Source organism: Zosterops lateralis, assembly GCF_965231275.1.
Source record: "Zosterops lateralis genome assembly, chromosome: 1".
In the NCBI taxonomy this organism is placed as follows: Eukaryota; Metazoa; Chordata; class Aves; order Passeriformes; family Zosteropidae; genus Zosterops; species Zosterops lateralis.
Window position 1 is genome coordinate 37630363 of NC_139762.1, and position 144179 is coordinate 37774541.

A 144179-nucleotide genomic window follows, 5' to 3' on the forward strand; every position below is an offset into this window, starting at 1 on the left:
CATGACAATCTCAAATATTAACAATGTCCTTGACCTGTGTTAGAAGGCCTACTGTTATGTACATGAGTAGTACTAACACAGAGCTAGGAAAAAAAAAACAATTTATTGCTGAATGCCCAGCATTCATGACAATAACTGTTTCCTTTCTCCTTCTGCTGCCACAGGACTAATTAACAGTATTTTCTAGACATCTAGGGAAACTATGTATCAATTCATTTATTGTTTGATTTTGCTATTTTAGATGTAATTGTTATTGCCAGGGTTTCACCCTTCTTTTCAACATATTTCTTTCAATTTTCTTCCATCAACATTTCTCTTCCAGATAGTTCACTTTGCCCAGTATAACCTTGCTATCAAATATAATGGACTTTCTGAAAGAGTCCTTAAGTCCCTTCTTCTATGAGTAATCCTAATTGTCTAAATAGTCCATATGGCTTCAATGAGATTACTTGTTTAACTAATAGTTTCTCTCTCTTGCCTTACTGTCTCTTTTAATCCATCTGGTAATCCAAGGTTATAACTGTTTACAAATACTAGGTTAATTTGCTTTTGCAATTCAAAAAGAGAAAATAAACATTTCACAAATGGTTCTTCCTTGCCCACCTTGTGAGGCTGTCACTCTTTGACTTCAAAAAGTTTAATGAAAATTCTAATTCTAATGAAAAGCTCTAGCAAAATTTTGAAATGTTTTCATCTTTTTGGCTCTTCTGACTAGTATTTTTAAACTCCTGTCTTCCTATTACAAATCTACTGGACTTACCTCATGCATATGCATGACAGTAAGTCTGACAGTATCAGGCTACAAATATGATTTAGTAAACATTGTTATTCTGAGGAGAGCATTTCTGTTTTGACAATACCATCATGTATTGTGGTCCTTCACTGTCCTACAGTGCCTTTTAAGCAGTCCCCTTTTTCCAGTCTCAGGAGAACTTTTCAAGTGTGACGAGGTGATAATCTGTAATAGGATTTCTGCCTACAGAGTACTCACAGGGTTTTGAAGCTAAGAACTTTAACTAAAGGTATTAAGCATTCTTGAAGGAAGCATGCCCAAAGAAAGAGTAATCTCAGTTCCAATGTACAACAATAGATCACCAACTTAGAGGCTAACTGATGAGTGCAGATGTTCAGAGATCATGGCTAATTACATCACAAGCTGGCAACCACTGGATTCTAAGTACCATATGTTGTTTCTCAAAAATAAGTGATGCTTCTCCTATCCAAGAGGCTGCCACCACTGTCAAGAAGCAAATAAAAGAGTTTGGGATCTCAATGGATCTACATTGGAGGCAATGATATAACTTTGAAGATGCCACCTTCCAGATGCAGTCCAATGTGTGCCTGAGACCTAGACAGTGCTCCAGGCACAAGCAAGAGTTGCTGTCTGTTTCTCTTGAGAACAATCTTGCTTGCTAGTATTAGATGGGAAATTTGGTGCCTACGGTGATGGTAAAATCCTGAAACTTTATTACAGGCATTCTGCAAATACTTTACCAGTCTGCTGTTTTTTCTGTGAATCATATCAAACCTTGGAAGAGTTTTATTTGTTTGTTCCCTTATACACAAATGTTCATATATTAGTCTTCCTCTTGAAGCAGCAGGGAGAGGATCAACTGAGCTGAGCTCTGTACTCCTAACTCTGCCTGTCTGCAGGCAGGAGTTGCTTCTCTGTGTGGTCTAAAAGAGCTGTACCTGTCCCACTGCATGACCGTGGCTCATGTGGCAGCTAGAGTCAATATTCTGTCCTCTCCAGGGCTGGGATTTCCCCAGGTACAAGGGTGGATTGTCTCAGCTACAGATTTAGGCAGGCTGGGCCTCTGGGGAGTCTGAGCTGGAGAACTGAGCTGGCAGGACAGTGTAGGTATGTCCATGTTTACTGAGTTTGCTTTTCCTTCAGGGAATCTTGGAATGAACTCCTGGAGACCTATGCAAACAGAGGCTTGTGGGTATTAGCTGTGAAGGAAAGGAAACATTCCACAGTGGTTGTACATTAAAAATTCCAAGTAGCCCAGTTGTAATGATCTGTATTCTGAGAGAATATTTATGCAAGAAAAACTGCAAATTTAGTATAAAATGGTGGTCATTTTTACTGTTGGTTGGATGTTCTGCTTATCCATACTCACCTATTTTGCCTCTTATATCAAAAGCTAATCACAGAAATTTAACACCTAGGAACTGTAGTGAAAAATACATAGGGAAAAAGGAAGAGTGAATGCTGAGGGCTCTGGAGTTTCAGTTACTAAATACAAGCTCTCATTTTCTGTTTCATTACAGTAAATGGCAATTTGACCAGCAACTTGGGGAATACAGCCATTATGAAAGGCAATGTCGACCATCCACTCCTAAAGCGTCCATTCTGTGTAGGTTTTGTGATACATTATTTTCTCTGGATTTCAAATGTGTCATCTCTCCTACAAAGAAAACACTTTCTTTGAAATAGATCTACATAGAGAATAAAAAAAAAAATGGGAGTTTGGCCAAAAACAGATATTGTAGAAGTAATTATAATTAAGGTAAGAAAAGCTCTAAAAGGGCAACACAAATTTGCCATAATAAATACAGTAACAAAATAACATGGAATTTAGTAGTTAAAAAGGCAATCCTTTATCTATTATAACTTAGGGCAGTAGCTTCTAGCACCACACATAGTGATTGATATCAAAGAAATCTTCATTTGGAGTGAGGGATGCCTCATCAGGTGTGCTGGAGCACTTGCTACACTTGCACCTTTCTGAAATTGCCTATAACCATGACACTTACTATCCTGCTGTTTACTCACATTTAAGATTAAGAAATTATTCATTGTTTAATACAGCATGTAATGCCTCCCCTAGAAAACACCTCCTCTCTGCAAACATACCATGTATTTATTATGAATGAAACTCATTAATAAGTAGTGCAATCAATATTTGAGCTCCTGCAAATATCAAATGCTGGGGTTGCCTTTTGGCTGCTATTCGTCTTAATGTCAGGATTTGGAGAACAGGTTGTACTTCAGCAGAGGTATCAATTTCCATAAGTCAGAATCATAAGTCGTGTCACCTGTTTTGCCATTTATCTACTAAATCATTCATCTGTCTCTAACACATGTGAACACCCGCTGCAGTCACTACTTATGGCTGCAATACTTACTCACTTTTGCAGTTTTCCTCATCATGCCAAAGGAATATTTATGCCAGAGTCAGGAATATCTTTTTTGTCTTAGTTCCCATTCAACCACTTTCTACTCAAATTGTTTACCTCATTCTGAACCAGGCTCTGGGCTTGTACATCCAGACAAATTCAGACCTGGTGAGAAGCAGGGCTGTAATGTGAGAGGTGGGTGAAATGAATATGACTAAATGACTAAATTTGTAGGAACTGAGAAATGATCCCACTGGCTCAGCTATCTGTAAGGTGTAAGATTTAGCAGAACTAGAGGACTGCCTTTAGGCCAGCCTAAGCCCTCTCTGAGTGTGGCTGGAGGTCTCATAGAGAAGCAGCTCTGGAGGTCCTCAGACTGTACCTGGTCTTTGAAGGTCACTGCAGAGATTTTGATGCTGGACAGATGCTCTGGACAATAGGACAAGCAGCTCCTTTGTGGGAGCTTCCCGATCCTCTGCTCCTGCCTCACCCCAGCAGAGAGGTCCTTGCCCTGCTCTGTCACTGCCTCTGCAAGAGCCCATGCCAATGGAAGCACTACAAAGACCTCAAGTGCCCCCTCCAAAGGCTTTTGTTGCACTCTTTTTTCCAGTGTAGCCTTTCATGAAGAAATATTTGTCTAAATAAATAAGCTGTACACTTTGAAGAATGTTTCCCAAGTATATCTCTCTTTATTATGGTCAAGACAAAAATGACTGAATTCATTACAAAATTAATTCAGCTGTTCTTCTTGCATTTCTCCTGACAGGCCTTTGGAGTTTGAGTGATGTCCTTTTGGGACACTAGAAGATTCCTTTTTGTAACATTTTCTTAATTTTTTGAAGCTCAGCTTTCTTTTCTTGAGTGTGAAATTACACATAGTAGTTTCTTTTTTGTTCTTTACTTTTACACAAATTCTTTTAAAATGTCTAGTCTATATATCTTATATTTTTCTTTTTTTTTTTTTTCCTGAGACAACAAAACTCACTGCAACAATCTTTTTCTGCATAAAGCTGCATTGAAGTCATCCTAATATTTGTTAGGGTTGATCTGTTCAGTATATTTATTTTATTCCATTTATGAGCAATATAATACCTGACCTATTCACATACAGACATCCAGGCTCAGGCTTCATAGCCTCACTACAAGTAAATATATAATACAGTAAAAACTGAGAATGTAGCAAAATCAAGAGTGTAAGCTGAGTTCATAATGTCCAACTGAACTCACTGGTATGCCATACCATCACAACAATGTACAAGCATGCAATTTAATTCTGTTACACAAATATTTTAAATTGCCATTGTGATACCTTCTAAATTGAAACTTTACTTTTATTATGGGGCTGTTAAGCAGTAAAATACCTGTGTTCATATAGCAAACATTGGTGCAGACTTCCTGGCTCATTTTCTACTGTAGATTTAAAAACTTTCCCCTCCTTATTTTTCAAATATTTTTCTTTCTTTAGGTATGTGAGAAGCACATTTGCACAGCAGTCTAATACAGCCAGTGTAAATCAGTGTCATTCCCTCCAAACAAGCAGACCTGCACTGATTTACAGCAGCTGAGGCACCAGCTGAAGATGGTCATAAATTTTATGGTGGATTTTGACTTCGGACTTCCTCCTTTTTCAAGGATATGTGTGATGAGTGCTACTTCTTTTCAGAAGCTGTGTGGGTTTGTGTTATGTGTTACTCCTAAAGGTGTTTTTAACTGTCCTTGATTGTTCTTCTACTAAGTCAGCAGTTAAGCACAGCTCTGAAGGGACAGTTTTCTTACTCTGACTCTAGTTTTCTATGCTTCCCTTTTTCTGACTACTGACGTCCTTAATGCATGACAGGTTAATCAAATAAATACTACTTCAAGCGGTACCTAGCTGAGCTTAATTTTTAAGGAACAATATTCTCCTCTCTTAAACATCACTGAAAGCTTATACACAGGAAAAAAAGAACAGTTATCTGCTGAACTGTATCAGCGTCCTCTGATATAGCCATCTTTAAAGCACTCCTTTGGGTAATAGTACTAATTAAATCCTGCAATGCTTATTCAGTCTTCTGTCCATAAAAACTCCCACTGATGGGATCTGAGAGTTCTCTGAAAAGCAGGCCTAACTTTATTTACGTCTATAGATATGGATTCAAATGCCTAACATTACACAGTCTGTTGGAAAATGTTGGCCTCCATGCTCAAGGACCACAGAATAAGAGACTTTAGAGATGGAATGACAATTAAATAGTTTTTCTCAACCTCCCACCAATATAAAGATGCACAGTAAGCTACAGTGTATTTATTTCTTTCAAGGAAAAAAAAGGAACCATTGAAAAGATTGAAAAGGGAATCAATGCACTGGTTGCACTGAGTTTGTGGGACATGAGTTCAAGGTAATGCACAGTTACAAGAATTTGAGTTACAACTATTTGAACTATTCATACGTACTCATTTGTTGCAAAATATTTGTAACTGTTCTAGGCAAAAAACTGTACACAAAGCCATCAATACCAGAGTGGTTTGTTGAGAAAATGAAAAAAAAAACCCAACAAAACATAAAAAATAAAAAATTAACACAGTAATGTGAGCTGGTCCTATATTTCCTTAAAATTTTGTTGTGGTTGAATGGCACATGACACAATGATGACTCTTCTGTTATCTGAGTTTAATTTCTGATTTTCTGTGTAGGTTTCTGTGATGTAAGCAATAGAGATCTTTTCCTTACTGAATTACATCTTATTAGGAAGGGTTTTGTGATCTACCTGGATCTTAGCAGGTTTTGGGGTGAGTCCTATAATCTACATTGCTTGTCCACATGCCAGGCCATAGTGAATGTAAACATCTTCGAAGTGTCTTGGCGATTACACTTGCCCTTGCCAGATCTAAGCACATCTGGTTTTGAAAGTCTAATGGAAAAATCAGTGGTACTGTCTCCTAAGACAGATTTTCCAAGCTGCCTGTTTACATTTCAATGATTTGGGTTTCTAAGTCCTGCATGTTAAGCATCTAAGTCCCTTTGGCTTTGCAAAGCCAAGAAAACTGAAGAGAAATGGGGATGGTGTCTGCATAGCACTTGGAAGAATATCAGGTAGTTTATTTTTGCCTGTTCATCCAGCTGCTCAGCCATTTCCCATCCTAATAAGTCTAAGTAGGCAACCTTCTGTTTCCCTAAGGAGTCTAGATTGCCTGTAGCTACGTGGATTGGTCTCTAATAGACAAAATATCTTATATGCACAGGAGGTCATGCTGGTTCATTGACATTTGTTCGGGAAGGGGAATTTGCCATCGCTGTCCATCTCCTCAACTGTTTTGCAAATATTTTTTTCCTTTCTGAAGAGACTGTGTATCTTGTGTGCCAGACCCCTGCCCTACACAGTGGTAAGTCTCTCCTCTCTGGGGGTGTGTGGACACTGTCCTGCTCTGGGATGCAGGAACTCTGTGCCCGGGCATGGGATTGGGGTCACACAGCTCAGGCATTGCCCTGGAAAGCTGCTTGGCATGCAGTGTGCTTCTCTGCTTGGCAGCCTGGTGTTTCATGGCTAATCAGCATGTGCTGGAGCACAGGCAGCACAGTTTAGAGTGGAATTGACCCTCAAATGTCCCTGTCTGGAAAAAATCAAGGGTCAGATTTAAGTAAATCTCATGACTGAAGAAGCTCTCTTTAGTCTTCCTCCTGCCTCCAGGTGGCCCCTAGCATGGCAAAGGCCAGCTGCCCAAAAGGAAGGGCAAGATCAGGAGGGGATACCCCTGTCATCCAGCCCCTGTGGCCATGTCACCCCTGTGCACAGCTCTTCTGGGACAGCCAGTGGCCTGGCAAGCCCATGGGATCAATCACGTTCAGCCCTTGGCCTGGCATAGCTTCTTCTGTGGGGACAGACAACAATTATCTGATGTCAGCTATATCAGTTTGATGTTAATATTTCCAGCAATTGATGCTTTTACAAATCAGTCATGAAGTACAATTTTAAACTGATTTTAACAACCAGAGTACACTGCAACCAGGAAATGGCAGCAAGTTTTTTGACAGCAATATTTAAATTAACATGAAAGAGAAAGAGACCGTACCTGCTGCTGACTATTGTGTTTTAAAGAAAATGACGGGGAGGTTGCATTTTTTTTTTTTTTTTTTTTTTTTTTTTTTTTTTTTTTTTTTTTTTTTTTTTTTTTTTAAGATAGAAGATCAATTTTTCTGGCTGGACACCACAATGCAGGAATGCAGGTAAGAAACTCTCAGGCCTGTGATTCCCTTGAACAGGCAGTGAGCTTGCAAAGCAATTATGGGCTTCTGTGGATTAGGATAAATGACCTCTCTGAACTACAGTGTTGTTGCATACTGACTCAAAGTATATCCTACAGCAATATCTGCTGTGCTTTGGTCTAGCTTGTACCTGCTAAAGTCTAATTCAATACATGGCTTTCTCATCAGCTTAGTGACAAGTGGACATATTTACAAAATTTCCAAATAACTAAAGCACTTCTTGCTCTTCCTCCCTCCTGAGAAACAAGGAAGCTCAGTGGTGATGTTTTTCCTGAAAGGGGGTGGTCCAAGGAGATGCTGTTTTAATATGATGTTATATTCTGCTAAGCACATAGATGGAGCTGGACTTGTGTGTCTGGGAATGGTGGGAGACCAGCCACAGCAAAGAGTATATGAAAGAATTCCTTTTCCCAGTGAGATTTTGAAGGAATTTTAGGATAACAAAAATTTTTCTCAGTATTCCTGGGAAGATGCCATGATTGTATGTGATTGACTAAAGGTCTGCTTGGATCTAGGCGATGGGTGGGTCCCCAGATGCTATATTTTTCACCTGTGCATCTATCATGAAGTTGCTTTTATTCCCTGACACAAAAATAGATGTGTTATTATCCTCTTTCAGGCTTTGGGAGGATCTCAGTGGTAGAAGTAAGAGAAAGGTTGAGTTCCTGTGTTTCAGTAGTTTTCAAGGGCTCCAGAGAGTAAGAAAAAAGAAACAGAAGCGTTAAAGAAAGTAGAAATAGGGAACAATAGAGTTCTCCTTTATGAGCAGCTTTTTTCCCAGGGTAAGTCTCCAGCTGGGGTTGCTGGGGTGTGTGAGAATCCTGCTGCCACACCAGGGTGCTTCATCTGGGCCTTTATCCACTTACCATCATTAAAGAAACCACAGTCTTTTAAATGAGACATGACTTTGCCATTACTTTCTGGTTATGTTCCAAATGAGCAATCATATTTCACACAGGTTGCACACTCTTCAGGGAGAGTTCTGATCTATACTTAGGATACTCACTATTAATAATGGGGACCTTTGCTGAGATAGGTGACAGCTCATTAACATTCTTCCCAGGACCTTCCATGCTTAGATGCTATGTTGATAATGCTGTCTTCTGGTACAAGTGCTCAGAAATAAAACTCCAACATAATCGGCAAATTAGCTGCAGAATAATAAGCTTCATTACAGCTAGCCAGCTCCTCCAGCCTTCTGCTTTTATCAATGAATTAAAAGCTCTTCATCTGCAGTTATTACTGTAACATGACACGGCAGCAATGCTGAACACTGAGAAGGCGATTTTGCTGCGATAAGCATGGTCCCCCACAGACTGTGGTTCTGTAGCTGTCTTCCCTAGCCATGAGTTTGTTCTCCATAATCAAAGATTTCATTTAAAAATAAGAGTGCATTGCATCCAGCATGCCTGTAAAGGCAGCTTTTAAAATAGTCCTCCAGTGTAGGACAGCGTCAGGATGTCAGTCTGAGTCTGCAGACAGACAGGAAATTATTAAGCCTAATTCAGTCACTGCAATTTTCCATGTATTTTGCAGAGAGAACGATAAGAACGTGCTCAGGGTCCCTGCACAAAGAGTAACCATAGTGATTAATATTTAGAAAATCCCTAATTTATCCCTGAACCTCTGGGTTGCCCAGTTGCTCTTCATGGAGCAACTTGTCTGTTGGGGTCTTGACTGTTGCTGGTGTCCTTTTCTGAGTTACTTGTATCTTTTCTAGGTAAGGATTGTAAGTTTCAATCCTTCTCCCTTCTGAGATTTTTGTGTCAAAACTTTCTGGGATATGTTTGCCATAGTGTTTGCTAAAATCATACACGTTGAAAAAGTTTTTTTAAAAATAATTTAAAAATAGCTGCCAGATCAATTTTTGATCAAAAATCCCTTCTGATTTCAGTATAAGCTACCCCAGACTTTTATCTGCCAGGTAACTAACTACAACTTTGCTAATTTTGAAATGAATCTGCTTGCTCCTCAGCTTTTGCAATACTCAAAACCTGTCTTTTCTGAGTGGGAAGTCCTTTGAATGGTGCTCACCAGACACAAAGACAGGAGGGAGTATCGGCAGAGTAGAAGTCTTGGCTCCTTGATGTCAAGCCTGAGAAACCCTATTTGAAGCAAGAAGCCTGCAGAAACTTCTACTACATTTCTCCTATAGGTTGTCTTCCTGCAATTCTCCTGCTAATGCAATGGAAGGAATGGTAAGATATTGTGCTGGCTCTTAAGGCTGGAAACTGCTGTGAGAAATGGGAAGAGAAGGTCAGCCCAGAAGAAGACAGGAGAGAAGTTATGTAAAGGCTGGACTACAGTCATCCTCTTCCCACTGAAATATTTCTCAGGTGTAAACAAAAGAAAAATTGCTAAGCATTGTAACAGCACATTAAGGAAGTTGGCATACAACATATTTCTCTGAGGAGGAATTTAACTTAAAAACCTCATTCTCCCATACTGTCTCCAATAAATCCAATAACAATTTTTCTGTTAATTTTCTTCCCCTTCTCCCTTAAACTCTTCTGAAAGTGTTCTTGCATTGTACAGTAGCTGGGACACTGGAAGCAGCCTGTATTAGTTGAGTACAACTTAGTACTCCCTGCTGGCACAAACGAAGGATAAACACAGAGGTGAAAATGAATGCAGATGCTCTTCGGGCTGTGTTGCAGTTCCAGTTCCAGAAAAGTTATATGTACTCACACATCATGAATTTAAAACTGTGAAAAAGCCATCCCTCCAATATCTAGAAAGTCTTCCTTCCTTTTGGGAAGTTTCTAGCCCTTAAGCTTCTTACTGCAATGATAATCATATGCATTGAGTACACCCTATGGAGTCAAGAACTTCGAATATTTTTACAAAGACCCTAAATATTTTTTAAAATGAAAAACCTAGAAAAACTCTCAGCCTGAGTATCAGTGGATTTTGAATGCTTTAGACATGAATACACAGTTCAGTATCTGGAAAATAATAGCCGCTTTTTAATTTTTTTTAACTGAAATTTGTATTTCTAAAAGAAATGCTTTTGCTGAATTTAATTTTGTGTGTGTGAGAAAAGCATCACCTTCCAATGAAAAAGTTCAGGTGCTGTGCAAGAATGCCCAAAGAAAATAATTTTTTTTGTTTGTATGACTTTTTGTGCATGTATTTTGAAATACTAGTACAAAGTCAAATGCAATTTTTAATATCTTCCATACTTGCCATGAGAAAGGAGATTTTTCCAATAAAGCAATCATTTTTCCACTGACTTTCTATTTTTTTTTTTTTTTTTTTTTTTTTTTTTTTTTTTTTTTTTTTCAGAAGAAAACATACGGGAGTTTTGTTGTGGTTTGTTTTGTTTTAATTAGATTTAATAATGATTAATACTTGACATTATTTTTACTGGGTCTTTATTGGCATGTGCCACAGTTAGCACATATATTACACATTGGCTCCAGAAATAACCAATCCAATCCAGGTAACATTAGTCTTTGCAGGTGCTGATGGAAGATCAGACAGGAAATGCTTTGCTCCTCAGACAGCTTGGCTGCTCATTGCCAAGGAGCTGTTGCAGGGGGGGAGCGGCATTGCCAAGTAGCCAAACTTCTCCTCAGCTGAATCAGTAACACTGCAGAAATGCCAGCATTTGTGGGCTCCCAGGTTTTTGGTGGCTTTCCTGGTCACTGATACCCATGCTGGGTGAAAGCCAGCTATTTTCATCTGGGCCAGGGCAATAGTTTTCCAAGGGCTGGTCCATCCAAGAGGCAGTCAATGTCTAGTGTATTAACTCCTTCAAGGAATTTTTATTCCACTCCATAGGAGCTGAGTGTTGGTTTGATTTCTGCTGCATGTTGGTCTCTGTGTAAAGATGAGGCAGGACTATTTCTGCGCCAAGGAGAGGCCCATCATTGCAGGAGACAAGAGAACAAATATTCTCACAGTATAATCAATCTTATAGACCAGATGGATACAGTAATTAGAGCAAAAACAATTTTGCCAAGAATATTAACATTTCAACAGTTTATCAGAAAGGGGGTGTTGACACCGGTCAATAATTTTCTGATTATTGCAAAAACATCTTAAGTTGTTGACTATTTTGTGCAAAATAGGACAGACTAATTTTGGCCTTCTGACCTTGTTTACAGCGATGGGAGGCAGCATTGCCGCCAAAATCTTTTTTTAAAACAAACAAACAAATAAACATGTGTTTTTCCATGATTTGAAGGTATTGTAGGCCATAAAGATGTATGGGGTTTCCAAAGACCATATTTATTTATATTTTACTCAGTCTCATGATACTTGGGTGCATGTTGCAAAAAATTAAACAACTGTTGTCAACAGTTAGCACAAGTCAAGCCTACCCATTCCTCCCCCTCTTCCCATACGTGGATGAGATAAACATCATGTGTGTGGACCCAAAAGAAAGAATAATAATGAAGAAGAATTTAGAAGAGTCCAAGTCCGTCGAAGTTTAAAACACTTCCTTCATTGGGGAAGAAATAGCTTCCATTTGTTTGTTTCTTTCTGTCTGAGTGTAAAACTGGCAAGTCTATCCAAGACATGAGAGGAAACACTGGAATAACAGTATAGATGAGGGGTAATACATTTTACCAGTATTAGTGTGCATTTCTGTTGTCTGTTTGACTTTTATTTCTTTTTTCCTCCTCCTCTTTTTATTGTTTCTTCCACTTTTTCAGTATCAAGGAAATCCTTCCCACTCACATGTTTTCTCCCCTGTGCTGTTTGTTTCTCACTTGCCTTTGATGCTGTTCTCTTAGGGCACTTACAGTGATGGGCCATTAACACAGTTACACTGACCCAGCAGACTCATTGCTCTGTGCTGAAGGACCCTCTCACCTGCCTGCTGGAAGGGACACCTCTGTGGGGAATCAAGGTGCATTGATGTAACAGGTGATTGCACAGCTGGATAGAGCATTTGAAAAAAGTCAGCATAAATCCTCTGAAACAATTTCCTGACCCTACAGCCAGCCCTGTAACTCACTTTGAGGTATGGTGAAGGGACTGGGCATGAATTGATATGAATTCACTTTGTGTCTTGCTTTCCCTTAATGAATGAACCAGCCTTTGGAAGAATTCAGGAAGGAGAACTCAGCAGAAGGAGGGAATTCCTTGAAGTCAGGAATGCCCTCCTGCCTACCCTGCTAGACGTCAGTGCTGAAGGAGTAGATAAAAGACCACATGTCCAGGCAGAAAACTGCAGTTATAGATACTTGACTTGCATGTGGCACATAACTTCTTACTATCAGCAGTAACACTTTGGAGCTATAGCTTTATATCTCTCAGCTCTAGCAGTACAGATGGTTTGATACTGATGACCAGTACTTACAGCAAAACCAAGGAGGTGTGGGGTAATATGGCCTTAAATTAAATATTTTTATCCCCAGTCTCACTGCTCTGTGACTATAAGTCCAGGAAACGCTTTCCTGTTGTGTCTCGTGGCTCTTCCTCATTGCTGGCTGGTTGCAAGGTAGAAAGAACTACCCAAGATACCCTAACCTGCACCATGACCATGGGAGGGAGCTGACCATGGCATTTCACCTCCTTTGTTACGGCCACAGTGAATTAAGCTTTTATCCTATGATGCCTAGAAAACAAAGTAGCTTTCCCCTCATCCTAGCAAAGTAGCCAGAGACCATCAGGAGAGCAGCTCAGCAGCTGCAGTAGAAAAGGGGCAGCTGCTACTCAGAGCTCTTGCAGCTGCTCTGTGTTAGACCCTGTGGGTTAAAAGTCTGGACTTGAAAGTCCTTGTGAGAATAATTGTCCCATCTACTGGCTGGCTGGCAGAGGTTGTGATCAACAGCTGTCATATTGATTAAAGAGGAGAGACAAAGGGTAAGCAGATAGACTTTTATTTCCAAAAATAATAGCAAGTGAAATTGAAGCTAAATCACTGGAAATATGCCCCTTTGAATCTTTAAAGGTTAGGAGTGTGGATCGAAGATCAAGTAATCGAGGAAGTGGGAGGGTAATAAATGCCCTGAAGGGCCTGAAACAGCCTGAGTTTTGGCCTTCAAAGTTTGTGCAAAGCATCTCCCCAAAGGAGGTGGAAAGGAGGAGGGCAATCTGAAGCCAAGCCCTAGGGCAGATGGTGGCAGATGCTGCACACTGGAGCAGTGCTCCATGGGACACGATGCCAGCCCAAGGGTCTGCCTGCACAGAAATGATACATTGGATTAGGCAATTCACTCTGGCTTCAGGAATGAGCTGCACAAACGTGAAATGCAATCACACTGCTTTGATCTGCTTTCCCATGGCGCTGTTTTTGTCCAACAGCGTTTGCAAGCGGTGTCAGGCTCATGGGCTGCGTGCTGCCCTGGGGAGGTGCCCCCAGCAGTGACCATCCCATCACCCAGACTGTGTTCCAGAAAGCCCAGTGAGAACTGGAGGAGACCTGGAATCAAACCAGTACATTCCTGTGGTTCTTCTCCTGGCCATCCTGTAGTGCGTCCTTAAAAATCTTGGGTGTGATGGCTTATGAGGTGATGATGCAAATATATACTTTTTTTTTTTTTTTTTTTTTTTTTTTTTTTTTTTTTTTTTTAATCCTACGTGAACATTTCCTTATGGCTTTTGAAGAAGAGAAAGGAACAGGTCAGCTAAACCTGAATGGAAGTGGGATGTACAGAGGGAAGGCTGAAAGAATGGTGCTAACAAGTGATAAAAAATGGCCCAGTTTTGTAGGCAAATGGGGTCAAAGGAGCCCTACTTTACTCTTGCTGCAGTTGGAGCACAGTTGTGAACAGCAACTGTACTGGTACCATGGCAATGACCAAAATGATTTGGGTATAAATTTTCATGCTGGCATGCGTGGGAGGGAATGTTTTGTAAATATGAGGTGACTTACTCCTCAATGAAATTATTCAAATCAGTTTTTAAAAAATCTGGTTATGAAGAATATAGTGAATAAAGTACACAAACTGCATTTAGCATACCTGACCAAAAAAATTTCAGCCCACTCAAATTTGTCACTCTTGTGACTACGGAGGACTCAAAGCAACTGTCTGGATGCTGGACACTGTCCGTATGGATGCCATCACTGCTTTGCCAGTTGTCCAGTACAAGACTGGAAAACAGTCCTTGGCCTCTTCAAAAGAAGGTCAGATCGACCCTTTTTTTCCCACAATTTCTTTATGTCTTTTTAAAGCCATTTGTGCTTTTGGTATGAAGGGGTGTGAATAGGAGTGAGTTCAGCAGTTGGATGTGCAGAAAAATGCTCCCTTTCACTGATTTTTAATCCTGCTAGTTGATAATTTCAAACATTGCCTCTAGCTGTGTTACAAGAAGTTTTGAATTTTCTTTCTGTATTTACCTTCCATGCATCTCTTATGGTTGTGCAGCAAGTTGAGCTGCCTTTTTACAAGCCTTTTCACTTAACCTTTTCTCTGAAACAGCTCTGTTACGGTGTTCCCTCTTTCTCTATTTTCACAGGACATCCACTATGTGAACCACAAAGTGGTCCTCACTTAGTTTTTCTTTGTGGCTAACTTAAATTAACTTAACTTAAATTAACTTAAATTTCCTTTAATTTAAAATTGTCTTGTATTTCTCCAGCCATCTCTAGGCATGACTGCCCCCAATAAGATTTTATCGAGATATTTCTTCTCACTCCCTTTTCCTCCTTTGCTGTGTCTTTTACTCTCCCAGCTGATATTAAATCCTTATTAAGTTGGGGATATAGCATTTTTCCTACTAAGGCAAGCCAACAGCAACACCTCTACTTCACAGTACAAGCTGCCATGCTGTTAATGATAAAGAATCACTTTTCCTTCCCTTGCAGAAAGACAGCCTAGTTTACCTTTCCCTGCCCTGGTTTGCTCTCTTTAATTGCTTTCCCTAGATAAAAGGCCATGGTTGACTGCAGATGAAAGACCATGGTTGATAATGGGAGAGTAAAGAAGGGTTAAGGTTTTTTGGGGCATGCCACATTCAGGGGAACCCCCCTGGAGATGGGGCATATATAACAGACAAATAGCTGAGGCATTGCTGCTCATTATCAGGACAGGGTCCTGCTTTAATGTAGATGTGGAAGAGCAACAAGGTTTGTACGGCAAAGAAGGTTTATTTTGAAATACAAATATCAAAAAAAAATTGCCCTTTATTGCAAATTCTGTAAATTCTCTGCAACTATAGTAGGATTGTACATGAACTTTTCTGGCCCCAACAATTTCCAGTCATTGCAACTGATGTTTTGAGACAACTACAACAGAATGAAATCTCTCTCTGAAGCCTCTTGGGGCAGTTTACTTGCTCCAAAACTTCTGAACTGTGTGTGTTTTATACATCTCTGCACCGCTAAAAGTTGTGGTTTTTCTGTTCTCTTGCACTATGATAAGCACCTGAGCTATATAACACATTTGCTGTAGCACATCTGGTCCGAGGAGAAGGAGCACTGTAGGAGGCAGCTCCAAAAAGGTTTGAGCCTGCAAGCACACTGTTTGTGTTTGAATGTGATGCTGGAAGAAAATGAGAGGGCTTACAGCCTGGATACTACTTTAGCACATTGTATGGGTAAGCAAGTAACCTACAAAGAGAGTCCCAGCTGCATCTGCCATGGTAACATGTCAGCAGGTGGCAAAAAGGATCCTGCATATCTTACATACAGGGACAGTACCAGAGAACAAACTGATAGGGGATCTCTTTAGCCATAGACAACTGAGGAAGTTTTTGTGCTAAACTAGATATTGCCTCACAGGCCAAATCCTACAATTGGAGATAATTGTGCATTTTCCATGGAGTCCTGGCAGTACTCTGTAGTATTTTGAGCATTGCCACAGCATGTCTTGTAAAAAAGCTTGATCCCCCATGCAAGGGTAGCTATTGTGACCTTTCTGATTCTTTCATCTTTCCCTGGCACCTTTCTTCTTTCTCCTTTCTGGAATGCACATCCCCTTCCCCCTCTACTCTACCAGCTTAGAAGCAACATGTCTCCTGGTAGGTTTGGTCCAGGTGTCATTCTCTTTCCAATGCAAGTGGCTTATTCAAGCAGCTCTGCAGGGCTCACAGCATGAATGGCGATGACAAAGGGTAGGTGACATCAGATGCACACAGTCCTTGCTGCCTCATATTAAACTGTGGCACATATACCTGAGTAATGGCCTATAACCAGGAGAGATGACATTTGGCCAAGATGACCTGGAGCAGGAAGAGTGCCTGGGTCAGGCCAAAATGAAACAATACAGTGTGAGATATTGGGAGGGCTGCCAGCAGCAGAACGAGTGGGAAGGCTCCCGTATGAACCTGAAAGCAAACAAACTCACTGCCAAGTAGCACTACTCCTGCTCCAAGGAGGATCACTTATTGCAGTTTGAATTATTAGCTCATTTGTTGTAGTAAAAGAGTGTGTGGACGCAAGGCACTGTGAGGAGACCAACCTAAATTACCTCTGTGTGCAAAAAAAGGCCTGGGAGTATATTTATATCCCTGCTTTGCTATGGGACTGTTACTCAAAGCACAATATAAATCATTATGTAAAAATCAAAATACCTTTGGTCTCTGCAATGTACCTGACTTCAAAGCACAAGTTCAATAAGTTAAGCAGAATTGGTAATACTTGATGTTCTAGTAGAGCCTCTATAATATCTAATTTATACTGCTCTTAACATGTGGAGCATTTGCTTTGGCAAATGAACTTAGTAATATTTGGTGCCTTCCCAGCACACAATCAAAGCACTGACTTTGTAAAACATTGCAATAAAATCACTGGTTTGGAGGAACCTTCTCCTTTCTCCATTTGCTGCACCTTCCCAACTAAAAGAAAAAAATTAAGTGCAATAATTTACTTTTTATACACAGAGAGCTTTTGCTAGGCCATCTTACCAATTTAAGTAGTTATACAAAACACAAACCTAAACCCCTTTATTGTAGAGTAGTGAGTCTTTATAGGCAACTTGTGGGCTTGAGACCGTCCCCATGCCACAGACCTCCTGAAATCTGGGGCATATTTGGGTTTCTTTAAGGACGGAAAAAAACACACTAGGGATTCTAGCATATACACATAAATCTTGTCAGTTAAATGTAGAATAATGGGAATCATCAGGCAGTAAAAATATTCCACTTTTTATGGTAAACACCATAAAACATGGTAAATACTTAAGTTCAATTTTATAGTAAAACCTAAGTCTTGCCATCCCCTCCCAGCACTCAGTTCCCTCTTTTTTAGGCATTTGGCTTTCTTTGCAGATTAAATTCTATTCCTAGTAATATTCCTTCTGCAGTCTTCCCTAAGTATATATGAAAAACTTATTTCATACACTCAGAGAAGTCCTACTCAGTGAGTTTTACTAACAGCAACCCAATTAATAGTGCTTCTATGTCTCAATTTTTGTGCTTCATTACAGAATTCCAGTCTGATTTCTTAATCTTTGCTGAAGTGGGGTTTGTTTTGTTTTGTTTTGTTTTGTTTGTTTCTACCAAATGGTGGGAAAAAGGAACTTAAGGAACAGAAAAGGACATAAGGTAGTCTAACTAGTCCATGAGTCAAGGTGGCATATACTTGTTGTAGCTGAACTCCTAACAGTACAAATCTCCTGCATTCACAGAAGGCTGGAATCCTTAATACTAGTATCACATTTGAAAACACTGCCAAAGATTTAACAAAAATGCTTTTGGTCACATAGGCCAAGTTAAAAGATTGCACTTGCAGCCCACCCACTGGGACACAAAAAGGCAATGATTTGAACTCCTGTGCAGGTAATATGTGACTACAGAGGCTGAACTATTTGGAAGATAACCTCAGCTACAGTAGGAGAAAGAACAACGAAGATAATGGAAAAGAAACAGCTATAATAACCATCTGCAAGCACACATGGCCTCTACTTCAGCACCCATAAAACTTAAAAATTATAAAAAGAAAAGGAAATTGCTTCTGAAATAGCAGTCTACTTTATAAACATTTGTTCTTATGCTTTTGTAGGGTTGCCCTCTTTCTGGTATTTGGAATGCTGTATGTATTAGTGTTTAGCATGGAGAGAGGTATTTCCAGAAAAGTCTTTCCTTCACTTCCCCTTCTGCTTTGTATATGCACATGTTGTTAGTTATAAAGTGTACCCAAGGGTGCCAGCAGTACTGTCCTGCCCACCAAGTCAGCCTGCATTGCCTGGGCTACATGCTCTGCCCCTTGGCTCTGTGCAGGGGTCAGTCCTAGCACTGGTTGCATGGCTGTTGCCATTTGAAGTAAGGGAAGAAATCCAATCACGATCACAGTGACTTCCCTTAACTCTGCTTGTTAGTGACCAGCATAGCTTTGGGCTATCAATTGTTTTATAGCTTCTACAAGTCCCTTAAGCTAGAGCATTGTTTTACTGCCTTTTTATTTGACTGTTATGCCAAATTACATGTGTCCCTCCTAAGGCTTATTTCCCTTCCAGAGTGGTACTAAGGCTTTTTTTTTCTTTTGACTAGACTGGATCCCAAGCCCAAACCATGGTGCAGCCCCAACAGAGTCCTGGGAGAAGCCAAGAGGTGCTGCAGCTGAGAGCTGCTCAGTGGACCCACAAGGACATTGACACAAAGGACAACCTGCAGCACTTTCAAATTTCCTTATGAACTTGTGGAATTAAACCAAGATATTTGCTAAGAGTCATTTGTGCCTTTGAAGTTCATGATGAGTTTTGCAAACTTTCAGTCATTTCAGGAAGAACTGAGCTGAATCCCCATCCCAAGTTACATTGTGTGTGAGCTATTTCTTTCCTAGGAGAACAACAGTGTGTACTCCATAACTTTTAGCTGCAGACTGCTCCTGAGCCTAGACATGAGCCTTACATAAATTCAGAGGTCACCAATTCTTATGGCTTTATCAAGAACCTTATTAGTGATCATTAAAAATAATCTTGCTTAGAAGGAGACTGCTATGGGCAAAGCCCATCTTTCCTATTTATTTTATGACTATTAATGTTTTTTTTAATGTTTATACATTAGTGCAAGGAACAGTGTTAGCATAATTCTAGTGTAAAATAAAACCAGCTGTATCCATTATAAGTGCATTACTGCCAGGAACTGTAAATATGTTTATGCCTGATAGCCTTCTGACTCAATAATATCCTGCTATCTCTGTTGGGCAGGCAAGTTTTTAAACCAAGAAAAGACAGGTTATGATTTTCATAACCAAACTGTGTTTCTTTTTGAAGTATGTTATCTAAATTCAAATTTTAAGAAGGCCATTTAAAAAATCTGCCTGTGATTTTAAAGGAGAACAGAGTGGTGGCAAGAAGGTATGATGTGCACTAAGAACAAGTTATTCCTCCCAGATACACACATACGCAGACAAACCCTGCCATATCATACCATACAAACAATTTTAATTGTGTAGTTACAGTCAATAACCACTCCTAGTCAGAACATTTCTGCATAAAGAAAATTGTGATACACTTATAAAAACAGCCAGCTGTAACAAAATAACTGGTGTTTTCATAGCAATAAACTCATAAAAAAGAAATACACCTTTATACAGAAAATTTATACAGCTGTAGCTTTAAAATTGATTGTAAACCAAAGGAAGACACATTGCAAACATCAATTATTTTCACATTAATTGCATAAGTTTCTAAGGTGATCTATTAGTTTTATTTACCTAAGCTTATTTGCATGATAGTAAAAATTGCATACAACAATAAGAGTGAAGCTTATAGTATGAATTGCTTGGATAACATAGAGCACTTTTTATAGGCAACTGTGTAAAGCACATTTTCTCTATTTAAAACTTTTAAGACACTTTGTTTTACTGCCCATCAAAATACATTTATAAATAGAAAAAAAAAATCAGTATGGTAACAAGAGAAGCAATATTACATTTAACGGAAACTTCCAAAAAAATTAATTACAACATGATGCTGCAGGATCTACAAATAAATAATGAGGACTAAATTGTGTTTCACATTTTCCTTTTCATTTTCTCTAAAACCATGTAACAATGAGAATGGAAAAAAAAATACAGTGACCTTTATTTCCAAAAGAAAACAAATCTGAATTACGGCAGTGCCATATAATACAAGGCATTTGTTGGCATATGTTATCTTTAAACTGCATTCCACAGTCTATAGTTCTTTTGTAACATACAATAGAACAAGAGTAACAAACTCTTTTTATTTTATTTTTTTAAATAAATGTGATTTTTCAAAGATCAAGTGTGGAGTGCTACAGTAATAATTAAAAAACAAGAACAAAACAGAAACGAAAAAACAGTAAATCACAAAAGTTGTAATGCTTGTCTGAAGGCTCCAGAATCAAAATCACTGGTATCATGCTTATTGGGTACACTCACAGTGTATCCAGTGAACACAAATTAATATCAAACAATCCTCAACGCTTCATCTGTTGCTGCGAAGCAGTTTGTAAAACAGAGTAAAACATCTAGTGCAGTCTGCATTATCCTTTTTTTCAACTTTTGTGCAAGGTTTGGAAGATTCATTGGCCAAACAATGAATAATAAGGGTTTTTGACAGAACACAAGATGGAATTTTCATTTCATTAGTAAATACCAGCGGCACTGTTGAAAGAAAATAATACTTTTAGATCAGTCTTTCAATTCAGCATTAATCTCTGTGTTCCCTTCTACTGATAACTCTTCTTCTAGTTTAACTGAAAAAAGCGTGTTTGCATTTTTGTCTTGGATGCTGTCTTCTAAATCCTTGAGCAGCTCTTCTTCCTTGTATTCTGCAACATCCACCTCCAAACCAGAATTGTCCTTCAGCTTCCCATGGTGCTTGAGATAATATCGCTGGTTCTGAAAGAACTTGATAATGGTGTACTTGGGCAGGTCAAGCTGAGCGGAGAGAGTCTGGATTGCTTCTTCATCTGGATACAGGCCTACATCTTGTATGAAACTTTGTAGGATCCCTAGGGCCTCAACAGAAATCTTTGTTCGCGGTCGGGGTTTCTGACGATTTTCATCCTCAGATTCAGCTGGTGATGCTACTGTGGGTTGCCTTGGGGGTAGTCTGGGACCTGGTTGTTGTTGCTGTTGCTGCTGCTGTTGTTGCTGTTGCTGCTGCTGCTGCTGCAAGACAAAGAATAGCATTTTTTTTGTACATGTATTCTAGCTCATATCTTGTTAGTAGGAAAATCCTGGGGAGGGAGCGGGGGGAAAGAAATTGCAGAGCTACAAACAAAGGCTTAGTAAGTTTAAAGAACAAAAAGGAAGGGAAAAAAAGAAAGAACAAAAAGAACACCACAGGTTTGCTGGACCAAAAGCACCAATGATACAACATCAGTGCGGTTTAGCTGACAAATTTTAATGAACATGCCCCATGAGTCAAGTGCAGACAAGACAAAATGCTAAGTAGGTGACATAGTATAGGATTAACTTGACCAGCTTAGCCAGAACTGTAGCAAGGGCAAAGTGAGGAAAGTGCCAGATGAGGGCAAACGTGCCGGAGCTCTGCCAGCAACGGCAGCTGCTGCCCAAAAACAAGGGTTGCAAACCTCTAGTAATAGCTAGGTGAAGGGACTGAGGAGTCAGGGGGAAGGAGAGCATTTTAGCTCTTTAAGTACAGAAATATCTCACCACTGATCTGACCTCAGCATGCACTGAAGTCTCGTGAAACTTGCAAACATTATGACAATGTGCTGGCTGGAAGCGCCTAACGTGACGCTGCCAAACCCAGCCTGGGCAAGGACAAAGGGATCTGGAGGTAGGAGATCTGTATTTCCCCTTCTGGATCTGACCTCTCTTGCCTGTGGTCTCTGAGCCGGCCTGTGCTGCCCATATCCCAACAAATAAACAGGGAACAAACCTATTTACCTGCCTCTGTGTTTGTGCTGGGGATTATTTAGTTAATATTTATAAAGTACTAAGATGCAAAGCTCTAAATAAGTTGCACTATTATTATTAGAAGGGAACATGCTGCATTCCAAAAACTCAGGCAATAAAAAATGAGCCAATATGCACATCAGAAGAATAAGATAAAGCAAATCATGATGTAAATAATTAACAAGAGCTTAAAATGAAGTTTTGCAAGCATGGATTCAGAAACATTCTTAAAAGGTGAGGCACTGAGCCCTAGGGACAGAAATGTTTTTCTCATCTACCACCAGAGTACAGTACACTATAAGATCATGTTTAAAATCAAAAGTAAATTTATCAGCTACTGTTTGTGTTGACAATTCTTTTGCTGCACAGCACAGGAAGCATTGGTTAGTAAGATATTTTGGATCAGCAAATTTCTTGTCGTATGGTACAAACCACCAGTTCTTATTAAAAAAACAACCACAGCAAAACAAGCAGTTGCTATCACTGCATTTTATTTCCCTTTGAGAGTCTCGCTTCAACAATTTTTTGTGTTTTGGTAGTCGTTTTCAGGCTTCTAGTAGCAGTTCTTTGAGACCCAAAAAGGCACAAAATGCTGCACAAATGGTATAAATACTGGAGGGATTGTAATTCTGTCCACTTCATAGGGACACTTGTGGTTGTGGAGATTTCGCACAGATCTCCACAAACAGTTTAGAAGCCACTGCTTCAAGTGATCTTCATATTTTAAGATCTGACACAAATATCCTGGAATTAGGGCTCCTTCCTCATCCCTGTTCAGGTCCTTTCATGTTTTATGGTCTGTGAGCAGTCCCATTCAAGGCTCCAGTCCTGAAGAGATTGAAGACTATTCCCAGCACATTAAATTCTTACAAGACAGGAGGCTTTGTATATACAGTCTGAAAACTTGTGTCTGAGCTACATACTTATGCATCTACAACAATTGCCACGCAGAAGAGCGGAAACAAAACTCAGGCCCAATCTCCCATTCCTTACTCTTACAAGTCATATTAAGAGATTACAATGCAATTGCTGATGTGAATAATATTAATGAGATCAAACACACAACTTTTATCAACAAGGCAAGAAAATCTAAGTAAGTGGCATAGTGGTTGAATGTTTATACTGTGCATAAGCTTCTCCTTTTATCCCCTTAAGAAGTGATTTTATTAAAAACAACGTACATTTTCAAACAAGTGCTGTTTTATTACTTAATATAGATCGTTCTCTCTCTTTTTGCTAAATCAAACAGCAAGTTTCCAGGCTTTCACAATTATTTTAGTACTTGATATCCTAAGGGATTGTCTTATTCAGTTTGCTTTATCTTTAATATACACTTGTGTTGTTTCTGGCTGCGAGATAACTCTATCCTTCCTAGCTTTGTAAATATTTTTCTGTATAGGTAATACAAGTCATACACAGGGTCTCAGCTGAGGTTCGGAAAGCATGGGGTAATATCTGCCCTTTAAGAAGGAACAGTTACAAGGCTAACCTCAGGCCTTTTGTGAGAAGTGATTAAAGAGTGCCCAGCTCAGAGAGACAGCAGTCTCCACTGACAACCTGGGCTACACATCTTAGCACAACAGCCAGCTCCGCTCCCAGCTGGCAGTGCCTGTGCCAGCAAAAAGGGTGCGTGCAGCTCCTGGAGGATGCCCTGCTGGGGCTGCCCTGAAACAGAGGGCAGCTCTTCCAAGCCTCAAGGTCTGGGTCTTGCATCCCCTCCTCTCTGTCCCTGACATGGTGCCCTTGTGCCAGCTCACCTGCGGAGCAGCACCCAGCCAAGGTCCAGTGGTCAGCAGGCCTGGTAGGAAAGCGCCTCTATGCTCTCCTTTCCCAAGGGTGGTGGGAGAGGGGCTCTGAAGGAAAAACAAACAAATATTGACTCACCCCGGTCTCAGCTGGGGTTAAAGTGGGATGAGGAATCCCCTTCCCTTCACTCCTACCCAGGATGAGCTGCTACTGCTGAGGGTTCTTGCTTAGTTTTCAAACAGCAGCACGACAAGATTGTCCTGCTCTGTTGGGAAGACCTTTGACACTGGTGCTACATGCCCCTGCCTTTTGGCCCTGGTGCCTGTCCAGCCAGGCACAGCCAGCACGGGGCTGGCCCTGCCCAGCACAGCTGCCTCTGTGCTACCACCACACACATTTGCAATTGCCCAGCGAACCAAAACCAGAACGGTGGGTGGTCGCACGGCCTCCTTTGAACTGCGGTGGTGGACGGCAGTGCACTCTTATCTTGCACCGGGAGACCTGTGTTTAGCCTGACCGGGAGGGAAGAAACACTAATTTCCTTTGCTCTGTTTAAAGCTTTATTTACTTAGCGCTCTGCGGGATTGGCCAAGGTAAACTAACCTGAATCTGTTCTGCTGGCACATGGATAATGTGGGAAGGCCTGTCACCATGGTGATGAACTGCATTGCTTTCTTGTTCATAAATGGCATCGCGTTCAGGCTGAGGAAGACTGAGGAACCTTCGGATCATGGAGAGATTTTCCCAGAGGGTCCTGTTCTCTGGTGATGGATCTTCTTTCCAACGTAACAGCTCACAGAGCCACCCCTTGAAGATAAAACCAGTAGAACATTAGGGGGTTTTTTTTGTCACACTGCAAGGGGCAAAATGAGGGTGAAATGAGTACTTTAGAGGCGCTACATTCCCTCACGCTCTCACCTGATCAAAAGGGCTTTCAATTGCTCAGGCTGAGTTTAAAGCAAACACCAATACACTACAAGGCTGCCCAGCCATTTCACAGACACTTACCAAGCATAGGCATTTTGGAAAGCACCTTCCACTTGGTCTCACACCACAGCACTCTGCTGTTTTTTGCCTGACTGTAAGGCTGCCTAACCTAAATCACAGCAGCACAGGAATCCTATAACTAGATGCAGTCAAACAATAACTTCTTAATTTCTGCTACAAGAAAAGGTTCCTCTGCAGGTGAACTTATTTCAAGTGATACATACCTGTTTCCAGATTGTCCTCACAGACCCAGAAAAAAACCAAGTCTCTCAGTTTTACATACAAGATTATTAGAGGTTGAGGGGAAGGAAGATGTGCCCTAGCTTCTGATACACCATTTATACATTTCCACATAAAGGGCAGCAAGGTGCCTAATAGTCTTTGGGACGCATAATATGAAGTCAGCTACAGAATCCCCTGCAAGAACTGAAGCAGTTGCTAATTTGCTTCCGAAAGAGATATATGAGTTCATCACGAAAATTTAATGTTTCCTTACATCTTCTTAAAATTTAATTGAGGATTTTTTTCTTAACTGTGCACTGGTAGTTCTAAAAGAGGAATGTAAACCCTCTAGCTAGGACAGTGTGCATCAGCAGAAATTTTCTAATATATTAAAATTTAGGAACAAAATATTACATGTATAAAACATGCATATTTCCTTTATTTTAGCTTCAAGGATCTGTTTTCAAAAACAGGTCCATGCAGTTTTATTTCTTAATGCTGTAGGAAAGATAATGTGACATTTTATTGAATCAACAAATAATATAAATGTACAGAAGCTTTTAGATCCTTTTTATATGTACCGGTAGTGGATTAATGGTTTATCCAGACTGGTTTACTAACAGATAGAATAGATACATAGATATTATATAGATATGTATTTTTTTGAAGATACTTATCTTCTTATCTTTAGCTAATAGTTAATAAATATAAATGCTTATACATATATATATATGCTAATATAAATAGTTAATGAATGCAGCGTAAAAATATTGCCGAAACAGGAAGAGTAAAAGTAAACAAATAATCGTAGTGCATTCATATTGTATATGAAAATATTTAGTGAGGTGTGCATAAAAAAATTGAAGTATATTTGCTTGGATATAAGTGGAAAACTGAACAAATGACACAGAAGAAAAAGCCCCCAAGTAACTATCAAAATGACAAATGTTATAGAGATGGTGGTAGCAGAGCTGAAAAAGCAAAAATTTAAATGGGGCCAAAATCTGCCAGGTGCTCATGAAGTGTGCTAGGGAGGGAGTGGAGACAGGGGAGAGCAAGGGCAGCAGAAGGGCTCCCCTACACCCTAGGGATGGAGCACCCTCCATTCCTTGACCATGCACTTAAGTGGGGATGCTGGGTATTGCCCCAGGGTTTAGCAAGAATACTTGGAAATGCAGCCAAATGCCTTCGCCCACAGCACACCACACTCAGCCTGTCCTAGCTGGAATTGTATGGCATGTTTTCAAAACAGTAGCAAGGGTCTCTGGAATATCACTGGAATGTATTAGCAGGGCAAGCTCTCCCTGCCCCTAACAAAAACAACATGTTGCTCATGGCTCTCTGCTCACTTTGCATCCACAGGGAAACTGAGTGCTGGACTATGCTCAACAGCAGTATTCACTTATTGCAGTAAGTTTAAAGTGGTGCACTCAGAAAGCAGAGGCAGCTTGTTGGGGATGGAGGAGAGAAGATGATGAAGAGAAACCCATCTAGATCTTTTAACTGAAAAGCAGTTACAAAATTCTTAATTAAAGAACCCCAAGGCCACAAACCATCCCATGCCAAATTGTAAAAATTGTCTTTCTTTTGGTTGTCTGGAATCTGCACTGTTTCACACTGAAACTGTTGGCTCTCTTTCTAATAGTGGTGAAACAAAGAGCAGAGCTGTCGATCATGACATTTTGGTGGAAGTTAAAAAAAAAAAAAAAAAAAGACAACCTGTCTCCACCCATGACACCTCTCCAAGGCATACACACAGGCTGGAAAAGAAGTTGCATCATGCATTTAGAAGCTGCACATGTTTTGTCTGCTGACCATGGGAATCACGGGTTTGTTTTTTCTTTAAAATATCCAGTAGAAAAAAAATCCTAGGCAATGACATTTTTTGTTGATTAAATATATTTCACAACAGTTTTTACTAAGAAATACCTTCTGTCCTTACTGTCTTTTCTGTTTCTGTATTTACTAGGTCAGACCTTATTTTTATTAACTACTGATAGCTAACATATTTCCAGTATTTTTCTTTCAATTTTTGCACTGAAATAATTCTTCTAATTCCTTATTGAAAATTATTTGATGAATTGTAACCTGAAACATGTCTCAGCTAGCCTTTCAGGGATTTTGAGATAATGAAGACAGATACTTCTTCCAGGGTACACAGAAAAGATTACTGTTCTACCAAAACGTCTCTATTCCACTTGGCATATTTTTAAAGAAGTAGACACACTCTGATGAAACATGGAAACAAACAACGGAATTCTTCTACAATTACAAGGATAGAAACTGTATTTTGGTCTTCATGGTTTATTTCTGTACATATTTATGAAAGTTGATCTCACCAATGTTCTCAGAAGAGATAGTGGATGGACAGCAAGAGAGGCTGTAGGGGCTTACTTTGTTAAGAGAGTGAGAACTTTATACCAATATGCTTTCTTTTGGTTCAAGACAAACAAATAAAAATAGAAGTATTTAATTTAGTTTTTCAGTTCAGAATTCTGTACATGTAATCAATCTCATTCATAAAAGTCACCTACATGAGAAAGTATGAAATGTTTTTACAAAATTTAGGAAAAGTAATCATCCGGACTTTTCTAATGGTTAATTTTAAGTTCTGTAAAATTCATAACTTTTGTTCCCATTTGATCTAAAAAAGTATGAAGTGCTGCAGATAATGCAAATGAATTTAGAAGTGAATGTAACATAGCTGGTTTTTCTCCTTTCACGCTTTTTTAAGTCTAGAGCAATTTCTGCCTAGCTTAATTTTTTTCTTGTCTTTTTAGTTTTACAGGAAGTGGAAATGACCACAAAATAATAAGGAAATATTTATAAATCAGATTAGATCACAACTGGTTTATACTGCATATAAAGTACATTGTTAAGAAAACAGCATTAAAATAATGAAGTTGATACATTTATGCAGAAAGGCAAACCCCCCAAAACTCAGAAATGACATTGGGAACAACCTTGATTTTAAAACAGAGTAAATTTGCCAGGCAACATTACACTGAATATAAAGAGAGTACAAAGCAAAATATAAACATTAGCCACATGTAAATATGTTTGGAGAACTTTCAGGATGTTACTACTTTTCAAACTGACAAAGTTTAATTTGACACCTTCTGTTCTAAAACCTTTGTTTCTATTCAAAATCACGCCTTTAGCTGCTATCAATCACTATGCTCTCCCTATTACTTAAAATACTGGCATGGGCCCTGGATAAGCTGAAAATGCCATGCAGATGAATTCTGAGATAATATGTTCAAACCTGTTATATACAACACAAATCCTGTAAAGTTATGTATTGTAAACCTACATTTATTGGGAACTAAAAGTCTTAAATCCATCTGCTACAAAGAAAATACTGTTATGCACTTTCAAATAACCAAGTACCATCTGCAAAGGTCTTGCTACAGTAAGCAAGAAAATGGTGAAAAAAAAAAAGATGCTAAACCTAAGATATTTAAAATAAATAAGAGTCTTCTGTCTGGTTTTCTGATAGGGATTTAGTAAAGAAACACAAGACATTAGAGGAAAAAAAAACCTGTGAAAGCTGAACTGCCAAACTATTGCAGGAAAAGCGCAAAGAGGATAACTGCCAAAACTTAGGCTCTGCAATACCCATGAGCATGCTTATTTTAAAGAAAGCATTTTATCTATATATCCAAATTCTATTCTTTACAGTTAGAACTCTGCTGTGCTTAAATAAAATCTTCTGCTCTTTCACATAGAGTTTCCAATAAAATATTCTTCCATTCTTTTTTATTGAAAGGAAAAAAAATCTACACTTCAGGTATAAATGCCTATCCTAATTACATCAAAGAGGATTACAATCAGGAAAAATGTTCTCTGGCCAAAGCTTTCCAAATCAGCAACATACACATCTAGTCTGAGTAGGGAAGGCTACAAGGTGAAGCAATTGAACTTGCTTGGCCAATTTGTTACAGTGATAATAATTTGCCAAATGATGAATATTTCTTACAGAATAACAACAACTTCAGCATTTTTTTAGAAAGGCTGTAGCTTAAATCCAAGAAGGGAAAACATTTTACACTATCAACACTAAGATGTGCTCAGGTTTTGGTTATAGTATATTTAAGATTATTTTGTATCATTCTCTGGGGCATATAGCATGATAAAAATATATGGTGTTAAAAGAAATCAATCTAAATAGGGAGGTATTTGATACAAACATTTTAGCAGGAAGTGTGAATTGCATTTCAGCATCTACCGTGAACAAAGACTAAGTACATAATCCATTAAACAGTACTTCTAACTAAAAAAAATTGAGTATTGTAGACTAAACTAAAGTAGGCATTTTGAATGAGCACATTTTCAGCAACTAACTAGAAAGCTAGCAATTTATCATTCAACAAATAATTTTCTACTTTTAAAAGAATCGGTAAGTGTTACTTATGCTAATGAAGACTGTTTTTAATCTGCCCACAAACATGCTAATAGAGGGCAATTTTTTATTATTTACAATGCTGAAGGCACTCCAGTTTATAGAACGCAGATATGAAATTACACTTGGTAAAATGGACTCTTAATTGTCTGAGCAATCCAAATCCTTCACCTTTAACAGGAAAGCTTATAAACAAAACAAAGGAAAAGAACTCACGGACTAAACTTTAAATATTGACTTTTTCTCCTTCAAAAGCCATCCAACTTGCTTTACAATCTCATTATTGTTCCAAAGGGCTGCACTCATCTTAGATACTTCTATTTCTTTACACAACAGATTCCACATACAAGGGAAGAAAAAGGGCCAACACAACCACTACCATACATGCATATAGTATTAGTCTTTAGTATTAAACTTGTGAGCTGCACAATGCGCACAAAGGTTGCTTTTGGAAAAGTCATAATACTTTGAGTGAGATACATAATGGTAGCAAAGGAGTACTGAAAGCATTTTAAATTATTTACTAGGTTAAAAGGGTGAAATGGTACTTTAAATACATCAAATTTCATCATCTGGGCCATTTTTTGGTGGCAAAGTGGTATTGATCTTTCCAAATGCTTAAAATTAACTATTTCCAGAAGGTCATTATTTGATTAAAGGCATTAAAGTTGAGGGCAAGAAATGATGCACTTTGTCTTCTTTCCCATTCAAATAATCATGTAATTTAATCAGAACTATCCCTTCATGTCCTGTAATAAAAATGTTTGTCTTAAGATATTGTTCTTTACCTAACATATTAACCTTTAAATGTTATGAAGTTCTTAAGAATAATCTCTGCTTAGAGAAGATTCTTCCATAATGCAATGAAAGGATCTCCAGCATTTAAATTGATAAGGCCAAATTTCCCCTACACGTTGATTGGAAAATGCATTAAACCCTTCAACTGAGATTTCTCACAGTGTTGAACAGGATCAAAAATTCAGGGAGTTCTGAATCAGTAAACTCATGCATATGGCATTGAGAAGCAAAAAATAAGCAAATGTCACTTCAGCACAAACAAATATGACCAATAAGTAACAATGGACATTGCTTTGATTTCTCTGGGAAATGTTTGTATTACATTTACATTATCTGAAAAAATAGAACAGAGAAAACAGGGAACACCCACTGCTGGGTAAGAACAGAGCATTTAATTCAAAATTCATTTTCATGCTAAGATCCCTTAAATCTGACTTCTTTCTGTGTGAAATACCTGTGGATTCAGATGTGGGAACAAGCCTAGATGACAAGAGCAGTTCTTTTTACCCTTAAATGTTATTCCGGAATTTCCTGCTGCAGGAAAATTTGTTCTGACTGCAGGTTTATCTTTCCTAAAATACATAAAGTGTCCTGGCTAGCTCCTATGCAAAGCTGAATAGACCTAAGTGCTTCACAGAAGAATTGAAGTCTATTTAAAAAAGGCCACAGGGTATTTTCATAAAAATCTGGGAAAACTAATAATCTACCAGACTTAGCAATTTTTGATACTGACCAAAACATTTTTTAGAGTTCATTTTAGCTTATTTTTTTTCCAAGAAATTTTAAGCACTGACTTCCTTCTGTGAAGCATACAGTTTTGCCTAATTTTAAAAAATGCAGTGAATATTCAATACTTTGGGATTTCCCTATTTTTTTAAGAAAATTGTGCATCTTGAACTTAGGAAGCAAAAGCTCATTTTCAGCTGGTTCCAGACGATGAGTAGATATACCAGCATATAAATTCTCTTCTTGATATGTGGCTTAAAGTGAAAATAAATGTCCCCAGAACAATGGTTGCATTAGTATTTTATTTACACTAATCAGCCTTAAGTTTCAGGCTTTGCCTTTGAGCATTGTCCTAAATCAGAGAAAGTTTGAAACCTGAATCTGTCCTTTATCTCCAGATATTCCTGGTTCATCTATTTTACTGGCTTCCATTACTAGAATGTTGAAAAGGGAAGACAGATGTGGATTTTAAGTAAATCTGTATCTACCATCATCATAGATGAGATTTGAAACTGAAAACTCCACAACCTCATAGGTAAACTTCACTGGCAGAAAAAAAGCTTCCTTTGAACAATACTCAGATAGATTATTCCATTACTTAACTTTCTTATCCAAACTATTATTCAGCTACACCATCTGTCTGCATGGTACCTCCACCTTTCATCTGTGTGGTGAAAAACAAATGACCAAATACCTGGCAATGGTACACAAATTTTCAGTGATATTTTCATCCCTCTGCCTTTTCCTCTCTCTAGCTGCAGCATTTCAAAGTTAAATATATATTTCTATTCTTGTAAATATCCAAACAAATAACTAGGAAAGGGGAAACATGCTAAAGCAACCTCTAAAATTCTATGACAAGCATCCAACAAGTACAGAAGCAAAATGACGTGGAGAGCTGTTATGTTGCTCCCACAGCCTTGTCAGCCCTACCAGCCCTACCACACCTCTGTTTCTACACTGAGCCATGGTGAGTAGCCAAAAGCCAGTGCCTGCAAAAAAACTAGCTAGATTAAGGTCTGAGGTTGTATCAAAACTGGTCTGTGTGTCCACTGTGTATGAGCACTGCCAACACCACCAGATCATGGACAGAAAAAACCTAACTTGTAACTCTAAACCTGACTGAAAACGTAAGTATCATTACTTTTTAGCTGAGTACAGAGGAAATTCAGTAATCTAAATGAAGGGCTTCTCTCAAGCTTATTTTCCCTGCTCTGAGCTTCCTTCACCTTTTCTTTCCCCTGTTCAAATATATCACTGCTTTCAATTACCTAGCAGTGATAGATAGGCACAAGTCCTCATCAAAACACAATGTATATACCTTTGAAAATCTTACATAAAATGCAAATACATTCAGATGCAAAAAAGAGAAAAAAGTCATAGATGCAAAAAATAATGGGTGAAGCTTTACCCTGCCTTCCTCTACTCCAGATCCTTAGTCTTTCACACTTGATTCAATTGGCATTGTAACCGTGAGAGAAGGTCTGAAAAAAATGGACTTAACAATAATTAAAAAAAGAAAAAAACAAAACAAAACAAAACAAAACAAAAAAACAAACAAAAAACAAACAAACAAACAAACAAAAAAAAAAACCAAACAAACAACAAAAAACCCAAAAAAAACCCACAAAAAAAACACACACACACAAAAAAAAAAAAAAACCACAAACACAAAAAAAACCACAAACAAACACAACCAAAAAACCCACCACCTGCTAATTATTAAATAAGCCAGTCTTAGTCTGGTACATTACTTTTTATAGTACAGTCATATAAAATGGGTCAGTGGGTTTCACACCGGGTGACTGATAGTATATAACCCTTTATCTTTTATTTAAGCAGAAAGAAGTACTGATTTCACTGCAATATCAATGTGTCCCTTGAAAGTAAATACAACCCTAAATTCAACCAGGACCTGTAACAGCCCACATTTATTTATTCTTAAACATGCAATCAATTTTGTATGGCAGCTATATCTGCAGTTTAGTTAGAGTCTTTAACAGAAAGAGCCTGGCAATTTTAAAAATCTTTTTTACTACTACCAATTTACAGTGAACAGCAAATGTTTATTATTACATTGCTTAAAGAGATTTAACATTTGCTTTGGGGAAAAGACCTCCAGTAAAAGAGCCATTGGGCCAAAGTGTCACTTTTGTAATTACTTATATGTTTACCCGTCATGTTGTTATATATTTAAAAAAAAAAAAATTATAATTTCCCAGATGGAGCCATTTAATTTCATGGCTTCTTGTCACATATTTTTTTCTTTCCAGAACTCATTTTGGATCAGGGGAAGATCTACCACACATTGAGGAATCACAGGCTCAGATATTTGGACTTCATTGTAAATGCAGTTCAGCTGACAAGATATTCCAACAAGTGACATCATTCCAAAACATACATAGCTCAAATCCATTCTCAGACATCCCTTCAAATTTTCACAGCCTAACTAAAAGCTTTCATATAGATTTGAATTAGACATTTAAATATTCTCAGAAAATGTCTCTTGCAGTTAAGCTGGATTCTGTGGCTCTCTGTTTCACTGTGAAGAGCACTTAATGCCCTGATAATGCCAAAGGTGAGAGGAGTCTTAAGAAAATTGAAAAGAAACTTTTCTCTGACTTTCCTCTCGATTTTGTTAACCACAGAAACAGTCAGAAAATTAATAACGTTCATTATCGCAAAGCAGATAAAAAACCCCACAAAAACACACCTTTAAAATTCACACCTGTGGGAGTTCAATGCCTCCCAGCAAATGAGAAGGGAGCAGCCAAAAGCATGTATCTCACCCATGGAAAAAGAAAGGCAGTGAAATCCTCAGAAAGCTAAAATACCCCTACTTGGAGCACAATTGCTTGCGGCAGAAACTTAAAACAATAGGAAAGCTGGATCAAAAAGGAAGCTGGAGAGATCAGGTTTCTCTCTCCTGGGTGGGAACCAACACAAGAGTGCTTCCAGGTAGTTTACCGTCAGGATGAGGTCAAGAACAGGCACAAGGGAAAAGTTCCTAGAGAGAGCAGTTCTGAGTGTTACAATTTTCCTCAATGGGCAAGAAGAGTGCCAACCCAGCTGAGTCTCAGTCCCAGCTGTATTTCCAGACAGCAGTTTCGGCAGTACCTTTTGCCCTGAAGTCAGGGGCTGCATGGAGCAGCATGCTTCTTCCTGCCCTGATCCCTCCCATCCTGTTCCTAAGGTGAAAAAGATCAATCGTTTTAGACTCTGTCCTTACATAAAACAGGAGTAGCAAATGATTTATCAGAGGTGAAGCAAACTGGCTCCCTTAAAGCAAAAAAATACCAAGAAACTAATAAAAGCCTTTCAGAGCTTATTATTTTTTTTAAAATAACTGGTCTTACATAAAAAGTGGAAAGTTCCTGTATCAGTAGAGCTTTCTCTTGCATCCTGGAGGTAGTAAAGATGCTAAGCACCAGGCTCAGCAAAATAACCAGTCACCTGAGTAAACCCACAGACGTTAACTGATATGCATCCAAACCCTACTAAATTTGGGTCCAAAATTTCAGGGAATTCTGCTATGGACTTCTCAGTCCAAACATCTTTGCTTCACAAGGATTCTGAAAACTGTATTTATACGCTTCTAAAATTCCATCCTGAAGTAAGGGAACATAACACGGCACAGGAATAAAAACGAGATGCCCCTCGAATAACAATGTGCTTTCAGATAGAATCTGGCGGATTTGAAATTAGATAAATATTTGCAAATTGGAATTTTCCCCACTTAGCTAGCTGCATGCCTGCTCTAGCCTATTCAATATATGCCAACAGTTCAGGCTAATGTGTAACCAAAAATCTGAAGTTTGACTTAGAGGTTAAATTTGAAGAAAATAAAAAAATGGATGCAATGAGAAATTATTAGGAACAGCAAAATAAAAATTTATCTGGAACAAAATAACATCTCCTTTCTCACCTTGCACCTAGAAATCCTGCAACATTCTTTCAGGGCGTAATGTGTTTTGAATTACGCAGTTTAACATCAAGGGAGAAAACACACATCTGTTATTTCTTACTCCTGCCTTTGCCCAGCAGCCCTTCACCTGATTTGTAATTGGTCACTCCTTTAACAAATTGGAGTTTGTTGCTTCCCAGACCGTTATTGTATATTTGTGTTTGCACAAGATGCCTTTTTATTCTCTGCAGCTACATATTTAGCAGCTCTCGGTTTTTCAGCAGGAATTCTACCCTGTCATTTCCTGTTTAGTTACGGGTTGAGCTCGCTTTTGTTTTCTGTGCTGTTTACTTGCTACCCTGCTTCCCCCACAGCCAGGAACCACAGGCTGCTCGCTAACTCCTCAGCCTCCTCCTCGCCTCTGCCACCACAGCTTTGTTTTCTTGTATGCCCCTAGTTAACTCTCATGCAGCTCACTTAAACTTTTCCCCTTTTTATAGTTAAAACACTGATATACTCAATCTTCAAAAGCCTCCTGAATCAGTGATCTTCTCACAGAAGGCACAAGCAACCTGAGAAATCCAGAGTATGAGGTTTTTTTGCTGCCTAAATCCCTGTCATCATGGAGAGAAAGGAATGATGCTTCACCCTCAAAGACAGCAGTGCCGGTGACCAGACCAGCAAAGGCCAAGGACATGGAGTGCCCACACTGTACCCCCCACACAAAGGAATATATGTACAAAATCATAGTGTGTGTGGGGATGTGCCTAGCACAGGATTCCAGCAGGCAGGGGACAGGGGTTGGACAAAGGGGTAGGATAAAGAGGCAGATGGAACAAGAGCGGGTGGTGAGGGTGTTTAAAGGACAGGAAGGGGTGGGAAAGTCCAAGAAGAACTCAAGAAGAACTAAGAGAAGAGCCATACTGAGAGGAATAAGAGAAGGTGCTGAGATTAAAACAAAACAGAAGGTGAGGGTATAGAAAACAGGAAGAGAGATTAAGAAAATCCATCCTGCCAGAAAAAGCACCTCTTGTCAGGCAGACAGCAGGTGCTGCCTGGGGAAGAGCTGATTCACACATCTGGAGTGTAGGAACCAGAACACCTCTACCTAAGAAAGAAAAACTAAAAATAAAAGACTCAGAGGAGGTGGGAAAGGGTGCCATACTTTCTTCTTTTGGCAATCCACTGCTTCCCAACTGCATGATGTTTTTTGAATAGCTTTCTGGAGAAACGAGTGCTGTATTTCCAGATCTTTGCAAGAATCTCAACAGTTCATTTCTGCATTGCTTCATCCAATATGAGCCCTTCCTGTCCTCCTCTCTATCTTACTTTAGACTTATTTTTGTGATATCTGCAGCCACAGAACTTCCAAGGCTTTGCCTGCACCTCCAGAATAAGACTTTCACTTTTTCGGGGCCTGCATGGATCCTGGGGGAGTCACTAACAGAGGTGGCACTGCCATGCAGTGAGGGACACTGATAGGACACCTGTACTGACCAACTCAGCTCTGGGGAACTAGTAATGCAGTCAGTAGCTGCTGGCCAACTGGTATGAACACGGTCTTTAACCTTGTCTGCAGAAGCCAGAGGGGCCACCTGCATAGCCAAATTTCCTGCTATAATCTGCAACTTCAGTGGCTCTCAAAACCTGTCGTATTCACTTTCTTGTGACTGACTTCAAACACTGAGTCTTGGCTCCCTGGCTTTTGCACATTCAGTATTGCCACTGCATCACAAATTACTGCCAATGGATAAAACAACCTCTTACTAAAGCTACTTTTTTTTTTTAAACCTCCTCTGGAAGCCTTATTACAGATTAGATTTGATGAATTTCTATCCAATGCACCACTCCTCCCGCCTGACAATACCTGGAACTGCTTTCGGAGAATCTGCTCAGTTCCATTCTGCACACTTACATTATTTTCCTTGCTGTAAAAATTGTTTTAGAGTCTTATAATTAAAACTTTCTATCAAAATAGCGTAATTTTTTTTCTCTGTGTAGGAAAACTAGCCAACTGTGATCTACTAAAGAGTAGATAGCTTAAAAAAACACCTTACCAAGTACTGATGGCTGTTTAATTAGGGAAAGCTGAACAATTTACCTGAAAAAGTGGATTTATGAAAAAAAGCAAAGCAATTTACAGAAATTTCTAGTTTCCTAAAACGTGTTTTCATAAGAAAATATTTAATTTTTCATTATTTGTTTTCAAAAGAAATATTGGAATATTTTAATACAAAAACCAATCAATTCTCCATTTGCCAAAATTTTTAAACACTTTGAGGATCCTTTTTTATAAAGAATCTTTTCCCCAAAGTTAGAGGTACAGGGAAGGGTTAGCAAGGAGATAAAATCCATGGTAAAAAACTTTGGCAGAAAATTTTATTTCTGCTAAATTTAGGTAGCAGTGAAAACTACATTTTTTTTGGTTAGAAGCTCTTCTTAAAGCGAGGTGTTTTCTGGCATGTTATTTTGAAAAACAGCACAGTAAGATGATTTCTTTAATAAATGGGCATAAACCCCAGAGATTATAAAGTCTCAGAATGAGTGACAAACCCCCGTGCGGTATCTGATTTCTTTGCCAAAACAGAAAAGGTTTTTAATAAAGGTCAGGGAGAAATAATCTCCAAAGACAGCAGTGTCTCTTCCCCCTGTATGTTTACTCTTTTATTTCACCCCTTTACAGCTAAAGGCAGACCTTAACACACACACACACACACAAAAGGAAACAACAACCAAAGAGGAGGGGGAAAAAAAAAAAAAGCCTGAAATTTTAGTTACACCACATGTGGTTTTCATTTGTGAAAAATGAACAAGCTGTTTGTGGTTAAACTGTCTAATCTGCTGTTATCAATCTAGCACTGCATTCAAGATTTACAGGATACATCAGCTTCTGTGCCACATTAGCTGTAAAAGGGAGAGGGGGTGGGAGGAAAAAGGAGGAGGAGAGAGTTTATCCTGAGGAATAATATTTCCAATGCAGCCACACTCACACTACATCTGGTTGTGCTGGTAGCGGCAGTTAAATTGAAATATTTCACAGCGTGTGTCAGAAACATGCAGAATGGTAATTATGACAGATCTGATTAAGCCTGAGTGCCACTAGCTCCCTGGCCAGCTCTGGTTGTGCAGGTGTGACCTTGTGCGTGCCTGCGTGTGTAAATAAAATTAATTACAAGCGAGAGGGCGAAGGCTTCGGTGACATCACAAAGCGGAGAAACTCCCAAGGGGGAGACCTAATGGAATATTTTCCCTCAGTCTAATAATACAGTTCATATTGACTTGAGGTAATTAGTGGGATCATTAAAGCAGTTTTCCCGGCGTATTTGGCTGCCTGATCAGATTAGTGAAAATGTTCTTCAGAACAAGCCCTGTGTGGTCTGCCAGAGAAGGAGGAAATAAAAAGCAACAAAGCATATTTTGGAATGATAAGCAGCGCCGGACTTTTTGCACGGCATTTTGCAGGGCCGGCCCCGGGAGCCTGGGTGCCTGACTCTCCTGACCAGTTCAATCTTTCATCCCAGGTGCACATGCTCCTGCTGCACATCACCTGAGACTTTAATTTTTGTTCCTCTATACTTCAAAACTGTGCCATTTCTACTCCCTCAATGCTTAAAAAAATCAGATAAAAGGCTTGTGGGAGTGCAAGCCCTAGAAGAAATACATTAAGATAACTGGGGGAAGGTAGAAGAATAAATACGTGATCAGCTCCTCCCCACTTCTCCCCAAAAGTCTAACAGAAGACTGAAGGACTGGACTGAGAACCAGTAATGTTTTCATTTCCTAACAAGCTTACCCCAGCAGAAAAAAAAGGGGGGGAAAAAAAGCAAAAAGTTTAACCATGATATAAAGTCTTCCACAGTAACAGAACACAGAGCCCTAATCAAGAAATGGACCATTTGTTTAAAAACAGTCTATTGAGCATGCTCTACCTTGCAAATGGAATATGCCAAGCTCTGTCACAGATGGCAAGCTTTGACAGTTCCCATCCGTAGCGTCGATACTCGACAGTTCAGCACAAGATCAGTGACATTCTGTCTCATTAGAGCCACGCTAATTATCACAGCTAGTTTCAGGGGAAACCATGTGTTGCAATGGTCAATTTGAAGGAGTCTGTGCATCAACAAACTGGTAATAAGGATCAGACACCTTATTATATGACAGCATGCTGCCTATGATCTGATTTACTGAATCAGAGGTACTGAGGCAACACTGAAGCCTGATGGGTTATGGAATTGCGTGTACACAATGTGTAGCTAAAATATGCTTTAAAAATAAAAGGGAGCTATATAGAAACAATACAAATAAAATTTTTTAAATGGTGAAGTTATAATATGGAGTTTTTTTATTTGACATTAAGACATGCAGAGATGCTAGAGATCTTGTCAGCCAGTTTTATCCTTAATCAAATTATATAAGATAAATAATTCAAAATGAAAACTGTAAAATTATGGATTATGCTAAATTATAATTCATTCCATACTCTGATTTTTCAGTTTCAATAACATGTACCAAACATTCCTTATGTTGTGCCGTCTTGCTGCTTTAACATAATTTTATATTTTGTAAAGAGCTTTCTCTTCTTGGCTCTCTTTTTTCATTTGTACATTTAATGACTTAAACTTGTACTTCTCCAAGCTTCTCTCACTCATTTATGCTCTTTCCACCAGACAAAACCATCCAACCAAAACCCCCCACTCTGCTGTTCCTAGACACCTGCGGGCCACATCCTGCCAGGCACTCAGCGTTCCCGCGCCTCCCAGGGACGTGCCACGGGCTGCGGCCACGAGAGCGTTAAGCACTAACTCCCAACCAGAGCAGGGCAGGTGTGCACCGTATCCCTCCAGGGAAGCTCTCCTCGGGGCTCAAATACACTCAGTCTCCTGAAGCTGCTACCTTTAAACAGCAGCATTTGAACAGCTCCTGCTGCCACCCGCCTGGCTGGGAACCTCCAGCTCAGCCGATGTGACCCCATGTGTAAAGCATGCTCAGGAAGCATATTTTTTCATCACTGTGTCAACAAATCTAGCCTCTGCCTTATGTGTTGAAATGGCTACCTGGCTCCAAGAAGCTGTTTGAAGAGGTCAATATATTCCTCTTACCAATTAAATATTTTCCATTCTGTATCTGTTTCTTTCTTTTTTATTTCTGTTTTCTTATTTGAGGTTTTAGTGCCTTTTTCCATCTCCTCTACATAGATTTACTTGGGTAATTGCATGCTGATGTGAACCACCTTGAAGATTTTCAGGTGGTTTCTCTCCAGTGCATCTTTGTTGATTCATGAAGCTGCTGTCTATTCTTTATTAGGGGGGAACCCAAGGCTCACCGAAGTAAAGCCACTCCACCAAAGCCATAGCAATAATGTGGGATACAGTCAGGATCAATTCCAGCCCTTTCTTGGGTCTACCATGATCAAGAGATAAGAGAATCAACTAAACTCAATTTTTCTACCCTATTTCTGACTAGTAATTTTTTTAAAAAAAGCTAAGAAAATTTCCTGATTATAGATAATATCTTTCATTTCTGACAGGAGATGTTGTAAAAGAGACTAGGACATGGGGGAGAGGAAGGACATGGAACATTCATTTTTTTCCCCCACCAGAAACCTGAAAATCTTTTTTCCTCCGACCTGGGCAAGACAGAACATACTATGACTCTGTAACTTGATATTTTGTGAAAGAAACAAATCAGCTCTATCTGCCAAGTTTCACAGTTTCACTGAATGACATGCCGCTTTATGGGGCAATTCTTGATTGCATGCAAAAGCCCATCTTGCTTTCTGAGTTCACACTCTTCCTCTTGCATCCCTGCTGACACCGATCCCACCCCGACTCCTGCTGCTCATGGCACCTCTTCAACTGCCAGAGCAATCACCCCCAGGCAATGAGGGAGGAGGAAAATAACATTAAAAAATAATAAAAAATAGATGCTGTTGTGTGTTTTTGCAGCTAATGTTTTCTAACTACTGTATCTAGCCTTCACACCAGGGCAAGGGGTTTATTTCCAGGTGGACCAGAGAAACAACAGACTTCCAGAGTACATTGTGTTTCCACCTCGCGTCTCTCTGTGCAGCATCTCTCCCTGCTCCACAGAGAATCCATTGTACACTGAGGTTCGGGGGGGATGGGGGGGAAGAAGGTTTTTAAGCCAAGATTTAAACCCAGGAAGTGACTCAGCTGCTCTGAGGGAGACAAAGGCAGGAGAGAACTCGATGGAGAGCAGGGTGGTGGGCGAAGGACTGAGCCCCCTTCTGCCCTGCAGGTTGCACCCCTCTGGGCAGCCTGAGGTGCAGTGCCCTGAGGAAACAGCTTTTGGGAATTAATTTCAAGATTCCCTCCTAAAGCCACATTGTTACCAGAGGGTTACTCTTGGTGATAAAAAGGTTTCTTTTCCTCCAGCTGGAAAATAGTTGAATAGATTGTTCTATATCTGCGGTAATGGCATGTTACATCTCTGTGCCAGATCCACAATACCGTGCTTGTTCAGTGTGGGAAGCTGTTTAAAAATGACTTTCCTATTAGAGTATATAGCTTAGTCTCTAGATGGAAAAAGCCAGATCAAAGATATAGCATTTATAAAACTGCTGGTTAAAAAGATAAAAGTGAGATAACAGACATCAATTTTTCACTATAAATCTTTAGGTTTACTACAACATTAAAATTTCCAGTAAAAGCAGGGTTTTATATACCTGAACTCTAATGGCCTATTCTGAAAATATTTATGTCAGGAAAAGCATGGTATTTGCATGCCAAAAGCATTTTTAGTGCCAATGTTTAGCATTCCCTTCCTATTTAACTCCTTCCCATCTACTCACGAGTGCTAGATGCTCTGCATAGTGCCTACCGTCGGATCTCCTCACACAGCCTCCTGGAGGAGAACACTCCGGGTGTGTACAAAGGCAAAAAGTCAAACGCTTCTAATTAAATAGCACTGCATAAAATACTTGCCTGATGGCTCAGGATGGAGTCTCTAGCACGGTCTGAAACCCATGATTTTACCTTCACACTTTGTACATGAAAGTACTACTAACCAAAGCGAAAGACAGCGACAGAAGGACAGGAAACTGGGCAACACAACACAACAGCTCAGAAGTAACAGGTCAGAACTCTACGTCATTAGATGAGATTTCTGGCGGTATGGGTAGTACTCCATTAAATTTATTTTAAAATCAAAGCATGATTCTGTGAGAACCAAGTGCCTCACCTTCCACATACAGGCATTTTCATTTGGTGAGAAGGGAGGGCATCTGGCACCTATAGGGCCATAAAGAACCATTGGCAGGATTGATGCTGCAGAAGAATACTGATTTTACCCATTTATTTTACTACAAATTAAACTTTTTTGGGTAAATAATGCAGGCTAGCGGCCTTAAACTGTAATGCACGAGACTCTTGGAGGTACGGAGCTTGATATTACTTCAGTTTTTGCAAACTGTATTTTCCTAAATTTAAGAAAGATTTATCAATTTAACTCAATTTGATTTTCAACAAAGCATTGCTTTCTTCCCTGCTTCATACTAGCATGTGCAAAGCATTGCTTTCTTCCCTGCTTCATACTAGCATGTGCAAGTCACAGCTTTTCAGGATAATCCAAAACATAAATCTAACTTCTCAAAACATAGCAAACATACAGAAATGCTACAAGTCCCTACCTGCCTTATCTCTCAGGGCTCTTAGGTCTGAGAGTTTTGTTTGCTTGTTTATCTGTTTTTATGGGATAAAATTAGATTTCAGCATCTGTCACCATCAAGAAAAACTCATCCCTGGCTCCCACATGAGAACATCGTAACCACTGCACAGTTACTGAACCATGACACCTTAATGATCATTACACAAATCAACTTTTTTTTTTTTTTTTAATTTAAATAACAAAATTAAGAATGTGCTTCCATAATTACTCAAATCAGACTTTCAGGTAATAAATTTAATAAAAAACCCAATATTATGAAATTGTAAAAGTAATGTATGCCACACAATTTTATGTGTGGATTCTTTTAATTTAGAGTTATTCAGGTGTGCTGACTAAATTTTAGCAAATAATACTGTTGGCATTGCCACTCTACCATTAAGAACGAACAACCTGCGAGAAGAGACAAAACACTTGGTAAACCTTTCTGTCTTCTTTTTGTGTGCATTTTTGCAAAGCTCTCTTTTCAACATAATCTAACAAAAACCTCACGCAGGCCTATTAAACAGACAGCCTATAATAAAACCACAAGATTTTAAACACGGACATTAGGTGCTTTGCCAATTAAATTTCTAAAACTCCCCAAAGATATGATGTATTCCATGAATTTGAATTATATTATCTTCCTTAGTTCCTCAGTATAATCGTATTAACTTTTTAAGTATATATTTTGAATTTAACAGATTTTTAATTTATTCTGTAGATAATATATCAATCCTTAAAAACACAGAAGCTTAAAATGTATACAGAATGTATGCATACCTGTATGGGAAAAGAATTCAACACTTGAAGGAATGTCCTAGGTGTGTCCTCAAACACATTGAAACCCATGTACCAGATAGGCCCTTTCCGTTGGGAAAGCCAACAAGCTGCCAGCAAAGTGCACCGTGAAACTTCAAGCAGGCAAATCAACCTGAGCCAACACATGATCTCTCTAACAGCCCTGCAACCTCTGCCAGATCCCACGACCTCTGCCACACCACGCCCCAGCACCCGGCTGCTTTGTTGAGCATCAGGTTCACATGCAGTTGGTCCTCCATCACTCAGGAGGATTTAAAAACAAAACTGTTAATCAACACATTATTTTCTAATATGTTTCCTCCAGACTTTTCACTGTAATGAAGTGATTATCCCAGGATTTCCAGTTCTACTCTTGCCAGAGGCACTAACACCGTGCAAGGGAAGTTGCTTGTTTTTTACCTTGGCGCTGCCCAAATAGGAACTCCTGTAGCGCATCATTTAATAGCAATTCTGTGCAAAGCATGCCAGTCAGCAGAACATTATCTGCAGTCTCCTGGCTCAGGCAAGCCCAGCCACCTTGCAGATGCTGGCTGCTTAGACATCCAATCTAATGTTGCCCCAAATCAGTTTATTAAAAAAAAAAAAAAAAAAAAAAAAAAAAAAAAAAAAAAAAAAATAGACAAGGCCTTACAGCAAACAACCAAACAACCAAACTTTGTCCCCTCGCAGAGCTGGGTTAGGTCACATATGGTTTTATATCACAACTCCAGACTGCACTTAGAAATTAATCAAGTTTTTATATCCAAAAATAAGATAAAACCAGCAATGTTCAGTTTTAGCAATATTTAAAAACAAAAGTGTTAAAACATAATTTTTTAATATGTGTCCTTCAGACTTTTCACTATAACTGGGGTTATCTCAGGATTTCTAGTTCTTAGTATGTAACCAATGTTTCCAAATTAAAAAAATATCAGTAAGAGATCTCTCAAGAGAGGTTCTTTTAGAGAATATGTTTGAACAAACCTCTTTTTTGTGCAGGAGAGACTCTTTTGCCCCAAGAAATGTTTACTTGTACCACTGAAGAGCTCCAATGAACAATCTTTCACAATACATGTATCTCCTTTAATATGTGGCAGTGCTATATATTTAAATATTATTAATTGGGTTACTAGCAGTCAGCTAGTTCAAGAAGACCCAACACATCCTAGTCTACCTAGGAGGTTACTTCTGCCAAGCAGCTTTCTAGTACAAATGACACTTTATCAAACTATAGACCTGAAAGTTTGCTAGACACATAAATTAACTTTGCATTGCTGAAACTGGGGAGAAAAATAACTCCTGAGACCAAAGGTATAATCACCAGATGGAAAAGAACTATGTCTTTGGTGTTGTTTTCTGTACTTAGTAGCAAAGTTTGTACAAGAAGCTAAATTTTAAACCAATACTCAAATAAACCTACGCTGCATCTTCTGGAAGCTTTCAGGCTTCATTCTGATTACCTGTCCCTTTGAAAGTCAGCATTGAGAGAGCTGACCCACCTAGAAATTTTAAGGCTTTGCACTGAAATAAATATACTATCGCACAAATCAGATCAGAACAAAATATTGCGGGCTGATAGATTGTCTTCATACTTTAGCTTTCCAGAAGACTGCAGTGGAAAGGGGAAGGTGCAGAAAAACGGACAGTTCTCTAACCCCAAGTTTGACATGTAAATAAAGACATCTGAGGAGCACACAGGTTGGAAGCTGCTGTAACATTCTATCATAATTAGAAACATTTCAAGAGCTCTGTAATTTCCAATCAAAATTACAGTAATTTCCGATATACAAGCCATGATTCATGACAGAATTTTTACATTCCATGGGAGATTATAGTGGCCTGATGTATGACACACTGAGTACAGCACTAACATAAACAATTCAGTTTAATGTTTAAACAGCACTTGGTGTTTAGAATCCCACAATAAAAGAAACATATTATTGTTGAAATTATCACTTTGACAGTGATTGAAGGGTAGGCAGGCATGTGGCCTATAAAGCTATAATTTTTACAGTCCACAGCTTGAGTTTAATCATTTTGATACAACATTTCCAAAATATCCCTTTAAATGCTCCTTACACCATATAACTTAAGAGACAACATCCTTTCTGTACAATGAAGTGAACTCCAAAATGTGACTAGCAGAGAAATCAAAAGTTAAAGCCTGTTAAAAAGAAAACCAGCACTAAAATGCTGACAGCCCAAGAAACATTGGTCTAACTGAGATTCACTAGCTTTCCTTGGAAGATGAATTTTTCTATGAAGTAATTTTAGAAAAGTAAAGTAGTGATTTAGTGGATTTAACACTTAATCTAATATGAAAATTCAACATTGCAACCATTGCAATTTCTTTCAAGCATTTGTATAACCACAGTCTTTTCCATTTTTCTATGTTTTTCCTTTACCTCTTGAGCATATTCTCACTTAAATCAATGCTTTCGCGTACTCCAGTGATCTTTCTCAGAAGACATGTCATTTATGATAATCGCACCCAACAAGTGCCTGCTGATTTCCCTCTTGCCACTAAACTTGACAGAAAATCTTCAGTTAAAGAAAACAGAATAGGAACCCACAAAACAAAGGCTTAAAACTGAATAGGCAACATATATGTATGCAAACAAGCAGGTATCAAGCAGACACTGTGTTCCACAAAAGTATGCATTTTTTTCTCAGCTTTAACTTGTACAACTGTAATTTTTTGGGGTCTTTTTTTGTTTTTTTTTTTTTTTTTTGACAGTCCACCTCTCATGCACAGACTCACTACGGGGTCTAAATTTTTTTTTCCCCAAAAAAACCAGCGCCCCATCATTCCTCATTGTAGCACACGTAACTGCAAAACACCGAAGGCTCAAGATGAATTTGGCAGCAATACCCAGATCTTGACCACAGCTTTTGGCTTTTGCCATATCCACACCAGCTAAGAACTGACGAACCTGATCCCTTCTGAGCTATGCCAAGAGCCATGGGCACACAGGGAAGGTGTCTGGCTGGTGGGGAAAAGGGAGTGAGAGATCTCAGGAAGCTGCTCCTCTACCCTGCCTGGTCCAGGGAAACCAAAGGTTACCTCTAGACTCAGCAAGGAGCTCTGAGTTTTTGCACTGGGCTGATACACTGATCCAGCTACCCATTTTAACTCACACAGAAACTGATCTGGGGGAATAACTGCACAGGACATGGAGCTCTTTGAGCCCTGGGAGTTTTACCTGGCTTTTGGTTGCTGCAACCTTTGCGAACAGTGCTTGGGACACCTTAGCTCTCTTCATTTCCTGCTGAATCTCATCATAAATGGAAGCATTAATGTTCATGGAATTGTTTTCTGGTTTTCCATTCCTCTCTGTAGCAATAGTAGCAGTTTTGACCTAGAAAATATGAGAAATTTTTCATTATGAAAAAGTTATTTTTCTCTCTTTTCCCTCCCTAAGTAGTTCCCCTTTGCATTTTATTCCTTTTATCCAATCTTTCTCTGATATTCTTTCAGCATTTTGCAGAATAAACATTATAAGTTATCTATGATTCAAGCAACTGGGAAACAGGAAAATTCAGCGCATTGTAACAGGTGAGTGCATCTGAAATATGAGTTACCATTAACAGACCACTGCAAATTTCAATGCCATAAACTGGGTGGAAGCAGTCCACATGTAAGTCTCTTGTAGAGACTTGTGAATCCTTACATGATTTCTTTGCCCCACACAAATAAAATAAAAATTGTAAATGCAACATAAAAGAATCTCTAATGAAATAGAAATCTGACAGATATATCTTGATTCATGTCTTATGCCCAGTACACTCAAATGCATGATAATGTTGAAAAGTTGTGGCTTTAGATTGAATTTTTAAGAATTTATCTTATCAGTTTAGTTCTTAAGTTGTTTTTAAGAGACAGTTTAGAATAATGCATACTTTAACCACTCCTTCATGAAACCAAGATAGGACTTTCTTAAAGCTACTGATTCTAGTTGTATTTCACTTACATACATTAAATATTTATTCTTCTTGCAGTCCAGATTAAATAAACACCAAACATGTAAACAAGACAGAATGATTACAGTACCACCTTATGCTGCATCTGCAGCATTAAGGAAAACAACAAAAAAATACATCAGTAACGACATGATGTGCAGGAGACTATTCTTTCCTTCATCCTCTGGAAATGATAGAAGTGATGTTTCAACACCAAGCATCATCCCACCAAGGTTAGACTGCAGTTTCTGCAATATCAGTTGAGAGGTACAGAAAATCAGCAGCTTATCCTACAATATTCTCAGTAGTTAAGGATAACGTTTGTCTTTAGCAGTTACTCTTGCAAAGGCTTGCTCAAGATTAGTGGACCTAATGGGCCACTAATCCTAAAGTGGATCAGAGGAAAGGAATACTGGATTTCTGCCAAGAACCCACAAGGTGATGATGCAAACAAAATCAAACCTTAAGATTTCAATTCAAACCTACTGATTCATACTGAGGTTATTGAAAGCTGAATTAATTTAGTTATTCTGAAGTTACACATCTAGTTTAAGACAGTCATTCAGCCTAATTCTAAATCTAATGGATAGAGCCTGGATCTTCAGAAGATGATTCAGCCTACTCTTAAGTACATGTCTAAACCCACACTTTCACTATCAGTTTGATCCAGTGCAAGTCAGCATCTTCCTGTACTCTGAAGTCCCTTGAGGTTCAAAAGGAAATCATGACAACATCATAATTCATCTTCTAATCTCACTCTTTATGAGCTTTCATATGTCACAGGTCCCACGATATGGGAGTTGAAGGCTTTGGATGAGAGACGTACTTAGGCAAATCAGCAGCCCATTTTTTTCCTAGAAATGCCATGCTCAGTTTGTGTTAGCTATCATCCATAGCACTTTTAATATAAAATAATCTAGCCCAGAAACCGAGAGTGTATGCCACTTTTTTGATTTGTCCATCAGGCTTTTCAGGAACTGCGCTGACACACACCCATTAACTACAAGGGCCAAAACTTCAGCAAGAGCAAGGTGTCCAAAAGCACTTCCCCTTGCCCCCATTCTGGTAGGCGTTAGCACTTTCTGGTGTCTGAAAATTAGGGTCCTAAGTAAAAATGGAAATTAAGAAAAATCCCAAAATGTGGCATACAGTTAATCATATGAGGTTTTTTTCATCTGAAAACAATTACTACTTTGCAGCCATGCCCTTTTCTGCAGTGTAACATTTTACCAGTGACATTGCAGCAGAGGATGGCCAAGCCTGGACCAAAGTCTGCTCAGAAACATTTGAGGCACCTGGCAGTAGGCAGTGAGGAGGAGCACCATGAAATTCTCTCCTTCCCACTGCAGTAAAAGGGAGTGGAAGAGCAGGAAAAGGTATGCCTCACACCAGAAAGATCCAAACAGGGCAGCAAGAGCAGGTGCATCTCCTGAACATAATTTAGTGAAATCATTGAAAAATACAAAATCAGTGGCAATTTTATAACCTTTAAATAAGAAGGACTTACCTTCTTATTTAAGAAGGTATCTTGTTAAGAAGATAACAGACAACTAGTGGGGATGTTAAATATACATCTGAAGATAGACTTATCTGTGCGCATGTGAAAATCAGCCTAAGCTAAATTAGAGAATGAAGAAGTGATGGCTTTGTCCATATGCCTTCTTGGACCTTTGGTTTAAATTTGGGAAACAGATTTCAGTCCTTCCTCCCAAAAATAATTTTAACTTGTAACTAATCCCTGAAGGACCCAAGAGGAAGATGAGAAGATGAAGATACTCAGCTAGCATACACAAGTCTTTTGGGAAGGAAACGCTTTGCTCTTGTGATCTTGATCAAAATGTGTCTCTGCTGTAAGCACACTGCCTTTTTGATTGCTACTGAGCTTCAAAAGACAGCTTCATGTTGTAGCAGTACTTCATAGATCACTTAACTGAGCTGTGAACACCCAGATCATCAAAAACCACCACACACCATTCTGCAGACATAATTTAAACTATGCTACTCGATCCACACTTTTCAATGTCCAATTTAATACGGATATGCATTTAACCCAAGGGAATTACTGAAAATCCTCATTCTGGTTTGCAAATCACATCTATCTTTATACAGGTACAATAAATTCAACAGCATCTAATATGTCACCAAAGTTAAAGCAAACACACAAACTCCTATTGCCTTCTGTTGATATTTAATTAGAGAACACTAATTGAATTCAGAAAACAATAATATCTGCATCAAAAAGCAGTATTAGCCCAAAGATCTTTAGGGGAATAAAGTCTTAAAGTTATAAAATTATGGGTTTGAGGATTACCAAGAGTACTGTGGTTTGCAGTCATACCCCCTCTCTCTCCAATTTACTTCATTGGCCAAGTATAAAAATTCTTTTCCTGTCTCTTAATAATTTCTCTTCAAAGATCAGGTGTAGACTCTGGCTGGTCTTGATGGACTATTGGTCTGCTCTGGTCTGATGAATTCCATGCAGTAATGCCAATTAACCTCTTGGAGAATATCCATACATAAAACAGTTTCATAATTTATACATAAGCAAACATCTAGGCTGTCATGTTGAATTTAGAATTGAGTTCAAGACAGAGGCTGTTTGAAGCTGGGTTGAAAAAACACCCTCCTCCTCAAAAAAACCCAACAGAAAACAAGAAAGCTTTCAATGATGCAACTTCAGGACTTGGGAGAGGAGGTGGAAAAAGTATTCATTTTGGAGAGAAAAACAAAACAAAACATAATCTCCAATCTCATCTACACTTAAGCACAACCTCCCACCCCACTCACACCTACAGCCACATTTTCTGTTTAGGAAAGAAACCATAGATCAGCTTTTTTTTTTTTTTTTTTTTTTTTTTTTTTTTTTTTTTTTTTTTTTTTTTGACAGTAAGCAAATTTTGCAAATACTAACTGAAGAGGGGAGCATTATTTTACAAATGTAACACATTGAGAATCAGGAATTCACTTGGCCATCTTCCTATCACCAATCAATCTAGTCTTCTAAGAATACTTGAAATAAAATAACACATCCATCTCCTCCTGGCCTACCCAGATATATCTTCTCATCAAATAAGACTGATTACAGCAGCAAGAAGTTCTGGATTAATTCAATTTTCCTAAAAAAAGGGTAAGTTGTCATACAAGGAATAACCAGCATGAAGAGGCTTTCACATACATGGAAGCTCATTCCTTCCCCATCGAAACTGAAACAAAAAAATCTTATATAACACATTCTCATAAGTACTGTTTTAGCTTGGGAACAAAAATCTTCTTTAATCCTGGTTTAGCTTTTAATATTACATTGTACATTAAAATTCATAAAGTAGTTCATTCCAGGCAAAACAAACTACTTTTCAGTTCTGCTCTGCAAATAGCAGAGGAGGTACAATAAATGCTGTTGCTTTCAGAACAGCTTTTATCAGGACAAGGTTTACTACTCCATTATTACAGTGGCGCCTGGAAGTGCAGTTATACTTAAGTGTCAGGGTTTCCATTAACTCTCCTCCACGGTGGTTTTTTTGCGGGGGTGGGAGGAGAGGATTGCATTTATTATTTTGTTCAGTTTTACTTTTGTTAAAATGCAACTTGGCACAGAGATTATCAACCTAAGTCTCACATTTTGCCAACTTAAAAAATAAAAGTTTTGCTGCTGGTGATACATGGCACATGCACGTATTTAAACCCTAGGACTCCACCACAAAGCTTCATGGAAGCTGGTGTTATCCAGAACTCCTCACAATGGAGATTCACTGATCCTCAAACACCATCAAAGCAGTGCTCTCCCAGATACCAGTCTTTCAAGAAAGAGAAACATACTATCTCTGAGACTCAACCCACTATTGCTTTAACATGAAGGAACTGTAATTTATCTGCAGTCAGAGGAAGGCCAGGATTGTACTTATGAGATGAAGGTTTTGGTCAATGAGTACCTAGAATTATGACTCATGCAAGATTTGTGGCTACTTCTTAAAACCTTGTCTTGTTAAAATAATATTCTGCTCTTGACATTACACGTACTCTGTTTTTACAGAGAATGATGATGGGCCCCAAGGGTTAACACAAATTTTCTTGGGGGAATATGGGTGGCAAGAAAGATTTCTTCCTCGGCTCTGCTGAAATGGAGATTACTTGTCCTGAGAAAGAAGTGTTTATAACTGCAAAATGGCTAAAAACCTTTAAGCAGAATATTATGGAAAAGAAAATCTGTAACATGGCCACCTATATCCATCCTCCCTCAAAAATTGTACAGAAGAGGAAGGAGTCATCCCAAACTGCCCTGATGAGACATAAAGGCCATTCCTAGCACCTCAGCATCCTCTAAAGTATCCCCAAATTCTCTCGTTTCCACATAACATGCAATAGACTCATTCTCTCATCTTGACCTAGGAATACCCCAAAAGGGCCTCTGTGAGGTGATCTGCAAGACGAAGGTGTTGAAGACTAGGGGGAAATTATGAAAAGTAATAGAAAGTGAAAGGACCTTTTCCCTTCCTTCTAGATTGCAGAGGTTAAACAATGTCTCCATGCAGTACCTACCTGATGGAGATGCTAATACTTATAAACTCCAGTGCCCCAGGAAATAGCCTGACAGACAGGCTTCTGCCCCAGGGGTGGCAACTTGAACAATGTCCAAGGGAAAAATCCTTGTGTATGCCATCTCCTTGTGCTCAGTCCACCAGTGCTGAAGATAGTAGCAGACTTACAACTTGACCAGCTTAGAGGGCTATACACGCATCCCAAAAGCTCATGCATTAGAGGCTAATGATTTCAATTAAAACAAAAAAAGTAAGATTTTGCATTTTGTTTAAGTCAGAGAGAAAGGGAGAAGTAAGGGGGACAAAGAGCTTCTTAAAGGATTTCAAACAGGAATTGGAAACAATCCAGATACATTAGCTCAAGTAGCAACTAGTAAGAATGCTGTAAAAATGAGATAAATTCAACACAGTTCCTTCTAACCCAGGCACCAGGGTTTATGCTTGGTGAGTTCCTACTATCCAATCAGACCTCCAAGGTCACACTTTCTGTTTTTGCATACAACAGAATGCAAAATTTACACAGAACAAGCTCAGCTGCTAAATGGTTAAGTCTGCTCTACTGTCTGGCCACCAGTTGGCAACACAAAAATGCAAAATAGATCCTTTTCAGGATGTTTATTTTCACATCCTTCCGAAACTGATAACTTGCAATTGCAAAATAAACCTTCATGTGTGGCATATTAGCTCCCATTTTTCATGGTTTCATAGTTTAATTGTTTCAAACATTACACTGGTCTAAAGATTTAATATTAAATATATTGGCTCTTGCGTAAATTCTGTTGTCAGGATAAACGGTCTGTTTTCTCTTTCAATGGTTATCCGAGAAGCTCACAGCCAAGCTGGAAAAATATTATGCTGTATTCCTGCAAAGTGATCTTTAAATAATTGCTTATAATAAATTTAGTAGTAAGGATGATCGTAGTTTTATTTCCTTAGTATCAAATATTCAATAAACTGTGGATATTTTGGGGGAGGTATCACAGTAGCAGTTTGCATTAAAAATTTTGCAGTATCCTGACTGTAATTTATTTCTGCTGTGATTTGTAAAGTTATACTTGCTAGTGTTACAACTAGGATAATTTCATCATTATTTCAAGCATCAAGTATTGTAGTTATCTTACCAACACAGATATTTCAATTTTCAAACTTAGGACTCTCAACACTTAGCAGCAGATGAAAAGTGCTTCAGATGTTTATGGTGGATAATTCTGGAAACATGTAAGAAGGTCACAAAGAATCACAACTCAGAGGTTTCTACATTCTCAATCTATTCACTGGGGAAAATATGTGTGTTTTGCTGAATGAAGGGGAACAGCACAACAACTGGAAAAATAAGTGCTTTGCTCTGTAGACCTCAAGTGTTAGTCTATAAGGTTTCCTTGTAAACTTGCTTTCCTTTTGAAAAGGATTAAAACAAAAACGTATGCTGTTTCCACTTTGAACTGTCGCAATTAGGTTAACTATACTCCTGACTCACACTAAAAAAATGAAATGTAATTATGAACAAGAGCACAGTAGAGATAGATAGATAGATTTAGCGCCCTCCCCCCCTTTCCATCCGAATTTGGACTTACAGTATGTTTTCTCAGTTAAGAAAACCCCTAAGTCTCACTTTCTTTCTGGCTGCAAGGGATTTATACAGTTTAAAGTGTGAATTAAAACCAGTACAAAGACTACCTCTGACTTGACATCCTTCAGGAAGGTCCTGTAATTAACTCTGTTCTTTAGCTGTGAAATTGCCCAAGACCACTTGAGACAGAGTGAGACATTACCTTGGCAGAAAGAGATAAGTTAAGAAGGAGGGTTAGCCTTGGCTCTGAATTACCTGGGCTGTGGGAGCAGGTACAGATATTAAAACAAACTCATATGTTGTTTTAAACACAGTTATCTCTATTTAACTATTTCCCACTAAAGCATTACTATGTAAATAGATTCTTGTCCTTTATCTTGAAGAATATCTATAGTGGATTTTACAGACTAAACTCAGTTAATAATAATAAAACTACACCATTAGTACAGTCTGCTTTTTTCTGATAAAAAGTTCTCTTGTAAAAAGTACTGCAGCAGGTCAAGGTGATCTTCTGTCCTCCCTCCTACAATTTTGTTATTCTTTACCTTAGTATGGTCCTTAGTATTCATTAGCTGAAGGAAAATTAAAAAAATAATCTCAAGAGGAATTTATAGCATTCTGAATGGGTATAGAACATAGTCACAGTCACAAGCCTATGACTGGTTAACAAAAACCTGCTGTTTTTGTCAAAAACTCACCCGCCATAGAATTCCCACAATCCCAAAGCCTTGTTTTGTTTAGCAAAACTGGACTGTGTATACAGTATGATTCCCACATATCTGCAGATTGGTTTGGTTTTCCCTTGCATAGGTACAACCTTGAGCCACAGCAATGCAGAGTATTTCTGAAAATATACTGAAAATATTTCTGAAAATATATAAAAGGTTTTGGAGTGAACCACGTTTCTTTGTGGAAATCCCGTGCATTCCTACAGCTCATGCATTTCTCATGTATCTTAAAACATCGGGGTTTCCTTGATCAACACAAGGACTGAACCATTGAATCTCTTGATCCCACTCTATCAAACTTGGTAATTTTTGAAGAATTAAATCAAATAAATTTTAGAGAAATCAATAGGAGTTTCATTTTAACAAATACTACATGAAGCTTTAATGAACATATCCAAATCATTCGGAACAAAGGATATAGCAAGCCTGTTATTTTACACAGCTGTCCGTAGTTCAAACAGGTGAAAGCATGCCCAGCAGTTCGGGATGGGATCTTCTTTCCCCCATCACTTTAGTTTTACCTGTTTGCTTTCTGAAAAGATTATTTTTAAGGCACTACAAGGTACTCACACTTCTGCTTTCCTTCTCTCTGTTTAATGGTCCAAATCCTCCAAAATCCCCATCTGACGCTATAACATTAAGAACCTAAGAATTTTAAGAAAAGATGACAGCTAAAAGCCATCATCTTCCATGTCCAGTAAAGCTTGTACCTCAATAAAATGAGAAAAAAAATTCTGTAGGAACCATAATGGATAGAATTTATCTTATAATTAGAAAATAGGTAGTAATAAACCACTACTATCATCCATTATATTTCTTAAATTTAATTTGCGAAACACACTGCAAGTAACGATTCTAGGAGTGTTTAAAAAGTGCGACAGCACCCAGCGGGGCAGTGAGAGAACACAAGAAGCAAACCCCAAAGGCAGAGAGAGAGGTTTACTTGTGGAGGCCGGCTGGGCGGTGTGCTTATGAGAGGCGCCGGGCCCATCGCAGAGGCCGCATTCAAGCTCCTTTCCCTTTCGTCCTGGTAAATTCGATCTCGTTCTGCTTCTGGCAGCTGCAAGAAGTTCTGCATAGCCCGAAGGTTTACCAGCAAGGACTGCGAGGCAGTCTTGGGATCCTCTTCTTTTCGGAGGATTTCTGAGAGCAAGCCCTGTAGGGAAGGAAGAAAAAAATAGGCTCGAGAGTTAGCCTAGGTGAGTGTCTGTAAAACCATGCTCTGCAAAGCAACTGCTTATCAGTCCTCATTCTTTTTACCACTGGGCTGGGAATGAGAACAGCAAATGCACTATTTGCTCCAACTGGGATTATATTAATGGCATTTTAGGTAGCAGAGAAGAGAACCTCAATTGTACCCTTAATTTTATCAAGCATCTGTTTTAAATACAACATAAACTGAATCTTCCTAATAGGTCTTCCTCCTTTTACTGGCTTAACTTGCCACGATACCTTTCACAGTTCACAGACAATCTTGAGACGTTAAGAATACACTGGGGCGTTCTCAGGCTTCACAGGCAAAAAGGCTTTCCACATTTCTAGCAACTTAAATCTTTGAAAGGAAGTGATACTTCACCACTAATCTGAGACTATAAACTTGCAATGTTCCTAAAGAACTGCTTTACTGACTCAGGGACATATTTTTTATAAGTCAATATTTCTTTCTAAGAGTTGCATATTGGAGTTTAACAACAAGCGAGGAAACTCATTGGATGCCCTCATGTTCCTCCTTCTTGCACCTTCCTTTCTCTTCATCAGGACAACCCCAATCCTCAAACAGTACATTGCCTGGGATATTTATATTTAATGTCAACAGGTTATTGATATCTCCTCTCTTTAGGGGACAGATTTACCTTTTAAATATGTTGGGCATTCAAAATGTTCTGCTGTCTTGGAGTAACAAGACGGTGATAAGAAAGATAACTTTTGGAAAAGCAGATGTGAACTACTACTTCGAATAAATGCTGTTGCTATGCTGGGAAAGAGAGGGCTGGCACAGGAAGCTCTAACTTATACTATAACAAGGGAACATACACGTGAATTTCAAGAAATAACATAACACAGTGTTTCTTTTCCTGAAGAACTGTTCTAAGTTATTCAGGACAATGGAGGGGTAAATGGAGAGAGGGAAGCAGTCAATAAAAAATTCCAAAACTAAGATAGGTAATACTGACTAAATATATCTATCTCTAAGAGGCTACAAGAGAATGATATGGCCAAGGGAATCTTTTTGGGAAGTCTGATGCTCACAGCACCTGTGGAAGTTGTTACCTCTCTCTTTTTCCTATTAGGCAAAAGACCCTTAGGGAGGTGCTGCTGCAAAGCCACTGCTCTCAAGCAGCTGTGCTTAGGAAGGACCAGGGCCCACCCAGTGTGTGTGTGAGCTCTACAATTCCCTGTTGGGTGATGAGGACAGACGTACCTACCACTACACCTCTGCCAGTGTGGTCCTCATGGTCTGTGCCTGCATGTGTAACAGGGAAATGGGATGGAAAAAACCAAACAATCATTCCAGCATTAATCATAAAAAATATTTCAGAGGAGGAAGATAAAAAAATAATCTTGGGCAATACTTTCTTACCACTTTTCTTGATCCTTCCTGTTTTTTGGTATCCAGGCAGAAATTACTCAGAAGGTAAATAAACAAGTTACTGACAAAGTGGCATTGGGGTGATGTTTTAATTTTTTTTTCTTAATGGTTAGTCTAATAATAAATTTACTTATTAGCAAACATTGAAAATAAATTTCTGTCTATCATTTTTTTTTCTACTTTTAAGTACTTGAACCCACAGTTACCAATGTTTGTTAGTGGTAGGGTTACACAATCCACCTCAAGAGGAGGCAAAAATTATTCTATTGGAGGCAAGAAAAAGCTGTCTGCAGAGCACAAGATGTATAGAACAGAATAGAAAAATTTAGGTTGGAAAGGATCTTTCAGATCATTGTGTCCATTCATTAACTGTGCACTGCCAAGTCCATCACTAAATCATGTCCCCAAATGCCACACTTATATGTCTTTTAAATACTTCCAGGGATGGTTATTCCACCACTTCCCTGTCTGCCTGTTCCAGTGCTGGACAACAGTTTTGAAGAAGAAATTTTTTTCCTAATAGCCGATCTAAATGTCTCCTGACATAACCTGAGAACATTCTCTCTCAGCCTGTTGCTTGTTACTTGGCCGAAGAGACCAACACCCACATCATTCATTTCCTTACAGGTAATCATAAGCATGTGATTTCTGACTGTTTCTCTGCTGGAGACACCTGCCCATGAAAAAATGAAGTAAAACTAAACTCTAGTGGACTAATCATTGTCAGGAGAGAAGACTCCTTACAACCAGCCACTGTCAGCCACAGGAAATGCCCGTAATAGAAAATATTTGCTTGTATAAGCCTTAGCCACATAGTGGACAGCTAAAAAAGGTAGAAAAGGCTCTTTTTCTTGTATAACTTTCCTCTTTTCAGTGAAATAAGTAAATACAGAAAATGCTGGTTTTGCTTTTTAACTTTTGCCTGCATTTCCACTGCTGTGGGACACCTCTTGGTGATTAGAAATTCCACTAAGTATTCATTCTCCTCTCTTTCCCAATCACTGCCATGAGTCTTTGAGCTGGAAGTAGAGCAGAGCATAGGACAGTGGTGCAGAGAGAGGACGGGAAATGACAGAGCAGAGAGATGGCAAGGAGGAGTTTGCTTCTAGGCTCTAAACCTAAAGGTCAGAATATGTGAGGAAAAAGCATGAAAACGAAGATGTAGTACCAGGTGCAAGCAGTCTTAGAACACAGTTTGCCTGCTTCATTTATTACTTCATTGCTACTACTTCAATTTTTGAGCACAAAACGTCAGCTAAATGTTGTCAGATGAGATGTGCAATGGAAAAAATCCTAGAAAGAAAATACTAGCTCTTGCATTCTGGCCTGTGCTGATGCACAGATTATTCATTTTAGCAGGCTTGAACTGGTTTTCCAGGATACTAGTCTTGGTGATCTCCTGATATTGTACCTCAAGCTGCATAAAAACTAAGCTTGTTTTGCAAAGAGATTATAAACACTGTTAGGCTCAAAGCCCTTCTCACTGTTCCTCCCTTGTATACTTTTTGCACTGGAAATGTGGTGTTTTTTATTTTTTTTTAAATATTCCCAGGTTCCATTGGGAAAAAAAAAAAAAAAAAAAAAAAAAAAAAAAAAAAAAAAAAAAAAAAAAAAAGTTTACATGTCATCACAAGTACAATTACTAATGGCACAAAAATGTTCAATAAATATTATCAAGGCTTTCAAAAGCTCATTACAAATTCTTTAAAAATGGAGATAAATTAAAGTGTCTGCCAATATTAACAAAAACACTGCCTATCTAGCCCCCAGTTTGTCTCCTCCTTGAACATAATCACTGATTCAAATAGATTTTTATCAGTGTGATAGAACTTCAAAGCTTCCAGAAGAAACATGCAATTTACCCAAACCTTCCCAAAACACGCAGAACATCCCTCTTGGTTGCAAGGTGCTCATATCCCATGTCCAGGTGGAAGATTATTCCCAAACTCCACCCTCAAGCCTGGATCCTAGCCAAGTAAGTTATAAGCAGACACATTTATCTATGTCGCTTAGTAGCAAGAGGAGAGCTGTCATGATAGTGTAATAGCACCTTTTTACCTTTTACTCAATAGTGATATGGATAGTGTACTTTTTCTTAAATTACACTATGAAGAATTATACGAATACAGTGGCAATTTCTGTTATACTTAAGCAGGCAAATTTCTCTCTACCACATAATTTACAGAACTCAAATTCAATAAAACATTACATGATGGTCCATTACTGTTATCAATTTTGAATAATCCATCTTCATTTTTCATTTTACTGGAAAATAAAGTGTGCCAAAGACAAAGTGGAAGGAAAAAAAAAAGTAGTGTCTGAGAAGGTGGTTTGTGTAAACTTAGATTTTGTTTTACAGTTACACAGAGCCATTTAGTGCATCCAATCATTCTCCTTCGAAATAGCAATTGCCCAGAATTAGCATGAGCACAGGCCTAAATACACAGAAGTTTTCACATATGAGAAAAGGCATTAGACATAAACGAAAGGCATTATGTCCTGGCAGCTAATATTTTAAACAAGCATGGGGCTCAAGTAGAAAGGAGTGAGAGAGAAAAGTGAGAAATATTCAAAATATTGAATTCAGATCAAACATTGTCACTCGTGGGAAAAAGGAAAGTATCAAAATTCAGACATGGAAAAGTAGCAAAAAGCACTCTTCTTTCTTTCATGAAGACAGAGCAACGAAAGTCACCTCTGTATAACAGCACCTGAGTCCCTGCATCAAACCCTACAGCTGAAAGTGTACACAAACAGAGACAGGCAGCCCCCAGTTCCAGTTCCAACCACAACCATGACTAACACAATTCCTTGCTTACACAGTGTGGGCTCGTCACCCCGCTGTGCTAGGCTACACCTTCAAGTCAAATGTCAGACTGGCTGTGGGAACTCAACCCTTTTGCTTCCTGACTCATGTAACATCCAAAAACACACAACAGAAATGGGAGAGGAGTTTATTTATTTGTTTAGGGCTCTGAGGGTAGTTCAGCCCAACAAATGTTGATGCTGCACTCCAGCTCTAAGAACAAAACCAAGTAGAGGAACTCCCAGTTCAACTTAACATTTGGAACAGCAGGCAGAGCCTCTCTGCTGATGGGGGGCTGTGGCACCATGCCTTGGGGAGCTACCCCAATGCATCATCACTGTCACCCCATGGCTGTCTGGGGCTACCCAGGGCAGCAAACTGATCACAAATACCATTTGCTAGACTGCAAAGCACAAGAAAATACTGAACTGGCCTTTTCAAGACAGTAGAAGTATCTGCACAGTGCACTAACATCAGCTAAAACAAAATATTATGTTTATTAATTTGATGAACTGGCAACTGAAACATAAGCATCTCAATTTACCAAAATTATCCTGGCAGACTGGTAGTCACCTTTGGACACCTTGCTTGAGGTAAAACTCAGATCTGCCAGCACAAGTACTAACTCAACAAAGTTTTCCACGGTGCATGGAAAGGAGGTGCTAACAGGATTCAACCTGTTTCTTTGAATCCAGTGAGCTGGAATCACAACTGCTGAAGGACAAGGAAAACTTCAGATCCTACTGTACTCTGAAGACTTTCTAGTAAGACCATAGAGAAATTCCTCCTACTAAAACTGCTTCTCTCCCTGCAACAGCGGTCCTTTCATGCCTGTATAGATGTAAAGTTTCATTCAAGCTATAGCTGTCTGCACCTTGATTAAATTTTATAAGGCACATTCCCAAGAATTCAGCTTTGAAATTACCATTTGGAACTTAAGGGTAGAGGGGAAATTATTCAAGAACACATTGAAATCACACTTTGTCTTTCTTAAGGATACACTTCTAAGGTGTAGCTAAGGGTAGGGTTTTTTTAATAGATAATTAGTACAAAAAGACACTCTAGTTTGCAGAAGTATTTTTGCCAAATCTTTGGATTGTGGAAAGATAGAAATATTTTTAGTTGACATTTTTGCAGCTAAATTAAAAAATCTTAAAAATTAGGATCAAGTGTTGAATTACCACACTACACTGGTAGAAACTCCGCACCCAAACATCACCACCAAATTCTGTATTCATATTGTAGAGCCCAAGTCTGAAAAACAAGAGTATCTTCAGCCAATTTTGAAGTCCATTTTATTGCCCAAACATTAAGCTGAATCACTTTTAATTTAGAGATCGCTTCCTTCCTTAACTTTTACACTGAAAGCAAATCTCTCCCCTCATCTGAGACTGTATCTTGACACCAGGGTTTTCTTGCACAGAACTCCTAACCAATTTCAGCGAGTTCTTATGCCTTTAGAAACTGATGGTATGATATGGTCCCTGGACGCGGCTCAAATATGCTTATGACAGTTTCAAAAATGTCAGTGGTAAGCCTGAGTTAGCTTTCTTATCTCAGAAAAGAGAACATGAATTTAAACAAGCATTTTCACTTTTCTAGCCAAAAAAACCCCCAACCAAACAAAAAAAACCCCAACCTAGGATATTATATCACTATTAGAAAATAACTCCTCAACAGCATTAGTTATTAAAGTACTATCCTAACTTTAGCTCAATGTGATGTATCCTTGAATAAGCTGAGGAATTCGGAAATACAGCAAGCAGAACAAATTTTAAAAGTTTTCATGTAAGAATTGCTGGTACCTGTGTTTATCCTTGCACATTAGCTGTCACTGTGGGTAAAATTAAAAGTTTCCAGGTTTGCAAAGGTGAAATGCATGCAACAAATTCCTCTGTATTTCAGTGGGGTGTTGCTTCACATAAAAAGTATGCTGAGATATTTCTTGGCAAAACTGAGGCTGGCGCTCTCTAGGCTCCTAGTATTTTTCCTTTTTGCTCCTTATGTTTGCCACAAAGCAAAAACAATTACTGCAAAATCTTACCTAGCTAACTGCAATACAAACTTGATTAGCAAAAACAATTTGTAGGATGTAGGGATACTACTCTGTGTTTTTTCAAATAGATTTGGTTGAAAATTGCCAAAATATATAGGTGTATTTCATCTCTTAAGGGGAATTGTTTTCAGTGTTCATTTTGGGGTTTCTTCCCAGTTCTGGGTCACTCTCAACACATTTTACCAAACTGGTTAACCAAAAAGTCTGCGGAAGAATTGAACTTTAAACAAATACTTAATAACATCTGTTGTAAGAAAAATAGATAGCAGTACATATTTTAATATACGTTTAGTGTAATAATACTAATATTAAAGTAAAGAATCAGTATTTGCATGAGAAATCTTGTTCTACAATTGCATTCATCAAATCAAAAGAGCATTTTCTCCTACTCTGTCACATAAATTCAATGTCCAGTCAGAACCAATCATCTTTGTATTTCAGGTAACAAATACTGCTTATGCACAAAGGACATGCCAAAAGCTGTATGCAGAACTAGCTGACAAAAACTGACCACTTCAGAGGGGAGAAAGTTTAGATAAAACAACATGCTTTTAGGCAAACCTGAGTAAGAAGTAAATATAAAATAAACTTTATTTTCTGAATTACTTGGCTTTTTGTCCAGGTAAGATAGCAGCTGCAAATCACTGTAATATGAAGCTACTACTATTGCTTTAATACTTTAGAGTATTAATAATGAAATTTTTAGACACTGTATTAAACAAGACTCACTTATTTGTAAATAAAACAACTGACACTGCCTTGACCTAACTTAATGTAAATAATCCCTACATGAGTTCATGTAAACCCAGGAAGTTTAGTACAAAAGGCCCGGTTCTTGAAAACCTCATCTGCTGTAAAGAGGAAAGATGCACACACACACACACACACACACACACAGAGTGCCCTACAGAGAATTCACACAATGACTCTACTTTCTTTTAGCTAAAGGAGGATGTAAAATATTGTAAGGCAATAGTAATTCAGAACAATTATAAATGACATGCTGATTCAAACCTGCTACCTGAGCATTTGAAATAGAATTTTTATTCTCTAAGCTATGAAGGGAGAAACAAAAATGTTTCAAGAGAAGCTCAAATTATGATCTTTTTTTGTTATACTATAATCTACAATGGGCAAATTGTTCCCTAAGTATGTGTTTTCATTTAAAAATGTGGAACTCAAAGCAAATTTACCTATGTCTTTTTTAAGTATTTCCCATTTTACAAAGTCCTATTAAAAATATCTTATTTTATGTTATAACATACTTCTAAAATTTGGAGATTATTATCTTATTATTTGCATCCAATACACTGACATTTCTTCTATAATTTCTGCTTGATTAAATTCCATGCAACATGGCATTAAGTTAAATTCATAGAGCAGAATAAATTATAACAGGGTTAGCTTCTAAAACAGGTGTAAAAAATAACACATTTTAGTGTTACTTATCAGCTTTGCTAGGGCTGGCTTTTTCTGCATTGAAGAGCTGAAGTATATGTTCTGACGTGGACACCGGCAAGCTCAGCAACTACAGTTTTTGCAACAAACCACAAAAATACATGAAGAGATTAGATGATATAAAGCTTTTAAATTTTAATTTTTCAGAAGTCTGAAAAGATGTTATTAGGACTTTCACTGGAAAATAATAAAAATAAACGCAAGTATGGATACAAGACCATCTCCAGTACACCTGTGAAAGAAAAGTTGTTCAGTGTGTGCAGGTGGTCAGAGCGGGTGGTCACAACTCTACAACACAAAAGGCAATCTGTTGGGTGACTTCGTGAATGGTTCTGCATAGAGCTGTTAATTTCTTTTACTGGGAAATCCAGTTCATAAACCATCACAACTGGAGAGGAACCACACTTCCTGTAAGAACAGCAGATATTTCCATAGACCAATCCCTGAGGATTTCAGTACTGTATCAACATGCACAATCATGCTTCATTCAGGAAGCATGGTTCCTGAAGAGGAGCTAAGTGACAAGGTAGAAATGAGAAGACAGAAGATGGCAATTACTAATTAAAGAGCGAAAGAAGGGACTCTTAGACTTTAAAAAACAGTAAGAAAAAACAATGACTGACCTGAGTTCGGTTAAAAGCCACACGTGCAAATACTGCCTGTGAGATTCCTGCTCGTTTCAATTCATCACGGACCCACTGGTAGATTTCGGAAGACACCTCTGTGTTCGTTGAGACCTGCTGCTCCAATGGTTTGTTCATGGATCTACTGACAGGAGGAGGGTGGTTCAAGTACTGTTGGTTTAAGGATTGCTGGGCTAGAAGTCTGTTCACTGCATACTGCTGGTTCAGCAACTGGGCCATTACCAGCTGCTGATTTACCAGCTGAGGGCTAATGGGAGTAGATACAAGTCCAGGGTGCAGGTTTGGAAGCGGGGTCCGAACTGATGGTTGACTACCATGAGAAAGCTGAACAGGAGATGGAGGCTGTTCGGCTGTGTTCCCTGGGACTGGCTGCTGACCGAAGTTGACATGGTTGGCACCTTGCTGGGATAGTTCAGAAAGGCTATCCATCTCGACTACAGCAGAAAAGAAACATTGAAGAGGCCAACATCAGATGGAAAATCACAAACTTAACTGTCCTCACAAGACATGCTAATAAAAATAAACAAATGTCAAATGGTGCAATGCAACCCAGTCATGAGTGGGTTGCTGCATCCCACAGTGACAGATACAGGGAACTTCAGACAAAGCAGTAACCAACTAGAGTTGGGGTAAAGACAAGAGACAAAAACCCACTTTGTGCTGTAGATGATGCAGGCAAAACAGCAAGTGCATCTGTGCAAAAGGTAAGGAGGGCTGTTGTGGGAAAACATGTCCCAGTCAGAGAGAGAGAAGCCCCCAGTGACTGGTTTTGCTCCTCCCATGAACTCCCTGCCACGACATCGGCAGTTCCCAGCCATTGGAAATCTGTAACAAGCAGGGTGAGGTGCAGACCTCCCCATGCTCTGCTAATTTCTAGATGCTGCATCAATTGTATGGGACTGCTAGGAACTAGTATAATTTATGTAAATTACACAGATGGGCTGCTTTATCTTGCAACCATGTATGCATGGTTTTTTTCAGTGACTTGCAACATGGTTGAATTTTTTTCTTATATTAAGAAAAATATTCGTATATATCTCATCTGCCTTTGACACACCCTCCTTTTTAAATAACAGCATAGTTTTTTAAAATACAAGAGTACTTCTAGTTGCCCTTTTGTGCATGATTAAACACTATAAAATAACTCTAGGTTGATATAAAGGAGTGTCCTTTTAATCAGCATTTGTAACCTTTTTTATTCTAGAGCTTTAGCAGCTCCGGTCTGGAAACAGCCTTAAGAAAATAAGCTTTATTTAAAAATCAGAAGTCCAGTATTTTCACAAAAGTGTGTAGCAGTTTTTTGGTTTTTTTTCTTATACTAGTAAGGCCTTTTTTTTTAGGCAGTGTCTGAGCTTGTCACAGTAATTATGATCTTCACCAACAGTAATCAGTGCAAGACCACCCTTTCCCCCACAGAGATTGAAGCTGGATGGAGAAATCGACACTTGGATTCCCAGCTTCATCCCCATCTTCCTCCCCTGTCTTATCACGGGCAGAAATCTGATAAATAAAAAGCCAGTGAGTTCTGGTGTCCATAGCCTGGATCAGTACCCAAGCAGAGGCCCTGCTACTCCTCACACAAGGTGGCTTTGAGGGCAACGCTGCCTCTTCTGCCAGCATTAGTTTACACAAGAATACACAAACACACATTTTCTATTTGCTGGCTTCACTGACTCCAAGTGAATGGAAATATGAACCTGTCTTGGCAGACTGTATAAGTAAAATTTTGCAGGGGTTGCCCCATGCAGGAACATTGCTGCAAAGGACGTGGGAGAGGCTGCTGTGGAAAGGTCACTCTCCCCATATGGCCACTGCTGCCTCACACATGAACCACCTGAAACCAAAGAACAAGGGGTCCGTGTTGCACAGAAGGTACTAAGAAGATTAAGGAAAGAAGCTGCCTTTTTTCACTCAGGGAAAGTAGAGATCAACCCAAGTGGGCCATTCACTCGGAACAGTAATTCAAGCAATTATCACAAAAGTGATGCATTGTCTTCATTACAGCCTTAAGCTATAAAAGGCAAGAAACCCGTTTTGGTAGATGAATGATTTTGCTTCAAATACTGAAAGCTAAGTCAAGCTCAAAATTCAATCCAAATTGAGGTCCTATTTCTCCATTCTATTGAAATCTACATAGAAGTTTTCTGACATAAAGTGTTCAAAATTATGTGAACAGGTTTAAGAAAGATAAAAGGTATCACAGAACTGATAGATTTTTTTCCCCCAGTAATTTACTTGTGCCTACTACACCAAGAAAACAATTGTCACAACAACTATTCGTTAAAATTAATTGAAATTGGGGTCCAAAGGTTAGAGAAATATAGAAATTTATAAAATTACAGCATTCTTGCTGGAAGGTAGCGATAGCTATAGAAACCTGTTTCTTTAAATATACATTAGCCAGAGCGAGAAAAAAATACACACATTAAAAAATCAGTTCGTCACAGTTCCAGGAACAGGTTTTCTAAACAATTATCCTGGGTGGTAGAAGATCTCTAGATTTACAGAATGACAGCTTTACATCTCTGGCAACCCAAGTCAGCTTGGCTGTTTCAATAGCAAATATTTATTTAAATGAATTCTTTCACTATATATGTACTTTCTACATCTACTCATCAAAAGCATCCCAAACTTATAGTGAAGGGAACTGGCTTCTTATATGACTGTGACAGACCTCAATGTGACACATAATAGTATGTAACCACCATCAAGGCAATTTTTTTTTTTGCTTACCCATCATATCTTTTGCCTTCTTGAAATGTTTATACCACCTTCCAAATTCCTGACATTTTGCTGCTGAGACATTTGCATAGTAAGTGCTGTTCACAATGGAAGAAATCATACTCTGTGTGAAAAGGGAAGAAGAAAAAAAATCTGTAATACAGGGCCAGTACAAGTCAAAGCACAAATTATTTCAATTGTTGAACCATTATATATTTAAAGTTTGAGAACCATATTGCGTTTTAAATCCTACCATCCAAAGCCTTTTAAAAAACTCATTAATTGAGCATGAAAACAAACCAAGGTATATTGTAAATGGGAGCAAAAATAGCAGATGTACTAAGAGAAGAACAAAGTTATCGACCAAGAGGCATCATGCAATGGGATGGGCTCTGGACAGAAGATGCTAATCTTGAAAGTGAATTTTGTTCATCCCATTTCTGCTTTTAAATTTGGTTGACCCTTCACGTACCCATACAGGCACACAACTCCTACACTGCCTTTACAAATGCAAGCAGTGACCCAAGTTACCCATGTCCGGTTCCTCTGTGCCACTTATCACAGATTAGACCCCAGAAAATCATAGGATAAAACTTTATCTGAATGACCCATGAATAGGATAAAATATGGGGTTTATAGCAGTATAAAATATGCACCTAATAACCCAATATGAACCCAGCCTTGTTTTTCCTCAACAGGGTATTTTAAGTGATCTGCAAAAACAGGCTTATGAAAAGCTTATTGTCATGTCTAATTCCGTAACTGAATATTAGCTGTAAAATAGACCAAAGGAAGATCAAGATGATTTTTTTCTCAAAGGTTCTCGAGATATCAGATAGCTACAGTGAGAAATTTACCTTCTCCTCAGTTTTGACCAATTTTAAAATAGTGGAATTTACAATGCATAAAACTCAGTTCCAGTACATTCTTTTACAAATCAATTAAGACTAAGCCTTGCAAAATGAGATAATGCTCCAACTTGAAAATTATACTCAGTATATGATGTATGGACAACAAAATTAGCAAATATAATTTCAACAGACTGACCTTTGCCACCCTTTAAATTTCTATGTGGAAAGTAGTTACTTTTGGCTTAACTACAAGAATTGTCCAGTGTATTGAAACAGCGATGACAGTCAAGAAGACAAAGCCTCGATTATTACATTTCTTCACTATTCAACATGTAACATTTAGATATATTTGTGCTGTCTTAAAAATCATTTAGAGCATCAAGCCTTTGTTACACCAATTACAATAGCCACTGGAAGGAAGAGTCTGGAGTAAAAATGCAATAAATGTTACTGTAAGTCTTCTTTTAAGAGGCTAGTTCAGTTTCTCACTAAAAGTACCTTCATTATTGATCTTAGTGAAGTTCATTATAACCATTTTCTAAGGTATTACTCAGTAGTAAGCTGTTCATAGAGGCTCAGAACTGTTAGACTGAGGAAGCATTATTTATGCCAAATGTGGATATCCCCTACTCGTCAGGCAGGTATTTTAATGTTTCACCGAATCACCAAAATTCTTGCCATTTCTTGATACTAATCTGGCATTTCTGAAACTTGCTGGAACCCTTTTGTCAGTGGTATAAAAGGAGAGTGAAATTTTAATAGACAACCACAAGCCTAGCATGAATGACCAGAACCAAGCTCAGCTGAACCCAATTTCAACTTCTAGTACAACAGCAGTATACTTAATGTCTAATATGTACAAAATTATCTTTTAAACTCTTTTATAGATTAAACCATTTGAAACATGAGCACATGATACATAAGGCAGGATTTTAAAACTCCTGTGGATCTGAACTGGCAAATTATACGACTGCACACACTACTTGTAGAAAATGCAGATCTGTATGTGCAAAATGGGGAACTGCACATGTCAGAGGCCATCATCCCACACCAGCTCATGTGTATTTTGCAGATGTCATTTCAACTTCAAGGTGGATTTCTCTTATTTTACTTTGCCCCTTTCAGATTTGTTCTCCTGCCCAACTAACTTTAAGTATGAAAACACGTATATTAATTTTTTCTAAATTACCTATTATTGAAGATGTTTGTCTAAGAGTTCCTAGTGCTCCCTTCCATGTCATTTTACAAAAATGTTACACAAATGACATGGCAGTTTGCAACATATCCCCTGCTTCTTCAGGAATAAATTTAATGCAGTTACTTTACAACCAAACAGGGGACTGGTCTGTTTGAGAAACACTACTGGGAATTTTAGCTTCTCTGACACAATGTGAATTTCAAGCTTTGATGGCTAACACTGTGATGTTACTCCTGCTCTTCAAAGTAGTTAAAAAAATAAAAAAAAATACAGACATTATAAACATTTAAAAATGAAAATTATCCTGCATTTTCTTTGAGAACACTTCATGCAAATATTCAAGTGATATTACCTACGCTAAGAATCCTCATCAGGAGGAATCAATGATTTATTTACTAATTCACTGAAGGCAAAATTTTACAAGCCAGATAAAATATTATTACCTTGTTAACTCAGAAAATATCTTGACAACACTGAATTTCATTGTTTCTATGCTTTATTTATTGTCATCAAACGTGCAGTCACATCAGTGCAGAGAGATGTACTTAGCTGTAGAAATTTCCTATTGCTACAGAATTCCTGTACATTTTAATGTCAATCTACATATATAAATATCTGGTATGCTTATGGCCTAAAACTTAAGATTAACCTCATGAGTTAGTGGCCTTCAGAGATTCACTATCTAGACTGAAGGCATATTGATGCTTTTCATATTACCTGGGTCATTACACTTGAGGAGTTTCCCATGTCTTGAATTATCAATAATCAAAACCAAAATTATTATTGTACCTGAAGCATACGATATCCTGGTACTACTGCACATATCCTCCTTATCTGTGAGGCACAGGGAAAGATGCCTTCTACATACAAGTATGACGAATATAAATATATCATACAAATATTCAAATGCATCACATACATCACTCTGATTAGATTTCTTTTTCACATGTTGCAAAGAAAATTGAGAGAACACAAAAACTGGTCACAGATATGCAATCTTAACTTGTAGTTTATCCATGAAAGTAAGTTGTGAGCCTTCAAGATCTCAAATTTCCCTCTTTCCCCTCTCCCATTATCTCCCTCCCCCCAACCACATCACTTGCAGTCATGTTCTGAGAATCGGGAGATCTCATCTGAAATGGTGCCACCTTCACAGAAATCCCACTATTCTGGAATGATACCATCTGCTGCAGCCCAAGTGCTCTTTTTTTAGCCAAATAAGTTAATTATAATTAGGCATCCAACAACTGTGTGAAGGTAGGGGTAGAATTTGTTCTGAGGTTCAGCTGAGGTTCACCCAGCATAGATTGAACCAAATCCCATTTTCTCTGGAAGATTAAATACCAGAGATTAAATACCAGACACCATCTTTTTCTCAAAGAAGTTGGGGAACTCCCTGGGGAAATATCATAAATCTCAAGCAGGAATCGTTTCATATGCCCATCAAACAAAACCCAATAAAATCGTAGCATCAGACACCTTTTGTTTTGTGCCAGAATCTAACGCAAGGTGCATCCTGCAAGATACAGGAAGGACCCGAGCCTTTCATGCCAGCTCATTGCTGCAGCCACTGCTGCAGGTGCTTCAAGGGAGGCATTTCTGAGTCATTGCCTCTAACACTGCTCTTCAACCAGGTGAAGTGTTGCTCGATCATCGCTAAAAGTATACTGTTGTCCTTTTTGCAAAACAACAAAAACAATGTTAATCAGGTTAATTCAATCATCTAAACCAAAACTGTTCATGCTTTTCTGCCAAATCAACCAACCACAGCAAAATCTGTTATCAGTGATTGCTCAGCTTCCAGTCAAAAAAGCTTTTAACCCCCACAGTCCCAAAACTTCCCCTAAATAACCTTAAAATTATTTTTATATGGGCAGAATAAGGTTGTTTTCATGCCTCATGAAGGGGTACTTGGGCTGCAGTATTTACACAGAGCAAATACATGCTAACAGACTTAGCAGAGAGTAACAGACACAGCAGCTTCCTAGAACAACTCAGCTGAATTAGATATCAGGGATTCCTTTGCAAATCAAACATTTTTCTCAAAAGAAGCACTGTAACCAAAACTTATTTAGGCCTTCCAGGTTGTTTAACTAGGAAAAAAATAATCTGAGCCTTTTCGCAACTCATTCATTGGTGTTTAAAGCTTCAAGCCTGCTCAGTGGAAGGGGCAAGAGCTGCAACAACTTATTTACACAATTATCTAAATACGATTAAACAGCTGATGGACAAATATTAAACTGGAAAATGTATAGTCATTTCAGCTTAATGTAATCCCCTTTCTGTAAACACCCAAGATGATTTTTTTTCAACCAGAACAGTCCTGACATCTCATAAGCCTAAGGGTGAATAGCAAGAGATTGTTTTTGATAGTTATAAATATTCAAAAGACATGCAGACCATCTGCTTTCATAATACAGGTAAAGCAAGACTGAAATGGTGACTGCTGTATAAAAATGGTTCTTTTAACAAAGTCTTCCTCTCCTCGAAAACTATAAAGACAGATGTCAAAAACTGTTTACACAGGGTAATCAGGAGCGTGCAAAATGTAATATTCCTTTTACACACAGTGCTTGCTAAAGAGATTTTTTTTTCTTTTCTTCCCATCTGTGTGTTGCAACACATTTCTACAAGTTAAAAACATTTTTTCAAACAGAGATCTCATGAATACCCAAAAACATGCTATCTGGTTTCTGAATGCTAATTAATTTCAACTAAGGAATCTGATTTTTTTTTCTGTAGAAAGGAATGCATGCTTTTGAAATAGAGTACTTCAACAATGACAGACACTGAAAACAGAACACCCCACAAGTTTAATTTTGCACTAGTTTGACACCGGCTATTTTCACAACTGTTTTACATTCAAACCCGCATCTGCTAAATCTGGCTATAAGACAGGCAGCAACTATCCTCTCACTTTTCAAATGAGATTTTATTTACGTTTTACTATTTATCAAGTTTTTCAGTATAAAGCCTTGTAACAACATAATGGTTTTGTGAAGTGATAAGTGGAAGATACCTCATCTTACAAGCAGAGTATGAACAGTGCTGCCCATAAACCCTACAGTCAATTTTCAGAGCTGAAACACTAATCTTGACAGTACCCTTTTAATGTATTATATTAATGGTACAGAGGCGTTAAGCACCTTTTTTATAATTCTCAATAAAATGAACATTTACTGAACAATCTGTCAAATCACTGGCTCCATTTTTTAAAGCCAAACTTTTAAGGCTTTATTCTATTTTGTCTCCCATAAATCCTCTGCTTTACATCCCTAGACACCAGCAGGGAAGCATGTTCCAATGCTGCAAACTTAACATGGCTTTTAAAAAAAAAAGTAAAAGAGAAAAGCTATGAGCCTTTGTCCCTAGACCTAGTTTGAATAAGTGATAAAGTTGCAGAAGAGAACTTAAAGATTTGGGGGCAGATGGAGGGGGGGGATCTTTTCATAAAGGACAGAAGAACTTTGTTTCCCCTATTCTAGCCACTATCAGTGGCTTTTGTTTGCGTGGAAATAGCAAACTTCAGTTCTAACAGAAGCTGAACTCTTATGAGTGCTTATTTCTCAGGAGGCTCCACGTTAACATTTTTCAAATGAGAAGAGAACATTCAAGCCCCAACCAGACAACATAAGGTTATCCCCAAATCAAAAGATTTTAGCCTGTCTAAGCCTATGCCAGCCCATGTACTGCAAAAACCCAAGCAGGGCAAAATGTCGTTCCTAGTGTTCTGGCATGGCAGAGAAATATCATCTGCCATTCTGAATAAAAGTAGACCAAATATATCCAGCCACTAGTTGTTTTTTGGGCAAGAATTCCTGACACTGACAGTTTAACTGTGTACGAAGAATTATGTTAAATTCCTCGGCCCATTATCTTGAACTATAGCAAATACTGCAATGGAATTTGTTGTCATATGCCCTATAAACATGTAGGATCAGGGAAAAACCCACAGATGGACAGAGAAGAAAAAAACTTTTGTTTGTGCCTTTGGCATTGCACTTGGATGGCTATCTGACCTCCATACTGTTGCCAGGGTCAGGAGACTAAGGATCTGCATGGCAAATGCTGGTCATATAAGTTAAAACTGAATAAAAGCCAGATTCACAGTGATGGCACGAGCCTTTTTTCCAATACATTTGTATGCCTTCCCTCTTTTCTCCTATCCTCAAAAAACTGAGATTATCTCCTCCTCCTTTTCTGTCTTACGTTGTCTTTAAGTGTTATAAATGTATGTATTAATGTAAACATAGAGCTACATTGGTATAATGAGGGAAGATATAAAATCAAAAGAACCCAAATTATATATACATATATACACATATATTTATATATGGATAGAAATATACCCACTGGGAAGATTTTGAAAATCAGAAATGAGGATTCAGCATCTGAAGAAACTGATCCTTGCACTATTTTTACCATTCTGTAATGTAAATTCCCAGTTGCTGCATGACAGAGCAGCATTCTCCCAATGTTTCCCGAGCATCTCCCACTGATGGGATATAAATAAAGCTCAAATAAAAAGCTGCTTCCCAAGATACTACTCTTATATCTACAAAGGTTAAAAGCTTAAAAGAGAGAAAGATAGGTAGGTGGGAAATGTTAATTCAAATTTGAAGAACTTCATAACTGCTTTACAAGCTTCATGGCACAGTGCCTTAGACTGAAAAAAAAAGAAAGAAAGAAAATGAAGTCACAACCTCAACCTATAAAAGATAAGGAGACATAATGCATTTTCGTCTTCATTGTCAGATGTCCAACACAAATCTTTTTAAGAATCCCGATTTTACTGCACATGATTTGTAAATGGCAGATACTTAGTAGTAAAAGTCCTGGCTAAACCCTTCCTAAAAACAACTTGGATAAAATATAGAATGCAAAATAGCCAGTATTTAATAAGTTAATTCTTGGTTTACTTCACAGAATGAAAATGAAATTGAGGGGTGAGTTATTACACCCTAAGGTTTTGATTATGCAAGTGCCTTTGCCAGCAGAGCTCTGAAATTTGAGAGTTCCATGGGTAAGAAATGCACTATCCATTTCAGCCAGGAATCCATTTGAAAGAGCTGTTATGAAATGAATAGATTGCTTTAAACTTCTCTTTCAGCTTAAGCTGGGGATGCACGTTTCAGGAGCTCTCCCCACTGGTGCACACCACAACACTACCTTGGGGTGTACAGGCAGAATTTCTGCCGGATGAAGACAAACCCAGAAGCCGTGCTCCAACCTGGGCTGGAGTTTAAGTCCACAGAACCAGAATTAAGCTACTCCAGGGTAAGATCCATCCCTCCTAACCAGTTCCATGTGGTGACAACTTCAACCTCTCTCTAGAAGGCTGCTGTTCCTACATTAGGCTATGTACTACACGAAGCCTGTGCACCTGCAGTCACCTCCTCTTGGGATGCAATGAACGGGACTAGGGAAAACTACAAACCAAGAGGACAATCTGAATAATCCAAGATACAAACCAGCATTTCTTGTATAAAGAGGGAATAAAGAGGTAGGTGGAGATCTCACAGACTGGTTTGGTGAAAATATGAGAGACCTTCATCATTCCTCTCTGTTGGATTGCTTTTCTTTCCGACCACACTGTTCCAGGTGGGTCAGAGTGCTTCTGCCTTGTTTCCTATCTGGGATGCTTGTCCTTTCAAATACTAAGCTAATGCAAACACTTTGTGTGGTACAAGACATTTTAGACCTATTAATGCATTAAACTCAGCTTTGTGTACGGTAAAATTTTCTAGAAAACTGCAGTATATACATTCTCCTGATAGAGCAATTATCAACATCTCTGTCTTCACGCAGTCGCAACGTTTGTTTTCATTTCAGTTTTTGCTTAATATTACCCACCATGTTAAGGAAGATTTCCTTGCTGGGAAATAGGACATGATTTTCAGCAAGTCTCTTCTCGGATTCCACTGTTCTGCTAAGCAAAGCATCAGATGTCTGGCATGAAGTTGAGCCCTAAGGCACAACGTCCAGACAAGAAGTCATCAGACTCAGTAGCACTAACAGTTGTCTTGCTGAATTTCTTTTGGTGTTAAGGATAAGCCTTTTCTTTGATCGCTTCTCCATTTTCTACATAAGTTTTTGCAGATTTTTAACATCAAAAGAGGCCATTTTGAGCATTCATTCTGGAACCTACATAAAATGAGACCCTAGAACTACATCTAACAATTTCTGAGTTCAGCCAAGTTACCAATGGCTGACCTAAAGAAATCATCAAGTATTTATCTGAAGACTTCTTGTGCTGCATCTTCCACCACATCCATTGTAATGTCTTTCTGTAACCTCTAAGTGTACCTTTTATGTACCTCTTTCTTTCTGTTTTTAAATGTAACACTAGCTTTTTGAACTTTATTGATTTCTGCTCCTAGTGAGCGCATTTCTCATGCCTCCGATTGCTTGCTTAAATACCCCTCTAGTGCCAAATCTAACATCCCTTATCTACCCTTTGTTTAAATGGTTAAGTCTCAGTTTTACTGTTTCAGGTCATGTGCCTCTTTATAAGCCACATGTACATCTGATTATTCTTAATCATATACACCCAAATTCTATGAGGGATGTGCTGCTAAAAGCACACAAACACACTTCTTTCTGTATGGAGAAAAACATAAAAATTTGTCAGGAGAAAAGTAATTTACAGTATGAAACTTGCTATGGGTTCTTAACTTTTGCTACATAAAATTGTAAAGGTGACATTGTAAGCAGCTGTGTTAGCCAAGGCACTACTTTTGCCTCCATGTTGCTATCTTTCACTAGCAAGAGTTTGTGAAAAGTATAAATGCTCTTAAGAGTTCATAAAAACATCCAAGATTTGATGAAGGTATCTCAGAAGAGAAATGTTCTAGCTAGCTTTCCATGAGGAATATATGTATGTGCACTTTAGTGTTCTATTTACTAAATTTTTCTTGAGTAGTCACTGCATTAAAATATATAATTTTTTTTTAAAAATCAGCTGAATTATACTTAGCACACAAAGATCCTCCTTATAAGAAGTGCAGAGTAAAGAACACACCTTAAGGAACTCGGGGATGTGCAAGCTGGCACATATATCTTGGTGGAATTTTATTGTTATATATATATATGTAAATATATAAATACACATACAACCCTTAGAATTCTAAGTGCCAATATACTCATTCAAATACAAACATCCTAGGTAAACTTATGGAGCTGAAACCTTCTCTCTGGCTCTAGAAAGGCCACTGATACTAATGTCCTTTGCATGTGTCTCAGTTTTTCATCATCACAAAACCCATCCTTCTCCCTGACAGCTTACTGTAAATTATCAAATCCCTTGGAACAGTAGCACAACCAGGCACCCTTTCCCCTCTTCTGGTGCAAGTTTATAGAAGAACTGCAGTTCTGAGTGTAGGAAATCTTAGCACTTAAAAAACAAATTAAAAATAAATGAGACAGGTGTATATGAGGAGAACATTTCATCTTTCCCCACCTCTGGGGAACAGAACTTTTCCCTTTTGAGCAATTTATTCCACAGCTTTGAGTGAGGCACATCTGAGGTTGCAACTGTCCTGAAAAACCTGTCCTCTGATCACTGCTGCAAGGCACCAGCAGAATCTGATATCATTTGTGCTGCTCTTAAGGAAGTGTCCAAGGAAAGAGAGACAAAGCTCACTCTCGCCTTAGGGTTCTCCTACCATGGTTCTTGGATATAAAAAGGAAGAACTTAATTACTAATTAAAAAAAAAAAAAAGTAGTAATGGTGGGGAAGCAAGCTTTTAGAGTTTTGCTCAGTCAGAAGGAAAGAGATGAGTTTCTCAAAGTTATGATTATAGTGAAGGCATGCAATGAGTCCAGTCTGACAAGGTGAGAGTTGCATGTCTCTGAGCACTGCCTCTCAATAAGTGGGTTGTGTTTGCTTTTGCTCCTGCCAGGTAAAAATTATTACCAATTCAAGTGATTTTCCCCTGGCGCATCTTTATGCCTACACCCCTGCGTCCCCTAACACAGATGTACCTCAGCTTCAAATCTGCTGACAGTGACGCTACAGCACCTACAGACTTTGCTCAGCTTTTGGGTAGGTTTTATAACCACGCTGATCCCTGCGCCTCCCACCACTGCTAGTAATAACTGAACCAGTCAGAGAAGGTCTCTGCAAACCAGTCACAGCAGTGATTAAGATGTAGACATACGTATCTCCTCACCCTTTAAATAGAAGGCTTAATTGGCGATGTGGATAGCAGCTTTCTAATGGACAGAAATTAAACTCCATTTAATTCCTGAGGAGACACTTCCAATGCACAAGGTTTACCACACATTTGGAGTGGGGAGGGAGGGGGGAAGGAAGGAGCCGCATGCACAACTCTCTCTACCTCTGACAATCACTGTGGAAAAGCAACATGAGGACCAGAATGGCATAAGTGTGGCAGGTGTGAATTGACCTGCACTGGCAAAGCTGTGAGCTGGGAAACTTGCAAATCACATGATTGTGCAATACTTGGCTCCAGTCAGTGCTATCGTGTTCTTTATTAAAAAAAAAAAAAATAAAAAAAAAATCTTAAAGACATGTACATCAAGTTAAGGGATTAACTGTCAAGTGACATTACCGAAAATAGAGACAATATATTTCTTTATTGTTAATGAAATTCAGTTAAAAGTGAAGGAAGTGATAAAGAATGTACTGTTTTGTAATGTATTTTACATAAGAACGTAATATAGAAAGGGAAGTGCAATTAAATCTTAATGTGGACTTTTTTATTTTTAGTTTATCATCTGGTTTACATTTTGAGCCCCTTTGCAGCAGTAAATTATGCTGGCATTTCTCAGGGAATAACTGCCATGTTAATTTAGTTTAATAAAATAACTGACAGAAAAGGGGGAAAAGAAGCAAGAAAAGACAGTATCCCCCCCCACACATACTCCTTATCTTTAGCTAAGTATTCAAATGCTTTCTATATGAATTGTCCGTGGTCCAACTCCAGTACCATGTAATAATACAATACATTACAACACAGTACAATACAATCTTGGGTTTCTGTAGCGCCCTTCATGCAAGCATCCCAGGGTGCTTTACAATCATTATGAGTTAAAATTAAAACTGAAGCACATACAATTCCTAATAGAATCATTTTAAAAATGCTAAACAGAACAAATAACTTTTAAGTCTAGATTTAAAAGTCCCAACAGCCAAGCTTTCCTTACTTCAATTGGCAATGAGTTCCAAAGCTAGGGAGCAAAGCGACTAAAGGCTCTCTCATGTTATGTTAAAGGATCTCTCATGTTGTTTATACTTGTGCAGTACTCCACAGCCAAAAATTGGCCAATAAGAAGAAGAAAAAAAAAAAAAAAAGATTTATTTGCAATCTTGCTTTAAAGAACACTGGAGAAGTGGTTTGTTAACTCTCTAATAAATTTATAGAAAAAAGAAATGAAGCAGGGCTTGCACTTGGCCATGACTGTGTTAAGAGGTATGCAAGAAACATGAACCAATACAAATGAATACAAAATTTTGTAGAAATGCATTACTTGACTGCCTCTTAACCCACTAAATTTTCCCAGATGAAAAAAAAAAAATAAAAATAGCATGGTTATGTGTATATATGTATCTACAAAAAGAAGAACATCACTACAAATATTTAAAATGGAAGTTATTCTATATACCATTCTCAGGAGCACCGAGTGAAAACAGAAGTCAAGTAGGGCTCAGCTCTACAACACATGCATGCTTTAGGAGGAAAATGTATCAAAAGAAAACGTGCTGTGTTCCTTTATCATTCTGTAACTTCCCTAAAACTTGAAGTCCCTATGATGCAGATTATCATTCACATGACACGGTTCCCAAAATTGCTAGATACAATCAAAAACGGTCAGTACTCTAAGTGGGATTCACAGGCCCAAAAATGCATTAATTTTGTATTTTTTGCAAGAGAGCTGGTGAAAGACAGGTGCTTATAATTCCTGATTTTAGGAGTGTAAAAAGAAAATTAAAAAATCAAACAAGAAAAAAACCAAACAAACAAAACAAAGAAAAGCAAAACAAACAAAAAACTCACCACCACCAAAAAACCAAACCAAAACAAAATAAACCTTTGAACAGTAGCACCATTCCTCTTTTGGCTCCTCCACTTTTTGGAAGCAGAATCAGAAGACTGCATTACTGCGCAGATACCAAGGGACACACTGACACCTTACAGATACCCCTGAAGTCAGATACTGCATTTATTTGAAGAACAAAGCATGTCTTCTCCCTCTCCCTACAATAACTTCAGGCCTCGTAACTGTTTTGGAAAGTGATTTTACATCCTTACTATATTAACTCTAATGAAGAGGCAGAAAAAATAGCTATATATTTTTGCCTTCAATAGAGTGCTACACAGATAAAAGAGTTGCAGATAGACTGGTGTAGCTTTAACGCAGTGTTTAGGTGCATCTAAAGAACATAAATCAATGATCAAATGATCAATTGATTGAAAGGTTGAGTACCCTGGGAATGTCTTCACACAGCTCTACTCAAACACCTATTACATACATCTTGCCCATCCCATCAGCAATAGGCTCTGCACTACCCATTCTATCTGGATTACTAAAAATTATAGGCACAAATTTTAATAGTTACTTGCAAATGTTTTAAAAATCCAGATACCATGTCAGCTAGGAGAGACATAACAGTGAATGCTCTTAAGCAACTGGGGGGTGGGTTGAAAAGCCCTGCCTGCCAAAAGCTGAGCCCAGGCCCTCAAGGATTTACTTCCCGAAATAATTAATGACATCTTTAAAATCTAAAGTACAGTAACTTCTAAAGCAGAAAAAAGAGCTGCATTCCTTACTCAGGTTATTAATTATTGGGGGAGGGGAGGAAGACAGAAGAGACTTATAAGCAACAAAGAAATCCAAGGACTTGATCTCAGGTCTAGGCAGGTAAAATTGAAAGGGGAGGGGGCAAAAAACCTTTTGGTTTAGTAAAGCACGAATCAAAAACTGCTCATAAAAAGTATGTATTTTGGCAACTCTTAATAGCTCATTCCTTGATTATCTATAGGTACATAAATTTTAATTTTAGCAAACATAACATTTTGTTTAGGATTTTGGAAGGGTGGATCAGAACAGCGGTGTGGAAATGTGACAGGATTTCTATTGAGCTGCCTATTTGCTATTTGCTGATGTGATGGCCAAGCACCTTCACATCAGGTGAACTGAGAAACACTGATGTTCCAAGAAAGCTTTCTGACTGTTGTCTCTGCCAGATCATATAAAGTCTGAACAAAACGGCATGCAAATTCAGGGCAGGGTATCTGAACGAAAGGAAAGTATATGATCTATACCATACCCATGTCAGAAGAAGAGAATCATTCACTATAGCGTGAAAGCTTGTTAAAAGCGCAGTCAGGATAGTTATATTTGTCACAAGTGCAAAACTATGCAGACTTGGGTATCGTACCAGCACTTGTACTGTGTATGCATACGTTTCATGGAATGCAAGCATATATCCATCCCTCAGACTGAAATAACGTTATTCCCTCATCACCAAGAGCAAAATTATGTAAATGACATTATAGGCGGGGGAAGGGGGGAACACACAAATATCTTCCAAAAATTTTTAAATAGTCTGTAAGTTACTATGTCCCCAAGTACCACAGCCTCTGGATATATTTTTTTGAAATACTGCATGTCCCCTACAAAATATTGAACAAAAAGCCATTGAGATTTGAGTTTCTACTATTTATCAGCCCTGGAATTTCACATCTATAATGCACTGACTGGTGGTTGTCCTGAGAGTCAGACTAGATATAAACAGTCTCAAAGGATGAGAAAAATGGAGGGAAAAAAACCCCAACCAAATACCTTCACATTTCAGGATATTATAGGGTAAGAAAAAGAATACCTTGCTTCAGAAGTGCTTTGGCAGTGCTTTGATAGTGCCTGTTAGTGAATACTAACAACCATTTAGAGTATCTTTTTTTGTAGAAAAAAATCAGGCAAGATAATACCAGCAGAAAAGTCACTGTCATTTGATCGCTGCCATATTTTTAAAGCAGTACCCAGATACTAATTAATCTCTACAATCTTTTCATTTGGTAGGTGACTTGTTATTGTCTTTTCATGGAAAAGGTTACAGGAACTCAAGATAAGGGATACATCTAAATGTTCAAAAACACATGGTGAGTTTGTTCCAGAATTATCAAAAGGATTTCCTGTCCTTTTCTTAGACCAATACCCCATGTTGCTCTCCTCTTCCTTACAAAAGTTGATTGAACTATATATATTTATATTTATATATATTTATATATATATATATATGCAGAGAAACAGAGAAAGACACAGTAATTCAATAGGAGCAAAAGAGGAAAAGAATACTTCACTGATATCAGAATAAATACAGCTGTAATATTTCAGTTACTAACTGTGGAAGTAACAAGAAACTTCTGCACTAAAAATCAAAGCAGAGCAAAACTGAGAAACTGAAGTATGAAAATGCAAAGACTAAGGCGAGACATTGAAGGACTAACATTAAATAAGTAAATGCAACAGAGCTGCCTGCTTGCCTGATCACTTTAGAGCAGCTCCCAGAAGACTGAAGTAGAGTAGAGCTTCTGTGCAAAGGTTTGGAAATAAGAATTGATGGTAGAACAATTTCTTTACAACCCTTTGGAGACTGAAGAGCCAAAACAGGAGGGAAATGAGATCTAGGCCACTCGTGAGATAGACCAATTTAATGGAATGCACAAGATGGCCCAAAATTGAGTCCTAGATTAAATTCCAAGTTACCTTCCCCATCAAAAGAGGTCTGGAGAGGAAACGGGAATGAAGCAAGCTGTGCGTATCAAACACAAAAAGTCTTTCAGTCGGCATCTGCACATGCTGCCAGTCTCTAGCAATAAAATCTGCAAACCTGATGTAAAGCATGAAAATATGCACTTTAGCGCATAATTCAGAACAGATTTGGGTTTTCCTCGCAAAATCTGAAGTGTCCTTTTACCTTGACTGCTTGATACCAAAAATTTGAGGCTAAATGTCTGAACAACTGTTTGCAATTCCACAGCAATGCAGAGGTGTGCGTTTGCTCTGGTCCGTCCTAAGCACTCCAAGTCATGTTGACAGGGATTTCCCATGATGGGGGCTCATATACTGAGCAATTAAACTGACCTTCAGGGATGGCCACACAGTCACAGAGTGAGAATTACAGCAGCTTCAAAAAGAACCATGTATTCAACTCTCCTAATGAGAGCAAGAGTCACAGTGGTATTTTATCAAGAAAGGTGTGAAGAGTTTGTACTTTTAAAAGAATAATGCTGTTGAGTTTTCAAGACTCCATAATTGAAACAGACTAGTTCTCAAAGTTTTGTTCACATATTTTCAAGTTATTAAGCATATCTGCACTTTAAAATAGTTGGCTTGCTTGTTTTTAGCTTTTTTCAGTACATAGAATGCCAGTATTCTGAACAAATATGAGTAATTTTTTAATATACAAAATGCAAGATTGCTTCAGAAAATACAGTAAACTCTAAGTGAAAATGGGGCTTCGGAGATGCCACGCATTGAGCACAGCGGCTTAATTACTTCAAAGCAAGTCCTTCAATACCTACACAAAACAGAGTATTGCTAATGACAGTGACAGAAAACGATAACTACTCTCGTTTCCACTTTGAGTCATTTTTCTGTGGTTAATAAATTATATCCATAACAGTGTTAATAAGTTATGGTACAGTGTCACTGCATTAGTTTGCATTTATGATGAAGCACTTCATATGGCATTACCTATACCCATAGAAGGAGAGAGTCCTCCTCTGCTCTCAGAAGTATCTCCTATGCTGGCACTTCAATAGATCCTCTGAGGAAACACAGTCTCCTGACCTCTGCCTTGCTCTTTTCACCTCTGCTGCAGGACCATGCCATGGCAGGACAATTCAAAAACTTTAATACCTTTAATAAAACACTGGCAATCTTAAATCAGTGCCCTTTCCATAGGAATGAGGGACAAGGAGTTAGAGGTAAGGCAAATACGGGAAGTACTCAGATCAATTTACTCATGTGAAAAGGACACTGTCAGATCAACTCATCTTCCCTCAAGCTCCCAGAGGGAAACAGGAAGACTTAGACTGACTGATGGGCTCTAGATCAACTACTGTAAAAGCTTGTTTTTCCATAAGTTAAGAATAAATAAATGTACTTTAAGCTTAATATAATTTTGTTTTTAAAGAAAAAAAGAAAAGCAGAAGCTGTTTAAATTCTTGCAACCCAACTATGGCAGCACTGGTGAAGATAGAGATGGCATAAGTAATAAGCACACTTTTAACAAGAGAAGGAAGCTCATGGCTTTAAGCATATTCTTCTACAAATAAAGAAATACAAACCAGTAAACAAACAGTCCCAAATCAGAGCTCTGTAGTGTGGAGTTTTAGTCATCTCAAGCACTAACTTGAAGCGCTGCTATTAAGCGAGATGCTTTTTTGTCCATTAAAGTTATTACACAAAAATTCAGTATATTTGAAGGAATTTTTTTTAGAAGCATAGAATTATTGAATTGTCTCTAGTACCATGATACTTTCTATAGTAAAGCATTCCTTTTAAAAGCTTTTTTCTGCTTTATATATATATATATACAGAAAATCCTTTGTGAAACACAATGTCTAAATAGAAATGAGATATTCCACCTCAATAGAAATTATTTGCTTTCCATCAGTATCAAGTAAAAAGTAGCACTATTAGATTAAAATGGAGAAAAATCCCAAGTTATCTGCAGCCTCCATAAGCCAGCAGCGCAAAAGCTCACATGCTTTTACAGTAGGTACATACAAGATAACTTTGTAGACATATTATTGAAATGGTTTGCAACCAGTGAAGATAATTTTGATTATTTCCACTTCAAAACTTCCTATATTGGAGCCACATCACTGAAAAAAATCTAACCGTAGGGGGAAAAAAAAAAGTGATGGGAAACAAGTCTGCTAATCTCTTCACAAAAATTAGACAGAGGGGGAGAGTAGTCTCCTGTACATTAACTGAAGTCTTTCAGAGACAAAGACTCCAGTATTCTAAGCAAGAGAAATAAAATCTCCATAAAAATACCTTCACTTCCTTAATTTCTCTTTTTCCCTCCCTGCTACAACTAGCATCATTTATTTGTATACTGAATTTGTCTCCACTGCGCCACAATGAAATACATTTTAAAATTTAAAAGGTAAAAAAAAATACTGTGTTCCCACCACAGCATCATTGGACACCATATTGCACAAAAAATGAGTTGTGCTTTTGCAGTAATTTGACAAGAGAAGAACAAAAAGAATGGCAAAAATAGAACAATACGACTAAGGCTTGAGGAACACATTGGTTCAATATTTAGCAATGCATAAATTGAGGTTTCATTTTTGTTTAGGTATATTTTGATTAGAACTAATAAATGACTGATTTTCCTTTGGTTCTTTGCAACAACAACATATCACCCAAAGAGCTTTATTCTTTATTCCCTTCTCACATAGCATGCCAAAGACTGTCTCAGTTTATGAATTAGCATTTAAAACTACTGTAGGTTATCTAACAAGCATTCAGATTCAATAGTACTTTTGACAGCAGTAAGTAAAGAGCCTTTTAACATCTTGAACACATGTGCTTGAAAAAAGTAGTTGCATCAAAGCAGTTCAAAGACTGCAGACAAAAACCAGTTAAAATCCAGTTTGCTGTGAGATGATTTTAGTGTGGTGTAAACAACCTTTCACAACTCCCCATGGGAAACGCTGTAAGACTATGTTCAAAATGAATCAGGCATATTTATAAAGATCATGAAGTGGTCAAATGCATTTGCATTTTTGGCAGATCCTCTCCACGGGTACTACTTGCTACAGTCTGTAGAAATCTCAAATCTCACATCAGCGTTGCCTATTGTGCTTTATTATTTATTACATGTTATGCTAAGTACCTGCGAAAGGGGACATTCCTTGGCCAATGAACTCTGGTTCATATCCTTCAGTAAGTCCTTCAGAGCATTTCTTACTGTTGTGTGAGACCATTGTTCAGGAGGCAAGTCTTCTAGTTTAGGGCAACTATTTGAAACACAGATTAGAAAAGGGATTATTACAAGATTGCATCCTGCTGCAGAACATTCCTTTAAGACAGACAGATTTCATTTTGCGCATCAAGCAGATGCATCTGGAGATTGCTCTCGGTCTCCTGATTGTTCCGATTAGTTAATTACTTTATACAACACATCTGCTGTATTGATGCATGAATTATACATCAGCTGCATGTGGCGACTATTTTTTCATGTTACTTCTACCTTCCTGCTCTGATGCGCTTGGTAAAACAATTTAAGGTGTAATGCTTTCTCACGACTGATCATGAAAAGCATTAATATATTAACCATTTTTTCTTTTTTGTTGCCGTGAAATTTAAGAACCTAGACAGCAACAATAAGTGTGAGCAAGTCATTCTTTTACAAAATGCACACAGATGGTACTGTTCATGATATGCAAAAATATTTTTCTCTTAAGTAAACTTTATGTAAAATGCCTTCTTGTAATGCATCATTTAATTGACTAAAATGCAATATAGTTTTAATGAGATATCCAAAGAAAATCTATGTATCAGAGCTATAAAAGTTTTCTGCAATAGCATACTGTAAGTTAAAGAAGAATTAGAGTAACTAAAAAGGAATTTAGGCAAGCCTTTGTACTTTGAGCACAAAGCAGAGTGGGAATTAAGTACAAGCAATATTAACAGTTAAGAGCAGACAAGTAGCAGTTCAGGTCCCTGGTATATGACTTACCTGTGTAACTGGATTTTCAGTGTGACCACATGATACACGTCTTGCAGCATGTCTGCTACTGTAGCATCAGGGGCATCTGTCACATAGGAGAGTGGAACTGGATTCCACTTCCCAACCTGGATAAGCCCTGCAGGATTGTAATTTTCAGAGGGGAGGGGGAGTGGGCAAGAAGGGTAGAAAAAAATGAAAGAAAGTGATTTACCTAATTCCTAGGGGCAAAAGAAATACCTGATTTCAACAAGATCACCACATTTGTCTCTAACCTCTTAAATCTGACAAAACAAAAGAACACCCCCCCTCCAAAAACCCCCACCCACACACCACCAAGGATAAGCCTTATCTATATTATGAAATTATACAAATGCATCAGAGATTTTTTTAATATGTATAGAAGTATATTTTCCCAAGTTCCCATGAATTCAATAGGACATGATATAATAGTTAGCATTCCTCTTAATATATTAGAAAGGATTTTGCAGTGCAAGAATTGAGTACAAAAAAAATTACTTTGCAGTCTATAAAACCATCAGGAACAAAATAAAAGAAACAGAGCTGGATATTCAGTCATAAATGCAAGTTGACTCTCAACAGTCCATCTGCTCAAATATGCTTTACACTTCCTTGTGGATCCTCAGTGGAGCAGATTATTAAGGTCAATAAGCATACTAATGATTCAGTTGAAGTCTTTTTTCTTCTTTAAAAAAAAAAAAAAAAAGAAAAAAAAAAAGAATTTACCTCCACATTCCCCACGAGCACAATGTGCACTAACTAAATAAAAACACAAGGAAAAAAAATATGGACACAGAATCTGCAAGAAGTTTAAGAAGTAAAACCTGCATTACATTCCTGAAAGAAATCCTGCCCCTCCCCCAAGACCCCACAAACAAATACAATTCCTTGTACAATTTGATAATCTTATTTACCTTTTGCTTGGGCAGCAGAGCTGTGAGAATATCCAAGAGATAGCAATGCCATTTCAATCAGCTGGTTGAAAAGCATATCCTTCCTCACCAACACAAATTCTGCATGCTCCTCCTTAGAATCGTACTCAATGGCATTTTCATAATGTTCCACTACACAGAAAACTGGAAGCATACTTCCTATTAAAAAAATTAAATTTAACATATTAAACTTGAGTTATAGTAGAGTAGGTGGGTCTATACCGAGTTATGTAAATAAAACCTGTATGAACAGGCAGAGGAGGCATCAAGAATCATCACAAATATTTGATCAACATATTCCCCGAGTCCTTTCCCCTCACCCTCCCCAAAAAAAGAGAAACTTCTACAAAACATACATCTTCCTGAAAGGCAGAAATGCAAATTTATCTCCCTTCATCAGATACAGATTTAAAGAATTACCTTCTATAGAAATAACAAGGTTGACTGAAGAGAAGTTGATTCTCTCTGTCCTGCCTGATTTGTTGTGAGTAGCAGGCAGCATGAGAACCTAAATACATACTGCAGATGTCTTCACTGTAAGCCATTTTAGTACCAGCCACATAATTTTGTTTGTTAACATTAAAACTTTCTTAGTCCTGCCAAAAATATTTAATTGCTTTCAACATCAACAACAAATCACCTTGTGTGTTATATATTCAATCTGAAAAGAGTACACAAGGAAACAAGGCAAAAGTTAATACTAATTCGTACTTCATTCACTGAGTGCACTTGAGCACTACTTTCACTTGCATCTTTAAGGAACAAATCATGATTTCAATGCCACTTTAAGAAGTGTACCTGCAGTTCAGGCTTATTTTTGTTGTTCTTACTGCCGTTGTTTGTCTCCTGCACTTTAAATCCCACAACGCTATTTTGGCATGTCTGAAAGTTAATTACTAATTTCCAGTTTTGTAGCATCATATGGCAAACTCTTCCATACACTGCACAGAATATAAGCAAATAAAGTTTTTTCTTTCTTTTTACCTTTTTTTTTTAAAAAAAATATTTAATTTTATTTTTTTCCTTCCTTTTGATGACAGAGAGAGAAGAAACAAATGACCCAAGCTATTTTAGGGATAAAGTCTCTCCCAGCAATCAGATTCCTGGACTTTATGAAAATTCCTCCCAGCTGGACATGGATGACACAATGACCCGTTGTTTTAAGCCCCAATCGTGTTGTGCTGTCTCCAGCAGCACAGGTTAGGATCTCTTAATGACAGAAAGCAGAAGGGTTAAAAGGAGATGTACAGAACTGTCTTATGGCAGCCTGCCAGAGGGGTATCATCTTTAGCATAAATGATGACAAGGGTTATTTTAACAGGGCACCCAGGAACTCCAATTAGCCCTACAATGTTAATGCCTCTATAACCACTGCCCTCTAGACTGACAGAAACCTCCTAACCTGCTAAGGTGCATCAGACATGCTGTAGTCTAAAAGAAAGCTTTATTCTTGACAATAAAGTAAGACTACATCTGCTGATTTGGGCTCTAACGTATAGTAAGAAATCATGATAAAAAAGATACCTCTTAAGCACGTATATTTAAACTACATCTGTTCACTAGAGAGCCAATCTCTGGCAAACGAACCCCTTCAGGCTTGCAAGGAAAAGCTCACAAACTCACTCCAGTTTGCCCAATAGGCTCAGCATGAAAGACTGAAAGACAAGAGCAAAAGCTTGCCAATATTTATGTAGTGCAGGAAGGAGCTTTTTTTTTTTTCCTATCTGAGTGAGACTGGCCAGAAAGGGAGAGAAGACCAAAGCAAAAGCAGTATATGCAAAGCGGTATTTACTTCACTGGTTTTAAATAAGCTGTGGACACACACGATTCATCTGCAAAAGGTGGTGGTTTGTTTTTTGGTTTTTTTTCTCTCTTCCAGGCTCTCACAATTGATGTTTCACCTACTACCATCTGACTCAGAGCAAGGGCTCAAAATTCTTAAGTAGTTTCACCAGTAATTCCTGAAGATAAAGTGTAAGCGAAGCATCATTCTAACAAACAGTGCAGATACATCCAAAACCAAATAAAGCATATTTGTTTTTCCCCTTATCAGCTCCTACAAATTAAGCTATGATCAGACACAACACACAGGTACTTTGCTGCTTATCAGTACCCTTTTTTACCAGGTACATGGTTTCCTCAGAAGCAGCATTTTGGGGAATGTGATGCTTTAAACAACACAGGAGAGCCTCCTGGCCAAATTCTGAGGCAGAGCATAGACTAACAGAGGTGGATCCCGGTAGTGCGACACAGGTATCATCTGACTACAAATCAAGCCACTAAATCTTTTAGCAAACTGTCACGAGTGTCCTTCTGTTAATGTGAAAAATGTTATACAGGAGAGCGCAATCTCAGCTGGCTGATCACTCCTGCTAGCACTTGGCAAGACCTCCAAGAGCAGCAACTTCATAACCTTCTAGTATTAAAGGGGAGAGCACTGGTCAGTGCTCCCTGCTAAAAATATAGCATGATTTAAACCTGAAGGCAGTGTTAGAGCTTTTGCTGAAGGTTTACGAGTCTGTGTAAACAGCACGTCTGCCATAAGGAGCAGTGAAGTCTGTAGAATCCTTGTCTAAAACTGTCCTGGCATTAAAGTTTGCTGTGCAAATATCACATAATACCAGAGACAGCTGAAATCTCCTATTTAGGAATTTATGGAACTTATATGTTTGCAGGCATCAGAAAGTCCTTTTTATACAGCCCCACTGCTTCACTGTACAATGTTAATGCACTCTGCTTGAAAAGCCGTAATAAATTATATTTTTAATGCTCTTACCCTGGCTTTCTTAAGATGCATACATTCTTGGCAAACAATCAATAAATAGGGTAATCATGAGCAGAGGCCAAAGAATTTGCTGAAGTGCTGTTTTTCCATTTTTAATAGATAAAGATCTAACAATACGGACTGCTGTGTCTGTTCATTTCAGGATCAATATATTCTTTGTTTTCGCCAAACCGAGGAAAAAATAAATGATTGTACGATAAATGTTATGCATCAGACACAATGAAATTCCTCTGCCTTCTAACTTTGTGCGTTTAATAGTCTTGGTTGCATTTTGCACTTTGCTTAGCAAATACAAGAAAAATCTGGATTATAAACATAACTGATTATACTAGGAAAAGCAGAGGCTGCATATTTTGAGTTAAATTAGCAAGCCTGCAGGACACGGTCAAAAAGACTTACAAATTTTGGTAAGTAAAATTTGTATATTATTGTACATTAAAAGTATTTTCAACGCAAACAAAAGCCATCCATATACAAACATCAATGATTCTAAATGTGCCTTTTCCTTGTGTAAATGTCTAATTACAGCAAACCAGCCACTGAAAAATATGACACCCAAGTTGTTCATTGTTCAATAATGAATTGTACTTAAGAAAATAAACTGCGAAGATTGACATCATAAATGACTTTTCCAATGTGATACCTAAAGATTTACACTCTCTCCTTTAAACCAACTTGCAACTGCTGTGGAAATACTACTGCCCTTCCAATCTTAGGACCATCATTAGGAGGAAAGGCGAGAATTTGTTTTGGGGGTTCAGTATTTACTCTTACAAATTTTTGCGTTTCTTAGCCCAGCGCTTACTCAAAGAATTAATGCACCAAATTACTTACATTTCAATGTAAGAATTTGCTTTAATCAGAGCAGCTAGCCTTTACCTTAACAAAAATCAGACTCCACCCTGAATAGCAAGATGCTCCACCTAAGAATGAACCTTAGATTTCCCAAAAGTGATTTATATCAGAATTGGGAATATATAGTATTTTAGAATGGAGATTTCAATACTGAAATATAAATGAAGTAGTCTGCAAAAGTATGCTTCCCCCCAAATATTATAAATCATATTTCTCTAATGTAGAATTATCAAAAGTGTTACCTTTTCTAATATTAGTTTTCATCAGGTGTCCAGAGTGTTTTAAAGGCACTCCTTGCATTTTAGTTCCTGTACTTCCAAGTCTTCCTCTTCCTAATGGGCTCCCATTCTGTTCCAAGCGCGCAATTTTGGCTGGTGGACCCTTCGGATCGCTTACATTGTTAGACATTTCTGAATGTTCTTTCCCCTGAGTTGCCTCGTTCAAATGATCCATACTCAGTCCCGCCTCTAAAGATCACCTGCCATGATTCAAAAAAAAAAAAAAAAAAAAAAAAAAAAAGTTGTACACGTGTGCGCATATGTATACGTACACAGCCTGCACATGTACAGAGACAGATATATATGTATCATAAGCTCATAAAGAAGAATAGATAACTATTTTAACTAGAAATAAATGCCTTTTTTAAAAGAAACAAACTTATTCTTCAAAAATTACCTCATACCCCAGTTTACAGAGAGACTGTATCATAATCTAGTGGAATGGTTTTTTAAAAGCCAACCAGAGTACCTCTTAGAAAAAAAATACAAAAAAAATTAAAATCTTTGGAGATATTTTACTAAAACTGAGGGAGTCTAAAACTCATATAAGTGATGATGATTGTCAAGGTGTGTGCTCCAATACAGCTATTGATACAAATCTCACAGAAAGGTTTGTTATACATCGCGGATGTTTTTATTGTGGAGAGAAAGATTTTAATGAAAAATTTCTTGATCTATTTGATTATAAAATGGATGAGCAACAATAAAGAGATTGTTAAAACTTTAGTTGAAGGAGCAACAGATTTATTAGAGATGTAGGCTATTGACCACTTACAATTCCTCTCTCCCTTAAAAATAAAAGTTAGAGAAGAATTTGGCATTTAACTTCAGAATGCAGTGGCGGGAGATGGTTGCTTTTGAGTTTCCTTCCAATATTATACAGAGTTTATCAACTTTTGCAAGGTTCAAAATATGCAATTTTTCAGCTACTAAGCTTCAGGTGTTAAACAGAGTAGTTTATTCAATTAAGATAAATAACTGAATAGTTTCTCACCAAATATAAGGCTGGGGAAAAATCCTCCACAATTCCAACAGTACTTTTGATGCCCTTAAATTTAAAAAACCTCAAAACCTGGGTGATGCTGACACAGCTATTTGAAACCAAAAAACTAAAATTTCAGTAGCAAATTAAGAAAAGGTATATATTAGCATGCTTGAACTTCCTTTTTTATAAACTTTTGAAACCTCTGTCCCTGAATAACAATTACAGTTAAATCACTAAAAATCTCCCAAGCCTGTAACATAACAGAGTAAGTTTTAAGGATTTTTGCCACTCATAAGAACCTGTTTTGCCAACTATATTAAAAAACATTGCTGAGAGCAAAGGCATCTTTCTGGTTATGATTTCACTAATCAATACTGCTGTGATTGTTAGGTATTTTACCTACCTTTCCCTGACAGGGAAAGGTATAACTACACAGACAATTACATTTTATATATATATATATATATATATATATATATATATAAATATTATAATCACTAAGGACAGGTCAACAGACATTAATCTTTGAACCAGTATTTACATTAGCAAGTACAAACACTAATACTGGGGAAGTCATATTTAGAAAGACTGCTGTGACACGGATAATTGCTACTTTCTTTCAGTTGCCTAGTAATTCAATACATTTTCTGCACATTTCATAGCAAAGTTATTAGAGCCTAAATATCTTGGAATCTTTATATATATACACTTCTATGTCACTAGTATACATGCCAATGATAATTTCATAGACTATTCTTTTCTTGTTTGAACATCACCCTGTTTTTCCCAATATGGTGAAGAAAGAGGCAATGTATTAATTCGAACCTTTACAAGCAACCTCAAGAATGCAACCAAATAGATGAAGTTCAGACAATATTTTTTTTTCCCGTATGCTGTTAGGTGACAGGCTAAGGATCACCATTCATCTTTATCCCATCTGTTTTAGGTCATGCGTCTCATTAACAGAAAACATCCCTATTTTAGCCACTTTTCAAAAAGAATTTTTTTAACTGTACTAAGTGTAACCTAAGCAAAGAATTACAGACTCTAACTGTTAACATCTTCCGATGTTTCTAACAATTCTAACATACCATAGGGCTACTATTCTGAGAGTGGTCTATCTCAAGAAAAAGAGGATTAACAACAACAATTAAAAAAAAAAAAAAAAAAAAAAAAAAAAAGGAAAGGAAAGGAAAAAAAAAAGGAGGTGGGAGGGAGAGAAAAAGAAAACACACACAAAAAAGCTTCAAACAAGAAATTCCTCATCACTTTTGGCAACTTCAGAAGTACTCTAAAGCACGGAGGTTCTTTGCTACAAAAAGTATCTAGTCATCATGAGTCAGAATCGCACTACATCATGTACAGTGAATAAAAGTGATAGATCGCCACTTAGTTAATACACTGACTGCAACCAAAACACCAAATGGGTCATTTTCGCTTGGCCTGAGAATACCCACCCATCGGCATCCTTTCACCGCTTAGTCATCTTGTAAAAAGCTTTATGTCACAAAGCAAAATTACATGCACATAAAACACCTAATTTACTCATTTAAACTCCATGCCCAAGGCTAAAGTTCACTGAAACCTCAGTTTGGAATAGTGATGAGCAACAACCAGCATGGCCTGCCCAGGGAGAGGGTGGCAGGAAAGACCTATCATCTCCGCCGGTTCCAGGCCAGGAGTTTCCCCGGGTTTCTCATTTAGCCATCTTTCACAACTACAAGTTTTCATCACAGATCAGTGAGAGAAGAGCACAATTTCAAGGCACAGTTTCCCGGAGCCAGCGTACACGTACAGGCACACCGCGCAATTTCTGAATGAGAGTTGGTGCCGTATCTCCTTTTGTCGCGATGTAACGCTGCCAGTATTATATTATTTCTTTCTCTCCTCCTGAATCAGCCCCCTCCCCATGCCTTTCTCCTCCTCTTCCCTCCCTCCCCCATAAAAACCCATAATCACATTTGAGAGAGGCTCCGCACTTATCCGTTCCATATGGCTCTCACAATCCAGGCCAAGCTTTCCCTGTGACCTTTTAAAGAGACAAAGAAGCAAAGTACTTATCTAGAAACAGAAACACTGCAGTTTTCTGAGTGAAATTAGCAAAACCGACCCGAAACTCACCACTTCAAAACTTGACAGCATATAAATAACAAAAACAAAGGAGGTTTCCTTTGCAGCCCGAGCTCTTGAAGAGGAAGAAGTTCAAGACTGATGTTTTTAGGTCCCCCCCTTTCTGAAGGGGGGCGGGGGGGGGCAGCAGACCTGAGGACTACTTCCCCTAATATTCTCTTATTTTTTTTTTTAATTTTTTTTTCTTGTTGCTATTTTCCTCTAGGCGGGGAGGGGCAAAAACAGATAGCGAGAAACAGAGTAGCCATGAGCAAAAATGGCAATGGACAAAAAAAATACAGATTAAATATCTTTTGAGAGAGCCCGTTTTCGAGGTTTAGCAACGCAAGACAGAGCTCCAGACCAAATTGATCAGACAAGTGTAACGCTCAAAACGAGGAATTAATATAATAATAATATTTTAAAAAGTAGCAGGTTTAAATTAAGGTGGAGGGTGTTTAAGTCTATCTATCCTTTCAAAAATAAAACCAATGCATGAAGGATCAAGTGAGAAAGGGGGTTATTAAAAAAAAAAAAAAAGAAAAAAAAAGGCAGCTTTTCTATCCAGTGTGAAGAGCAGAAAGTCTACTTCTAGGTTGTCACTTACACTATTATTCTCCAATAGGCACCCAGAGGAGCAGCACACACAGAAGGAGCCCGCTCCCCTCCCCCTCCGCAAAAATATACACCGTAACAGCCCCCAAACTTTCTGCGGAAACCTCAGCCCCAGAGATCGCTACTGGAGATAAAAAGGAAAAAAAAAAAAAAAAAAAAAAAAGTGGAGAGAAAATTGCAGGAAAAGGCACTAAAATGCCACTTTTAATCTCGCCTTTGCGGTCCGGGGAGAGGAAAAAAAAAAAAGGAAAAAAAAAAAAGAAAAAAGGAAAAAAAAAAAGCAGAGAGGACCTGTCTCCTCTCATTTACCGGGGGCTGTTGTGCGAGTGAGGGGGGGAGAGAGCGAGCGAGAGAGGAGGGGAAAGAGAAAAAGAACAGAGGGGAGGAAGGAAACACACAACAAGGCACACCACCACCACTACAAAAAAGTGACGAGGTTTCACTCCCTCCGAGTCCAACACCGGGAGAAATTATTATTTTAAAAAAACCCGATCCTATTAGGGAAAAAAAAGAAAAAAAAAAAAAGAAAAAAAAAAAAAAAAGAAAACCGACAACAAAAAACTGGTTCTGCTTCTCCAAAGGAAAAAAAAAAAAAAGAAAATCTGGGAACTCCGAGAAGAGTTACACGCACGAAGGGGTAAAAAAATATAAAATAGAAAGGTTGCAAAAAGCCAACAACAACAAAAACCAAGCCAGCAAATAAAAACCCAGTACCAATTGAAAAAAAGAATAATAATGGTAGGCTTTGTATTTTGTCTTTTTTTTTTTTTTTCTTTTTTTTTTTTTTTTTTTTTTTTTTTTTAATTCTCGTTTCCCCTGGCTGGCTGGGTATGGTTGTTATTTAGGCCGGTTTGGTGGTTGTTGCTGGATGTTACATGGATATGTGTGTGTGTCCCCGGACGGAGCTGCCTCGCTCTGCTCTTCCCCCCCCTCCTCTCTCTCTCCCTCTCTCTGTTTCTGTCCCCATTAAATTATTAGTTGACTCATCACTACTCCTCCTCCTCCTGCTGCTGCCGCCGCCGTCCCCTGCTCACAGCCTCCTCTCCTCCTCTCCGCTACCGCTCGCTGCCGCTGCTGCCGCTGCTTCTTCTTCCTCCTCCTCATTTTAATACAAAATAACACCGAGGCCACCGGCTTTTTTTTTTTTTTTTTTTTTTTTTTTTTTTTTTTTTTTTTTTTTTTTTTTTCACAGCCAGAGACGGGAGGAGGACGCAGCCTCCCTGCTGCTGCCCGGAGCCCTTCCCCAGCGGCCCCGGATCATCCGACGCGTCCTGGGAGAGAGAGAGAAAGTGGCAGAGGAGGAGGAGGAGGAGGCGGTGGTGAAGGAGAGAGGCGTGGGGGAGGGGAGGCCGGGGAAGGGGGAGGGGGTCGGCACCAGTGCGGTGGCAGAGGGGCCGCAGCGAGGAGCAGGAGGGGGCGCCGGGCCTGGCCGGGCCGGGCCGGGCCGGGGCGGGGGGGCCCGGCGGCGGCGGTAGGTGAGCGGGGGGGCCGCGGGAAGAGGGCGTGCGGCTTCCGGGCGCGCACGAATTTGCAGCTCGCCGGGTGCGGGTGAGGCGGCCCTGCCTGCGCCGCGCACAATGCCCGCTCCGCGCCGCCCCGCGCCCCCCCGGCAGATGGGGCCTGCGGCGGAGGGGGCGAGCCGGGGGGACGGGCACGGGGGCACAGCAGCGGCACCAGCCGCGGGAGGAGAAGGAGGAGGAGGAGGAGGAGGAAGAGGGGCGGGGGTGAAGGCTGAACAATATCCTGCCGGCGCTGCCGGGCGCGCCGCCACAGTGCAGCCCCCGCCCCTCCGCGCGGAGACTGCGCGGGCCGCGCCGGGCAGGTGCACGATGGTGGCGGGCCCGCAGGTGGGGGCGGCCCGGGGAGACCGGCCCACGTGCGGGAAAGAACTTTCTCCTTCCCTCCCCTGGCCGTCCATACCGACAGGGGGGAAAGAAAAGCCCCGGCCACGGTTCTGAAAGCGGCGGAGGCTGGGTGAGACCGGCCCCGGTGCGGGGCTCACCGTCCCCCGCGGCCGGAGCAAGCTGCCGCACACCGCGGGTCAGAGCGGACATCGCCCAGGGCCCGGGACCGCGAGATGCCACAGGCCCACGCCACAGAACTGCCCCCGTGCCGAGTCCGCAGCGCGGGACCGAAATCCACCCCTGAAAGGTGAAAGCTAAAAGGTGGTAAAGTATTGACAAAATAAGTAACTGCGAGACAGACGTGGCTTTTTCCCATCATGCCCTTGGAAGAAAGTAACCCAACTAGCCAAACTTGAAAGCAACAAGTTTGTACAAGCTGCGAGATAAGAGAAAAATTAAACTTCTTTATTGATAAAATGCACAGTGTTTGAATAGACTGTGTCTAAAGGGAAAGTTGCATCATCGACCAAAGAAAACATGAATTACTGCATAGACAGGTCTATTTTGGTTGCATAGACAGGTATAAAACCAAAATGTTTAGGGCAGTAACTTTAAAAAAAACCAACAACAAAACAACAACAAAAACAATACAAACATGAGGCAGCAGCAAAAGTAGGTGAGTGAAAAGGCTAATACCAATCCTGTAATACACAAAATAGCATGGCCTCTGAACACAGAAAGGGCAAATCAGTAAAGCTATAAAGAGAAAATTTCGCACTATGCATATATTACTTATTATTAAAGAAGAGGAATACAGGAAGACGAGGTAAAGAATCACATTGGTGTTTACTAAAATAAGCACAAACAGCATATAGGACACGCAGAAAAAAGAAAATGGTAATAAGGCGAAATGCATGAAATATTTATTATATTCTGCAGTGCATAAAATAGATTATAATCTCAGAAGCAAAGAAAGGCAAGGCTGGAAAATGAATACACTGTTACATAATACTATTATTCAAAGCAGAGCAAGTGGAGGTGGCATATGTATGAAACATGAAAAGTTGTACCTGTGTTGTGTGTCTTGAAAAGGGTTACTAAGATCATTACTGAGACAGCTGAAAAGAAATATAAAAACTAAAACTCAAAACCAAAGAAACATGTTTCACAAAGAAAAACAAGGGAAAATGTCGATGACATCTTCCATAATATATGATCAAGGGGGAACTGGCTAGTGGGTTGTTTGTTTAGAAACCAATCTTTTTTCAACAAGACAGAGTATCAATCAGTCCCTTTAAAAAAAAAAAAATAATTCCCCAATACATTAGAATACTTGGAGGAGAACTCTGTTGACTAGTCAAATTCAATCTTTGTGGGCACAGTGGAAAATATCAATGTATTATTTTTTCAACCTTTTCAGAAAAGCCTGATAATGTAAGCTTAAACTTCAGCAGTAAGCAAGACTGGCCACTAAAGAAGAAAATTATGAAAGATATGAGAGTTTCAGCTGACAGTATGCTGCCTGCAGCATGATGGAGGAAAAGGACATTGAAGATAATTTAAGAGATGCAGAGCTGATTAGAATAGAGCCAATATGATATGGAACAAGATTTGGGACTAAAATACCACCTTATAGAAATGATTACCAGATATGACAGTAACAAAACCAAATAAAAACAACAAAAGGTTAAAATCTTCTAAAATAACTTTTGCTTTGGTGTTCACAAATCATTCTGTTAATGGTAAAAAAAAACCCAAAACAAAATGTTTGGATTAAAACAAAGTGATTAATCTAAAAAGCAGAGACGGCGAATTAAAGGAGCAGGGAGATAACAATCTGATAATACAGGAGCACAGAAGGCCTAATAATGATATTATTACGCACACTAACCAAACTCTGACAAACAAATATTCTGTTAATTATATAATCATGCATATGCTTCCTATGCTTGAGATAAATGATTATGGAAAAGAACTCTCTTCTTGAAATTGCATATATGCGCTAAACCTTATAAACTCCCTACCACATGGATTAATCTAATTCCCATACAGCACTTATGCCTGGTAAAGTATTTACTACAGACTTGGAAAGCTGAGCGTGGAACCCTTGCTTTGACTAGGAAGCACGAATTACTGAAGGCTGCTACGTCTTGACAGATAGACAACAATCAGATATCTCTTATCAATACTGAACTACTTGGAAATAATTCAAGATACAGATATCTGATTTTCATTTGACCTATTCCAATTTGCACTTCACTGTGTCAACTTTGATATTAAAATGTTCAGCTAGAATAAAGATATTTATAATAAAAACATATATAAAGAGCAGAAGATGAATAGATATTGTCATGGATACATATGCAGGCAATCATTTAAACATGCGGCAATAGTAACATCACATTTTTCATAGCTTCTAGTCAACATACAGCAGGCAAATATATGCTTAATAAAGGTGATTAATCCTTAATAAAGTTGTTGCACTATTTTTATTATGTATAAATGCCTTTTGCCCTAGCTTATGTTGAAATAAGACAAATATTTAAAAAGTTGGGCTGCATATTTTCAACCCCATGGTGAATTAACTCTCGAGCAGCAGTCTCAGTAGCTGCAAAGCAAAACAAATTCTCCACTGTGGCATGCTGCCTCAGTGCCTCCTAAGGTCTCTATTCCAGTATTTTCTTGTTCAAAATAAATTAGGAAATACGGGCCCAAATCTTGAGGCTTGGCTCTTGTGCAATGCAAACAGAAGTGACCTGGCAGCAGAGCAAAACCAGCATGGCTGTGTATTCTCTTTTATCAGATTTCTTTGGGGAGATCAGGCTGATTGGCTTTTACACATATGTACTTCTGACAATGCTGCAGCCCTTCAGGCAACCCATAAGCTCATCCCATGCTGGGGGTGATGCAGAGCTGTGCAGCCGCAGTGGGACTGCCGGGAAATTCTCTTAAGTGGGGATTTGAATGCATTTCCCCCACTGCGAAGTGTGATGGGTGCACATCTATGGGTAAGGGTGACTGCTGGACAGTGAGGCAGTGGCAGTACCATTCTGTGGCTGTCTGAAGGTAAACATCTGTGGCCGGAAGGTGGGTGACGCCCCGAGAGCTTGTGCCTCATGGCTTAGACAGAAGTGTGGGTGAAGGGGAAGGATGCACCCCTAGTCCTTTCCCACGTCTACCTGTGCAAACCTCAGCACATCACTACTGTTGTGCCAACGCGGTCTCACAGCCCTACTAGTTTTGCACCTCGGACTGAAGTTGTTTTTCAGTCTCCTCAGACTAACTTCCCCTTCGCTTTGCCCTGAACAACAAGGTGTTGCCTGACACCGCGCAAATGCTTCAACCAACCTGACTGCAGCAATCTCAATTTACATACGACCCAAGAATCCAATGCACACCAATGTGAATCACAGCATTCTGTGACATCCCCCACGCTGAACTCAAAAGTTACATACCAACCTAGATTTTTTTGACTGCAACCTGCCCCAGCCTGGATAGGATGCCTGTCAAAAAGCAAAAGTGCTATGAAATGAAATTCATAGCACTGAAAGGCATCGCACACAAGCTGTCGTCCCCTCTCACATTTTGCATGAGCAATTTCTGCTCGTTTGTGTTCTCTCACACACCATGTCCTGAAACAGTTACGTAAAATGAATATTTAACTTACGATAGTCAGCTGTATTGAACTGCGCTTAATTGGTTATTAAGTAAAGTAAATTATCCTTACCATATTCGTCAGAGGTGAAAAACCTACATATATGGCTACATGTAGTGCATTCATTAGTTTACAGACCCCAAGGCTCCTGGGAAGTATCAGATATCTACACAGTGTCCCATGGTGCAGCATTTTTTAGCTGGATGTCTCAGCTAGCTTGCAGATATGTAAAATCATATACAAACAGACATCTCCCTATTGATTGCCTCTGTGACGAGGCTCGTTTACTCCTGCAAATATTATCTGCAATGTACTTCAATCACAGAATCTTTTTTTTTAAACGGAGTTGAATAAGGATATGCAAAATGTGATTTTGGATAAAAAAGTTACTTTTAATCAAACTACTGCACCATTTTGTGCAAGTCATTTCATAACTATATGTCTACTTTGACGAAGATGCTTGTGAAGAACTGAAGTAAATACATACTTCTGCAGAAGTGGCCCCAACAGTTATTTCAGTTTACCTCTTGGTGAATCATGGAGAGCCAAAATACTGGAAGAAAACTGTGGAGTAAAATCCAGCAAATCTGCTTGGCATGACATAGGGAAGGGTGAACAAGAGCGCTAATGAGAATAGTGAGTCTTTCACCTCTGGTTGCCACGAGAAATCTTAGCTGCTTAAACTTGTAATAGAGAGGTGCCCACTTTCCCATAAAAGATCACAGCAATCAATATTAATGATTAATCACATAAATCTTACTCTGTAGTTGCACAATCTCTTGCCTGCTATGTTGACAAACTTGAGTTCACTTTTTGCTATCTATAGTAGGACATCAACTCCCACAAACACTATCTATGTGTTATTTAATATAAGTCAGTATGTTTTATGACCATGGACTTCAGAACCACTTCAAATAAAAAGCTTCAACTTTAAAAAAAACATTTTGAAGACCATATTCTCTTCTATCCTTAACACCAGACTAGGACCTTGATGAGTCATGCTCGCAATTTCCATGTGGCAACTGCAGCCAACTACTTCCACAAAAAAGAACAAATAAAAAAATGCAATAGAGCTTTATATAATAATATTTTATGCAATTAGGCAGCTGGAAGAAAGGAGGAAAGTTGGCATCTTAGGATCAGCCAAGTTTCCCATGTCATAAATGTATGTTCAGCAGGTCATTAATTTCACATCTTTCTCTCCAGAGGTATAATTTTTAGGTCTTTCATGTGAAGATGCTTAATGTGGGACACTGAGAGATGAAAAAAGAGTGGTTCCTGTTAAAGCCCTTGTCATCACAGCACTAGATAACTCCTAGGCATGAGATGGGCATATAATTGTTACCTAAAAGAGTCAGTTGATAAGTGGTTATTTTAGGGATGTGTCTGAATAGAAGCTCTATTAATTTAACAGTATGTAAATCATGATCCCTAGACACAGAAAGCCATAGTTCCTGTTATTTTTACTTGTTAAAAGGAAAGTTACACCAAGTTATCTCCAAAGTGTTTTTCAATGTTGTTTGCAATTTTTTGACTGGTTCTACATTTTTTTCCCACTTTGTGACTCATTTTCCCTCACTTCCAATCACTGTGCTTCTATCCCATAGTTCATATGCTTTTACAAATACAGAAATTTGACCCCACAATTCTGGATAAGGATGAATTTCACGCAGCCCAAGCAAAGCTGTGCATTACAGTAGTAAACATCTGAACCATTGGCCCTACAGAGGATTATTCAAGTGTTATTATCTAGCGCTTAGATGTTCGTGTTGTTGAGCTCAAACCGCAGTGAATTCTTACATAAGACTTCTTCATCAACAGGAGAATCATCTCTGTCATAGACCTGATAGTACAAATAAAAATCTACTGACGCAAATTGAAAATATGGAAGAGTTTTAAATTGAAGGAAATGGTTAGAACTGATTGATGAATTGAACTATGTCAAACTTTCATTATGAAACACAAAACCACATGAAATGTCCTGTTTCCAGTTTCATTATTAACTCAGAACTCTGCACAAGTTCTGCTACGCTTTTTCTAAGGTTCAAAACCTTTTAAGTAAAACTGTGCATCTAATTATGGCCAAACTTGACAGGAGTCAATATTCATTGTACATAAAATACATGCAAAATATGTGGTTTTGGTGTAAAACAAATTGAAAGTTGGTGGTTTTGGCCAAATTAGCATTTTCTTCTAGGGCTCTTTCCAAACTCAAGCTCAGATGATCCCACTGTAATAAAGATGAAATGAATGAGATTTTCAGTTCTTTTCAGAATCAATTAGCTGTTAATATTGACAGCTCTTTTAAGGAACAAGATACCTGTTAATATTACCAGGCACTAACTAAAAAAGGTTTAGCCTATGCATTATCACTAAGATAAAGGTAATTTATACATGTGTCAGAGTATGCTTAGTTTAATACAAACAACATAAAGCAAACCAAAATAACTTCAGAATGTTACTCCAAGCAGCCCACAATGTTAAAAATACTTGTTCTGATTTCAGGGAAAAAAAAAAAAAAGAAAGAATTAAAAAAAATGTATTCAAGTATTTGATATATTTATTTGCTTAAAGCAACTATGTTTCTAGATTTCCTGCTAAGTGACTACAAGGGAAACAAACTGAGATGGAGAGCAGTAGTTGGAAACCCACTAGAATACAGTATTTTTTGGGCAAAATTAGGTTAATATTTATGATAGTAATTTATACTTATGAAAGCACTTGAAGGAAATATTTTAACAGGTATGTAAAAGTTAGTTCCTGCATTAAATACAAAAACTTGTGGGGAAAGATCTCTTCTTTGTAATTTGCTTCTGGGAGGTTACACTATAAACTCCTTCCTGTATTAGATTTTTCCTTCACGAATGTTGGTAAAATGCTCATGAGAAGTTTTGGAATAATTTGCTCATGAAAGATGCAGTGCATTCTCTCAACTCATTTTTCCTTTATAGGTATATATATAGAAAACCTCTCTGCACCACATCTGCAAATGTGTCACTTCTAAAGTGGGGGGGAGGAGGTGAAGAAATGCTCAAAATCATTGTAGTCATAGAAAAATAATGTCCAAATCAACTTACCTCTATATTTTTCAAATATGGGACACCTTGAAATACAAGAATCGCTTAATATGCTGCCATGAATGAACTACACAGAAATGCCTCTCACATCTAAGCCCGTGCTTAAAACTCTTTTAGATACTTTTGTATAAAAAGAAGAAAACATATTCAGATCTTCATTTACTTAATACCAAGTGGTCATTGCTGTGGGCATATCACAAAGAGTTATTGTCTTTTTTGCCTGATTTGGTTCTGTAAAAATCTTTCTATGACCAAAAGAAGCATTGTGCACAGTCCATACTGAACTTTTTAATAAAAAACAGTAAAGCAATCTACTTCATTGTCAAATGATTGAAAGAAATTTAATTAATGCCTTTGCAGGGAACGCCTGTACAAGTATCACAATCACAAGAATGTGCGTATATGCATATATGAATGCATATGCCCAGCCGCAGTCTACCCTGTTGCTTTAATGTCATAACACTATAGTCCATGAGCAGCTGAAGGCAAAAATGAACTCCTATAATTTAAAATATCGTGCTGACACAATTTTAAGGTCAAATTACATTGTGTAGCTTATTAGAAGATTAAATGCTTGCTTCATCACAGGACACTTCAGCCCTAGAAAAGGCCAGCAGTATAGAAATCCTCACGGACAAATGAAAAATAGTAAGTCATAAACAGGGGAAAATAAGTTTATGCCACACCAACAAAACCGAAAAGAAACAAAAAACCCCAAAACCAAAAAGCAAAAAACACAAAGACGCATTGAAAATCAGTATGCTATGTTAGATGTTTATCTATACATAAGAGACAGGTGTCACAAAAACAAAACAAAAAAATCACGAAGCTAAAGAGAAACTTTAACTCACCAGTTTCCATCTGTTATATCTGAATTCATGCATAATTGATTATCCATGACTGGTAAGTTCTTTTTTTTCACTAGCCTAACACAGTTTTCTAAACATTATGTGTTAAATCACCACCAAAGTAAAGGGTGTTTGAGAAACCGTAAGGGCAGAATAAAAATTTTTAATGAAAAATAACATGTCAGTTAATAATAGAGCTGACCTATGTTTAAGAGAGAAATTTTAATCATGTGCATATTAAATATTAATAACCTATTCTGTTATTGTTATAATAAGGTTAAGTAAGCTTCTCCATGCTTAAGGAAAGAGAAAAAGTAGGAATATATAACAGTGAAAAAAAGCGCTGAGAAGCAGAGACATAAGGAAAATGTGTCAACAATAAACAAGAGGAAATGAAAAAGAAGGAAAAGATGAAGGTGGAAACTAATCTCTATGTGTCATTATGACTGCCAGAGTACTGGCAAAGCAGCAGCATCCTTTTATTTCAATTTTAATCATTTCTGAATTTTAATACCCTGCTCCTTTTGTAATTCTCCTGGCATTCCCTATATGCATCCATCCCAGCCAAAACACCAGTGTAAATTAAATGGCACGCAACCACACCACTGATGTAGTTCTCCCAGTAGAACCAATTGAGTGACCAAAAAGCAGAGAAGGTATGACTACTTTGTATCCCTATAGACTACTGGCCAATTAAGTGACTTAATGTTCTTCAATTCCTTTAATTTTGAAAAGAAGGGCAGTGGTTAGGTAACCAGCAATATAGAGCCATTAAAAAAAAATAAAGCAAGCCAGTAGTAATACAATAATCAGTGACCATCAGGGCCTGGAAAAATGAGTTTGCTCTCACTGGCACTAAGGAGCATCACATGATTATTTAATTACAGCTCTAATTTTTGTCTCGTGGATGGCAACATATCAACAATTAATAGGGCAAATAGAGGAGACTGCATTTTTAAAGAGACAAAACCTATATGAAATAGTGCTTGGTAATGCAATTTATCAGACAGTATAATGCTTCTTACGGCATATCTGTCATCCTGCCAAACATATAGAGAAATTCTACTGGTTCAATTCTCTTGCATGGTATCCATAAAATTCTTCTGGAATGCTTAGAAAACAATAACTACACCTATGAGTATCCTAATTGTCATTTTAAGCGGCAATGCAGAAGTCAGTTACTTGTAGGGCTCGCAGCCCAAATAAAGTAGTGGAATCACAAGTTTCAAATGCAAACATGCTATAAAATTTTCTTGAAAAGATTATAATGAAATTCATCAGGAATGGCAAAGATTATTATGGTATTCAGTGAGTGAAGTGGAGGAAAAAAGAAAAAGAAAGTCAATAAAACGCAGTCAATGGGACAGAGATTGATTTTGACCGATTGACTTTACTGTGAGATTTTCTTACAAAGCATATTGAAACTAGGGGCTCAAAACCTGTATCATACCATTCCTGCACAGGACTGCGAGATAAGAAATGAGGAACAAGACCTGAAAGAAGATGTATGATACATATTATCGACTGAAAAGCTCTGCTTTAAAACAGTTGGATGCGGTTTCCCTTGTGCCTCATCCTGCAATGACGGCAGTGCGGAACCCAGGAACTGTGGGAAGTTCACTATGTCAAGAAGCACTTTTCACAATTAGGGGAATCTGGAATCATGTCAAAAGAAAACCTGATTTTATGCACCTTTTTGCAAACGTACTTACTTTTCCACAGCAATGGGTGGACCAAGCTACGAACCTCATAAATTTATATTATCCAGTGTATGTTTCAGACAATAGTCAATATCTGACATAGCAAAAACAAGTTCCAAACTGTACCTGTGAAAGACCTACCACACTGTTCTTAGAAGTTTTTTTCATCCTACTTCTTAATATAAAAATTAAACATGCTTTTTCATTTGATAGTCTAAAATCTACCCTTTGAACAAGCAAAGAAACGCTGAGTTTGGGCCTCTGCACAGAAAAAAAAAAACCCCACTGCTAAACAGCAGTTCAAGTATTATTGCAAAAAGTGTGACTAGAGAAGCAGTACTATTACAATAAATGTTCCATTCTTCCCCAAAACTGTGTCAAATTAAGCTGTTTTCATTGAAGTCATGAACATTCTGGATTGGAGATCTTAATCTATAATCTTAAAAAGAAAGCTGGCAAGCAAGAGCTTGTATGTAAAAGTAAATATCATTCTTTTTTATGCACTGGTTACTATACAGATAACATGTCTCACAAAGACTGTAATTAAATGTCTAGTGCAGAAGTAACACTAAAAAGCATACAGTATTATTACATTACAATGAATCCTTAGAAGCTAAAACTGTCATTTTTAAGTTTTAAGATGCCTTTAATTATTCTTGAGACTTCTTACATTTATCAAGGAAGCCCACCTATGATGAAAAGCACTAATGATTTAAAATCTTTTTAATACTGCTCTCCACAAACATATTAATTTAATCTTTGATTATAAACATTTTAGAACTCAGTCTGGAATTCCTCTCTACTTCATTTTTTGCCTTTGGTCCTTCTGAGAGCCTGCATGCACACATGCTCTCTCCCAGTCTCTTTCCCCTCCTCTCTTTTCTGTCTTTTATTTAATGTAATAGAAGTAGGAATATAGGGTGTATGTGATATTTAGAACTTTGCTCCTTTTCATTGAAAATGTTTTTAATTACCTGGCTATTATGACCAGGTACATATTCTAATTGCATTTACTGAAAAGGAAATATCTTCCTCATACCTTTGCATGTGGGTTTGAGTTCAGAGCAGCAATTCTCGGCACTTCTGCTGAAAGTGTTTTCCACTTTAGGACTGATTTACAAATATAAAGAATTACTTAATCCTTCAGTGTTCTATGAAACACGTATATTACTAATTTTATAGCTGGGTAAATAAACCAGGAGCATATTAAGGCTGCATTTATAAAAGGATAGTGTGCTGCAGCTTCCTTTTCCTTCATATGAAGTTATGTACTGAGCATTTTTAAAATCAGGGTTACAGCATCGAGGATGGCAAACATGGTATGAAGAGTTGTTAACCCAAAACTACACATTTTTTTCAGGGCTGAAACCAGAACCAGGAGTCCAGACACCAGAAAAGATTACAAGACAGTCCTCCAAGCCTAGGTGGTCTGAATGCATCACCAATTCGTCTAGTGAGCAGCAAGTGTAACGACCCACAAATGATTGCTGCTGGCCAAATAAATCCTGTCAGAGCAGGATCCTGGGAAGACGAGATGCACTTGAGGTTTAAAGCACCTCCCTCATCTCCTCAGGTCATATCATGTCATAATGCGCCACGGGAAAGAGATAGAGCAGATAGTCACTGGAAGTTATGTAAGGCCAACGCAGCTGACAGACGTGGCCCGTCCTGATGTTCTGCACCCAGGTGCAGCTGGGGTGACCGAGGCCCATCTGCAGGCCAGCAGGCTCCTCTGCTTCTCTAACCTGCAGTTCACAACAGCGAAGCACAAGGTGGCAAGAGCTAACTCTTGTGAAGCTACAGCTGTGCAGAGGTGTCACCGGCAATGCTTTACAGCAGCTCAGAGACAGCAGCTAGCCTACACTCCAGTGAAAGCAAGCCTTACAGTCCCAATCCCAGCAAACATAAATGCACAGTGTTTCACAGGGGAATCAATCACCAAAGAGATTGCTATGCCAGGATGTTCTAAATAAATAGCCAAAGGTGGACCTTGGCACAAATAATAAGTATTAGTGTGTCCCTCAGCCGATCTGAGCACTTAACGCTGATCCTCTACAGGAACAGTGAAAACTAAGCTCTGCAGTGACACACTAGTGTGCATGGGAGAAAAGTCAGGCTCAACAAGTTTAAAAGGAAATATTTAGAATTCAGATGGTGCCTGAGGTATGTTACTACACTTTACTACTGTACTCTACTATTACTATGCCATTCCTAGTACACTGCACCAGATAAAACAGATTAAGAGTAGATTACAACTGGTAGAGGGCACAAGGACCAGATCAGAATATATGTACAAGATCGGTGCTGGCAAGTCTCCTTAAAATTAATCTCTACCAAGACTTAAACCTACTGAGAGCAACGCTGTGCAGAAACCATTAGAAAGCTGACATTTGCAAAGCAATAGAATGGATACCCATTATGTAATGAAGTGTTGGTGATAACTGTGGTAAACTTAGATGCCACAGAACGGCAAATCGTGGAAACCACCAGCATTTTTGAAAGGAACATCATAGTTTATCCTCTTGGAAGTAACAGTGACAAGTTGTGGTCAGGGCTGATGAGAGTTTATCATACCACAGCCAAGGGAACTGACCAACAAGCCAACTTAGTGTTAAGTGTTAATACTGTCAGAATCTGAGGAAGATATGAACCTCTCAGGTAAAAGTTATTAATGGACTCCTTCAACAGAGAATTTAGAGAAGCTTTTTGCAAACTGTGGGTTATTCTGACTGCAGTTATCTTCAGTTCAAACGCTGGCTACTTGGACTCATTACTCCAAGATTAAAAGTAACATCAACAGGGCTTTCTGACACTGATTTTATAAAGTTGCAAAAATTCCGTGTAACAGGCAGTAAGAACTGTAAGTTACTCTTTAACCGTCAAACTGTTTTACTTCTTTCTTTTTTCTTTTTTTTTTTTTTTTTTTTTTTTTAGAATCAGTAGCAACTTTGTGACAACTAAAGTTTAAAAAATGCACTTGATTGCATAGTGACAGATTTGCAGAACATTTTTCATCACACACACATATGTGCTTTCAGTTATTAATAAAATGCTTCTGCCCTTAATCTGCCATTGCCTGAATATACAATTTCAGTGTCTTGGATAGACAAATACTGTTAAGGAATTCTGTTTTCCCTGTTTGAGATGCAATTCAATTACACCAAGTAAAACTGAATACTATGTCTTTAAAACTGGCTTCAGCTTGCCACAGAAAGGAATACCGAATCACTGTTCTATTAAGTTCCTCTTAGAGTGGAATGATAACAAAACTTTATTCTCTTCCTCCCCCCACTCCTCCCACCCCCCCCCTCCCCCCCCACTCATTTTTCCCTTGTTTTAAACAAGGAAGAGCCAGCTGCCCTGGGTAACACCACAGGTAGATATTAAAATGGAGACAGCCATTATTTAGTGGCGACAGGAATATAAATACAGGCACTAACCTATAAACTGGTGTTTACTTCAGGAAAGTAAGTCATATTTTTTCCTCTGATTGCCGTGCTGTCAGTTTAATGCAGCGTAAATAAACAGTAGGTGCATGATAGCTTTAAGTAGAAAGTGTTCATTCCACAAGAGGAGCAGATTACTGAAGCCTGATGCCTATAACGGCAAAAACAGAACTTCCATTTTACCTGGCTAAGAGACTTGTGGCTTTTCTATTAAATTAATTTGTCAGAATTCTGTGAAAAATCTTATGCACTCAAAGAACTTTACCAAAAACATTCATTTTTGCAGCCCTCAAGTTGAACCATTTGAAAAAACAAAAGCCAATCACTCCTCTGTAATTTCATCATCCCATCGCTCTAAATGAAAGCTTTATATAATCAACCTAATATAACAGAAAATAAAATGATATATAGAATTGCCTATACTTTGAGTTATTTTGTTCTTATAAATATATTCCCTGACTGAAAGTAAAAAAATTCCCCTTTGGAAAAAGCAATGATGTCTGAGAAGATTGTATATACACTCTACATCTATTAACATAAATTATAAGAAAGTAAAATGTTCCAGATGTGTTTAAACTGTTGTAGAAGGAAAGTTTGTGGCTTCACTGGATATATATTAAATATATCTAGAGAGAGCAATGGCAGTTATATGCAAGAAGGCAATAAAATGCTTCACTAGAGTCTATGTTAAAATACCATAGTTCCTAGAAATATGACTAAAACATCTCAGAAGTCGTATTTCCTCCAGTTTTCAGAAATCTACTTTAATGTATTTTTTCTATATAATACAAACCATTTTATTAATAAAGTAATCTCCTTAATTATTTTTTGAAATACACCTGGAAACCTAAGGAATTACTTCGAATCCGTCTGACAATACTCAGATTTAAAAAATAGGTGACATTAAAAAGGTGACAATACTTTGAAAGATCAAATAGTTGATACATTTAAAAGATTTGGTGGGGGTTTTTGTTGGTCTTTTTTTTTTAAGAAAACCAGACTTCACCAGACTGATTATCTTCTAAATGGCAGTTGCACACATGCAAACCCCTCTCTATCCCAAACCTGTAATGTGGGAGAAACCTCTCTAAAGAGGATTTAGTGCTGCAGGAATGGATGTGTCCACGTCCCCAGCAGGGCTGAGCGTGGTGGTTGGTGCCTGTGGGATGCTGGCAGAGGGCTGCATGCAGGGCTGGGAAGTGCAGCCACAGAGGGCAGGTGTTCTCATCCGCTGACCTGCTGGGCCTACGCTGCAAACCAAAGAGGTGCCCTGCTCGTGTACAGGCTGGGGCTGGCGTGGCAGCCTCTCTCTGCTTCTGATACTGCCCCAGCACTGTGTCCCATCAGTGAGGTGCAGATCGACACTGCTTCACACTGCTTTCTTGGGAGCAGAGCAGCAGATTAGGATTCACACGAGCCGCTAAAATAGCATGAGAGGGGAAACTGCGAGAGTTACTTTGCTATTTAAAGTATCGAGAACAAAGAATATAAAAAAGGAAATGGCCAGTTTTTCAAAATTCATGCACAAAAAGCATTTCATTTAAATATTTTTTGTTCCAGTAAACTATTTTGCATACAAAGGAGTTATTTATTACATACTTGAACTTGTGGGAAAAAGGGAAGGAATGCACTGATTCCTGAAATAACTCTACAGCCTTTTTGGAGGCTTCGCTCTTCTGTGCTCTTGTTCTACTCTGAACAGTTTTATTACAGGGACAGAGGAATTCCTTGGAGTCAGTTGTTTCTTTTCCACTAGCTGTACTGAAGAGTGGGCATACACAGCATACTAGCCAAGGATTTTAATTTCTCTTCTGTTGCCTTATTATGTGTGTGCACTATCTGTTCCGACGCATGCTTATATATGAAAACGTTGCATTTTCTGCCTGCTCATTTCTTTACCTACTCTATGTTATTTCACATTTCCTTGCAAAACCATTGCTTCGACTTGAAAAGCAAGGTAATGCCAATAACAATCTCAAACAGAAAGCGAATTAGAAATGGAGTGTGCGTATGTATAAACATATTAAAGAGCATATATGAGTATGGGACTAGAAAGAGCATTCTCAAATTCTACGAATAGTGCTGAAGAGTAATTAGAAGATAGAAATTGCAGAGAACATGCTATATTCGTGTCTATACACTCTACACTTACAGTTTCAAGTTGTTTTTGAATAGTGCGCCTGATTTGACACATTTCTATCTGGTGATTGTGTTAAATGCTTGAAGAGATAGTGAAATATCCAAGCATTCCTTGTGCTAACTGCAGCTGAAATTTTACACTTATTGTAACCTTTCCTAACAATGTGAGAAAAACAGAGTAAATATATTAAATTTGTTTCACAACAGATGCTTAGGTTGTTAATATTTAAGATGCCTATTCATGCTATTCCTGTCTGCACATTTGTCAAAAATGTAAGCTTGAATGCTAATGTTTGCCAGCAGACTACAGCAGACAAATATATGAATGCACTGTACCAAAATAATATAAAGTAGAAATAAGGGGCTGCTGCTGACTCCCCCCCAAGCAGCGCAGACCAGAATGAAAGGGCACCTCCAGATCACACGTCCTGGAAGTCTCTGCATCTGAATTTGTGAATTATTTTCGCAGAAGCGCTGCGTTCATTCGCACGGACTAAAACCAGCGGAGAGCTTTCCTCAGTTTAAACTCCTTTCAGCTCAGGAGTGCAATGTGTTTCAGAAAACTTAGATTGTAGCGAAGTTTCTCCCGCAGCCAGAAAAAGCTGGAGCCTGGCAGAGGGAAACTCCGGGTCGGGCAGGTGCCTGCCAGGAGCGCTCCCCCCGGCAGCCGGCGGCCACGGCGACAAAGGGGCGAGGATTTAGCAAAACCTCGGGTGGCGGGTTCGGAGACCGAGCGGAAAAATCAAAACTAAAATCCTGGAGCACACGGCCGAGTTCCTGGCACCGCTCCCCGTGACAGCGGCAGCGCCGGGTCGCGCCGCGGGCGGGCGGGGGGGCCGTGCCACCCACCGCCACGGGCGGGCCCCCGGCCGGGCCCCCGCGCAGCCCCCGCGCCCGCGGAAGCGCCACCCCGCGACCCCCCCCCGGCCGCGACCCCCGGCCCCGCCGCTTCGCCCCGCGCCGTCGGGGGCGCCGCCGCCCCGCGCCCGCCGCTGCCGGGAGCCGCGCGGGGCTGCCTGAGAACTTTGCCAAACTTCTGGGGCTTTTTCCCTCTGCCTCTGCCTCCACCTCCCCCCTCTCCCCCCCGTGCCGGCGGCGGGTGAGGCGCAGCGGGCACGGGAGCGGAGCGGGGCCGGCACCGGCGGCGGCGGCAGGTGCGAGCCCGGCCGGCCGGGAGGTTCCGGCAGCGGCAGCGCCGAGCGCAGCCACCCGCCCCGCGCCTCCCGCCCGCCCGCCTCCCGGGCCCGCACGGCCTCGGTAAATCCGCGGCGGGTGCCCCCGGCACCGCTCTGTCCCCCCCCGTCCCCCACGGCCCCGAGGAGAGACGCCGAAGGAGCGGGACCGACTCACTCATGGGAGCGCGGCGGGCGAGGCCGGCGACACCTCCGGCTTCCGAGGCGCCGGCGAAGTTAATTGCACTGAAGTTCAAGTTGTCTTTTCACCCATCAGGAGTGGGCGTTTAAAGGAAGGAGAGCGAGGAGGAGGAGGGGGAGGGGGGAGAGTCTCTGTGGCTCGGTCGCTCTGGCACACACACACACACACACACACACACAGAGGCACACGCAGGCACGCACGCACACACACACACGCACACGCACCCGCCCGCTCGGCTCCGCTCCCGAGCTGCCTCAGCAAGGAGGAGCCCGGACGGAAAACACCAGGGCAGCAAGGTACCGGCGTGGGGCAGCCCTGCCTCTGCCTGCGTGTGTCCGTGCGGGTGTGCCTGCGTGTGTGTGCGTGTGTATATGTGTGTGAGCGTGTGTGTGTGTGCGTGTGCCCGCTCCCCCGCCCGCTGCCTCGCACGGCCCCTCCGGGCGGGGAGGTGCGCGCTGCCCCGGGGAGGGGGCGGCGGTGCCGTCGGGGCAGCGCGGCCGCTGGAGGCCGGTCCGAGGGCTGGGAGCCCTGCCCGCCCGCCCGGCTCCGCGCCCGCTGCCTGCTGCCCGCGCGGCGGCGGTGGGAGGGGGAGAACCGAGCGGCGGCTGGAGCGCGGCGGTGGCGTGTCTGTGTCTCTGTGTGTGTGTGTGTGTGTGTGCGCGGCGGCTCCTTCCCTCCGGCGGCTCCCGGCCCCGCGGGGCGCTGGGGCTGACTCGGTGGAAGTGCCGGGGGACGGTGCTGTGCCTGTGTCCGTGCCTGCCGGGCCCCCCTTCCCCCCGCAACTCGGGTCCAAACCTTCCACCGTCCCCGCATTGCCTTCCCCGGGCACCGCGCCCCCGCCCCCCTCTTCCTCCTTCTCTCCATCCTTCCCTCGTTCCTTTATTTCCGCAGCTGTCCCCGCGCCCTTTGGCCGCCCCCCGCCGCTACTCTCGGAGCCCCGGCGGCAGCCCCTTTGGGCAGGCAGCGCCCCACGGCCACCCGCGATTTGAGGTGACAGGAGAGAAGCCCCGATGCGGCGCTGGCGGCCTCCGCGGGCCGGGGATACCCGGTGCGGACAGGCAGCCCCCGGAGGCCTCTGCCCGCCCGCATCTCCCCTGCCCCGTCGGGCCGGGAGCGGGGCCGAGTCCCGCCGCGCATCACTGCTGCTTTTGCCTGGTGTTTCACCGGGCACCACGTGCTCCTCCGTAATGCTCTTCGAGAATTGCCTTTATTCCTGAAACTTCTCCTAGGGGAAGTACTTTTCTCGCCTTTTTTTTTTTTTTTTTTTTTTTTTTTTTTTTTTTAAGACCTTCTTTCCCCTCTTTGCTGATGCAGGATTTGGAAGTGGAGTTCCTGGGGAATGACCCTGGCAATGAGCGAGCGCAGGTTTCCCTGGAAGCTGAGGCTGTTTCTTATTCCCTAGGAGACCGATGAAAGAGGGGACCCCGGATGGCAGCCCAGTCTCTGTTTTGTATTTGTCTCAACTTTGTGGCAGATTTTCTGTTTCAGCTCTGGAAAATGACAGGTAGAACTCCTGTTGTCACCTTTGCATAAAACAAGACCAAGGCCAAGAAGTTGGCATGTCATTGCTTTTCCTAGTTAGCCAGCAGTATGTCCTTCTATTAATTGCTATTAGTAAGTTAACCTTGTAGCTCAGTTATTGAATAATCATTAATCCATGGAGGATACACAAGCCCAAAGGTTAATAATAGGAATAGCAATTAATAATACTGACCTTGCCAGTGGGGAGAGTATTTTTGTCACAGTTATTAAAAGGCACTACTATTTATACGAGGTACAGTGATGCAAATTTGGACTCAATATGTTGAGTACCAAATTACTGCAACTACACCAGAAATTAATTCACCCCTTTATCTCCATGTTATCAGTCCTCTGACTTTTTCTTCGTTTAAAATGTATCATCCCCTACTCTCTCATTTAAAATAGAAATGCTAGGTCTTTAATCAATTCTGACATTTCCACTAGAAAATAACATTGAGCTCACTTACACAGATAAAAATTTATTTGCCTGCAACTGATTTGTTGTAGTGCTTTGGACTTATTCATTTCTCAGAGAGACTTAGCTTTTTATGGTCTTTTGATACCATGGGGTAATAAATAGGAAATCAGTACAAAGGGGACATTCTCACTTTTATAGGTCCAACTCTCCACTCCCTAGAGTTGCCTCCTTGCAAAGCTATTCTGACTGACTGACTGACTGACTAACCTACATCCTTCTATTGTCAAAGACAATATCCTTTATTTGTATCACATTTCTGACTGGCTGGTCAGTAAGCCCTAATAATAATCATGTTTCATGTCTCAGAAATCTAATAATCAAGTTACTCATTGCTACAAATTGCAGCTAAGCTATTTGGGTTAGTCACGTTATCCCCACTTTAAAGGCAGGGAAACTGAAACAGGAAAATTAACACATTTGCCTGAGGGTACACATGGATTTAAGACCAGATCCAGAACTGGAACTGAATTTAGACCAAACTCCTTCCTAAAGATCCTCAAGTGCACTATGGAAAATCCTTCTTTTAAATAGAAATGTAGCATTAACCTTATTTTTCATCAACTCTGTATATAGTCAAAATACACACACTTTTTTTTAAGGTCACATTTTGTTTTTAAAAGATAAGGTTTATCCAGCTTTAAAAATAAAAGTGTGTCAATACTTTTCAACTACATCAGGGAGTTTACTTTGGAAACCAATATTTAATATCAGACTGTGAGCAGTAATGGGAGCAGAATTGCTTGTTATTAGGCGACTGTAAACAATATTAGCTGAATGTTATGGTATTGTTACAAACCAACACAGTATGATGGGAAGTCCGGCATTAGTATAGATAAGGTGTTCTTTCTTACCTAGTGTGCATTGGTTTTCACCATAATGCTCCTTTAGTGCTTTCACTATCAAAATACCTAGTATGTGTCTAAACACTGAAAAACATATGGGACAACCATATACCGTGTTTGAGAGTCATGTCTTATATCATTAAGCAGTGAGTTTTACCAAGTTGTGTCATTCATGTCACTGAAGCAAAGCATATATTGCCTGCCCTTTAGCTGTGGCATGTCATCAAAGCTATATGGTATGAGTGAGCACAGATGGCATGCCTAAAAATCAGGTGTACAAGGTAACTTTCCTGTTACTGACACGTAGATATTTCCTCTTCCTCAGTGTCCCACCCTAGATGTTTGCTTGCCCAGCCTTCTACAGGAACTATAGGAAAGTCCTGTTCATCCTGCTCATCCCAGATGCCTGGAATTGTGCAGTTAAAACTCTATACAGCATAAGTATTCACATTCTTTTAAACTTATTTTTTTTTATTTATGCTGACAGCTACTTTCTGAGCATTTTTAGAGTCCTGATTTGAGGGAAGTGGGTGCAGATCTCATTCAAATAGTCATTCTCCAATACCATTAGCATTACCTGCCAAAAATGAAAGTGGCATATGAATCACAATAAGCCACTCATGAATTTGTGGATTTAGAACCTGCCAAGGAACAACAGATACATGATTTCAAAGGCCCATCAGTTTTAGGTACTTCCAACTGTGCATAAAAGTACATTTATCCAAAGACCATCTTATTGATGGCACATTCTATAAGGCCTACAGACATAACTGATTCCAGGGAAGGATAATACTGACTGAAAATATTTCTGTTCCAGTCTTTCTTTTACAAGTGAAGTAGTGAAAGTGATAAATCTGCTAATCATAACCATGTCAGAGGCCCTTCCTGAGGTGCCCCTTATTGAAGTGCTACTGTGACATAATGATGTGTTTCTTTTGTGTGAGAAGAGCTTTAAAATCCTCTGGGAAACATCACAGTTGCTTTCCAGTTCCTTTCAGACATGTAAATACCTTTATGTTTAGACATGAGTACAGAGGGCTGGAAAGTGAAGTTCAGTGAGGAGTAGAGTGGGGTTAAAAGCATCCACATGTATCCAGGAACCGAGTACATACACATGTGGGTTTTTTTTTTTTCCTGTATCTGATATTACCTGGGGCTTGAAATGAAATGTTCATTATCAAGAAGAAACACTGCAGGGACATGTGCCTGCTTGAGAGTTATGTTGACCCATGGTTGACAGAGGCCATATTCTGCCTGAAATTACAGATGAGCAGCAGAACTCTCAGTAGTGCTCAGATACTTGTGTCGTTCTCAAGTAATAGATACATTATCAAGTATGGTTTATTTCCAGCTTTTAGTGTGTGGATAGTGCTATATCAGTGAAAACCACTACATGCCACCTAGCATTCTTTTTAATTGCTTGCTTTCATCATGGTTTGCTTAAGCTGAGCGCATCAGAAACTGAAAATAACATTTGGGTCTTTTTTCCATCTTAACATACAAAAACTCCAGCCTACGTTTTGAAAACTATTTATATGTTATTATTTGTGAAGCATAGCAAAGAAACCTGCATATTGGCATGGTCTACACATGGATGTCTCAGCAGCTTGATGAAATGTTAAGACTTGGTTTGAGTAACTGTGTTCCAACCAGTTATAAATGTAGCCTGTTGTAGATGAAAATGGTAACAGATACAACCATGCTGAAGTAGCTTTCTGTGCATATTTTAAATGCAAGTGGCCATTGTCAGCTGTACCACCACCTTTTCTGATGTTTCATTTTACTAGTGGCTCAGTGGAAGATAGTCAGATGTCTTTTTCTGAATGTATCCTGAGTGCATTTCTGCAGTCTCTTGGTTATTCTACTCTTCATTGGCTAGACCCCAACCTCTCGAGCTCAGGCCTATATCACCTTGCTACTTGAATGCCTGTTCTGAAAATTTGTATACTGAAGTGGGCATCATGTCAATAATAACATATCCATCTGTCTCCAGACTGGCTTAAGTTCTCTCCAATCATACAGTGAAGGCCCATGTTTCCAGGCCCTTGTTCTACACAGTACCTCAGTCCATTTGGCCTCTCTCCAAGATGGCAACTACTTTCTGCTGCACATCTCTGTTACAGGAGATCTTTGGATTAACTAAAAAAGTAAAGTGCATCCTGTAGATTTCCTCATAAAACTTTGCCTTTTGGAAAAGAAGATCAACCTTTTGCAGGTGCATCAGTGATGTTCAGACTCACTTCTGTTTTGCCTGGCTGCCATCTCCTTCTTCCACCAGTCTAAAAGTATTGTTTTTTAAAAGGATTGAAGGAGATATATTAATATTTGTGTGAACAACTTTTCCTGCACATTGTCTGTTCTTTTCTCCTTCCACTTGCTGTCTGGTTTGTCTTGGCTGCTTTTAAAACTTCTGTTGCCTCTAGTGAGGGACTGCCAGATTAAACCAGTGAAGAGAAACCAGGTGACTGTCTACTTTTATGAATATAGGTTGTGTATAATAAATTCCGGTTTTACATCTATGCAAATTAAATCATCATATGATTCTGACTACATGCATTTTTTATCAAATATGGCATATATTTCACAAATTATATTTAACTTGTAGTCATGTTGCAATTTTGAATAGTTAACTAGGAGTTACAAGGTGTGCCACTACATCTTAGTAAACAGGTTTACAAACCCAGAAGAAACAGGACAAATTTTTTTCTTGTATTCTTGGTAAGTCCAAGTGAAAAAGCTTTTCCTGCTATAGGTGATTATATAAATGCCTCACTACTGTGCTGTTTAGTGATAAAAGTACACTTGGTTTCTAGAAATGTAGAGATCTTGGAAAGGCCTAAACAGAATGTACCCAGAATAAGGAGGTTTCAGAGAAACATGTCTTTGGTCGGGAGTTTACAGCACCTGGTTAGTGAGGCCTTTTATGAATATTTCTTGTCACAGAGTAGAAGACATCAGTCACAATGTCAAAATAAACATTTTACTTCTGCAAAATTCTATTTTCACCTCAGGAATATTGTGAGGTGAAAACAGGATTTAGCATAATTCTTCCTATGGACAGACGGCAGTTTTAGTGTCAAGCCCTAAGCCTGGCAATATGATTCCCAACCATAGGTGCACCAGACTTTGAATAATCAGTCTGTCAGATGAGCTATGACAGGCATTATGCTGTGAAGGTAACCACTCAATGCTTTCAATGTTGATCTTCAGTGACTGCTGCTGTTTTTTCCTAAATAAAAAATTATTTTGGTGAGCACAAAGATGTCTCTGTCAATACTTGTGTTTCAGTCAATAAGAGGATCTGGATGGGTTGAAATGTGGGAATTGGGTGGAATTTAAACATGTGAACAAACATCTGTGATTCACAAAACCTCTTCTAAGAAGTTGCCTAAACCCCAAAGCACTAGGTTTGCCTTAGAGTTAGTTCCTTTCCCACCTGGGACTCCTAAGTGGCCATTCAGGACTGTTCATGCCCACTCAAGTCCTCTAGACCTGCAATATTCTGCTTGAGTGTCTTGGTCAGCTTGGCCCCCTGGTGACTTGTGAAGTGTGCCCAAACTCCCTGACATGACTGCACTCTTGACAAAATGCAGCAGGGTCACTGTGGTAATAATGGGACTTATTCCCAGGAATGTGGTGTTTTTTTTTTTTTTTTTTTGTTTTTTTTTTTTTTTTTTTTTTTTTTTTTTGGTTGTTGTTTTTGTTTTTGTTTTTGTTTTTTTTTTTTTTTTTTTGTTTGTTTTATTTTTTTTTTTGTTTTTTGTTTTTTGTGGTTTTTTGTTTTGTTTTGTTTTGTTTTTGTTTTTGTTTTTGTTTTGTTTTGGTTTTTTTTGTTTTTTTTGGGGGGGGGGTGGAGGGGGGGATGTTGTATGTATTTCACAACAATTTAGCATTGTGAAGACAAAAATAATCCCAAGAAAACTCAGTGTGTGCCTCAGCCCTGGGAATAAACTAAACATAAGATTATGATCTAAGGAATCTTGAATTCGTTTGTGCTCAAGGGCACTGTTTCAGCAGAAGGGTCGAGACTGCCTCTTCTAGAATAACCATCAGCCTGGTGGTCAGAGTCCTCCCTGGGGTGAGAGGAGTTGTAAATTGGGGCCTTTCAGGGCAGCAGAGATGAATCCCATGATTGCATTAGTGCTCTAATCACAGAGCTGTTATATAGAGGGAGATGGGAAGCCAGCTTCTCCTCCAGCTATGTTTTAATAAAACATAAGTTTTGAAGGAAAGATCACAGGAACCTATTTTCATAAAAAGAACGAGGGTGTAGATATTGAGTGGATGGAGGCATCTCTCAGACAGCCCTGGGTAGAACCCTGTCTTTAGAGGTAACCCTCAGGTAGAGCCTTGGCTTTAGAAGGAGGCAGGATTGTAGATTTGGGACAAACCTCATTTTTCCCCTGGTTAACTGCAGTTGTCTTTATGTTGAGGTCAAGACACACTGTGCTGGCTGTTTTCCAGGCCACCCAGGTGTCCTGGTACGCCGCAGGAAAGTCATGCTTTCAAAACATGATTCTGGATACCTGGTAGGGAATCATGGGACAAAAAATTCAGTGTTGGAGCACCAGGGTCCTTTATAGGATTAGGCCATAAACTATATAAATCAGTATCTAATTATTCATAACAGTTTATTTCATATTAACAGCGATACTTGGTATCTGCTGGGAAGTGTTCTCTCGGTACAGTTTCTGGTCCATTTTTATTTTGCATCACAGAGGACAGCACAGGAAACTGTTGGAGTGCATATTACTTATAATGAAAATTCTCACTGTAAGTGTTTCCCATTAGAAGCTCTAATGGCTAACATGGCTAGACACTCATATTTGTTTTGAGTCCTGTGGGATGCAAGGTTAGAATTGGAATTATTATGGAATTTATCTAAATTAAAATGGAAATACACTGAAATTTTGGCCTTTTCTAGGAAAAGTGTAATAATATTTAAAGATGCTTATTTCTTCTTTAAAAATAATTTCATTTTGCCTATTTGAAAACTTTCAAAATCAAGGGACAATGTATTCCTCCAAAAAAAGGTAACTACTTGACAGCAGTCCATTGCATGGATTTCCTCTGCCATGGCATAACTGACTGCTTTTGCCACATATAGGATGTATGGGCACAGTTCAGACAGTCTGCCCCATCTGTGTTTCCTTCCCCCAACCTGCTTGATACAACTGAAGAGTAGGTTGCAAAGCTGTCCTGGAACCCTTCCACTTATGATCTACATCCTACAATATGGAATATTCTAAATATCTTGGGCTTTCCCTAGCTAACAAGCTGGTTATTCTGGCTATGCATGAAGATACAGATTTGGGTTTTAATTAACATCTGCAGTTTAATCAAACCATTTATGATCCTGAGAAATCTGAACTGTAGACTTTCTGGTTTTTCTGATGACAGACAAATACTGTGAACTAAAATAATAGTTTACTATATAAAGCATTTGCACCAGCTCTATGGCCGTGGCAACTTTTGTGGAAGCGTGAGAAGTCTGAAGATCATATTTTTCAATGTCTGATGAAGAATTTGAAGATAATTGATATGAGATCAAATATACTAGGGACCTGACAAAAGTTTTTGGTGTTTAAATTTAAACAGCATTCTATGCCATTTTACAGGGGCTAACTCTCCTGCGGTGACAGTCCTGTAAATCTCCAGCTAGGCCCAGTTTTATTATAAAAGAAGTTGGCCCAAAAGAGAAAATATGGAATAAATTGCCGTGAAAGTGGCTTGGCCTGTTTAGTCTGGTGACCCAGTGAAACAGTGGAGGACTTTATAATCTGCAGTGCAGACAGGTCTTCATTGTTGAAGGAAGCAGGAAGTGCTAAGAGGGCTGTAATTGCATATTCTTTAATAAGAAATATAATTGTTGCTTTCGCCAAACAGATCTCAGACAGATTTTAATAGTGTGCACACATTCAGAAGCCTCTGGAACACACCTTTTTACCCTAATTTGTTCATATACATTGATATATTCTAATGTATTTACACCCTCTAAAAATGTAGTTCATGTAGAGCATTTCTGAATTGCAGGGTTCCTTACTCCTTTTTAGGTTGACTGTGATGAGTCAGTAAGACAAAAGAAGACCCAGTAGATGTGTTTCTTTTAATACTTTGAAGTTTCTGTCCTAGAACAAAGGCTTATGTTTGCTGTGATTATAGTGGTCAGTCTTCACTTCACTGTCAGGGCCTTGCCATCTTTCATTGTGCAGCATGCTTAAAAAACCCCACAAACCACTCAGTATTGTATATTCTTTCAAAAACTTCAAATTTGGAAACTACATTTGTGATGTAGTATAATTTTCTTTGTTGAATATGAAGGGATAAAATCTTGTGTTATGCCGGTATCAACATAAGTCTTGGTTGATATGAGGGAAAGCAGTTTTATGCAAAGCCTATCAAAAGTACTGAATGTGGAATCAGCAAAAGGAGCCATGATCTTCTAACACTGCTTCAGGTGGCTGAAATTCAGTTTTTCTTATTTCATGTTCTATAATCGTGTTGTAGTCATTGCTAAACAAATAGTTTTCTTAACTGGCATTAGGTGTATGGCTTCCTGTGAACCATGGTAACCGAGGCTTGAGATTTATGAACGATTGTTTAGTTTTCATCTCAAACTCCCTCAATCTGTAGATCTAAGCAAAAATCACACCATATGTTGAAAATGAGTTCAGTAGTGAGTGTCTTTCAGCAGCTGTGCTAAATTTGTATTGTTCTACAGTGTTATGGACAGCTTTTTACAAAACAATTGAGATCACACATATATACTTAATTCTTTTTATTACTGTCGAGTATCACATTTTACATGGCTTGAAATCTTTCTGTGAAAGGTGAACCGAGGAAAACATTTGCTTTTTGTCCTAGGATACTCATGCTTTCAGTTTATTTGTAGAAAAGGTAATGCATGACAGATAGATGCTCCACAATGACCAAATTCTAGAATAATCAGCTAAAAATGTAAAAGGTTTCAAGCTCTGCACCATAAATGTCATGTATTTTTTACTTTGCTACAAAAAAAACACAAAAGAAAAAAAAGAGAAAAACCAAAAGAAAATAAAGTGCTGCATTCTCTTGTAGACTGGACATTGGCTTTAGAATATAAATGCTTGACTGATAGTAACTTGTGTGAGTTCATCAATTCCTTTTCATCTGCTAATCAATCACACCCTGTTAAAGGCTTCCATTGCTGAGGTGGCCTATGTCTGAAGTGTCCCACTTAATTCCTAGGGGAGTATTCAATATCATTTATCAGCTCAAGGAAAGGGTAAGATAGTCTACAATATCTGCTGATGATATTCAAACAACTGAGGTTTAGGAAGAAATTTTATTAAAAAGAACATCTACAGAAAGAAGAAAAGTACCACTACAGTTGGTCATAGTTCATATGATTTGTCTCCTTTAAAACCGCATGTCAAGGTAAGTTGCATCTGTGCAAGCAGGAAAATGAAATCGTGGTTTGCTACTGCTTGGCAATATTCATGCAGTGAGTCAAGTCAACAATACTGAGGTTGAGCAGAACACAAACCAAGGAGGCTGCCCATGCAAATGATACATGCTAGTTGCTTCCTCATGAACTCTTCCATGAAATCTTGCTGCACCCATCTTGATTGCATATGCTAATCCCAGCTTCTTAATTGACTCATAACAGATTTATCTGGATTTCCAACTTCCTCTTCTCTTTAGAATGTTAATTAAAAGAAAAAAGATTACATTTAAGATATTCATGACAGTAGCAGAGTTTTCTGCTAGAGGTGTTCAGAGGCAAATTTTGCTTTTATTTAGATGGGACTATTTAAAATCAATGAGCTTAAGTCTATTTTGTACTAGAGACCTTTTGATACCCACATAGTAAAAAATGGCCTTAGCAGCAATTGCAGAATTTATAAAGTTCATAGAGTTATTTTCTACATTTTACCTCAAACATTAAAATTGAGAAAAAGCCCCCAGCTTTTAATATACATATAACAGTCCAAGCCAGTTTGTTAGGATGAAAATGAGTTCAGAACTGCTCATGTAGACTTGTAGATTCTCTCTGTCTTCCCCTAAACCCCTCACTATCACTCTTAGACCTGCAGAGGTAGGAAAAAGATATCCCTGTGTGGAATATGGAGATTTCAAGTCATGTCCCTAGCCTAAACAGAGAATTTTCCTTTGATATTTTCTAAGCCAGATGCAGAGCTTGTTTACTTTTAGTCAATATTTAGGAACACTTTAAATAGTAGTTATGTTCTTTGTCATATGGACAAAATAAGACTTAATTAAAGAAGAATAGAATGAAAATTCTGTTTTTCCTTAAAAAAAAAAAGCAAACAAAAAAGCAAACCTTGTTCCTAGTGTGGAGTTTTAGAGGGCTTTCCTCCTCCATTTTTGTTGTTGCTATTGTTTTTGTTTTTGCTTAGTAATATATTTTGTAGTCATACTCTTGCTTGGTAACCCACCATATTGTTGTTGGTAATTTGGGGTTTTTTATATTCAGTAGATTAAATCATACTATCCTATTTGGGATCTTCCCACCATTACAGCTTTTGCCACCCATAACCTTATTTTATGATCAAAGGGGAAATAAAGGGAAAGCAGTAATGTTAATAGGCTTTCCCATGCAGTCTCTCTGGGAATGGTCTTTTTATAAGTGTCTTGAACTTGACCTCTTCAGAAGGCCCAAAGGTCCAACACACATTTTTAAAGTTGCATTTAAATTTTAATATTTTTATTCTGTGAAGCCATTTAAAACCTGGCCCTCAAAACACAAAGCATAAATCTTTCAGGACAGTCATCCAGTAAAATTGATGTGTGCGGAAGAGAAATTCCGGAAAACCCCTACAGCTCTGTTGCTTTGCTTTTCATGTTGTTTTATAGATACGTTCCCTACAACACTACCAAATAATCAAACAAAATCCAATGAATAATATTGTGATTTCATCACTCTGGCATTTGAACTTGCAAATACAATTTAGCAATGAATTAGGAAAGGAAAAGTTTTGCATCACCCCACCCTCATTATAAAAATGTTCTTCTGAGCCAAGCATTTGAGGCATTAGAAAGATTTACAGTAATAATATAAGTAGCAATAATGAACTTGGGAACAAGGGAGTCTTGTAAGGGATTCTCAGAATGAGAGAGAGGTTTTGTAAGCAATTCTATCAACACTAAATAAATATTTAGGAAGATTGTCTTCTCTTAGTGAGTCTGTATAATAATTGTAGTGCTAATAGGAAGTATATGATTTGGATATGAGAAGATAGGTATCTCTGAGCCCATTCAACTTGTTTGTGTGGGTGAATCTAGTTCTCATTAAAGGTACTGGTTTGACTGTCCTGATTGCTACAGTCTTCTTTCCATGAAAATGTCAGCTTTGTCACCTGCTGTGCAAGGTTTCCAGCCATCCCAGTTCATCTGAGGGCAAGCTCTTCTATCTGTGGTCTCTTTTATTTTGGGATGGTCAACAAGGCAGCCAGGTGTGACAGGGCAAATTGATAACAGAGTTGGAAAGGAAAAAAGCATGTGTTAAATGATTGAACTTGACCTGTAGGTGGGGGTCACACCATTGCCCATCACTGTAATGTCAGTGTGCAGCCCCCACAGAATTCATGTTTAATTTTATTTCTGCTCGTGCAAATGTCCTACCCCTCTATTCCTAAATTCAAGTCTCTGACCATACCAATAAACAGAAAAAACTGGGGAGCAGGGAAAGGGAAGGCATGAGGGAAGCAGGCAGGTGTGGCTACTTGTCTGCTTTACCTCCCTTCTCAGTGTCCTGCTGTGACCTAGGGAGCAGCCAGGATGGGGTGTGACCTCTTGTTCCCAATACTCACCCCAGCTTCCCCAGTGCATGGCTGAGCTGAGGATGTGGGCACAGAAACAGGGAATCCCATTGGAATTGCTAGAAAAAAACTCTCATTAACTTAATGAGATTTGGAACATTACAAGGGAACTCCAGCTGGAACCAGATCTGAACCTGAGTGCGAAACATTCCTGAATACACTACCACAAACTTGTTTCAAGGAGAATATGTGCTCAGACATACAAATGGCTAGATTCTGATCTCAGTAATGCCAGCGTGAGTCTCTTGAGTCATACAAACTGCACTCAGAGGACTAGCCCTGAAGACTATAAAATGAAGATGCACACATGCCACAGGAGACTGCAAAAGGAGGGTGGAGCTACAAGGATTTAGCCACACACCTTGCTGGAACACCTTAAGACAGGTAGACCTGGCAGCAGTTGGCTGAGACGAGACTTTCATCCTGCATAATCACTACTTTCCATAATTAAGTGCAGAGTCTGACTGGGTTCACACTTCGTTGTGCTGCAGTCTAGCCACACTCACATCCTCACTACCAGACTCCTTGCCCAGCTCTCTAACACTCTCTGCTTTCATTTCTTTCAGATCAGTAGCTAAACTGTCCTGACTGCTGGGCTTCTGGGGGAAAGAGAACTGCCTTGTGAATATCAGAAAGCTAGATGGAGGAGAGAAGAAACAGATTCTCCCTTCAGCATAGTGTGATACAGCAGCAGGCTGGACTCAAAATAGACAGAGGAAGTGCTGAATGACCCAAGTGATGACAGGCTTGGTGGCATTCTCCTGCCACCATGTATAGAAGACACTTGTTTTGTCCATATGTCACCATATCCATACTGTAGCTGAGAAGCTACTGTAGTGTTCTGGAGTGATATTCAGACCGCAAGTTGAGTCTGAAGGAGAAAGCCAGTGTTTAGTTTATTAACTGTTGGAAAATGTCAGAAGAATAAAGATCTCTATGTTAACTAGTCTGCATTTTTTCCATCTGTGGAAGTAACAAAAGCTCTTGCTTCGATCAAAGTTAATGTGAGATATCCTGGAATATTAATTGGGCCTGTAGATAGAGCTTTGACTTGTCACCTATTTAAGAGTGTTTTCATTATTTTCTGATTACTTACTGAGCATTGCCAAATTTTACTTTTCTTTTATTAAGTAATTTAATACTCAGAGCTCACAGAAAACTTAACATGTCATCCATCTCTTTCAGTTTAAGTGATTAAAAGCAAACTCCATTTCTTAAAGTAGATCCTTTTTTTTTTACTCATTGCACATCTGAACTTGCAGTGAGACTAATACCAAACAAATAAAAACTTTCTTTTTTGAAACTTTTGAACAAGTTAAAACACATCAAAAACTCCATTCGCAGTAATTGATACTAATTAAAATGCTGAAGCTGCATTAACAAGAAATGAAAAGGAATATTTTGGGTCTTATCTTTTTCAACCTGAATGTTTTTCAGGCTCAGCTTTTCATAAATGCAGAAATATTATACCTTGTATTATTTCCATGGAAAATGCTATTGCTGTTTGGTATTTTATGGGGTGTGGTTTATAATTTTATTAACACCATCTGTTGTTTAAAAGATAATATAGAATGTTTAAAAATTACCAAAAATGCTGGTGTACACAGAATCAGGAGCAACATTTGCAGTTTGCTCTTTGCCTGGCAATTCATCTGCACATAAAGCTGATTCATATTGAAGACAGTTGAGTTTAACTCCTTATGGTTGATGGGATGCTTTAAATATCTCCAATGGCTTGTGCATTAAAACACTATTAGTATCGTGAACACATTCTGTATCTGAAACAGCCCTTCCTGCCAGATCTTCTTAAAAATGCTAAAGGGAAAGAAAGGAAATGAAAGGCCATATTATGAAACTAAGAACCCTGAGGATCACCTTCCACCAAAATTACAGGATGTTTTTATAAAGGAAAGGCAGGCCAGGGAGACGGATAAGGAATAGATTTGTTTGCATGTCTTACACTTTGCTAGAAATGCTTAGGCACATCCAAAGACAAAAAAGAGCTTTTAATTACTGAATAAACCTTTTTTCCTGAAGCTGAATCGAAACACATCATCATGGGCAGGTGGTTTTGCACATTTCTCTCCACCCACAGCCCGAGAGTAGAACCAGTTAAAATACAAAGGCAGGAGAGGTCATAAATACAGGAGGTAGGAAATGCCTGAGTGAACTTGGAGAAGGATTGGTGCTACAAGACCAGGAGAGATGCCTGTGGTTGGCCGGTGTCTTGGCCAGGTGGAGAGCTATTTCAGCCTTGCTTAACAGGCAAAGCATCAAGGCCTTCTCAAATCTTTTTCTATTACCTAACTGCTTAAAATAAATAGCCAGTTGCATTCAGGGAGAAAAGAGAGACAAAATACTATTAGATAAGAGTTTGCCAATCACAGTATGATTCTTCTGGATTTATGGGCCAGACACAATTGTTCTTTTTGCTAGAGATATACAAAAAAGAAGATAATTTCCAGCATGATCCCACAAAATTAAATTTGTAACACTTTGGCTTCCAGTTACAGATTTCCTACCTAAAGAAATGCTGGGGAGGACAAGTACCCCTGCTACCAAGAAATGGAAAATCCTTGTCAAGGAAAGGCACATCAGCCTATTACTGGCTGCCAACACAAATATTTTGGACTGAGAAAAACTACATTTCAAACTAACAAGAATCCAAGTGACATATGTTTTATTTAACTCAATATCATAACCTTATCTGTAAGGAAAAATGGACTAACATAGCTATTCTATGGGGAAAAGGAAGTGTTCTAGCTATTCTTGTACAGAATTCATATTCTGTAGTAAAAAACCCAAACTCCAAGCAAACAGACAAAACCTCCTGCATGGGTGTATATACTTTATTTTGGAATTAGGCTGGTTTTTATTTTAGAATAATTATTCCACTAGTCACAATGCATGGTAATTATTCCCAAATAAAGTCTTTTTTTTTATTGCAATGAAGTGTCCACAGGGAGCTATCACAGAGTAGTTATCCTCGAATTGCTACGCTGCTTAACTTTCCCCAAGTAGACAAGCCTTAAGAAATCATATCCAAAAGAAGACTGAGGAGAAAAAGATGTGTCTCTGCATGTGTTACAGCATCAAGTGAGTGAGTGTTAAAAATTATACATTGTAATGTAAATGCTCTAAACCACACATTTATCCCAGGAAGGTACACTGTAATAGCAGCAGAAAAGGATTTTGTGGAAACGTGTAATAAGAATTTATGCCTTTTCTTTTTTCTTTAAAAATTACTTTCAAATATTTCAAATTGGGCTTTCAACTTTATTCAAAGGAGATGCACTGTTTACTAAACAATTTTATGGTATTCCCTCTCTGGATCTGCTGGGAAGCTGTGATTAACAGCGATGTTCAGTCTTTTGGAATACAGTAGCCATGGTATGGTGCTGGGTCATAACTCCTTAAATGAGCTGAAATGCTCAACCTGTGGCATGTGCCTCAACAACAAATTAAACTCAAGGATGAGAATGAGAGTTCCATAAGCTAAGCTGGTACACCTCCTATTATATTAATACTTCACTGAAGTGCACAGCACCATCCGGCATAGTACTCTTGTTTCAGCTTGAGCTATGTGTAGTAGTATAGTTGTAGCTGTATTCATTTTATTTAGGTCATATTTTCATGCTCTTTGAACTTGTAAAAAAAGTCATAAAAACTATGTAAAAGGCACAAGACTCCCAGAGTTTGTGGTTCTGGGCAGAAGTTTGGTTATCCTGTCACTATACGTCAATCTCAAGGTATCTTTAACTATTGGTGACCCAGAGAGGATCATCTCCTCTGACTGCTATCATTTCATCATGAGAGAGGTACCCTTGCAGTGTCCTGGACTGTTTCAATGTCATCCCTGGGGCACACACTATGTGACATACCACTGGACATGTTCCCACTCCCATAGTCACTGTGGTATCCTTGCTAAAGCCATCCTAACACTTGATCCCACGTGAAGGTCCCACCAATATGCACACTCGCTGCAGTGGCCACTCATGGGGTTGGAGAAGGCAGGGAGGAAGAACACAATGTTCCAGCCTAGAGCAGATAATGCTATTTCTGCTGGGAGCATCAAAGTCAGTTGATCAGGCACCATATCTACCATCCAAGGCCCCTTGACAAGCACCAGTGTTAACTCCATGCCTGGTGCACAGTATCTGGCCGATGAGAGCTGCTACCTCTGAGCCCAGATCCAATATTCTCAGCTGCTCTGGGTGCCTATCACAAGCCAAATAATGCTGCAGTGGTCTTCTAGGTAAGGAATGACTGATCCTCTACCTGTAATTTTAGGATAGGTGGAGGAGCACTACTGTGTTTTGCTTTGCTTTTTCTTTATTTTTCCTGGAGCAGGCAAGTCACTCATGCCAGGGCAAAGGCTGATAGGCACTGTCTTCTGGAAGGTCACCAGGTAGCTCTCCCCAGCTTGGGGGAGAGCAGCTTGTCATTTGCAAACCCACTGGCCTTCCAAATTCAAGCAACTGTTGGGGGAGAGGGAGGTCTGCAAGGTCTCTGCCAAGGCTTGCCGTGACCTTAGGTGCTGCCTCAGTAGACACGGCTCAGGCAAGAGGAGAGCCATGTGCAATGCCATCTGGACCCATGCTGGCGAGGTGACCCTCCCTCGGGCACTCTGCTGGTGGACACCTGTGCCTGAGTTTGCCTCAGAGCCCCAGTCCCTGCTCCTCTCAGATCTCACCCCAGGAACTGCTCAGGCATCTCCCTCTGTCCCTCCTCTCTGCGGACAATGGTGACAAGCTGCTGTCTGTCCACCCCAGGTTGTCCAGGGCTCAGTAACATGCACATTTGGGATGTGGATCTCTGTGGTTCCTGTATCAGGAGATGTTTGTCCCCTGCTGGGACCCTTGCTTGCCTCTGCAGCCATCCAGCAGATGTAGGCACCACCAGGGACTGGCTCGTCCTCTCTCTCACAGCTCCCTACAGCTGTCCCAGAAAATGGGGTGAAACAGGGGAATTTGCCTGAATGCCCCTTTGATTTCAGTCAGTTTGAGAGGATACGCTTGGCAAGCATGAATAAATAATATTCTAATAAATAATCAGTATTGAGAAAAATACTTGAAACAATGTAGGGATATTATCCTCAATATACAAACACTTCTCCTAATTTCTTGTTTGGAGAAATGGGAAAAAGAAAAAAAAGACCCACCAAAAAAGCTGTTGGGAGGGGTTGTTTGTTTTTGTGAGTCTTCTAGCTCTTCTTGTATTTTCATCTTGCTCAGCAGGACTGCCAGACCTTTCCCTTCATGTTCTGATACTTCTTCTTTGTGATCTGGATGAAAACAGTAATTGCAGAAACATTTGAATTTTTTAAAAACATGTTACTGAACTTTTTTTAAAGAATTGTCAGTAATGTTTGGACTCAAATTTGAGAGCTGGCTCATGAATCCCATGCTGGAGTGATAATATTTGTATTTTTTTGGCACCAGATACTTGTTCCTATTGCTTTCAACTATTTTCAGGCAGGAAAATAAAATATTTGTGCTGTTTCTGATAATCAACCTGTTCCTGCACAATTTCTTAACTGAGATATTGCTGAGGATAATCTTGTTGCCCTTTCAAACACCATGCGAAATGTCCCAGTTAATGCCATTGCAATAAATGGGTCAGTTTGTCCACAAACATGGAGGTATTCCCGTATTGGCCTGCACTTAGTTTATGGTCTTCATAGTTTTTCCTCCTGCAATCCTGATCATTAGCACTAGAAAAATGAGCTACACTACAATTCAGAATAATTACCATGTTTTAACACATTTTAAGTAAGAGCAGCGCTGTTTAAAACCATGTCAGCAGGTTGCACACTGATGGAAATATAGCTCTCTTTTCCACTCTGTATCACTTTCATTACTCAAACCCTTCTCCATCGTGTCCTATATACCTCACCTTTCTATGAGCAGCCTGCCCTCAGTCCATCAGCTGCTGTGACTGTAATAGTAAGAATGTTAATTATTTAGCCATTAATTCCCTTGTCTTGCTTGCCCTCAACTTCAGGGTTTCTTTGTCACATCTTTCCAAGTCTAAAGCATTGGGGGGAAAAGAAGGAATAAATGCCTTTCTTTGTTTTAAAGCTTGTTTTGTTTTTTTCTGCTATAGATCAGGAAATATATAATTCCAACACCTAAAAGGTCCAGGTAGTGCAGAGACCTGCAGGAGAATACCTGCTACGGTTTTACTTGGCATGCCTGAAAGAAAGGTCTTTTCCTTCCAGCACATTCCCTGCATTTCTGTAGGAGGCTCATTTTCCAATTGCAACTTCTATTGGGATTCATGTCCCCAACATTCTTTTACAGAGACATGCAAAGTGATCAGCTTGACATCTCTAGGTCTCCAATTGCATCAACAGGGTTGTGGTTGCTGTAGATGGAATGATCTTGGTCTCATGAAGATCAATATGAGGATTGCAACTGAGACTATATTCCTTTTTTTTTTTTTTTCTTTAATTTCAGAGAACCTCATTGGTCTGAATTATATTTTGATCCCGAGATGAAAGCAGCTAAGAAAACACGACCTGGCTTTTCAAAGTTGTGAACAACTGGACAGAAATGGTGGCCAGAAATCCATCCCTTGCTGATGAGCCTCACACAGTTCATATCATTCTTAAGTTCTCCTTGGCACTTAGTTTAAAAAAAAAAAACAACAAAACAAAAACAAAAACAAACAAACAAAAACCAAACAAACAACCCCTTCCCCCCCCCCCCACCAAAAAAAAAAACAAACCCCCAAAAAAACCCCCAAACAAACAATCTTAATTTAAATCTGATGTTTTTCCAAAACAGTGTGTTGCCATGTGAATCTACTGGCCCAATGAGAGTTACATGGGCTACTTATGTAGCATAGCTGTGTGGAGACACCACAGTCCCTATGGATTGATTGTCAGCCACAGAGCTAAAAATGGGATTAAGCCTGGCATGGGATCTCACATACAAAAAAGTATATTTGTTTTGGTGGAATGTCTGTGACTCCCCTTTATTCCTTATTATTCTTGATGTTTTACCTCCTGATACTGAGGTATGTAAGACTATAAAAATAAGTTTCTTTTTGCTCTGGATATAAACAGGATTGATTGAAATGTACCATTTCAATCTCACAGACCCCAAAAAAAGTCCCCTGTGGTTTAGCTTCATCAGGTGTGTTAACTTTACCCAAGATCCATGGTGCTGACAACTGTATGATTCATAAAGAAGCATAGCCTCATGAACCTCAAAGAGTAGAATTTAGATGTGGCTTGAAATATAAGACAGAAATTGAATGTAATAATGAAAAGCATTTGATTTTCCCATAAAAGTGCAGATACAAGGTCAGCAAGTGAAATATGAATATGGGTACTAAGTGCTTCAGTCAGGCTTCCAATCAAAAGGTTTTGTTCAGAGGCTTGTGACTCATTTATAAATATTTGCCAAGGTGGCAAAACTGCCACTGAAGAGTTTGGGAGGTTTCTCTAAACAAACATTTTATCAGAAGAATAGGTGTTCCATCTTGGAGCTCTGTGAAATTATGTGGGAAGATACTCTGGGTTGGAGTATCCTAATGCAAATCATTTGTAGGGCTGCAAAACAAACAAAAAAAATGCGGAGATGGACAGTTTTGCATTTGGTCTATCTTGGTTTTTTCTTTAAACCAAGCTTGGATCAAAACAGATTTCAAAAAGGAAAATAACCAGTTTTCAAATACTTAAGGATAATTTAAGCACAATTCTACTTAAAGCCATCTATCTTGAAAATGGTCCAGTCCAGAGCTAACAAGGAGAAGTCTGTACATACCACTATCAGCTTTCCAACTAGTTGAGCCCTGAATTTTCAGGAAAAAAAAATATATATGTGTTATAATAAATCTCAGAAGCATTATTTCACTTGGAAACACATTTGAGAGAACTGCATGTCCTCAGAAGTGTAGTCACATTAGTTGTAGTTCATTAAATAGTTCTAACTTTTTGAAGCGTGTTAAGTCTGCAGTATCTATCCATGTGAGGTAAAATTGCAGACTGAAAAACTTGTAGATGTCTGATAGTACAGAAGTTACTGTTGTTATAAATCAGTCTTTTCTGTGGTTAAATGATAGGGTGGAGAAGGGTGAGGGTGAAGCAAGTAACTTATCTCTCCTCTCCATCTAATTTGAAGGAACATTAAAAGATGAATGAGAAAAGGGTTTTCTTAATTTTAATTTTACAGCAGCTTCACAGATCTCTGAGTTTAGCTTTTTTATTTTTAATTTTCTCGTAAAATTTGCCTTCATTGAAAGAATGTTGTATGTGTAAGATACTGCTTTTCCAGAGGCAGTGTGTTCCTAGGCTGAAGAAGCAGGATTTCCAAGTGGCATCAGATGCTGTTTGGGAGCAGAATCCTGGCTCTCTCTGCTTTATCCCCCATATGTTGGCTGCTCATGTTGTAGGACACTAATGAACTCTAATAGACCTTAATGATAAGGAAGTTCTGCTGAAACCAAAGGTATACACAGGACAGCACCACTTCTTTCCACAGCAGGACAACAATCAGAAGTTATGTGCAAATGGCCACTGGCAGATGCTTGTAAGAGATTGATGACTTTTTTCCTTTTCTTATTTTTTTTTTTTTTTTTTTCCCTTGCAGTCCTTGGTGGCTTCTTAATTTAGATGACAAAATGTAAGCAGAAAATGAGTCCTTAATTGTAGGGCTGCACATCCACAATCCTCACTTTTAAAGAACAGCACATAGCCAGTGTCTCTGAATATTAAAAAGATTTTATTTACATGTCTCTTTTTGGGAATCTGTAAGAGGGCTATCTGGTTTACCATGATCTGTGAAACTGAACCCAGGAATTACCTAAACTTTTTTTTTCTTTTTTCCTCCACAACTATATCTTTATTATTTAACTGCTGTGGAGCATTTGGTCAACTAGTAAGATCATATTTACATTCCAGCAATGATACGTGGCCTCAGTCAAAGACCAGAGCTAGATTATGGGCTTTTTTACAAGTTGCTTTGGTTTTGTTAAATTAATAGGAAAAGAGATTATTCTGACCCAGCAAGTCTATAAAGTCTACATCAGGATTCAACAAGGTGCTGAGACAGATGAATATAAATATACTCTTGACAGTAAATATGTCAAGAGGAAAGTGAGGAGGAGGAGAAAAGCATTTTTTTTTCCATAAGAAATAGTAATTTCCACTCTTTACCTGTTTGGTCACTGTTGCTTCTGGGATATAGAATTCCAGGACAGATTATATGCAAGTGAATGAGTCCTCCATCCTGCAAAGACCTGCACAGGTGACTTAATCCATACATTTGCTTTAGAGGATTTACGCTTTTGTAACTTCAGCCTCATGTTGGATTCTGTCTTTTGATTACCTTCTTGTCTAATGTCATAATGACAAAATGGCAATCAGGCACTTCTGCTTTTATATTTACAGTAACTTTGAGTGATCATATGGGGACTCACACAGGAAAGCATAACTTACTTTGAACCTCCTACCCTTTCCTCATGCATGGCTTAAAATAAGTAGGCACAGTTATCAGACTCTTGTCAGGACTTGTAACTTGTCTGCAATAACAAGGTTAACCAGCAATAGCTGTCTGTGCTCTGTGGTTGCATGCCAGTAAAACACTGACAAATTGAAAACTGTAATGAGAATAAACACATTATGAATATACCGAGCACATTGACACTTTTACATTAGAAACTGCGGTCATGGTAAGTTGCCTTGTCCCAACCAACCCCTGCTGTTTGAAATAGGGCCCCATTTTAAACTTATCATGTGCTCTAAAACAGTGGTAATAAAGGTGTCCCGTGTGCCATAACCCTGGGTTTTCAAGACGTGGTTTAAAATGATTTGCCTGCTTGGTGTATTCCTACTTCCCTCAGTAAACAAGACTGAAAGTTAATAACAAGAATGGTTTCATAAATGAAAACAAAAATTGTCACAGAGCTGAATAGACTTATAATTTATAGGCAATCAGAATTTTCAAGCAATGATTGTTCTATTATTTTTGTTTGGAGTTTTCTTTTTCCACTGCAGATATGATTTGGTACACTGTGGATCAATAAAAGATTCACAGAAAATCATTTTTCAGCACTGAATTCTCTTAAACGTGCTCAGTGATGTTCTGTAAATCACGCAGAGGATTCGGCAGACAGAAAAGTGTGACTTCCTGGCTTGGTGTACGGCACACATACAGGTGCTAAGGACGCAAAGGATGTGTTAGTACATCAGGACTGAGAGCTCTAGGCCTGAATTTGTCTCTTTGCAGTTAAAAGCGGAGCGAAGGAGGTGGTTTGGCTCCCCCCGGCCGTGCGCATTGTTCGGGAGCGGTGGGCAGCCCTGGCACGGGCAGCGCATCTCTCAGCAAGCAGGTGTGTCGCAGTCAGGAGCGAGCTGCGTTGGCAGCGCTGTGCGGGGAAGTTTGTGCCGCGGTTGCCAGCGCTGGCTGGAGCCGTCATTATCTTTCTGCTTTATGTGAGCCTTCTCAATGACTGGCAATTTCACCCCGCTTCCTGCCCCGCTAACGGGTGAGGTCTGGCCAGTAGGAGACATGGGATGCAGGAGCGGAATGGCAGGGTAGAAAGGTAAATTTTGGACCCTGGAGTAATTCAGGTAGCCCAGGGTGATGCTGCCAGTGGCTGGAAAAGGAAGGAATAAGTGCTTTTGAGCCTCCAAAGCTGTTTGTGTTGTGGAGGATCTGCTCCCAGCTGAGCCTTGGCATCCATGCAGGACCTGACAGGCTGCCTTGTGGGTGTCCTAGGCAGCCCAAGAACTACGGTAGCCTTTGTTGTCACTCAGATTTGGGGAGCAGGATGTCAAAAAGGCAAAGGAAGGAGGTGGGGCTGTAGACCTATTATCCCTCTTTATCAGCCAGTGGAGCTGGGCCAGTACCTGAGGGAACAGCGTGGCGTGTGATTGCTCACCTCCCATGAAGAGAGGGTGCATGCCTTGAGACTGTAGCTGGGTGGTTTTACTATCCTGCCAAAAATTCAGAAATTTCCCTCTTTGTATCAGGATGAAATAAGTGTTCTAAGGCAACTCTGGAGAAGCCAGTAATGTATAGAATATCAGGACATTCACATGGAAGATAAAGACCCATGCGTCAAGCCCTGGTTTTGCTTCATTCTAATTGAACATTTGAACCTGCCAAAGGCCACATACAAAACATGCCCCCTTTTCACCATCCTAGTGTTTCTTCCAAGGGTGGGATTTTCCCCACCTCTCTGCACAAATATCACCTCCACCCTGTATGAATTTAAATTAAGTGGAATTCACTGTCAGACAGAGGCCAAGCACAAGAGGTGAGATACAGCAGTCTGGATTAAGACAGCGAGAAGCTGCAGGCTCCAGCATCAGGCAGAGTTTTGCCATTACCTCACTTCAATACAGTTCCCTCCTGGAGAAGGAGAGGAGTCAGCAGAGGGAAAAGGACTCCAGCATTCCATGACAATAGACTCAATCCCATTTTAGTCTTGGTGGCAGGAATGAAAGATCACTAACAGTGAGGAGAGGATGTGTACTTCCAAGGGAGAATGCACAAGGCCACCTGTCTATGTAAATACTTTCTGAGGGTTGTAATCATGTTCTCTAACTTCAGCACCCTGAATTAACTGATGTAGGTGCCTACAATTTTTTTTTGAGAAATTAGGCTCTCGGATCAGTTTCCTGAAGGCAGGAGATACCCTCCTGTCACCTGCCTGGCCTGCAGCTGCTGCAAAAGAAGGGCACCACTCTCATATAGTGTCTGTGTTACACTTGTCTACCTGGGGCTCATATCTTGGCTATCCTAACTTATTCCATGAACTTGATGCCTAATTTGGAAGAAAACATTTGAATCCTGAGCTCCTACTTTTAATTAGCTTGAATTTCAACTGGTCTAAGTGTCTAAAGTAAAGCATGCCTATGACAATCTCCTCTCTCAGTGGGGTCTGTGCAGATCAGCTGGGAGCCTTAAACTTGCAGTCCTGGCACCCCTGAGAAGAGCACAAACTTGGTTTGGAAAACTCACACAGGTGCTCCCATCAACATTGGGCTCTGCTGGTAATGGTCAGATGGCAGGACTTACACCATGTTTCCATTCAACCTCCTCTTACTCTCCTGTTCATTTTTTTATCTCTCCCTAGATCTCCATCACAGATGACTAGACTCCTCTGTGATCTTAGGTAAAAGCTTGTAATAGTGCAACTTCTCAGAACACCTTCATATTTCGCTTCTTCAATAGAAACATTCTATTTGCTTTTGTCCCCAATCAACAGACTTAAATGCTTTTCATTTCTGTAATTTACAGATTCAGATGGCATTCAACTGACTCTTGGAAAATACTAAATGAAGTAGATAAAAATGTTGAAGCAACAGTGTTCATTTACTCATTTTTTCATCCTAAGGTGTTAACTACAGAAATGATGCTCTAGAATAATTTTCTTTTGAGTGAGCTGAGGTTTGAGCTTTTACCCCAGGAACAACATTCCTAAGAAGACTAAGTTGTTTTGACTGCCAGTTCTGTCAGGTCATCTGCCATATTGATGTGTTTGGCACACATGTAATCTTTGTTGCTGCTAAGAAAGCCTTTCCAGTGATTCTCTGTTTTTCTACAGCGCTGCCTTTGGCTACTTTTAGTAGCCAAGCTAAGGGTAAACCTGTGCTGCAGACACCAGCATCGCATGGAGCTGTGCAATAATGCAGAGCTTCATGGAGGTTAATCTACTCTGCCAAGTAGACTTTGGCTGAACTAGCCATTAGCCACCGTGTCCTATTCAATTTTATATGATTTAGTCCAAAACCAACTGTCAGTCACAGTAGGGGCTGTGTTACTAAACTATCAGTGCACTGTCAAGGAAAAAATGCTTCAGGTGCATGGCAAAGTGGTACCCACTCAGTGCTTTGCTATAATTACATGGATGTAACTAACGAGGAAAAAGGTGTTGTAAATCTTTTTCATCCAATCTTTTGCTGTTCTCTTGTCTCTCTCCGAACGGTGGTCACAAAAAGCCTGCAACCTAGATAAAAATAACAAGTGTTAAAATTCAATATTTAGAAGAAATAAACACCAGTAAACTGAAACAAAAATTGACCCTTTTAAATTTTCCCTTTAACTGATGTTTTCTTCCCAACATTTAGGATTATATTAGCATTTTGAAACGATTTTTGATAAATATGGATGTGGGAAAGAAACACTGCAAAGGTATCTACCACATATAGCTTAGTAAAACCATGTGCGTATTCATGTACGGAGGAGAAATATATTACCTGGCACCAAGGCAAAGAGCTTGCAAAGATATGAGTGCTCTAATCTGAGTTCAAAATTTTTTTGATTTAAATATTGTTTTGTTCATGTTAGATTAGGTCTTAGAAGTTATGGCTGAGAACAAGGCCCTAATGAATATGCAAAGAATAAAATGACACTCTAAAGAAAAAAATATTATTAGAGCTCAGCAATAAATGATTATGAAATGGCACTAACATTTAAAAGTTGTATTTCTGTTCCAGAAAAGGCTGAACTGTCATAATCTGAAACACCTGAAACATCTCATTACTATATTGCATTGTAGATAAGCCCTTCGCCTTTACTCAAAGCTATGGCAAGCTTATAAAATTTCATGCAATATAGAAGCATTCAGTAAATCTGGATTTATTTTCTGTTTTGTAAAATACAGAGAATTGTTCACTCTTCTCCTAAAATTTCTCTAGAAAACAATGGAGGCTTTCACCCCACTTTTTTTTTTTTTTTTTTTTTTTTTTTTTTTTTTGTAGCCAAACAAGTCCCAGCTACCTACTGTGTGGGAGGAGAGAATCTAAAATGTAAACAGGTTAATACTACATCATGCCATCTGCTAGTGATGAAGCTGAAAAAAAGAGATGGTTGGAACGATGCTGATGAAAGGTTGCTTCAACTCAACCAGAGGAGAGAAAGTTGTTCAAGTAAGTGAGTGAAATGGAGAAGCAGATGAGAAAATTATGCTGAAGCCTCCTAAGCTGCAGGAATCAAAATTAAATTTCCTTGAATAAGTGTTTTGTAACTGTGCTCTCTAGTCCAGGAAACTAAGCAGACTGAAAACAGAAAGTTGCAGCATTCAGGTAAAGGGCCAAAACCCCCTTTTGAGACTACACTTTCAATCAGGACATTTTAAATTTTTTTTTTTTTTTTTTTGATCACCTTGTTTTTCACAGACAATTTAAGTGTTCTAGCATAAACAGCATAATTTTCACATGCATTTTGTGAAAGTAACATAATTACAATATAGTGCAAGTTATACAAATAATTTAGGAACTAAAATGCTGCTGCCATATTATTGAAGGACCTGTGCCATTATTTACCATCTCTTCTCTTTTGCATGACTTAGAGCACTGGTTTTCAAAGTTATCCTTGTCAACTATTTAGACAGACATTGATTATTAGGCAATCTGCTTATTCTCTTGTTCGCTGCTTCACTTGTATGAAATGCACACTTTTCCATTTCTATTATTTAGCATTTTTTCATCAATCATTTTTAACTAGGCAGAGACAGCTTTAGCAAGCAGCAGTAATATTTAAGTGGGATAAATTTATCTTTCAAAAGCTTACACTTGGTCTTGCATGTTTTCTTGTTATTAAGGTTAGATCTCACTCTCTTTCTCTTTTTAAAATACTCAGTATTGCATTTTTAGATATCCTGCCAATCTAGTTTTAACTTTAGGGTGTCAATTTTTACTTTCCACTCAAAATTCAATTCATTTGTTCTCCATGAACTTGAAATCATCTCCATAATGCTTAGTCTCTTCTGGCTGTAAAAAAAAAAAAATAAAATCTATGAATTGATAAAAGGATGATCCACTGCTTTATAATGCTTAACAATAGTGTTTTACTGATAACATAATTAATCATTTCTGTCTTATTTATTTTAAATAAAATAACCATTAAAATGAGTCTCCAAGAGTTATATTTCATTCGTAGACTTCTGAAGGATTATTGTTACTTGGATCATTTCAGGGATCTGGTTTATTTCACAGCCCAACTTCTAGTTGTGGCAGCATGACCAGGGGGAGGCAAACTGTGAAGTGGGGAGTGGGAAGAAGGAAATAGAAAGTTTCTTCCCTGCCAGCTCCTCTGTATCATTTAATGACAACTTGCATCACTCCCTAATTTTTTCTGCACCTGAACCCTTTAACTCTGAAACAAGGGTTACTTCTCATAAAATGACCAGCTGAATTAACTAGGCAGGGCAGGTTAGAGCCTGGACTCTACTTGCATTAACCTTTTTGCAGTGAGATTGCAGTCTCTAGCACAAGCATTATGTGTTTCTTCCCAAGCCTCCCCACACATCCACAAGGTCAGATAAAGTTTTCCTGTGAAAAACTGGGAACAAATCACAAGATAGCCAGCTCATCACACTTTAACTAATATTCTCTATGTAACTTTTACCCATAAGAAAAAGGAAGAAAGAAAAATCTTTGGTTTTGCGTTGTTTTGCAATGTGGTTCTCAGAAATCTGAGTTGTCAGGTATTGGTCATCAAGACTAATTTTGATATGGCCTCAGAGTTTCCATCTGAAAGATACTGATTTAATCACTATTTTCCTTTCACAAACGTTTGGAGGAGAAGTTTTACAGTAAAACCCCTAAGAGTGGCCCAATCAATGACATATACAGCAACACTGATGAGCATCATAGAAGCCACCTCTGACACAGATGAAATGTCTGCTTGTGGCTCATACTTTTTGCGCATAGTGGACACAAAGAGATAGCTGTTATACTACTTTTTTTTTCCCAGGTTGTTTTTTTTTTAATTGTATACATGACTTTTTATACATAAAATACTCTTACTGCAATTGTTTATGGGAAGCACATGAGAAAAAGAACTTTCCAGAAAGAAACAGCACCAAATTTATATGGAAGAAACTACAAACTCATTGGCATTTAAAGAACCTGTAGGACAGCTTTAAATGAAGCTGCTTTAATTTAATCAGGTACTGATGTCACTTGAAACTTCTTGCAGCAACTAGGGAATCACACAGAAATTATGCTGACTTTGTATTTCTCAGTGAAAATAACATGTAAATATGGACATAGCTTTTAAAAGGAAGACTATCAATTACTTTCAACAACTAAGCAGTTCCTCACAAATACAGAAAGTTCATGGGTTTTTTTATTTGTTGCAAGTATTTCTGAGTCTACAGTTTTTCAGCCTCTTTAAATCAATGGAGAAACTAACAAACATTTGATTTTTTGAAAAAAAGGATTTCCTCATGTTGTACAACTATCACACTTTTAATTTAAAATCAAATAGTTGTGAATATTTCTTTACCTCCTATTACTTTCTTTTTGTTTGACTCCTTCCTCATGCAAATGTTGGTAATTAAATGTTGCAATGGTATTACTGTCCACTGCAATACTGAGAAATGCTGGTCTACATGACCTAATAATTTTCCAAACCTAGTGGTTGTGATTCACCTCAAAAATTATTCAAAGAGTTTTCCCATAACACCTTTCACAAGCTAGCAGCATTGTCCTGATAGCAACAAAACCAGCTAGATCTGTCCTGGTTCCTATTGTTATAGTGAACACATATGATATATATATATATAGATACGCTGTCTGATATTTCCAGCATAGTGTGAAATAAGCGGGTCAACTGGATCCACGTTCTCCTGGCAGGTGAGATACATAGTGCTAAATGATCTGCATTGACTAACAACTGACAGCACAGGGATGTGGGCATGGGGCATATAATGGAGACTATTATTCACTTCCTACATGCCCAAAAGACAGAGGAAAAGAGACATGTTAGGAACCTCAGTTTCCCAGGGCAGGCTTTTGGGAATGTGAGTTTAACACCAGTAAATACATGTCCAGCCCAAGTAACATAGAAGACAGGTAGACAGGAGGATACAGATGCAGCTTGGTCGTGGTAAGACCAGGCTGTGACTGAGCTGTTACCAATAGTGCGTCACTTCTCTTCTTCATAACGCTGACAAGCTCTTCTCTGATGCATGCTGTTGCAAGCATCTTTTTTATTCCTTGCAGACTAAAATGATGCTGGGTGTCTTTTCCAGTGATTACAGTTCTTCAGCAACTATAACTGAAATTTGACCCTGAACGAGTATGTGTAAAAATGTGGTTTATAATGATTTACACCGTGCTTCTATAAAATAAGCTATATTAGGGTTGCAGTACTGACATTCATTCTTGGATATCAAACTACAGCTTGGATATCAAACTACAGCTTGATCCCTAGACTTCTGAGTTCTATGAGGGTCTCCCCTTGGTATCAGAAAACTTTGGACTAGTTGTGTCAGTTCATCGAGAGAAAGACCCTATCCTTTGAATTTATCAGTGCTCAGTAAACAAGGTGAGTTTGCTGGGTCAGGAACAGATGGTTCATGTGAGTTCACAACTCTTTTCAGCTACACAGCAGAGACCTTGCTCAAATGGTGGTTCTATGAATATACAAAATAGTAAGTGAAAATCAAACTCTGAAACTATGCAATTAATTTCTGTTCTGGAGAATTAAGAGACTCCAAAAAGAATGAGTTCTCAAGTACTGAGGTGACCAACATTTCTAAAATACACCAGCATGCAAGCTTTTGCTGAGTAAACTATAAACTCCCACGCTATTGCAGAATGACTGTCAGTTCCTGCCTCATAACATCTGAACACCATTTTTTTCAAAGAGTTAATCAAAGTACACCACCAAGAATAAGCAATTCCAAGAAGTACCATCAACGAACTCACTTGAACCCAGCCGAGCTGCTGCCCTACAACTTCAAACAAACACAGTACTTAAGTCAAGTACTCTCCTGTTCTTCTCTGTCCATCACACCTCTCTGGAGCAACTGTTACAGGTATAGAAAATGCTAGAGAAAAATTGACACCAAAGATAAAGCATTCCTTACTCAACGTGCTAATCTTGTTTTTGCTTTTATTAACAGTGGCTGGTATAAAATTTGGCAGTTTTGTGTTCCTGGCTTGATTTTAAATCACCTATGGCTAAGGGCTGTGGATACTACCATGAAATAGTAGTTTTGGTTGTTTATTTATAACATTTCCTTTTCTTCTGGACTTTTAAAATTAAATTAAAATATCTCTGCCCACAGACAAGCTGTAGTAACTTTCAATGGGAAAGTAACTTTCTGTCAGTAGTGTTTTGCATGTCTTATCTTAAAAAAAGCCATGTTATGAAAAAGCTGCAAACCCCACAGTTGCTTGCAAGGAAAAGATGCTGTAATTGATTCCTACAACAGAGAAAAAAGTTCTTTGATATTTGCACTATTCACAAGGAGTTCATTAGTGAAACAACAGCACATCTCATGAAGCACACCCCAACATTGTCAAAGCTTTTTATAGTAAAATAGACTAAGGGTGAAGGATTCATGTAAGGGGACAAGAATATAACTCATACATTAATCAGTGATTGTGAATCAAAATTATTCTGGGTAATTAAGCAACTCTGAGGGTGTTTAAGTACACTTAAAAAAAAAAAAAGCTAAGACAGTATAAAATACCTTTGGCCTAAAGAACTCATAGATCACACAAATTTACCCTTGAATTCAGCCCAACTACTGCTTAAGGTACAGTACTGTGTAAACCTACAAAGCCAGCTACTACAGGCTCTCAGTTTGTTGAATGTTTTAATTAAGGGGATTCTGTCAAAGTATTTATCACTATTAGGAGAATATTGTATACAAAACAACTAGAGATGGGTGAACTCATTTTACCTCATTACAAGCCCATTCAAAGACCACTTCTAATCACGAAATATTATTAGCTTCTTGTTCTTTTCAGAAGATGATGACATAGAATAATACCTAATGATAAAATAAGGGAAGTAAAGAGAAGAAAGCAGCATGGGAAAAGAAATATCAACACCATGTGAAGAATGAATTCGATAATATGGACAGAAGAAAGAAAATACTAGTAATAGTAAATACTAGTGGAGGAATAATATTAATACCATCTATCCATGGTCCAAAGAAATATCTGGCAGATTAGGTAGCTGTGTGAGGTTTTTTTTACCATAACCTACCTGCTAAGTTATGATACAGTTCCAATTCCTATGTGGGGAAAAACAAAACGGTTTAAGTTACATCAAAGGAATGCCTGCAAAGTCAAGCTAGCTCTTCAAAACCTGTCGTCCACAAGAATAATGTAAGATGTTCACAGACACTGAGTTTGCTCAAGACTAATGATAATCCTTTGTGAAATGCAAACCGAAGTTTGTTTGCCTACCAAAACAAGGCCTTTTTCCTATCCCCTTTTCCATTCACAGATCCCAGCATGTGTTGGCTTGTTATTGTACTTTATGAATGTTGGCCTTTATTTCTGTGAAATAAATGTTATCAACTTCATTTGACAAAATGTAAAATTATATGTAAAGCTGACAGACTTGGAAAAAGTAATAGAAATTAAAAAGAGATAAACATAGCTTTAGAAATATGTGTTCTCTTGAACAGTTCTTTTACTCTGAAGGGCTACATAATTATACCAAGCCATATGTGTGTCTTTTTTTTTCTTTAATAAATATTCCTGAAACTGGACAAGTGCTAATAGCACCACTCAGAAGAATGACATCTATCATCCAGAAAGTTCTCATTATAGCTTACTTTATCAGTTCAATTATGAAAAAAAAATTAGCTATAAATCAGAATCTCTAACTAATGTTTTAGCCGAACTTAAAATAATATTCTGAAGTCTGACCACAAAAATGTGGGATTAGGCTACACAGCCACACAAGATGTC

General features: G+C 38.9%; 1 protein-coding gene across 6 annotated transcripts; it reads right to left on the minus strand.

Moving 5' to 3' along the window:
• Positions 1-19627: 19627 nt before the first annotated feature.
• Positions 19628-112009, minus strand: SATB1 (SATB homeobox 1). Of its 6 annotated transcripts, XM_083871586.1 has the most exons (13): positions 93154-95216; positions 92992-93061; positions 90012-90247; positions 86112-86288; positions 85189-85315; positions 84343-84466; positions 66426-66537; positions 63672-64126; positions 55082-55294; positions 46549-46704; positions 24447-24650; positions 23855-23950; positions 19628-21344 (listed from the first exon to the last, which is right to left on the minus strand). In XM_083871586.1, the coding sequence occupies exons 3-13, from the start codon at positions 90220-90222 to the stop codon at positions 20862-20864; spliced, it is 2358 nt and encodes a 785-aa protein (XP_083727712.1). In that variant the 5' UTR covers positions 90223-90247; positions 92992-93061; positions 93154-95216; the 3' UTR covers positions 19628-20861. The 6 variants fall into 6 exon arrangements, with proteins under 6 accessions (XP_083727712.1, XP_083727715.1, XP_083727711.1 ...); XM_083871589.1 differs by lacking the exons at positions 92992-93061; positions 93154-95216 and adding an exon at positions 111816-112009 and having other exon boundaries at positions 19628-21341; XM_083871585.1 differs by lacking the exons at positions 92992-93061; positions 93154-95216 and adding an exon at positions 111816-112009.
• Between the last annotated feature and the right edge of the window lie 32170 nt (positions 112010-144179).

Coding starts and splice junctions, on each gene's coding strand:
- SATB1 (XM_083871585.1), bottom strand. CDS start 90,222: ATGGATCATTTGAACGAGGCAACTCAGGGGAAAGAACATTCAGAAATG. Junction 85,316..86,111: donor CTCTGCTGCCCAAGCAAAAG/GTAAATAAGATT, acceptor ACAATCCTGCAG/GGCTTATCCAGGTTGGGAAG. Junction 64,127..66,425: donor GAAGGCAAAAGATATGATGG/GTAAGCAAAAAA, acceptor TTTCTGCTGTAG/TCGAGATGGATAGCCTTTCT.